Source organism: Larus michahellis, chromosome 5 (genome assembly GCF_964199755.1).
Source record: "Larus michahellis chromosome 5, bLarMic1.1, whole genome shotgun sequence".
Taxonomy (NCBI): domain Eukaryota; kingdom Metazoa; phylum Chordata; class Aves; order Charadriiformes; family Laridae; genus Larus; species Larus michahellis.
In genome coordinates this window covers 11,521,114-11,651,734 of record NC_133900.1, presented here as the reverse complement: position 1 = coordinate 11,651,734, position 130,621 = coordinate 11,521,114, and the positions used below count along the sequence as shown (strand labels likewise).

Here is a 130,621-nt window from a genome sequence, read left to right as displayed (position 1 = left end):
GCACGACATCCATGCAGTGGTCATGAACGGGGACAGCATTACTCTCACAATAAAATACATGACTGAACTAGTGAAGCTCCGCTGAAAAACAAGATATGCACAGCCCGCCTGACCTGTGTACTGAAGTATGTTTATTATACATGGACAGAAATATCTAAGTTACAGACCGAGTCAAGTCCCATCACCTTTCCTCATGCTTTGCCATATTCTGTTCCTCTTTAATACCCTCAGGCTCCCATCAACTGATCACACAGAAAAGCTCCACGCTACCAAGGGAAAACAACGGGCTATATCCAGTGAGTGACCAAACTGCATAAATCCAAGTGAGACACACTGGTACTAGTCCTCCAGCCTTGTCTAGGACCAAGTCTTTAGCAGGAGACTATTTAAAAGAATTCTGACATCATGAGATACAATCTGGCTTAGTACCCAGGAAACACATTAGGCAATCAGAGGCTACAGTCCTTTTGGGGCTTTCTGGACACGGTGTCTATTACATGGTTGCCAATTTCTGAGAGAGAGCTGACAAAACAGTGTCCATGATCCTTAAAATCTTGCATTCCTCTCTTATATAATCTTTAAGGCTGCGGCCAGAACTGCTTTTGGATCTTAATTATGTCTTATATATAATTCAGCTATTGTTTTCTAATTTATTTAAGTAAGTCTCTTCTTTTTAAAATAAATTTATCTGGTGGGGTTTTTTTTTAGCACTAGCTGCCCTGCAAATAGGCAGGAACATTTAGGGAAACATATACAGTGTTAACCCAAAGACTTTCACTGCACTTCTGACCACCAGGCAAAATGGCATCATTATCTGGCTGCAAACATTTCATGAGGTGACACGACTGCACTCAACTGAACTTCGGGCAGGAAATTGCTGTGGATCGCCATGGACTGGTCTGCTAGTTATTCACGTTTTCAAGACACAGGTGCCTACCAATAGCAGGCACGCAGTGAACGGGATGTAAGAAAACCATGAAGCACATTTACAGCATCGTTTCACCAAGTTTAATCTTTTCAGTCTCGGATGGCTGTTTTACAATGTGCCCATTACTCAGATTCCTCCACAGATGGCATTGTCTATGTAAAAAGCTGGGCACTAGACTAGACCTGGAGGAGGACATGCTTCCTACCCCCCTGCCCTCCCGTCCTGTGTGCAGGTTGGAAACCTGTGAGTCAGCCTGCCCTGAAACGCAGTTTCCCACCAATAAAAGGCAAGGAAACATTTCTTATGGGCTATGCAGGGCCGGAGGGCTTTTATGTGGTCTAATACAGACTAAGATGACGATCGCATCATTAGACAGAAAAGTTAACAGTTTACCTTCAAAGAGGTGGAACAATCAGTCCCAGAGAGGCCATTAAGCGAGTAATGCATGAGTGTGCAAATCACATCTAAAGCTTTATGTGGAATGAGTGAGGAAAGAAAGACTGGAAAAAAGCATCAGCTGCCGGAAAGACCATAAGACCGATGGCAATGGGAGGGAGGTCGCAGTGCACTCTTACCTTCAAGAAGGTCCTCCTGTCGCAGGACACCAGCTGCATCCCATGCCGTGAGCTGGCCGTGGGGGGCAGCGGAGCCCCTGAGAGACTTCTCCAGGCTGGCAGGAGGGGTGGGGGGGGGTCACAGCACAGGGGCCCTCCAAACCAACAGCTCCTGCTGGCTTTTTGCATGTTTTTGGTGACTGATGTCAGCAAGGTTTTATTTCCTAGAAGGGTAAAACGTAAGAGCAGGACAAGCAACAAGGAAAGGAAAGCGTGTCTAGAGCTAAAAAACTGACGGAGTCACAGGCTTGTGTTCTTACCTGGATGCCTGCTGGCGCTGAGGCTGCCCGGCGTGAGCTCCATCCTCTCCTCCTGACGTTAGCTGCTGGCGTGCTGAGACCCACAGGCCAGCTCTGATATGTCCCAGCCACATCGCTGTGACCCAGGCTGCCTAGGAAGAGCTGTGAGAAAATCCGCAGAGGGATAAGAAAGGTGAATACATCACAAGGAGAAGCAGGACTGTTAGAAGACAGGAGCCAAGAGGGAAAACAGCAATGCAAAAATAGTGCACAACACTAGAGGAAGGAAGCCCGTGGAGACTGGCCAGGCAGACAGGTGGGTGCAGCCAGGACTGGCCTTGTGGGGCCAAGCACTGACAGCAGCCCCCCGTGCCTGGCCAGCAGGGCCCTTCAGGGGCATTTGCCAGCGGGTGCGTTTTGCCTTGTGAGCCAACGAAGCGTTTGGGTGGCTAGGTGGCACAGACGCCCTGTAGCGGGGATGCTTCCCCCATCTTTCCTCCCTGGCCGGGAAAGCCACTCGCTAATCCAACGGCGCCTTCACACCTACGTCTTTCTCTCTTTCTTCCATATTCACAACATCATCGTTACCCAAAAATGTTTTTTGTTTTTGCGCTTAAGAGCGGAATGTCAAGCATGGTTGGGTTTTGTATGCCGTTGATTAAGAGAAAAGGTCACAGCGACTTTGCTTTGTGAGCCATTCAGGAGAGTATTCATAAGGCCCAGATCCTCAGCACAAATTAACACAGCCCTCAAACAACCCTGCGCTTCACAGTTCACTTTTCCTTAGCGTGATTCTTTTCTGTAATTTAGGCAGCCCCATAAGTGAGCTGCAGGGCAACAACCCGATCTGGAAGGCTGAGGAGGAGGGGGATGAATTGAGTGAATGCTTTTTTTTTTTTTTTTTTTTTGAGCAGTGATGAGTTTAAAACGAGCAAAATACCATTCCCAAAATTACAGGCGGTTTCACTAATTTACTGTTATCTGGTGTAGCAGAATTTTGACAGCAACGGCCACAGTGTGAGTTACTGCAAGGCGTGTTGTACGATGCTGTGATCTTTGCACAGCCGGCCCATTTTTTTTATATTGAACTTTGAACACACTGTAGCGTCTGCGCCTGTGGAGAGATGGCCCAGGAAACAGCTAGAATATTAAGTACCCCGTTATATGTCTCCCAAAGGAGGCTGCTGCTAATATTATACATTACAACAACATTGCCTGAATGGTTTATTAATGGTAGCAAAACAGAGTGAATACGACATACAATGATAATAACAATAAATGTTATTTATACGGTGCCTATCCGCGACAGCGCTCTAGAGGCCTCACAAAAATACACTTAAAATGCTAGCATTGCAGTATTAAAATATGCCCAAAGCCTCAGCAAATAAAATGGATTTGACGTTTAAAATGTGATTTACTTATACGCAGTGCCCTTAGCGGCAAATCTACATTTTAGATGGACAGACAGACATTTCTAAAAATCACGGATGGTTGTGTTTGCCCAAGTGTTTGGAAGCCAGCTTAAGCTGATATAAAAAGATTTTGAGTCCAAACCACCTGCAGGTTCCTTCTAGGACTCGAGCAGATTACATGGAAAGAGAAGCTCCTGAAGCAACCAGTTGTGTTGGATTACGCGTGCACGCAATCGTAACCACAAGGTTATATGAATGAGCTTGGTTTTAAAACGTACCTAGAGCGCGAGGCAGCCAAGATAAACCAAAACGCCTCTGGACCCTCCTTTTATATTGCTGGATAAACACCGCCGCATATTTGACGGTCCTTCTCTACATCCCGTGCATTTCCTGCTTTGGAAACACTTTTCTCAGAGCTTCTCACATGTGTGGGGATTCGCTTCCTGGAGCAGCGTGCTGCTCCCTGCGCAGACAAGGCTGTGCTGGAGCGCTCAGTGATTGCCTCCTGGCCTCTGAGCCCAGCCTGCCTTTCCACAAGGGGTTGGAGCCGGTATGCTACCTCATACCTGCATCACCCCAGTTGTCCACTCACAGCCTCTCCTCAACGTCCTGGCTCTAACCTTATGCACACGAAATACGGCAGATTCTCAGCTGCCCAGCACGAGTGTCAAAACGAGCAACGTTCAGAGGAGCAGCAAGCGCCAAACTGCAAAGCCAACAATTTCCAGGGCTCACATCCCCTCCAGGATTACAGGGTCATTCTTTTCAATATCTGTAACTTCAAAAGTTACCAGCAAAGAACGAGCGCTAGAGCTGCCAGAAAGCTCTGCAGACTAGCCTGGGAAAAGCAACTGGGCAGCAGGGGACAGAGAATTTAGGTTAATACATTTATTTATAGTTGTCGATGATAGCTGGGTTAACTGACAGATTCAAACCTGGCTCTTCATTCTTAAATGCTGTATCTGACCAAATAGCCAAAAATCACATCCCACCATCGTGGCCGGTAGGCAATTACAGAGCCATCTTCTAGTTCTTTGTTTTACGAAGTGTTGCATAGCCCAGAGATACCTGATCACATTAGAAAGGTTTATTAAGAAATAGTAAGAAGACTTTGACCCATGCCCTATTTATCTGTTAAAACGTTTCCATATGCACTACTTACAGCATCACAGCATAACTAAGAGGAGCACGAGCTCATTTTCCTGCCTGAAGGCTCTCCTGTTGAACATTCTGAAGTAGGAACCAAAGCATCCCACGTTCCCTCACCTCATCTTCCCACACCCAATAAATTAAAAATGGAAAACACTGAGTATGTAAGGAGTGTGCATGGCATAACCCAGAGGCACATTGTGCTCATTAAGTACTACTTTACAAAATGTCATTTATATATCCCTGTGTGTGTATACAAACACAAACATATTTATCCCCATGCAGTTTTCTAAAACAACTACTGTCATACCATAGAGAGCACACTTTGGTGCAGATTTACTGCGCAAGAGGCACAACTGCAGGGAAAATCCACTAGTTTGACCTTAATGTTACCATCGATAAATAAAGGTTATTAGCATTTATATAATTTATATACTTTAAACTTACTTAAGTGTTTGGTTTTGTTTTTCTGGAAAAATTAAAACCTGAAGTCACTTGCAGGGAAAAGGTCTTAGACTCCATGGGAACAGAATCTGGCAAATGGGCACAACCTGAGGGTAAAAAAAAAAAAAAAAAAAAAAAGCAATTTTAAGAAGTAATCAATGAATAAAATTTCAGTGGATTGCAAGCAGCAGCAGAATTTTAAGCCACCAGAAAACTTTGCCCCAAATTCTCCATAGAAGATATATAAATAATTACAGTAAAACTCTTCTGAGTCCAAGGGCTTCTCTGTGACCACACAAGGATCTTCCGCCATCCTCCTCCACATAACAAGCACGGCCTTTTTCTTTAACTGTGAACAATGACAATTTCTCCATTATCAAAGAACCCAGGGGAGAAAAATCGTCTTGTCTTTGCATAAAACACCACTCGTTTTTATGCTTTATATAAAATAATAATGAATGTGGAAGGATCGCTAAGTTCCAAATCAATCACAGTCTTTTGATGTTATTATTAACTGCACATACTCCATTCTTGTGGTTTATGGTATCATCAGAACCCCTCAATTGATTTATACCCTGGTGATCTAGTTGTCTCTATTCATTATCCCATATTTAATTAATACATGCCTCAGAAGGAGTTGTCAAAAGACAAAGTTAATTATAGCAGAAAAAAAAAAATCCAGTTGAAATCACATGTCATATTTTAGTTTAGTGACAGCTCCCACAAAAGATCATTTAAGCGGCTTCTGTATTTTTTCTGCTTCTCTGAATAAATACTATTGTATTTTCCCATTCAAGTAATACAGAAGACTGGTCTCTACTATTTACAAGGCACTTTAGACCAGAAAAAAGGTTTTTTTTTACATAATTAATCTTTCACTAAACACTTGCAATTTTTGAGCTGTGCTTAAAAACCTGATCCTGAGAGATGGAGAATTTGGCAGCAGATTATTAATCTTATTCATCAGGCTCAAATGGCACCCTTTATGAGGGGAAAGCGAGTATTATACAACCTGTAGGTAAATACATCAGAATTTTTATTCAAAATTATTCCAGCTGTGTAGGCAACCTTCTTTGAGACGCTTTCACCCTGTTCAAACAAATGACTCCTTCTGGAGGAATGTTTGCAGAAACAGTACGTTTTAAGTTCATGTTGGAAAATATCGATATAAAATGAACATTTTAAGTCTTAAGTATAAATATTCACTGTGGGACTTTGATTCAAAGCTTCAGTCTCATTCGATCAGAGGTGCGAGGCTCACACATCCAAAGAAATCTGTCCCGCTTGTCTTGACTTAGGGATATTTAAAATTATATCGGTAAGGGCCCACTTACAAATAATATTGATTTTAAGGCACGCTTGCAGAATTTTAGTGAATTATTTGGAATTATGAATACATTGAGAAAATCCTATCGGTTCCCAGGTAGAACTTATTGAAAGAAATAAAAAGTAATTGTCTTAGTAAGCTGGGAATGAATGCTGCTACGTACGTAGCACTCGCACTCTTTACATTACGTATGCCAATGGAAGGAAACTATTAAGCTGATATTTGTAATACTTGCTGTTTAGGAGTCTTTTCTCGTATTTCTGCGTTCATTTTGCTACTGACCTTTTACTCTAGGTCTAATAGTAAAATCTCAGAGGGATGGCAAAGCTAGAAATGTAAAACATGTCAAAAAATGATCTAAAACTATTCCACCCATTAAAAATGCCCTTATTCCATACGCTTATATCTTCCATTACACAGAATCCTGCTGTATACAGCACCCACCTAGATTCCTTTTAGAATTCCCTTTACGGGACTTCACCGGTCAGTTGATGTCCCTTTACTACAAAGATTCCCAGACGTTTTAGACTGACGATGGCTGTCACCCCCCAAATTTTCTCCACCGCCTGCACTGCGGCTTAGAAATCTGTGATCATATAGATGTTATTCCAGGTTACAGGTCTGCAGAGCTGTCACAGACCATGTATCCTGACCTCACGGACCACAGACTGCCATTTGGGAACCAGGAGTTTGAGACTCAATTTCCAGCTGCGCACGTTTGCATAGGGTCCACCAGCTGTACATGAGAGACATCTACGGAATAAATGGTGTTGCTGCAAAGCATTCAAAGACGTGCACCTTAAGAGGCACAACTCTGCTCTTGATTACAGCACTGTATATATAAAACCACTGTAACACATCTATTTTATTTCCTGAAGTCTTTCGGGGGGGGATTTTTTGTCATCAGCACATTTTCAAAACTCTTCTGAACGCTGTTTCTGATTTGGAACCCGTAACGTTAGCATCCACGACAGTCATAGTGCACCGGAACGTGAAACTGAGCATCTGTGCCTGTGGGCAATGGCAACAACTAGCCCATCAAGCGGGAAAACATAATCCTAGGCACCCTCTTTGTCTCCTGCAAGATTAACGCTGCTTCATGAGCCACCCGGACGTCAGCAGCACGCCCCAAACAGGGACATGGCAAGCACAGTTGTAAGGCTCTTCTCTAGAAAACAGTACTGTTAACGAAGACCTACCATCCCTCAGCCCCTAAAGCTAACATTTTCAAAATTGGGTGGACAAAACCGGATCCCTTGGTTAATATTTCAATATTTGGTGTTTTGATCTCACAACGCGCGCGCTCATATTCTTTTCTGTGCGGCAGCATATTTCAGCTCAAGAGAGCCACTGCTCCACTTACAAAACTTATCACAGGTTTCAATGCTTTGCTAAATTTCCAAAAACTGACCTAAGGATACTGCTGCAGGAGGTCTGTGCAGGACCCGCAGAACATCCATCCAGCTCCCTTTTGCTCCAGAATCCCTAAAGGCATCCTCCGCGCCACCCACAAATCCCAGGGGATGCAGTTTCTGGAGAAACAATAACGTCTAACAGAGCTGGCCAACTTATTATTTGTAAGTTATCCAGCAAATTGAGTGACATTGTTTCGGTTCATCAACCATTTCTGAGCAGACTTCAACTTTATACCTATTCATTTACTGTTTGTAGCCACTTAACACAGCTAACACAAGCAGGTTTTGGCAAGCAGAGGAAACATCTAAGCCACACTCGTTATTTAAATTTCTTGAATGCGTGCCTTAAAACATTTGAAATAATGAAGACAAACAAAGAACCTAAGAAGCAAGTATAGAACAAAAATATGGATAAATATATAAACTATTGTTTCTATAACTAAAATATTAAAATATTGTTTACGTAACTGAAATAATACCAATATATAGCGAATAACACAAGTATACATACAAATACAGAACATAAAAACCAAAGAACATAAAAATCAAGCTAGACCACGTAAGTATCAAAAAGGGAAGTGCATCATGAACAAGGCATTCAAAAGGCATTTGCAATATTTGACGCATTATGATTTCTAAGAGCGAGACTACCATAGAACACCACAGTTCATAACCACTCGACTTATATAAATCTGTTTATTGATTTCTAAATTTCTCTCTTCATTTTTACCCTCATTCAATACTTTTTCTCCTTAACGTGCATGCGTTCACAGGTTTGGGATTTTCTAATAGAGCTGTTTAGGCTGATTTATTGGCACATATCAGTGAATAAAGTATTGCGCCCTTTAAATTACATCTCATCTGGGACAGTATAGTGACCGGACTCAGAGAGCTTGTCTGTCAGGGTGGGGAGCAAACATCTCCCATCGCCTTCTCAGAGGCATTTCCTGCTCCAGCGACCGTATATTTAAGGATAGAATACGATTTGCTTGTGGCACTCTTTTCAAGTAACGCACGAATATGCGCTGGCACTAAGGCACTAAGATACAGTGGTAATGGATATGGGCTGAGGGAAAAAAGGAAAACAAACCTGTATAGGATGGAGGGTATCGATATTCTTTCGTCAATACAAGGACACTAAAAACACATTTAAAAAAGCTTCATCAGACTGCCTGTGCGCATTCCTGCCACAAATCACTGCTGTCCTCATGAATTTACAGAGGAACCCAGTAAGTAAATAACCTCTTCTTCACTTGTATAGTAAAAATGGAAGAAAAAAAAAAAAAAAAAAGGTTGTGAAGTGTCTGCTTGGGAGTATATACAAACTAAATCAAAGGTATTGTTCAAAATTTACAGCAGGTCATCTCTTCTTTTTTCCTATTTCTTTTCAATATCGAATGAAGGGCTGACCAGCAAGGTCAAACTTTCCTTATTAATGAGGCATTGCTAGAGCTTTGTCTCATTAGGGCACTCAGAACTATGCATTTACTGCAATTTGCAGCACTTAATAGAGAAAGGTCAGAGCGGGTTACGTTCAATTTCCACTTGGCAGAGGGAGGAAAAATGGAAGCAATTCATTTGCACAAATTTGAATAATTCTTCTCAGTCTCCTTTTCTTTATCTATGTCTAGATAATTCCTGCATCTTAGCCGGCTCACAATCATCCCAAACCTGCCAACAGCCGGCTTTCTATGAAGGCTGTAATGGAGCTGACAGATTCTATGAATCCAGGTGTCAAAATAAAGCCATTCAGCTCCCCCCCTCCTCCTCTCACAACAGGGAATAGGAGCTGCCTCTAGTGAGCTCTTAAACTTATCATAAATGTATCAAGATTGCTGTGGGCCATGAAACAGCTGTAGACAATTAATCTTTCCACAATTCTTCGGCATAAGAATTGCTTTCCCCGCGAAGTAACATCTGCCATGCTGAGGTGATTATTCATGGGCAATGGGCGCCACCATAGTTTTATGCATAGAGCCATCAGTGGCAATGAAGCAAAATTTATAGTTTTCCCTGGTTCAGTAAAAATAACATTTCAGCTGCATTAAAATGTCATCCATCAGCATTGTCCCAGAGCACAGGGCCCCATCTCATCCAGAGAAATTAAAAAGTATTCATTTTAATGGTAACTTGCGAAGCTTGCAGTGACATTGCCTTTCCCCCCCCCTTTTTTTTTTGTAAGCAATATTGAGGAGGAGGAGGAGGACTGCAGGAAAAGGTTATGTGGTGCAGCGAAGCTGAGGATTAAATGTGCTACTAGGGAGTAATGATATACCAATTACTGGGCTGCTGGTTCTTATTTATTCATAACCCCTGAACGCTTAATCAAAAATCCTTGAATCAAATTGAACAACTAAAGAAGGAAAGTTATTTCACAGAGATAATGTAATTCTTCAACTTAAAAAAAAAAAAAAAAAAAAAAAAAAAAAAGGAGAGAGAGTGCCAAATGGATATAAAGGCGAGACATGGCCCTTGCCAGAGTGGTAGGGTTAGTCTTTTAAAACATTAGCTTAAAGGACTAGGGAAATTTAAGCCGGAAATGTAATGGTCGTAATTTACAAGCGAGTTTCTATTCTAACTCCTAGAGTAAAGCTGATTAATGTCTGCTTTGGCAGCATGCTCGAGGGAGAGAAGTGTGCAAAAACTTACTGTGTGATTTTAAAGTGCTCTGTGTCGCTCATGCGTCATGCGTAGATTGCAACCATCGGGCTGTTCGGGTTGCACCTTGCTCGGGCAAGCACCGACAAGTCAAGGACTGCTCGGGAACTGAGGTGGCATTCATGTGAGCAAAGATAACACACCCTGGATTTAAGAGCGTTTGGATACTTACATGGATGAAAGACATATTTCCTTGGTAATGAAGTGATTGAAAGAAAGAACTGGTCACATCTGCACCTTTTGGAATTGGGCCTGGACTGTACAGGCTCCATGGCCGAAAGGCAGTGAAGAGATGCAGTGAGTCCAATTCACGCTTCAGAGCTATTGCTAATGCTCCTGATTTATTTTAGGGTGAAATAAACAGTGTTTAGAGTAGGATATGTATGGAAAAGGTTTCAAAATCTCCAAGAGCTGAATCTAAATACGTCTACACTCAAAATTTCAGGAAAATTGAGCTGACTTAATTTCTAAAGCGTGTTAGTGCAATAGTGGTAGCGATCTGCACGTGCAAAATCTTTTGGAATGAGAATTAGAAGGTATCTTATCTTTACCTTTAAGGACAGGCTATTTACAAAGTCAAATTGGCAGTGAGATACTAGATGAAGCACGGCACAGAAGAACTTCCCCACTAGAGCAGACTTGGCTCCAAGCAGCCTGGAGCAAGCACGGAACAAGTTTTGTCTTTACCTACTACCTTTACCCCAGGGTGTTCACAGACTGGTTTTACTGATCAGTTTTACTGTTGTACCTTTACTCACTCAGGTTCTTTTTCCATAGCATTTCTGTGGAGCCAAGCTTTCCCTGAGGGTTCAAATCCTGTGTTTTGTGTTTCTCTCTCTTATGATCCGCTTCATTACAACGTAAGTGTCCAAAACAGAAATTCATGCTTGGACCAGGAGTCAGATCTCAAAACCTTCAGAAAGTTAAGTGATAACAAAATATACACTGCTGAGTCTGGAACAGCTCTAATTTCAATAAAACAACCATAGCAGGTGGATGGACTTTTTTCACACTACCTAATTCTGAAAGTACAGCTGGTCTAAGGAAAATACCTCCTTCTCTCTTCTGAGAGTCTCTAAAAAGGCCAAACTCACAGTAAGAGACAAATTCCCAGTCTACTGCCTTTATCTGAGAAGGCAATTAATTATGGTCTGAAGGAAAAACTACACTCCTTTAAGTGAGAAGCAGCGCTCTGAGGACCTGAGTGGTAGTGAGCAACTCCAATAAGCAACACCAGGCTTGTGATAGATTGTTACCTAAAAGCAGAGAATCGTAGAATGGTTCAGGTTAGAAGCGACCTTAAAGATCATCTAGTTCTAACCCCCCTGCAATGTTTGGTTTTAGCTTCATTCTTCTGTTTCCTATGCAGTAGGAGGACTGACTCAAGGCCCACATCTAGGATGAAGGAGGCTGGAGCTGACCTCTAATGGATCCTACACATTTTACTGTTTGCTGCAGAAAAGAAAAAACTTGCGATGCTGTGAGACCTATCCCCAGCACAGGAACGAAAAAAAATCATTTTGACGGTTTGCATAATTTCTTTCGGTCCCACTGCTGATTCATTGGAAAGGACAGGTTCAGCTCTTGGGTCCTGACTGACCTCACTTGAATTATGAGGGGCCTTGCCTGGAAGAAATATTACTGTTGGCAAGATCAGAAAACAGCAACAGTGCCTGCCAGGCCCTCCTGAGACTTCAGCGATCAGCTTAAGTGGCACGCTGAAGGACACGAGACTCAAGAGCAAAGAAAATACTGGAGGGGAATTGCAAGTAACAAATTCTGTATGGATTCAGAGAGAGAAGGTAACAGCTAAAAGGAAATAATCTAAGAAATAAATTTGACTTAAGGAGAAAATACAGATCGACTCATCGGTATGGAAAGGAAAAGAGATTTGATGTTTACTAGACTTCTTTGCTGAGTGAGAAAGATGAAGTTTAAGGATGCAAAAGAAACCCCTATGAAAAGAAGCCTGAGAATGGAAGCAGAAGGAAAAGCTCTGGGAAAGTTGGGAAGGCAAAGTACAAAATTAGGGGAAAAGAAAAATCATGTGAAGGAGAACAACCAATGTAAAAAAAAGTAGCAGAGAAAGCAGGCACCTGATACAGAGTATTTCATGCAGTTAAGGCTCCACCAGCTGCAACCTTAGATTCCACTTGCGAAATCCCACCTAGGGAACACTGATTGAGGTCCCTCCTGGTTTCCACATGCAATCTAAACTTTCCTGGATTCAGCCTATGCGCAGAAATAGCAACCTTTGCGTGCTGCAGCTGAGAAAGCACAGCAATCCAGAGAAAGTACACACTTTGCTTTTTCGTAGAGATTTTACTTTCATCTGATCTTGGACCGCATTCCTTAATCTTAAAAAATACGGGATTTGGCTTATGAATATGCTACTCTTTATGAACACAAAACATACACAGACTGTGGATGACTAGCTTTAAAATAAAATGAACAAAAAAAAAAATGCAAACCCTTCCTCTTTTATTTTTTTCAGTCGGAGAGGCCAGGATAAAACAACTCAGAAACTTGAACAAACAAAAAAGTCTGCTAAATTTCAAATGCTTAACTCCGGCAATTAAAATAAAGCAACCTTTATTTTGTGTGCTATGGAGCTGCCTGGAAGATTATATCTATTTTTGTTATAAGGTAAGAATTGTGTTTCACAAGCACTAGGAACGGACTCAAGACTCCACGCAGTACTGCACCTCGCTGTGACAGTGGAAGCAGCAGGCTCCCCAAGAAACAGCGTAAGATCAAGACAGAGCATTTGTTCTCCTGGATGTTATTCCCACTTTCCAGCAATGAACGTTTTGGGGATCTCCTGAGCCAGAGGCTGCCTCTTCCACATCACTTGTAATATATCCAATCCTCCTCAACAGTGTAATTGTGCTTTTCATGAACTAACAGTTTTGAGCAACTCTAGAGGCCTGCTCTTAACTCAATGCTATCCCTCCCCCTTCCCGCTACCGCCCATCTCTGGAGAAGGGCATTAAGACAGGTGTTGGTCAGTGCTACTGGCAATGGCCCAGCCAGAAGAGCATCATGTGAAGGGCTCATGGAGGGGCCGGCCTTCCTTGGCAATAACCCACCTTGAGCTCTTCAACTTTTCTCAGCAATTCTCAGGGTATTTGCCTTCCTAGGAGGACAGGTCTCTTGGGCATTCAGAGGAGACACAGAACTCCACGTGACTCTTGAGTCTCAAGAGGAGAAATTGGCTGAGGTGTTCAAACAGGTGAACCCTTTTCTGAAAGTTAGCAATACAAGCATGATTTGGCTTCCAATTTAAAAATGTTTCAACTCAAATGGTAAGCCACAAGGCTTTTAAAATCTGGCTCTTTTTTAAGCTGTACAATTACCCTTCCCAAGAAATGTTAGGACAAGACAATTAACCATGCTATTGATTTTCTAAAATAGCAATCTTACTCTGACTTCATCAGGAAATCTGCTGATGCCAGGCCATAACTGCACTCACTGGCCACACCAAGACATCTTTTCCAACTGAGAAGGTCTCTCTCACCTTGAAGATGCCTGGGTTTCACCATGACACAGCCTGAATACTTCAAGGGATTCATGAAGAGCTTTTAACTATCATTTATTATCTAAGGCCCAGAAACCCCAATGGACATAATAAACCCTCACGTTCATAGTACAGATCTGCATGGCGTTATCCAAGATCCCCACGCTAACTTGCTCTAACAGAGTAAAAACATGCAGGGAAGCACCAGTCTCATAAATTGCAGAGAATCCTAGCAGCCCATGTGTGTCCCCAAGGTCTCCAGGGAACCTGCATCTGAGTCACTCAGCCAGGATGAAACTGAAACCCTGTGTCCTCCCATCTGAGGTCAATCATGCATTGGATTTCGGTCACCAGGCTCCACCAAAAAAGTACACCTGCACTTCCCTTTTGCTGGGCAAATTAGGTGCAATTAGGAACAGTGTGTCAGCTCCAGCCAGAGGAGGTACCCAAAGGCTAAAATGAATAGGGAAAGCCTGGCAGATAAGTACTCTGATAGCCACTTGACAGGTGAGGTCATGAGGAGATTACAGATGATCTGCTCAAAGTCATGTGAGACTGCAACCAACCTGCGAACTGTCCTCAAATCTGCAGTCACACTCATCCATCAAGCACTCCTTCATACTCATCTTTCTTCTTGGTACATGGCAAGATGCACTACCGTCCAGCAATTTCTCAGCAGCAATGCTCGTGCACAGTGAAAGAAGCAATTTAAGGAGAGCTGAGGGTCTTCTGTTAATTTAGCAAACTGCCATTTTTTCTATGCTACCAAAGTCACCGCAAGGAGAGAATCTGCAATGAGAAGGAATGACATGTTTCTGCAACGTCAACTCTCAGCCAACAGTACCCATTCATTCACTTTCTAGCAAAAACAAAAAATATGAGGTGTTCACATTTCGAGCCAAGGAGAGAGCAAATTAAAATTTTTCTCATATTCTTGCCATAGAGCTAAACACCTTTTTATCTATCTATCTGGTTATTTACTATAACTTTACTTCATTAGTGTTAAAGACATTATTTCATGTTAAATGTTGTGGGTCTTTTAAAATAGGATACACTGGGAAAAAGTAGAGCATTGCTTTATCAAACACATTAAAGTCTATATCTATCTGATTTTAAAAAATTGTGAAGCACAAATTATCCGGAGCTTAGCACTCAGTGTCTCTTCCTTGGCCTATAAAGTCAACAGTTATGGTGTTAAAGTTTAATCAATCCCATAAAACGTTACTCAGAAAGTGACCCTGGTGTTATGGCTGAAGTACATCTCCTACATTAAAAAGCACTTTCATGGAAGCCAGAGCAGTGTTATTGAAAGAGAGAGCTAATAGGTATCTAGATGAGGTTATGAAAGGGAGGTGGAAGTAAAGGAGAGCGTTGGGAAAGGCAGTGGAAAGAGGAAAGTAAAAGAGGGAGGAGAAAATCCCTTTTTTCCAAGTGATTCCCAGCAGAGCTAAACGTAAATACATGAATGTTCAGGTTGGAAGGATAAAAAGCTCTTTTGACAGTTGCTCAAAAGTAGAGTTCTTCGGGAATTAGTAAAGCCAGATGCAATTTACACAGTCAACACAGGAAGATTACAGCAAAGAAGACTGATGGTAACATCACTGTAGACAGATGACAGGGCATGACTGATTCCTGCAAAGAATAGGGGTTTTTTATATGGTTAAGATAAGCTTAATTAAACTGCAACTTCATCAGAACATTATATTTGTTGGCAAAAAAATAAAGCCAGAAGATCACTAATTACAATCCATGAACATTCTTTTTGAACATTACCATCCTCACTATTGATTCATTTCCTAACATCCAGTTATCTTCCCTGCAAGATGCAAGTGCTATGTGGGATATACTAGGCTTTGCCACATATTTTACTTCATATAAGTTTTGTGTTAGAAAAGTCAGCATCCTTCTATATTTCTATCACAGTGCATGGTAGCTCTGTTCAGATATTGTCATCAGTGAAGATGATGAAAGCACATAAACACTTCTGAGGGAAGCAATATGGCTTAAAATCAGAACAGTTAAGGCTACCAAGAAGTTAAAAACTGCAGTGTGCGCTACTAGATCCAGATCTCTGTATTTCACCCAGCAGAATTTAGACTCCATCATTCACCAATAGATTCATAAAAGTCTGCCAGATTTCAGGTCAAGATTATTAGCTGTTCTGTATCTTTGGTGCAATATATCATGTCTTCCAGATCAAAGTCCAAGCATGTGCAAACCGCTAAGATCATCAGAAGTATGCAGAAACTACTTGAGTTAGTACCTCAACAGAAATAGTCCCCTACGTTAGATGCTACGCAGAAAGAACTAAATAAAGAGAAAGCCTGAGGACGACCAATGATTAACAGTGTGTTCTCAAACCCTAAAGAAAGTGGTATTTGTTTGCTTACTACCTATAAGAAATTTCAAGTGACTTTTTTCTCAGGGCTATGGATGAGGAGAGGGCCATATTGTAGACGTTATTTCAAGTTAGTTGCATCCTGAAGTGAGAACGTCATCTGCAGCATCATAACATAGTAAGGTGCTAGTGTTTCAGCCTGTTTTAACTAGGGTAGTTAGTGCTTTCTATTTCATGAAAAGATTACCCAAGCCTGACCTGGGGTGGATTCCAGCACTGCTATTCCAGAGCGTCTTTGACCGCAGTAAGGATTTGCTTGTAGCTCTGAAGAAGGAAATGGGAAAGCTTTCATCTTAAGGAAAGGAAAAAAACCCAATGAATTTTGTAAGAATGACCATTGCAGAACGGCTGTGGAACAGCTGGCTGGACAGCTCCCGCGGCCCCCGGCCCTCCCGGACGGACTCCAGAACGCCTGCCAGCATCCAAAAGGAAACAGCCTCCAAACTGACTTGAGTCACACCTCAAAAAACCAGATGTCCACCATCACGTGAATAATTTACAAGGAAGGAGATAACCGCCACGACTCAAATAGAAGGTAAGTACTGACTCTGAGGGCTTTGCAGATTAGACTGCATGCCAGAAACAAGAGCGGAACCTACAGAGTAAATTGTGACAAGTTATTCGCTATTCCTGTATGTTTGCGGTTCTGCACGAGCTAATCTGTAAAGGCTTATTATATGCTAGAACTCAGCTTAACAAACTTGAATGCACAAAGGCATCAGAATGCATTGTCCAGGCTCATACCACATTGTATTAATCTGAATTTCACTTTGAACCTCTCAGTTCACACAATTTGGAATTCCTCCAAGTTTTTATAGTGTTCAGAGCCGAGGTTTTGACTAGTTTAATCTTGAAATGTATGGCAATGCAAGAAATACTTTAATAAATGTAATCCTTTAATCAGAAGGGAAATCATAGTAATTATTCAGTTGTTACTTCTAAGCAGCAAGCAGCACTCACAACACAAACACTGAGGTATTCTGTACAGTGTTTGCACCTAACTATGCCAAAACTTGTCTTTGACATACCTATTCTGAATGCAAGGCAAAGGTATTGAATAAAATGATGAGAAAACCCACCTTATTAACTCAGACCTCGAATTGTTCAGGTGAATTTGCAAATATGCAGAAGTTGACATCAATGGAACACATCTTCTAAAGTCCTCAACTTGCTAATGGATCCAGGTCTCCAGAACGACCAAAGCTGCAAGGGCAAAAGACTGATTAATTTATTGTATCCATTTTCCAGACTGCTGGGGCAATTAATATGCCTTTTTACACTCCCAGGCTATCTCTGAACAGCTTTAACCACAGGTTTTCCTCCTTGCTGAGACTACTGCAAGGTCATGGCTGCCACCACTGAACTTTTCCTTCAATATTTAAACGAAACATTTTCATCTTGTTATTCGAAATTTTTATCTCCTATATACAATAAATAATTCTTCCCCTTTTTCTAATTTTTTTAATTATGAAAAATATTTGTACAACACGATTTCTCGCTCAAAATGGAGATGTTTGCGTAACAAACAGTAAATCATTCATCTCCCTGCCATGTCTTAGAATAACAAAACAGCGAAGTGAAGTTCTCTTTAAATAATTTCACACCAAAATAAAGCTCATCATCTCAACTAGGAACATATTACTAGTGAACGCACATATAATCTCTGATGAGAGGAAGGTCTAGTATTTAGCAGAGATGCAATTAATTATGAATAAATAAATAAAAGTATGCCTGCACTACAAAATTTAGATACAGATCACTGTTTGAATCTCCCCAGCACAGAGGGAGGGTTGCTATTTCAGTATTCTTCTGACCAGTCTATTCAAATTATGAGCTAAAAAGGGCTGCTTTTTTTTTTTTTTTTTTTTGGTTCCCTTAAATAACTTATTAGTTAAAAGGATGTGAATTAACTTAGAATGAATGTTCAATTCATATAGTAGAATCGCCATCATCATTATTACAGGAAGCTCTAATCATTACGCAGCCACTAATATAAGACATTCTGCTAGCTTGCCTTTAATGAACATGACTCACATTTCACTTTAATGATTCCTACACCCGTGTCTCCTCTGTGCTTCTCCTTCTACCCAACCGTGGGGGAAGGGTGGCCTACGTAGCTTTTTAAAGATGAAAGGCTACGTTTTAAGAAGGGAGTCACTTCCAGTGCATCCATTTTATAGGAGCTTACGCTGCAAAGCCTCGGAGAAATCTGAAGTCCAGAAAGTACTCAGACCCCTCTCCGTTCAAGGTGTCTCCAACTGGGCCACCCAAAATGGTGGCACACCGAAGGAGTGATCTCCTCAAAGGGACTGAACAGCATTTCCTCCAGAAAAATCACCTTCTCATCTGCCTCAGTCAACTTACTTATTTTTTTACATGACAATGGAGCAGCTTAAGCAGAGCAGAGCTCACAGGGAAGGGACTTGCAGAAGTGGTAATACGGAGGCGCAAGTGCATTGCATTAAGGCCGTACGAACCAAAGATCCTGTGGGAATATTCCAAAAAGAAGCCCAGCACCTCACACCCTCCTTTCTCATCCAAATTTAGCATCACTGTATAAATCAGGTAATGAGATACTCCAGATGGCTAAAACAGCCCACATGGTCCGCTTACCTCCACCTTCCAGGGTCTTAAATATCTTCACAGCATAGATCATTTCTCAAAGAGTCCACCTCAATCAATCAGATCACAGTCAGAAATATCTCTGTGGCAGCCATAAACTATTGTTTGAGAAGCATCACTAATAACAGCCAGGATAAGCCCAAAGTTAGCTGTTCACATATCCACTACATCAAAAAGGCCACCCAACTGTATTCATGGAATGAGGGATAAATAAAACTGCTAATTTGCACCGGACTTCCATTACATTCCCTAAAGTTTTGTTGCCAGTGACTACACAATTGAAATGCAGAATTAATTTCACTACAAAGCCCATCATTTAAACAGAATCCTACTCCTACTAACCCGATTGCTACAGCAAATTCTTTGCCATGTGCTATTACAGCCTTCCCAAAGGATAAGACCTTAACAGTTGGACGCAGTCAGGTTTCTGGTTTTATGGGTGGTGGTTACAGGTGTAAATAAATTACTCCTTTACACACCAAGAAATTCTTTATTGCACTCCTCAGTCAAACAGACTAAAACATTTTACAGCACTGCTGGGAAACAGATAAAGGGAAAGCAGAGACGACTTCACAGAAGCTCCCTCACATCCATCCCATCCAGGTGTGATGTCTGGCACAGAACCACAAAGCGTCCGGCCACCTGAGGCCAGGGCAGAACAATACTACAGCCACTTAAAACACTGGCGTTTGTCTAGGGGGGAACAATATCATTACTAAAACTGCTTGAAAAGTTTAACATTACAGTTTGCTTCCCTTTATTGATAGCCTTTAGTTTTTTCTTAATTTTACACACACCAACTCCTTTCTTCCCATCATGAAATTTAGAGAGGCTGGCAAAGTTAAATCTCACTAACTCTCTTCAAGTACTTTGATTGTCCAGAACCTGTTTAATATCCAGCCTTACAGGCAGTACCATATAGGAATGGGGCTTGGTCCACTCCTGACACAGAGGCTCAAAAATTTACCTGTTGTTCAAACTCTACAGGGTGCCGCTAGCAAGGGACAAGGACGGAGCACTCAACAGCAAGCAGGGGACACGTACCATTTTAGGAACAGCACAGAAAGTAAAAGGGGTCTCTGATCCTGCACTAAAGCAACAAGCAACCCCCTCCCAATTACCCGAGAATGACAAGAGGCTGCCCTTTCCCTACACTCTGGCTACAGCTATACGTGACATTTATGGCTGTGCTTACCTCCACAGTTTTATTCGTTATCTGTTTTCAGCACATCCCTTTATGCCCAGTGTTCTCAAGAGATGCAGGGCTTTCTTCCATTTCCATTTTGGAGGACCATAGCTATTATTTCATGTATTCAGCTCTTAGGCAGTTGCTTCCTAACACTCCTTAGAACTGTACAACAATCTTTTCTTGCTCTTTGGTCTACAGCGCACAAGGATTTGCGGGATCACAGCTGAACTATTCCTGGAAATGCTAAACATCTCATGCCCAAAATTCATCTGTGGTGTAGTTCAGCAGCTCAATCCATCATCACTGAATTTGGGCTGTGTTCGAGTAGTTTTGGAACGGGAATGGAACAACGAAGTCAGCTAAAACAGTATTTCTGGTATGAAGTGTTGACCAAAGTTTTTAGTGATCCCAGAACAAAATGTTTTCCTTTTTTGGTTTTGATGATAACAAAATTAAGATCCTCTCCCCAGTACACATTTGCTGCCATCCTGCTTCACATCTATTACAATGAAGACTAGAAGCAGAACTGCTGATTACCATCAGAAAGAGTTTTCTAGGTTGATGGGCAGAAGGAAAGAACAGTTAACCCAGAAGAAAACGTGGTACAAGTTCAGAAGCCTACAAAACCATCCCAAGGCACCCAGGCATTGCCCACACAAAATCCCTGAGTCTTCTGGGACAAATTCAGACATTTCAGCAGTGCTGAGTAGCGTCTTTCTCAAGTGGCTGAACAAGTGACTGCGAGCCCATGAGCGAGACTCTGACCCTCACAGGCTTGTTCAAGTTTGCAATTATCCCAAAATGTATTCTTGTCAACAACGCACCATTTTCAATACATCACCTGCTTTTCGAGTCAAATTAACACTTCACAGTCAGATTCTGCTTCCTAGACAACTCTATTCTAATTGAGACTTCCGCGATTTTATTTTAAGAGAGAGCAAGAGCTTTCACTTGTGATTTTAGCTGCAGGGACAGATAGATAATGAACTGCGTAGGTTTCTCCAAACAAAATATCACGTCCCCTGAATGCAGCTACCTGACAAAAGACATTAGACTACAGGAGCTGGGACTGTGCTTAAGCTCAGACATGTATTGTTAAATGTGACATGCTCAATTTATCATTAGTTATGAAGTGAAAACGGATGAATACACATTCAATTTAGTTCAGCTGCTTTCTTCATTTATCACACTCTTTCATCATCCATCATTCTTCCCCGCCACCCTTTTGATTTGAACAAATAACACACTTTCATAAGTTTAATCTAATTAATCATAATTGTAAGGTAATGTTCCCTTAATGAAGCGTATATTGGGCTTTATAAAGTTTGTTGCAATTTTAATAAAACCCGTCCCAGATAAAATCTACAAATGTTTTCAATGGAGCCAAAACCAGCCCTCTCTCTCTCCCACTCATTACTAAGGTTGATGATGATGTATCAGTACAAAGAGTTGCTCAAGCATATTGTTCATTTATAGAACCACTGTTTCAATAAATTGGAAAGCGTTCATCATTTTATGAGACAAGATATGCAGTTTAAAAAGTTAATTGAAGTAGAAACAAATGAGAAAGCCAACCTAAAAGATTTTTCACACATTATTGCTATGAAATAGACGATACTTGCTGTCTTCTGAGGGCATCTAGCATGCCAGAGACAGTTAGCCGCAGAAGCGGTGTACAGAGCTACCAAGTTTTGTTGCAGTTCTCCAGTTTTAACCCAGAAGAGAGCCACCTTCCAGCAACGTCAGTGAGCATGCTTCTTCATGCATCAGACCAAGTCAGGAAACTTCAGTTCTTCTCAGGACAACTTGGTTTTGTTCACTGAAAGTTTTCAAGTCATTACGACCCCAGAGTTCACTTTCCTACACCAGTACCCGTGCTAGATAAAATTGCTTACCTCGTCTTGCTGTGATTTTCAAAGGTTCATAAAATATTTTTGAGCATCTGGGTGGAAAGTGCTGTGGAGATCAATATTACTTATGATGATTATTAATGAGCAATTTTATTTGATCATTATTAACATGCATGGACTCTTCACACCAAAATTAACATAACCTCCATTTGCTAACACCAGTGTCTAGTCATTTGTATTTGTTTCCACTCTCATATTGGCAATTACTTCTAAGTTGCAAAAGCAGAAAGAGCACATTAGAAAATTGACTTATTTTCCCACCGCCAGGATTTCACATCCCTGGGCCACTCACGACAGATGTCTCTTCTTTTCAAAATCTGGCCGAAAGCTGCACTTCTTTGCACCAGGGATTTCTTCCCAAGAACGTACCCTGGTCATAAAGATTGCTGCAGAAGTATTGGCAAGTTCATACTCCACCCATCCAACCATTTATCCACAATGTAATGTCCGTATTTTCATTTTGGAGTGCATTTCAAGTGCAGTTTTACTAGCTTTACTCCAGCCTTTTTCCAAACTAGTGAGAAATGTCAGCAAGAGCAACGATTCTAACCATTATATGCTACAATCACCACCTCCATCAAGATGACGGTTCACCTGGCAAGATGATGGGTGAACAACCCAGAAAGCATCTATTCCAGTATCTTATTCTGATGCAAGTCATAGGATGCTTTCTCCTTTCATCAGGAAGGAGGAAAGACAATGGAGTTCTACGGCTTGCTCCCTGGTTTACATTGAGGAGTTGCAGAGCTTTTTCCTTCCACTCTGTGAAATGAATGTGCGATGGTTTCTGGCAGACTGTTAGGCAAAATGTGATTGTGACCCTCCCTTGTTGCACACAAGATTAGAACTGCACAGCTGCCAGTGCTCCCTTTAGACCTGGCAAGTTATTTTACATACCACACAAACGGTGGCGGAAAATAGGGATTTACTGGATAGAAACAAAGACAAAGGCAACACTAACAGGAACTAACTTCATGTCTAACATGGACTTACTGTGGCCAATTGCCTCCTTTAATGGCCACTTATTTCTGTAACTCACCCCTTGAAACACAGGAGCACAGGGCTTAATAATCCACCAAGGACACAGAACACCTAAGCAGTAATGCCAGGAAGAGGAAATAACAGCTGTAACAAGCCCTTGTAGCTGGAGCTCGCTGCAATAAATTCATTTGTAAAGGAGCAGATACTCAGGAGAGACACCCGGGTCAGCCTCTTTCTATTTAGAGGCTTGTACAGCGATATTATGCAAGAGAGAAACTTCAGGCATTTAACTTAGTTCTGCATTCTTCTGAAAAAAGAGAAAATAAGGTCTCAGTTGGTAAGGCAGAAGGATGCGATGCAAGCTCTTCTCTCCAGACAGGGGCAGTTTCCGCATCTTCCCAGCTGGGAGCATTCCTGCTGTAGTCCCCTCTCCCAGCTCTTCCCCTTCATCCCATTTTACCCGAAACAACTACGCGGGTCAGTGATGTGGCACTCTCTGTTCCTTGTCCTATAACCCCTTCGCTTTTTTTTTATTTTTGATTTTTGACTCAGAATGAGTATATCCTCTAAGGCTAAGTTGCTACAGCAGCCAATGCAGCCAAAACACTGCTACCAATTAAGTTAAGTACAAAGTATGAGATCAATTAATCATTCATTATCTTTACAATGCAATAGCTGAAGCTCCAGGGTAGGCAGTCCAATAATCCTTACAACCCCCAAGGTGCTCATCTTCTCCTAAGCTGATCATTCTTTACCCAGAGCATATCAGCACAGAAAAGTCTTCATTTTTCAGGGTAATCAGTCTAGTAGAGATGACGAGTCTTTGAAGCTCCGGTCCACCTTTACACACATGAAGTTTAAGAGGCCTGTAAACAAGTTTAATCTTAAGCAGGTTTAAAGCCTCATCCCGCTTTCAGCGAAAGCAAAGGGAAAAACTCTTACTGAGCACTCGGAATCCAGGTTCACTTCACAAAACCAGGTAACCTTTACAAATGCACTGGTCTGCCCTAAGTGCTACCTCTGTCCCAAGGCAGAAATATATATAAGAATCCAGCCCAAGAGATGCATACGCAGTGAAGAAAGCTGCCTTCAGTAAACTGAATGTATGCAGGAAGTGCCTTCAGGCTTCTGGTGCATGAAAGCTAGACAGCACACGTGCAAAACAGCCCAGCTCCTGCCTTCCTTGCTCTGAAATGACCTGCAACCTCGATGCAGAACAAATAGCGAGATGGCAGCACAAATCACAGAAATCCCAGGAGGTACACACCTAAGTTAATTCCCTGCTAGAAAACAGCCAGACACAAAGCGATGCTAATTGTCTTCATTCACTTTTTTAACAAAAAGGTACTTTACGATGAAGCATCTCAACTATACGCAGGAAGATTCTGCAGGGAAAAAAAAAGTAATGCAATCATCTCTGCCCCTTAAAACAGGTCAGTAACAAAGAGAAAAAATAACTCTATGGAAATGGCAAAGCCTGTGACCTTAAGCTCTCAAAACCAGGACCATACAGAGTAACATAGAGCATTATTTAGAGACAAGTCACTGCCAAAGAGAGAACAACTTAGAAGATGTAACAGGAGTGTCCGATTCAAAGGAATACGATGGTCAGCACAGACTTTGATTTACCACCAGAAGATCAGACAACTGTCTCCTCCTACTCCCTCTTGCCCCTAAAACCTCCTTTCTTTCAGACACCAACCCCAAGGCTTCCCACGTAACCTTGTATCCCAGTCAAAGCACAAGTCCTGACACGGAAGTAGCTCCACAGGCCACCAAACACCCAGAGGGTCTGCGGACCCTTTGTGCCAGGCCAAGGCAGACATCGGAGCGGGGCGGTGGTGGGGTGCGTGTGTATACATAGTCCATAAGCACCACCTGTGGTAAAAGGTGATTTCGCCAAAAAGCGAGGCAGCAAAGAAGGACACGAGCATTTTCAGTGCTGGGGACCACAGACAGCTCATGGATCTGCGGGGGCAGTAGGGGTTGGAGAAAGGGTTGTACACACTATCCAGAGACAGCTACTCACCCCAGCAGTATACAGGGGAGCTTACACAGCCAACTAAGGGCCCTAGATCCTAAGCAGCTATTTACCTAGCTGTGGCTTTGACACAGTTTTGGAAACTTGTCAGATGTAGCATGGCAATCAAAGCCCACTCAGACATCAGTTTAAAGAACCTTGCCTCCAGTCCTTTCCCTCTCTCTGTGGGAGCTCCTCCCATACAGCAGGAATAAAGAAGTTTGCTCACATCTGGGAAACGTGAGTAGGAATGACATTCCCCAAACTGATAAAGAAATTTGGTCCAACTTTCTAAAGAGATCTCCCATGAAAAAAACACACCTTTCTTCCAAAATGAAAAAGTACAAGAAAACTTCTACTTTCTTTCTATCTTTTCATAATTTTTTGAAGGAAACTGATGAGTGGAAAAAAGATTTTTTGTGTATCAAAATCTTTCTCCTCCTGCTTTGCCTTGGAATTGAAAGGGGAAGAAAGGAGAAACCTTAACACAGTTGAGTTCTGACACGGTATTTTTGCTAAGATCCTTCCAGATTCAATTCTTTCTTTCCTGCGAAGCACAGAAGAAAAGGAACTTCATGGTTTTTCCATGGCAGTTTCCATAAGATTTCCACCAGCCCTCAGGCAAAGGAGGAGAGCATTCCCCAGAGCAAACTGCGTCCCTCCGAACATAGGCAAGCTAAGGGCCTAGAGGCGCCTTCTCCATCTGAACAGCAGCACAGCCCACGAGCACCTGAGACACAATTGTTGCAGCAGTGCTGCTTCTCTTCCCGTACAGCAGGCAGCAAGTGGGCAGGAGTTAGCCTGCCCACCTTGACTTCACCTGCCCAGCAGAGACTAGAGCTGCTGAACGGTTCCCCTCAGAGCTAGTCTTGGTGCTTTACTCAGAGCCAGCGGCCAAGACAACTTCACCCCCTATTATTTTTTCAGCAATTTTCACTTCTGCGTTTCCCACCCCTACAGCTCACACACCACAAAGAATTTGAGTTCGCTCAGGGGTTGCGTCCTACTTCTTATTGGCAATTGCGTCCACTTCAGCGCACTCATTGAGTCAGGAGGCTTCATCTGGTGAAGCTGGTGGAAGACCCTGCTATTTAAGATCTAATTTGTTATAAAGAACGATCTCTTGCATTTGGTTGTTGTTTGTCCAGGGAGTTGCTTTGTCATTTACTTGCTTGGTGCAAGGTATTTACTGAGCTTCACATTCCTGGCAGCAGCACAGAAACCGCTTGGACTCAATTCATTAGCATTTAACGTTATATTCGTAATAAGATCCACCACTTAAAAAGCACTAGCAAACGTTGCCACCGTATTATGCTGCGAGCACAAGATAAGAAGCGGAGAAAAATGTACTAAATCATCTTTGTTACATTCCTGCCAACGTTAACTTTGCTGTATGTGGCCATTATAACCTTGCTTTCAACTCTACTGAAACAGCTCATAAAATCTGCCTCTGCTGTACAGCACTGTCTGCTCACACAGTGCTAACGTTTAATTAAATGGATACTTCACAAGAAAAGCACAAGGAAGGACAAGTACCCTTCCAGTTTCAGCAAGACCGTAACTCACTCGCCCGCACACAAACACATCCGCTGTTTCAAGTTTATGAGCGTGTAACAGCACACAATCAACACACCCCAGCTCCTGAGCTACGCAGGTGTATTTGTTCAACGCCCATACTCAACACAGGAAAGCACTTCATTTGGGCAAAAGCTTGGCTTTAAAAATAAATAAATAAATAAATAAAATCTTAACAGCATGTTACCGTTCATATTCTCTTAAGCAAGGAATTATTTTTTCTTTTGTTTTCCAACTTTTGGTTAGAAAGGTGTTTTCTTGGAATCGTTTAAAAGAAAATTGCCAGAGGAAAGGAGCTGATCAATTAGCACCACAAAAGAAGAATGGCATGCATATAGAAAAGTAGGGAGGAAGTGGAGGGAGAAAAAGAAGTGGTAGCGAAGGGATAGGGAAGGAAATGAGCATTTCCTGTGAACCATCTTCCTTATGTGGGCACCTTATTCCAGCTTTTAAAGGAGAGACCCAGTCTAGAGAGAAAATTCAGCAGCGTCTGCTTGAAAGGTAAGAGCAAACTTAGACCCTGACAATTACTAAATAAGAACATAATTAATTATTTCTTCAACCGAATAGTCCTGAATCCTACCACAAATCAATCAGCTCTTCTTGCCTAAGAAGTTCGGACTCTATTTCAGCTCAATGAAAACAAAATCAATGAAGGCCAATTATAGCCCATCTCGTTAGAGTATGCAAATAGTGCACCACCTAGACGAGCTGCTCTCCCTTCGGGCACTGCCGAGGAAGACGGTTGTCAGGCCAAGGCAAACGTGAGCTGGTGCTGGCCCCTAGCTGCGTGTGCTGTAAAATACCAGCTGCTTCCCAGTTTATTTGAAGCAGCTGCTAAAGCAGCAGAAACCAAACGCGCCCAGTAGCAGTTCTTCATCAGGTTCCTCCTCGGAAATTTCAGGTGCAGAAGGGCCGCCAGTGCGTCTCAGAAAGCAGATTCAAAGCTAGTTACAAGAAACGGTGCATGCAAAGCCACAGAAAACTGCGTGAGCCTACCTTCCTTTCATCGTCTTACATCAAGAAGAAAAGGCATTTTAAGAAGCACATAGTTACATCGCAAGGAAAGGATTTCATCCAACTGCCACCTACATCAATTAAACATCTTGCCCTCACAAATAACAACTGAAAGCGCTGTCTCTTTCTGTCTACCAACATCCACCCTGCCACCACTCTAACCTGAGCCTGCTTTTCTCCCCACCAAACAAAAAAAAAAAAATCAAAATTGTAGCATTTCAGGAAGTTTTGTCCTCTTCGCTGTGAAAATGCAAAGCACGAAGGAAAAGTTCGCCAAAATGTTCACGCATGCAATGTGTGCTCCACAGCTGTCTGGAGACACAAGGCTGCTGCATGATGAACTGTTTTGAGTTGAACCTTTTTTTACTGCCGACGCTCCACAGCTCTGCATACCCCAGACACACGGGACTACTGACGTAGTGGATGGTGACTATACACACATCCTTGCAGCGTGCATGCAGTGGGCATGCACCCGCCAGACCACGAGATCCAATTTCATCCACCCGCAACTTCTGGCCTCCCTGGGTCCCGTTCATCCTGACCAATCTTCCCATAGTTTGCTCACAACAGACAGGATTATTCCTTTCAAGGAGTCACCTACAGGGACTGAGTTTCCCAGTTGTCTGGCTACAGCCCAAGTACATTTTTGGCTAAAAGCCTCGTGCACAGTGGCTTTCTGCCCATGTAGTGGGACTCTACCCTTGGTATTATCGACAACTTTGATAGACAGCTTCATCTTTCCATTGGCTACCTAAAAAATACGAAGCGATACTTACTTTACTGCCACACTTGGCAGTGTTGGCAGGACTTGCAGTAAACTACATGAGAGCAGCTACAGAAGGACTTAAAACAAAGTGTGCAACTTTTGCAAGATCAGGGTGCCTCCAATTTTGTTTGCCGCGTTGAAACTCTGATGTCACAGCATAACCTAGGCTTTTGGATTGCGTGCGTTTGGATTTTTTTTTCTTTTACGTTTATGTTAGTCATATTATAGCTAGGGCTTTTTTTGAAGCACCTTGAAAAGGAACATAATTATGCTGTATTTGAAGCATGGAAGACAAACCATTTCTGCTTTTAACACTAAATCTTGATACACATACCTAAGAGATGCAACAAGCCAAACCTGGGGGATCAACTGCTCCAAACACGGTTGACCCTCGCTCCTTTTGCGTATTTGCAGGTAACACTGGCTTCTAAGCTAAATCTGGACATTAGCATTTTTGCCAGTAAAAAAAAAAAAATCTTCCTGTTTAAATACTGCACATCTCTAACTTCAAGAACTGAAATCTTTAGAGCAAAAAAGTGGAGAAAAAAAAAAAGTTCATTACTTAAAAGCAGCTATATGCAAGAAAAAGCATCCTCTCCAGACAGGTTTGAAAACAATGAGCAAACCCTTGTGCAAAGTAACATGATGCTCAACAGCGTAACAGCCTCCTTGAACATAGTTTATTTTACCTTTTTGCTAAGAGAGTAGTGTGAAATAACCACTCTCCTTTCAGGATGCACACACAAACACCCACAATTAGAAGGCTGTCTGAGGTCCTGCAGGTAAGGGAATTCTGTTAAGCTGTAAGGAGGTCTGCTGGAATTGTCATCACATGCCCAAGAAAAAAACTTCAGGGCTATCAAGGGCATTCTCAGGGCAGCACTTCTCCTGTCGCATTGTGGGATGTATTTCTTCTGCTTTCTCTCTGGGTCGCAAGCAATTCAAATGGCAATTTTCTTAATGGCTGAGAGTTTTACTCCCTACAGAGTCCGTTTTCTTAAAGAACCACAGTGACGTATACAAGCAACCTTATTCTTTATCTATTCACTGATCTATCTCTCTTTTTTTAAGCCTACGGGAAAAGATGCTCCACAAACAGCCAGAACATAACAGCAGACAAAATGAGGAAGGCTACCTTACTGATGGAAAATCCCAAGGACAGCAACAAGCCTGGAGAATTGGCAGAACAACATAACTTGCTGTGCGGAAGGCAGCCCTGCGTAGAGGGTGCTAAAATGCAACACCATGCAAGTCCCAACAGTGGGCCTATTTAACGCAGATTCCATCTTTGCCCAATTTCATTTCAGTTGGAGATGTAACAAGGTAAATAAAGCTATCTCAAGCAAAGATTAATCCAGTTTAAGGGCTCAAGTTGTTAAGCCACTTCAGCTCTTCAAAGCCGGACAATACCGGTTTAAGTAAATAGTTTTATCTTTTTGACAATAAGCCTGTTCTTGGCTGGCTCCCTAAACTGGATTTCTACAATATGTGTTTACTATGATTTAGCCAGATCAAACTCAAACTCTATGCGAGAAGCTGGTGTGTATTTCCACCAGGAGGAGCCAAATGGTCTTATACGCTCCTACAAAATAAAGCCCAAAGTGAGAGTAGCAGCATCCCCAAAGCACCAGTTACCAGTTCCTGGTGTTGCCATCAGCAACAACTGTAGAACTCATACATCCCAGGCAGAGCCCATCAGAGAACCAAGGTCTGGTTTGCGACATACAGATTTGAATAACCTTAGAGTATGAAAATCCCCATTTCTCTGTGTATCCGATCGTCTACAATATTACTTGCACCTTTGTCATCCTTAAATTATTGGTGCACAAAATGGTGGGGTTGGGGGTTTGGTTTTTTGGGGTGTTTTTGTTCTTACTCAAGGGATTCCAGTGCAAATTAGGAATGTGAATGTCATTGGAATAAACCTTGAGGCCACATGGGAAGCATATGGATCTGTTTCTACCAAATTACATGCAATTGTTTCATTCTTTTTCAAGAAAATTTACAATTAATCATGTCCCCAAAATTTGTTTATCTAAGGAGCTGGAAGAGTAGCTAATGAACCTCAATGGTCACAATGACTGGGGAATTTTGATTATCTAGGAGTGCTATCAGAACGTGAAGTAACACAGATTTCCAGAAGCTTTTTACCAAGCAATCAGGCAAGATGTGAAAATGGAGCCTGGTCATTTTACACCATGCACATGATGGTACTTATGTCAAAAGCATATTCATTTTTCATGAAACATGGAGAATGCAAAGCAGTAAAACTTATCTACACAGTTCATGGTCTGAGATTTTGCCAATGGATTCTGGCAGTATTTTGGGTTCATGAGCACTCCAGGCTGTGTGAAATAGATAGAGATCAATACGTGGAACTTGAAACATACATATAACTCTCTCTCTCTCTATATATATATATAAAAAAAAATGCCAGATACTCACTGCCAATGTCCTGCTGGAAGATGCAGTATCTGAAAAGAACCTAAAATGAGGAGTATATGCAGTTTAAAAGGATGTGAAATTCATTTGACAGAAATGTAGTTATGCCAGAGGCCCATTATGGTATAAAAACGGTAACGGTAATTTAAAGAAAGTAACAGCATGCCTTCATTTTGGCAGCTGGAGATGGCACCTGTAGCGGTGATTAAATAAGACAGGCTGCTTAGTACTTGCTAGTGAGCGCAGATGTGCATCTAACCTTAATATTTTCTCTCCACTAGATAGTAACGTGACAGCAATGCCACTCTGGGTAAAAGTTAGCTCCCGGTCATAGTCCTTAGTACAAACCTTAGCCCTTTTGCCCAACCACCCCAGCCCACTCAGTGTGCTTTGAAAACCTCTGCAAATACAGCAGTGAACACCCTGTCAAATAACTTAAGGACCAGAAATCGACACGTCTATGGAGACTGGAAATCCTAACCCTGAGATTATCAACTCCCCGTGATTTTTTTAATCAGATAAATAAGTACATATGATTTCAGGGGAGGAGCGGGATGCAAGACAAATACTGCTGCCACCCTCAAGGTTTATTTTGAGCTCCTTTGAAACACAACATACCCTGTACTGACTGAAGTGGGAGCACAGGCGAATCCCGACAAAAACACATTCAGAACTGTGAGGACATCTCAAGCTCAAACACAAGCAAAGGTTTTGCCCCTTTGGTGCATGGAGAGGTGGTCATCAGACTTCCCAGCACAGCTCCAAAGGACACCGAGTACAAACTAAGGATGCAGTGTGGCTTGAGCACTACATTTTCTGAGCAGCAAGTTATTTCAAAAGCCAGAACTGAACTCTCTCCCCAGTCATGTCTTCTTTTTAATTCATTTATTATCTGTAGTTTCACAGAACTAGTCCAAGCCTGTGCTACTTCTGAACTCATTAAGATTGAAGACTTACTTTTGAGCACTACCTTTCTCAGGGTGTCAGGGACAATTTCCAAAGATCTTTTGGCACCTAAAGATGAAGATACAAGGGTTTTAGGCATCTCAAGACAGTATCTAATACCCACCAGGCACTTAACCCTACAAGTACCGTCCCTCACTCCCCAACCCCTTCTCAAAACCCCAGACAAAATGTTTAACTCTTACCCTAAGCCAGCCCAGCTAAATAAACAGGTGGGTTTGGGACTTCCGTTGATCACTGGTTTCTTCATATAGCTAACTTGAGGATTGACTACTTCCTAAACAAGATTCTTCCTCTCCCTCCCCAATAGGTATTGTCATTAGTATTGTTGAGCAAGACAAGGAAGAATTTTCTGCCGCTGACAAGAGACCGTGCTTCTGAATTCCCATCCCTTCCCCTAAGCATGAACCCAGCATTAGGAGTCGAGTGCACGAGTCGAAGTTTGATTGCAATTGTTGGAAAGGATTAATCCCTGCCCACGCAGCCGACTTCCAGAGTGCAATAATTAAGTGGAACCGTTGCACGAGATGAAGCATGAGGAAGAAAATTAGAGTATGCCACGCAAGGGATGTTTTGTGCTAGAGTTGTCCCCACATGGGTTTGCACTCCATCACACTCACTTTATACAATGCTGTCAAGCATCTGGACTAATCCATTATCCTAGAATGAAGTGAGGGGAACGCAGGGCCAATCTCATTGTTCTTCTGTGTAACTAATTGCAGGAGACGGTGACTTGCTATTGTATAGGAACAGAGGCAGAGAGACAGAGCCCACAGGCGAGTAATATGAGAAAATCGAAACTGAAAGTAAATACAGACATCCTTCTTCAGTGACAAAATTTGTGCCTTCCCTTTGAAAAAAAAAAAAAAAAAACAAAACCAAAAAACACCCAACCCGAACCATCAGGTATGAAACTGCACAGCCAGAGAACATTTAAAAAAAAATAAAAATTAGGTTATAACAAACGCATGACAAAATATATATGGAAAGATGGGAATTCCTGAGGAACGAAGCACACCTAAAAACCCACCGCTGTTCAGTAAAGCTCTGACTCATGTCAACAAGTCACTTCAGAGGCAGAAAGTCTTCGTATGTCTAGCCTATCGCTGACCCAGGGCCCTAAACTGTAGCTGGCAGTGCTCTGGTAAGAATCCCCTTTACTTGAAAACTACAAAAGCATCAAGGAAGACTTAATTGTAAAAGGCACGAATCCCCCACTCCCACCATAGCTCAGCACCAGTTCATCCCAAAAGCTGTTTTCTCTACCCAAAGCAAGAACATACCCACTGTTTTGTAGAAAAATAAGGTTATAAGTTACTCCCCAGACAATTGCACAAGGAGGTAACTTGTGGAAAAAAAACCCCAAACCACAAAACCCAATAAACCTTCACGCAGTTGTCAGCTGAAAGATGGGACTGCTTTGCAAGGAAGTCTATTTCCTGCAATGTATTCAGTGTGTGGCTGCATCGAGGTGACGGTCTCAAGGTTCCAAAGCAAGCTTCCTTTAGATTTTTGTGCAACTTGCTTTTACATGAGACAACTCTGGAATTATCAGGACTTAAAAGCTCAAGTACAAAGACAGGGCCCATATTCAAGGTGTAGCTAAAAACCTCACTCCTGAGATCCGTTCTTGTTTTAAACTAACGTGACTCCAGTAAAATGACCCAAGTTACACCGGTGGAATAGTGTAATGACATCACATGGCAGAGCAATTCACAGAAGTTAAGGGTTATTAATCTCTCTGAAATTAAAATCCCTACACAAAGTTAGATCTCCAAGACATGCTGCGCACACAGAACGGCATTTGGTGCGTGAGGAAAAAATTGGATACAGTCCAGCCCGTGAGCTGTACACTACCATGGCATCAGGACACGACAGAGTCATTGCTGCTGATGGGAGCACTGGAAACGACCTGGAATTTAGTGAGGCCAGGTGACCCTTCCCACCACAGAGATGCAGAAACTGCAACGTGTCTATGCCCAGCCGAGTTTCCAGCCCTGTGCCACACCTGGCCTACACAGGAGAGGTAGGAAGCCAGCAGGGAGATTTCTCTCTGCCTCCTCGCCATGTTGCGGGGCCAATCCATACCCGCTGCCCCAGCGGTGGTTCCATCACCACTCTTCAATTTGGAAAACTGAGCCAAGCACTTGCCCATCCCTTGCTATTTAACAGAAGTATTGCAGTATCGGTGTTAGCCACATAACTAACATATCCTGTCTGTCTTTTATTTAAAAACAATATAATTTTTCCTATTAGCAAAAGGGTAAGAGGAGGTCACACAAACTGTTACAGAGCCTAAAAGCCAAATAGTAATTTTGAAAGACTGTAATAGCTTCATGATCTGTGCAAAAAAAAAGAGAAAAAAAAAAAGAAAAAAGTCACTATCATTCCAGATGATGTCTTACATGCACTGGCTTCTCTGTAAAACGAATTTACCTTTTCATTATTATTTACTGACTGAGCTTGTATTTCATTTGTATGGATTTTATCCAGCAAATTGGGGGAAAAAACAGCCTCAGAAAATCTAATAAAAAGATGGAGACAGCGACCAATCATTGGAGTCTGTATCTTGACTCTTGAGGTCACATTTCTGCCTTTTTTGTTACGTTCATTTCAGGGAAACAAAAAAAAAAAAAAAAAGAAAAAAAACAAACATTCTGGATGGGAACAAATCAGAGCTGGTAATAGCACAGCCACATTTTTCAGGGGCAGCAGTGTCAAAAAGCATAGCTGTGACAACACCAAGAGTTCACCCCCACTGTTAGGCTTGAACATCTAGCTTGTCATCCAAACCAATATTAAAAATCCTCAAGGCTTTTTAGCAGCTTCCTAGCCTAACTGCATACGCTCACACATGGCGGAATCAAGATCCACATTTTGCATAACATACCGGCCCATATCCATGCTCCAAGTGATGGCCCTCAGGGGTCTGTACTGGGACCACTACTGTTTAATATCTTCATCAATGACATAGTAGGATCAAGCGCACCCTTAGCAAGTTTGTAGACAACACCAAGCTGAGTGGTGCTGTTGACACACCTGAAGGACAGGATGCTAGTCAGAGGGACCTGGACAAGCTCAAGAAGTGGGCCCATGTGAACCTCATGAGGTTCAACACAGCCAAGTGTAAGGTCCCACACCTGGGTCGGGGCAACACCCAGTATCAACACAGGCTGGGGAATGAAGGGATTGAGAGCAGCCCTGCCAAGAAGGACCTGAGGGTATTGGTGGATGTAAAGCTGGACACAAAGCCAGCAGCGCACACCTGCAGCCCAGAAGGCCAACTGCATCCTGGGCTGCACCAAAAGCACCAAGGCCAGCAGATTAATGGAGGTGATTCTGCCCCTCTGCTCTGGTGAGACCCCACCTAGAGTAGTACATCCAGCTCTGGAACCCTCAGTACAGGAATGACATGGACTTGGAGAGGGCGGCCACAAAAGTGATCATAGGAGAGGTGTTCCATCCCTCTGAGGACAGTCTGAGAAAGTTGAGGTACTTCAGTCTGGAGAAGAGAAGGCTCTGGGGAGACTTTATTGCTGCCTTTCAATACTTAAAGGGGGCCTACAGGAAAGATGGGGACCAACTTTTTAGTAGGGTTTGTAGTGTTAGGACAAGGGATAGTGGTTTTAAACTAAAACGTAGACTCAGACTAGATATAAGAAAGAAATTAATTTAATTATTTTAAGGGTTTTTTTTAAATATGATGAGGGTGGCAAAACACTGGACCAGGTTGCCCAGAGAGGTGGTACATGCTCCATCCCAGGAAACATTCAACATCAGGTTGGACAGGGCTCAGGAGCAACCTGATCTAGTTGAACATGTTTCTGCTCATTGCAGGGGGACTAGACTAGATGACCTTTAAAGGTCCCTTCCCACCCAAACAATTCTATGATTCCATGAAAACACTATATTATACCACAACTTCAATTAGAGACTGCAGTCTAAGTTGAGATACAATTGCATATAAAATCAGGCTGAAGTCTGCTTTCATCTTAATTATGTGTCTTTAGAGTCTTTCCTTAAATACCTCAATACTGCTTAAAATCCTTTCCATTCCTCAAGCAAGAATTTGCAGATCAGATAACACCTGGAGCGTCCACTACTTGAGTGGTACTAGTCAAAAGAAAGAAGAGCAGGAATTACATCACATTTGCTAGCCTGGTGCTTAGTCTTCTACAAGTTATATCAGATAAATATTGGGGGTGGGGGAGGGCGGCCAAAATCTTAACCAGAAACCTCTATCAGTCTGTTCAGTAGCGGAGAGGACAATCACATTTTTAAGTACCTTAAATGTCAGGGTAAAACAAAATTTAGATTTTGGCCCAGGAGCTTCCAGAGCAAATACTGAGTTTTCCCGTAAGAAGTTTCCAAGGACTCTCAAGTATTTTCATTAGGTCTCCCTCACATCAAGCATAAGTTTTCTGTGACAGCCTGCATGTTTAATGTATTAGAGGCAGAGCAACTTCACATGATACAAACAGAACCCTTGGCTCTACCCACTGTGGTCAAGGCAGAAATAGCATGTAGATTTCAGCAATCAGAAAAAAATTAGTGACATCTGAATTGGGTCCCATCACCATCTTTAAAACCAACTGCCTGGGTTTTTTTGCCCAAAGCCAGCAAGGAACACATAAGTTTTGTCAGAGCTTGAAAGGGGTCACCCCTTCACTAAATGCAAAGGTCTTCCTCTATATCTAAACAAATTCGGTGTATGGGACAGAACCATCTCTTAGTAGTCACAACTGCTGGTTCAGCCTTTCTGAAAATATTGACGGATATATGAGAAGCCTAGGGATATAACAACAAAAACCTATCAATTCTTGCCTGGAATGCAGTCAAAGAATAAGCAAGAGGACATTTTGCTTAATAAAGTCTGTGATGCCTCTTCTTATGGCCATACAGATATACTTTACTCATGCAGTCCTTAGTGCCACTCATACAGCTAATTTATTTAATTTTTTTTTGACAAATTGTCTCCAAAATAAGGCAGATTGTTTAACAGTGAGTTCAGCGGAGGCTATTTGCAAATCCATTGAAGTCACAGATCCTAAAAACATTACAAACTCCATTTGGCTTTCCAGACAACATTTCATTACAATGTCATTGTATTACCTTATCGTCATCATCCTTTGGTTTAGCAGGGCTTTTTTGCCTTAAAATCCTGTTTTACCTTAAGCAAGAAGCAAACTGCAGTCTTTGGTTTCCCAAACCTCAAAATCCTGTTGCTGTCAACATGTGCACCTAACAGGCCATCCCCGTGAGCACAGTTAAGTCTTCAAGAAACACTGCACGCAGTTCAATTACTGATGATCAACTCAAAAGCAAGAAGAAAGCAGAAGGAGATCAGCCCATAAACTGACTGAAGATTCTTTTAGGAATCATGAATTTAAGCCTTCACCAAAACAATTCTTGTTCCACCTACAGAGAAATACATCACAATCCATACCTTAGAAGAAATATTCTATATGTACATACCCCAGTATTTATACATAATAGATTAAGTGTGTTACTTAAGTTATATTTTATTTTTTGTGTGTATGCACGTGCACACATTGCAGGCATGTTTTTAAAAATTAAGTTGTCCTTACAAAGCCTCCTACCTTGAGTGCAATCCAGGAAAGCTCAACCTTACAGCTAATATCGGTAAATTACGGCAAACACATTCATTAGCCCAAAGCCTGCACGACCAGCTCATCTTAATAGTAATAACATATCTCAGTTCAAAGTTGAACTGGGTTCACATTAAACAAAGAGCCTCTTGCTGTGTCTCACTTGTCTTACCACTCTTTTAATATAAAGAAGTTTGTTCTTTAAGGCCTGCTATGAAACATGAAAGCATTTCTTTAAGAGCCCCTTCCCAACGTTTTCTTTCAAGGTCACATACCTCCAACAGGCTTCATGACCAGATTTCTGAGACAAAGTACAGTATGCTGTATGCCTATATAATATTCAATGAATAAATGTATTTATCCTTGTCCTCATGGACTGAGGAATAATGGAAAACAGATCAGGAACCCTTTTTTGGGAAAATATGCTCCATCAGATTTTTAAACTTGATTATCAGCTGTGGAAAAGCTATTTACTTTTTTTTTCAGCATTAAATTGAAAATTGCTTTACTACAGGAAAAGACTACTCACAAATGAACTCAAGTTTGTTACAAATTTAGAAGCTCATAGTTGTCTTCCCGTCGACTGCAGATTCATTAGTTGAGTCTCCCTGACGTGAGCTGATGTTGTAACTTCAAGTTCAGTCTGCATGATGAATCCCTCCTACTCTAGACAGGACAAACACTAAGCCATGTATGTTTCTTAGAGTCCAAGGAGGGTGGGAGTAGAAGGGGCAGAAAAGGAAAAAGTCAGGTTAGAAATCAGGTAAGAGCTCAATTACAACTGTTTCTTTTTGTCACAGTGACTGAAGTTTCCATGACCCTAATTTCAAGTTTTCAGGAAACATAACTTTTATTACAGGTGTTTAGAGAAAAGTATAAATGCCACACAAGACCCATTAGAAATATAGAATTTATTTCTCTTTACATTCAGACAGCAATATATTGTAGATTTGCACATGCCACGTCTTGTATCATAGGTGACTTATGGATCCTATGTGTATAGTTGTGATAGCTATTGCTAGCCCAGATCAACACAAGATGTGTTTCTGGAGTAGCTCTCTTGAGATCTTTAAGCCATTAGCAGCGATTTTTGCGGAAGGGTAATCTTGAAAACCCACTTCATAAAAACTCATCTGTCATAGCCTACATTATCCAGCTGCTTACTGTATCTTACCTTCCTTTAAAGGTCCAGAGCTCAAGAAAGCAATTTCAAAAGTAGCAGCGGACAGGGAGATTGAGGACTTGCCCCTAATCTTCCCTCAGGCAACGGTTCTCAATAAAGGCAATACCATGTTATAAGGCCACCAAACTCCTCATGGTCCGTGAACTGTGCTTTTGGCAGGGCAGCTCCCTTCCCATTCTCTAGGGTCTATAGACCTTGCTTCCTTTCCCCGCCTTGCACATCCAGGTGCAAGCTAACCAAAAGAGTCAATGTCACAGCTCTGGCAACATCCTGAAACGTGTTATTTAAGTCACCTACAACTAAAAGACTGTGAGCAACAGGAAGAGAGACAAAATTTTGTTATGTTTAAAGCTTCAAAGGACCATGAACAAGAGGTATCTTCACAACCAGTGTCCTGACAGCATCGGTTCAGTGTACTTCCCTTCATACTTACAAACTCAGGAAAAAACACGGTGCTTTTTTCCTTTTGTCTCTTAACTCTCCACACATTCAGCTAGAGAATACCAGGAGCTGCAGTGCATCATCACATGAAGGCAGGGAGGGACAGGGGAGTGAGAAGAGAGAAAAGGGAGGGAGAGATACAGAGACACTGCCCTTGGCAGGCTCTGCACCAGCCATACAGAGAATATGCATACGCGTCATAAGGGATTTTGTTGCTCCAGTTTTTGTGTTGGTTGTTTTTTTAGATTGAAAAAAAACATTACTCCTGCTAAGGCTGGTTGTGCAAAATTAGTTTTCAAGAACCACCGTTCAGTCTGACTCTGTTCCTGTAGACAGACTTCCTACTGATCCATTTCTCACTAGCATCTTGCTGTAGTTTTTCTGCTGTTCTTCTCTGAAAGTGTCTTTGACTTTTGCTCGTTTCAGACCTCCATCCCTGGAACAGAGCAAGAGAGAAAAGTAACCCATCATGACTGTTACCGCTGTTGTTATCAAACTATGTATTATTTTAACTATCTTGGTCAACTCTAGAGTCCTAACCTGAAAAGATTACACAGAAGGCTTTTCTTCAGACTTCTAGAATATCCAAGTTTAAGCATATTTATTACAACATTTACCTTGAGCCATAATGCATATGCAGCCCAAATTTTGAGTTTAGCCCATTAAAGGGGCCTACTCAGGTTGGTAACAGATTACAGCTACCACAGAAATCTTTGCCAGCCTGGGAAGCTATTTCCCTAGACTGCGGAGGCAGTCAATCTTGTGCAACACCATAGCTGTCTCTTGCCTTACAGAGGGCCAGCTAGGCCTCATAGTTGAATCTTCTTGTTCTCTTCATCAGAATCTTGCTCTCAAGTTTGTTTCATACAGTCCTATGAAATCTAGGCATTATGCTGCTACTTACTGGATGTGAGATACCCACAGCAGAAAGCCTCAAGCCCTGTGTTTTTATTTTTTGTTGTTCATCAGTTTTGCCAAGTAATTTCACTTCCGCTCTTTAATCTCAGCATGAGTCTCAACATGAGAAACAACTGTGAAGAGACCTTCTTCAAAAGCATCAAGCCTTTAGGTGAAACACACTGCTACATGTTCCAAAGACATCATGCATCTTTTTTATTTTTACTTTCACATATGTGCATGTAAGTTACTCCCTTGTTTTCTCTTGAGTGGAATAAAGTTATACTGAATGTTTACTGTCACAGAGCTAAGGGAGGAAGCACCTCTCTAACAACAGAGAGTCCGTGAAGTCTAACAAGTATGGCATCACTCACCAGGGAAGTTCAGTCAGTCCTCCTTGGCGAGCAATGGCTGACTTCACTCTGTTGGCAAACTGAACAGCATCTTCACCTTCCTTCAAGGGTCATAAATTCAACATTAAGCAGAGAGAAGTGAATTGAAACAGACTTCCATAACTCTTTTCATCTGCTGCCTCATCAAATTAGCTCACTGACAAACGATCTGTCCCTTATCATGCCAACATAATTTAATGTTCCAATGTGATAATAATTTAGCTCATTTTTCCCCTAAAGCATTGAAATTAGGGGAAAATTTTGCTCCAACAGGATGGAACATTAACAGCAATGCTACTGTGAATAGCAGTATATTTACTGCTATCCTTTGCATATTTGATGCACTGCTGATGGTACCAAGCTGCATCAGGAAAAGCTAAGTCCAATCATACAAAGTCAACACTAACGTAAGTCCAGTATAAAACTCTGATTTGGAGACATGGGGCGAGTAAGGGTTTTGGCAGGGGGTGGGGGGGAAAGTAAAAAGAGGTACTTGCAGAAACAGTTAGGTTCTTAAATCAATGCTAGATTACCTCTCTAACCATTGGTGGCATGTACCACACATTGCAAACAATGGCCCAGCTGGTCATTATTCGCAGCAGATAGCTCACGATGTTATATTTGCTGCTGTTCCAGAATGCGTCTCCAAACTGAGGATCATACTGTAAGGGATCACAAAAAAACAAGCGATAAAACCCTTTCCCCACAGACCATCACAGCCTGTCTCAGAACTGACATGGATGCTTTCAGTCACATGCCAGAATAAGAGAAAATTCACAACTGACATGTTTGCTTAGAATGAAGCTTTGGAAAAATTAGCCTGTGCTTATTAGTGCTGCTTAAAATTACACAACAGAACCAGCAGCAGATGTCACCCATTTCCCCGGACAGCCAAAAGAGCTAAGTCTGCTGTGAGCTGCATGCTTCTCTTCCCTTCAGCACTGGAAAGGACTAGCTTGATCTTCCTTCCAGCTTTCTGGGGTCACCCACTAGATCCTACCAACCAGGCTCTATGGGCTGAAAGGCTTCACTTTCTCATTTCAGCCACTTACACTCTAGGAGTCATCCCCAGCATGTAACCAATTGCCAGAGCTACTGTGCTTTCATTAGCAGCTGTACTAAGACTGCTTCCTACCACCCTGACAAAAACAGATCCCAAACTTTGAAACAGCAGCCAGCTATTTCCACTTACTTTGATTGCAACAGGATAGATTGTCCCTCCTATTTCAAAGCTCCCCTTCTTGAACATCATCACAGATGTGTTGTTTATGCAGGTACCTGTCCAGAAAAGACACTGAAGTAATTCTTTCACACAGCCTACCACATTTCAGTAGCAACACTACATCAACATACAGGTCTTACGCTCACTGAGAAGCAAATGCAGGCACTTTATGGGCAAGTTAAGCAATTCTCCCCTGCTTGCTTTCATTCTTTGTCTTGTGACTGACTCCCTGAATGAAGCCAGAACATGGGTGAGACCAAAAGCACGACACTAAGGTTAGCACAGTGAATCGATATGCACAGGGCAAAAGAAATAATCTTCTCATTCTTCTACCTACAGCTTCTGCCAGGAGACCCAACAGCCAGGGACAGTATTGTGCTGTCTTCATGTAATCTCATATTAAAGATGAAAAACAGGAAGGCCCTAATAAAAATCTATGCCCGAGATGAAGATACATTTGAGGACCAGAAGCCATAAGAAGAGAACAGGGATGACATTCACATTGAATGGAAATAAGACACAGTTCGGCTTCTTACCTTCTGGAAAAATTAAGATCGGGAGCTTGCTTTTATCTGCCACATGTTCCCTCAGTCTGTGGAAACAGAAGGAAAGCTTTAAAAACAGCTCCTTTCCACTCTTCTTTCCCCAGGCAGGTGGATCAGAAATATCTTCACATGTAACACGTTTGTTTGAAACCAAAGCCTTTTACTGGACGCTAATCTGCACTTGCTTCTGTGCAAGCCATCCCCTAGGCCCCTGGAGCATTACACTGAGGCAACATCCTGTTTTCTTTCCTCCATATTCTTTTATTAACAACTGCCAAGAAAGACAACAAGTGTATGCTATTAAGTCAGTCCAATTAACTCTGATCAACTCAACCTGCAAGAAATTGCCTACAAAAGAAAAAAAAAGTCACATGCAGTGGTCCACCCAGGCTCTGCTTACTTAACAGCAGATTTCTTAAAAGAAGACCTGAACACCTACAGCTCACACTACTTGAATAACACTCGGCTGACTTGATGAAGCTGTCCTGCTGTGCAGAAGCCAATGAGGTGGTGAAGAAGTTATGTCACAATGAACCTAAAAGTCCTCTAAAAATTAGGAAGAATTTCTGTCACTGTACTACAGTGTTCATGGGTATGCCTTTGGTGACATTCTACAGAAAACTACCTTTGTAAGCAGCTCAAGTTTATAACTAAGCACATTTTTGCCACTTACCCAAATATGCAAAGCTTGTGAGCCACTAGAAATAACAATTTCGAATGATGTCAAGACAATTTGTGTCGCAGAAAGCTCTTTTTTCTCATCAGTATTTCTCTTCAACAGACAGGCCCAGAATTTGAAGAATCTTCACATCCTTTCAAAATGCATATCCAAATCCATCAGACATTAGCTATTATGCTGATGGCTACTTGAATGAGGTGTTCTGTGACAGTCTGCTGCAATCCAGACCTTACCAGAACCTTTGGTCTGAACCACATCACCCTGTATAAACTTGCCAAGCCTTCCTTGGTGATCCGGGAACCTGACATTTTGACCTCAGTCCACTGTACTAAAGTCCACCCAAGCAGGCATATTTGGGTCATTCTGAATGCTCCAGTTTGCTGCATGCCACCCTTCCAACTCACTCCAAGAACTGCTGTTGAGCCACTACTATACTGACTACTTCCACTCCTACCTACATCTATCAATTTGCAATGCCCTGCATCATTCCAGCCTAAAGTCGAATTAAAGTGGAATTACAGATAATTCATATCCCTGTGATTAGCGGTCATAAGCAACAGTCATAATTTGGAACAGGACAATTAGATATGACTCCTGCTAAAAGATGCTTTCACAAGTCAGCTTTTTGCCCTCTTGAGATCCCAAGGTTCCAAGTTCCCTGTTTCCCATTGCAACCTCATCAGCTTTCTTGGGCTTCCATCTTTCCCAAGCTTTAATTCCTTAACTCGGTCTTTGATCGTTCAACGACCCTTCAGGGATTACACACCCGTCCACGGTCCCTCAAGCACTAGTAGGTACAGGCATTACACCAGCACTGCAACGCCCGGCTCCACGCCTCACCTCACCTTTTTGTCACTAGATGGCGGTCTTTGATTTCCGAGCGTTCAAACCAGACGTGAGGACAGGCCTTGACTGTGGCTCTCTGAATAACTCCCATTAATCCACCGTGAACCTGGCCGACCTGCAAGCCCAATGAGGCACATCAGCACATGGAACACCTGCAAAGCAGAACTTCCTCTTCCGATTTCCCCTCAAAAATACCCAAACACACTGGAGACTGCAAACCGGGATTGGGCAGTGCCCACAGAAACTATTAAAACACATTCACTTGAAAAGGATCTCAACACATGCATGGAAGCATCTCTCACATATTTCACCAGATGAAGAGCCTAGCATTGACACTGACCAGACTACTTCACCAGCATGTAACTTGTGGACCAACTTCAAGACAATTTACACTTTTCCCCACTAATGCCCAAGTTAACATCTCTCCTGTGAAAGTTAAAAACTCAACTCCACAACCAATACCCCACAACCTTAACCTTTCCCTTTCCTGCTCTCTCTCCCTCTGCTGTGATCATCATGGAAGTCCTCATACCATTGCATAGCATCCATCATTTGTCAAAATGATCGCATCTATCGGTGATGTGTGGTTGGCAACACAAATTCCTCCTTTCTGAGGTTTGTTTTCCCTGCAATTACATAATTTTTTGTTAGGCTAGTAGGGTACTAAGCACCACATCACACACACTAGTTCCATAAAGCTGTCAGGTGAGTCAGCATCCAGCGTGACATTAATCTGCATGTCAGGAAAGAGCTGCCCCATTTCAAATGGGATACTCACACGCGTAGAAGCATACGCACGCTTTTGCTATCCTAACATAAGCTTACTTACTTGTTATGGTAATGGATAGTACCAGACAGAGCTCTGACAAGGATGCGGGAGCATGTGAGGTGGACCAGTTCACTCAAATAGTTTTTCACACTGAAAGAAATGACAAGCATCAGGAGGATCCTGGAAAGCAGCCAGACACACATGCAATATTCTCCATCCTACTCAACACAACTCAGGGCTGATGTTTTCCTGGTACTCTGGAGCACAGAGGGATATTCCCAACTCTATGACTCACTTCCTACAGCAGCTCAGCCAAGACATGTAATACCCTTGGTCTCACTTACCTAGGCAAGGCTGTCACCCTCTCACTGGGTATTTTTTTTTTTTAATCCCAGCACCGTTACCTTCCCTACAATGCTCCCTTTGAGCCTCTCATGCAAGCAAGAGGAGCCCATCAGAAACCACCAACCTCAGTGTGAAGCCTGGAAAGAAGCCAACCTCAGTCCAAGTTCAAAATGCCACTAAAAGCAAGGCCACAAGACGGAGCAGACTATCGGTAGTCTAACACTTGTAAAACACGTCCAGTCCCAATCTTGAGCTGTTTGCACTGATACAACTTGGCAAGTTCATCCCTCACACACCACACACACTACCTACCTGCTGTTTGGCAGCTGTCCTACCGCTGTTGTCCCCACAATCATTGAGGTAATCCCAATGGCAGCAAGGGTAAAGCTACAGACAAAATACACATTAAATGAAAGTAAGCAGTTTCGCTCTTTTTAATATCACTTCTCCCTTTAAAATGGAAAGGGATGGCAGAAATTCAATTATTCCTCAGATACTTGACATATCCAGTTCTCTAACACAGTAATTCACTGGCATATTGTTCAAAATCATGGTCTGGCAAAGGCGGCAGATTCAGACACCCCAATGCATATAGTGTCAAGGAGTTTCAGAGCTCACCCTACTTACACTTATGTTGCCAATAGACATGACTCAGGAGAAGCATTCACAGAAAAGATAACCACTAGCCCTAATCTACTCTACTAAAGGGCAAGTTAAAATTTTCTAAGTGGCTTCTTAACCATTCAAAGGAGAGTTTAACCCAGTTCATCTTCTGTATCTGCTAACACTGCTTTTGGGTTAAAAAAAGTGAGATAACGTTTCCCAAGAAAACACACATTTATGCATTCCCAGACTGACAAAATCCTCAGCAACTCATGAGCATACCGTAGGGGCAGCAGGAAGCAGTACCGCACTATAACCCCAATGACCCACACAACAGTCAGCCTCAGGCTGATGTAGTGGAAGTTGACATTAGTCCTTGTGAGGAGATTCCAGGAGACCAGCTCTTCAGAGGAAAACCTTTGCGTGACTTCATCTTCCACAATGGCCTCAAACCCTTTTCTGCAGAAGTAGAATATGTCAGAGAATTCAAAGTCCACTCGATGCAGACGCGCAATTTCTTTCTCCATAGGCGTTTCATCTCTTTCAATGATACCTTGGGAAGGAAAGGGTAACCATATGAGGAAATCATTCTATATATAAAGTCATCCTCCAAGTCACTTGCTGCTCTGCATTACTAGAGAAGACAAGTTTACTGCCAGAGCCCCTCCTATGACAGCAGGATCAGATGGGTAACTGAACACAGCATACTCTTCAGTAGGCCAGTTCTAGCTTCCCTTTGCCCCATAAACACCTTGAGCAGCAAATATATCAAGTTCTGTTGCTCACTGAAGGTGAAGCAAAAAGGCAAACCCTTTTCCACCATCTGACAAGCTCTCAACTCAGCAACTTTATCCAAGACCACCTCATGCTTCCAAGTGAGACCTTGGCCTTTCCAGTCCCATCTCTTAGTGCTTTGTGTTTTTAAGGGCATTCAGTATCCTCCATGGAGGCTTCCCTGTTCCCTAGGCCCATCTCTTGTCAGACATTCTGGTGTCCCGCAACCACATTCAGCTGAGACGCACTCTACTACTACCTGCCAAAGCCCCAGACCACAACAGCTACATCCTATCTGTGCACAGACCAGCTTTGAACCAAACACACCTCCCTTCGCAGCACAAATCTCTTCTGTAAATACAGACAGGATCCCACTATTTTTAATTTTAAATCAAACAAAGAAAAAAAACCCAGAAAACACAAAGTCAGAAAATTGTGCCTAGATGTGCCTTGATATAATTTAGTTTGGAACTAACAGTTGTGTTTCAGCTAAACTCTGCCCACATAATGCCTGGCAACAGAAGAGAAACCTGGGGAGTTCCGAATTACAGTACAAATAGCAAGTATTCCCTCTCATCCCTCCTTTTTGTTTTTTATACTTATGGTCTGATAAGCACCAATTTCTCACTAGAGCTCTCAAAGGCAAGGACAAATTGTGTAAGCTAAATATAGAGATCAAGTAGCTGCTTTCTGGTAGGCAAGTCTGGCTCCAGAAATTGATGGCTGAAGAAATCTAGAATAACATTTAACCAGAACAACCATCCCCTGGGACACTCAACTAGGATTACAGATGTCCAAGTTCAGGATGCCACTGTCAAGACACCCTCTGACAAATTGCGTAATCTCTGTGCATCCATGTTGAGATAAAAAAAAGGAAATGAGGAAGCACTCAACTGTTTCAAGCTACTAGACATTTCCCCACAAATGCACATCCCACAATGTGGAAGTCTGCATCCCAAGAAGTCTTGACAGCAGCAAAATTTTGTGAATATATTTGCTGTGCCAATCACACACAACATTTAAATTACAAGTGACATGGAAAATCTTTGTATTGCACTGTAGTGTACACATGGGATAACACAAGAAGGCCCAAGATACAAGTCCCACAAATCACTGTGGTAAACACTAAGTGCAACATGCAAGAGATGTCACACTGCAGCAAAACCTATTAGCACCTTCAGTTCTGAACTTGTCTGGCACAACTCGCAATTCCACCAGCAGACCGTCTTAGTATGTTGTCCTATCACTAGCCTGTAACTATAAATTGCTAATATGGCACACCCGAACACCCACATGCCCCTCAGGATCTAAATTACACAAACATGCGTCACATCAAACATTTAGCAGGACAGACTACACTTTTGTCATAGTTTAAACCCAAACCAGAGCTCTGGCTTGTGGTTCAGTTTTTCCTCTCAGTCAGTCCCTTAAACCTCTAAGCTGTGAAACATCCAGGACTGTAGGTGAGTCAGCCCAACCTGCTGCTGCTGGAGTGGGAAACAGGTCACAGCCAAGAAATTGGCTAAGGGAACACTCCAGCCCCCATCACATGAGTACCACTCTTCTTTCCAGTTCCCAGGAGAACTGGGAACACTTCCTCCTTATCCAGCCCCCAGCTCAGCATCAGCCAAGCAGCTGGCTCTCCTGGGTCCTGCTTTGTGGCTGAAACCAGCCCAGGGTTCAAGGTTAACACGCTGCTGGCGCAGCTGCAATAGCATGACTGTAATGTCTTGCCTCACCAGCCTGCACTGTCATTGTCACACGACACCCGCATGCACAAGCTGCCTTGTAGCATTGGAACAGTCTACTCTAAGCCAAGATCTCAGCAGCACCTGAATTTATTATGAACAGAACTAAACATATGCTCCTCAGGTGATGTACTTAGCCTTCTTGTAATCAGAAGTAACATTTAACAGCCTTTAATCCCTTGGCCGTGGGCAGAGCTGAGTTTGCCAAAGACAGCTAAAAGGCAGCATTATGGAGGAGTACAGCAAACATCACTCAACCAAAAAAAGCTGTATCCACAGCTTTACTCAGTGTCAAAGCATAAGCCCTAAGCCTTCAACATACTCAAGTCAGCTAATTATACCAGGCTCAAACTTGACACCATCTATCGACAGTCACACTATCTGCATAAGATTTTCTTTTAGTGGATATCACTTTCAAAACTCTGACTTAACAGCATTTTTGTGTTTTTGAAACCCACCAACTAGAAGAGCACTGCCTTTTGCCACAGCCAGCAACCACACTGACACCTGAGAGTTGGTTATTCAGCTGCAATGAGATAGACAACTAGCCTCCAAGTATCTGCTCAGACAAGAGCTACCATTGGGCCCGGCACATAAACACATTGTCCTCTAACAAGGACCTTGAGGTGACAGCAACAGGTAATTCCCCACGCAGCAACTACACCAGCCAACATTTTTCTTGGGACACCTTATCATACCACCACAGGGGCACCGGCTGCCATTTCTGCCAACAGATGCAAAATACACCAGATTTGGTACTGCAGAGAAAGGTTATGTCTCTTCAGTCATGCTTTCTTTTGTCTGCCTTATTGAGGGACACTGGATTTTAAGGTCTTTGGGAAGGACCATTTTTGCTCTGCCTGGGAACGGGAAAAGTTGCCCTTGCACACACATCTGCAATGCTCCCTCCCATCCTGACCCACCTCGTAGTGAGGACTAGATGGGCAGGAAAGGTGAAAGCGGTGCTACACATTCCCCTTCAGCATATAACATGTATACGCATACACACACATAGACACTTACCTTTACCCTGTTTTAATCAGCTACTCTGTAATTCATTATCACTTGGAATTTCTCCTCCCTCAGTAAATATTGTGTAATGCAATTGGGCCTCTCCATCTGCTCATGTTCTGTCACCTCAACGGATGCCAACTTACATACTGCACTGTTAGACCTACACCTGCCCTTGCCCTCAAGTACTTTCATCCACTACAGGAACACAGACTCCTAGCAACAAGAATAACTCCTAGTAATTAGTAATTACTCCTAGTAATTAGTCCCATGCATAAAAAGCTCCCAAAAGCAATATACAGAGCACAGCCTGGCACTGCTAACTCCATGTCTCCCCTGCTCCCCATACCTTCTCAAGTATGGAATAGTTAGACTCCATCTTACTACAGTAAGAGCCACCTAGAGTGCAGAAAGGTTTTAATTTTAATTTCAAATATAAAAGGACATTAAAAAGCGTGCTTCAGGCCACCATTGCAATTGTGTATCCCCATCCATAAGACTGCTTGAACATAGCCTGCATGCAATCATCTATATGAATTACCTCAGGCCATTTTTACTATCACTAATCCTCCAGGCAGTGGAGTGCACCCAGATTAGTCCAGGTTCTGAACAACAGTACTTAATTAGCACTGCACACCTCTCAGTCACACAGGGAATAGGTACCAGTAGCTTTACTGAAAGATATCTCAAAGAACATGATCTACTAGCTCGGTCCTCTCTCTCTTTACCTTTCTTTTCCAGAGAAGAGAAAACCACGTGCCAGAATGATCACATGTCTAGCAAGACAAGAGCTCCTACTGTGTGGCTAAAGCAGCACAGTTGGGTCTCTCGCCCTCTCACTGACCCATGACTTGATGAGACACTATCATCTCTACAGGGAGAAAAAGGATATCTTGCTGCATCGCTGACAACCTGTGAAACACAGATAGCAGGGCACTGACATTATTTGCAAGGATCACTCACCTTGCCTTCCTGCCACCGCCAAAACACCCCTACAACTTTCAGGACACTTGTGAGCGATACAGGACACACTTTTTCTCAGCCCCTTTAAAGTCAACAATTAAAAAAGACAAATTTTAACCTGTTTTAAGAGCTGCTGGGCAGCACCTCCAGTTTATTATTACAGGTGGTAACTGACAGTTCAACCTGCTACCATCGGAGTCTGTTTCATGCCTGGCCTACAGATTGGTACTATACCAGTGCTTACAGTATTGATAAGGATACTCCTTTGGAGATGAAAACACAACCAGTTCAGCAGTTCAGTCCCCTTTATTGTATCTCGTTCACATGAGCTAATTTGTAGAATCAGGTAACAATTGACTTGTCTACTAACTGGCAAGCAGGTCCTGTTTCCAGCTGTGCTGCCTAATGAGGGAGTACACAGAAAATGCTGACACTGCTGTCAAATGCAGTCAGAAACTCACAAATCAATAGCAATACCAAGGAAGTCAAGAATCTGGAGAAAACCCAAATGCTGACTGCAACGCTTTGTTCAGCCTTCTGCGATTTCCTGGGCAAACAGACTGCTCTCACTGTGCTTACAGCTCGAAAGCCTTACACCCAACTCTGACCTAGTACAGCCTACCACGACACAGAGTATGCGTTAAGATATAGTAAAAGAACTCATTTCAAAATTAGGCTAAAGGAAGAAATATGAAGCAACTCTTCAGCTGTCCTTCTACAGCCAATGAGCATAAGTAGTTCAACTGGCAAACACTGAGGTAATTCCAGGGGCCAAAAGGTGAATAGTAGCAGACTGAAAAGAGGGAACAAGTATAACACTACACACTTCCATTCAGCAGTCCTACAACAGAAAAAGCACTGAGCCTGGGAAAGAAAATTGCTGTCCACTAAACATTCACATCACCTCAGAGATTATTAAGTGTACTCTGATGCTGTTAGGACTGAGATAGTTGACCAGCCACCCTCCAAGCAGTGACCTAAAGACAGATTTCAAGACAAAAAAAAAAATTAAGCTCATTGTAACTCACAAGTTTCTCTCAACTGACAGTTTCCATCTTATGCTCTACTTTGTTTTGTTTAACTTAATGTTATTTCATACCCTTAATTTCTTCATCCCCTGGTTTCCGAACCATTCAGTACAAGCCAGTAAAAGAAGCATTTCATTCTGCAGGAACAGTGCTCATGCCAGTAGCATTGCAACACAATTCGATGCAACTGCTAGCTTGTAACCACCCCACCTCTTCTCCAGTTCTCTCACACACACATCTAATGTCTCCATTTGAAAAGGACTCTGTTCTCCTACTTTAGTCTTATCAATTTGACTTTACCCCGAGCTCTCACCATTGGCAGCAGGAGTCTTTAGCATCTGTGGCCGTGGCTTTTTGACACCTTTTTCTATTCGTATGGTGGCCCACTGTTGAAGAGAAAGAAAACATTAATTTCACAAATGTAGTATTCATTTAAGAAAAAAATCACCTAAGAAAGCAACAGTTAATCAAAGATAGGTTGTGATTTTCAAAGAGTATCTTCATCAGGTTCCTCAGATATGTTGAAACAGCTATACACAGTTCCTCTGAAGAAACACTGCCTCAGTGTACTTAATAATGAAAAAAACACTTATTGCTAGTGAGTGCTTCCCAACTCTGCTTGCCAGTGCTCAGAGAGCCAACTCAGTGCTTCAGAGATGTTTCAGTTCCAGTTCAGATACACAGACACCAAGAGCCTGATAAGTCTCCATCAGCCTTGCTACTTGCACACCAGCCACTGAGTCACAGCAGCACGGGAAACTCCAGGAGCTGAGCTAGACAACAGACTCTGAGCACACACCACACACGTTCACAGAGCCGACAGACACATCACAACTCAGTTTGTCTCCTTTCAGAGTAGTTTCACCATACTGAAGCAAAAAAAACCCAAAAAAAACCCCACACACTAACTGGGTTAAGTCAAACTAAGGCCTGCACACAGCTAACTTTGCTAAAAACCAAAAGAGCATTTGCAGTCATAGAAAGTGTCATTTAAGTTTGGTCTCAGTCCAAAGAGAACTGCACCCAACATTTTTCCAAGCTGAACAAAACTGAAGTATCCCTTGACTCTGCAACTGTTCATTTCTTGGCATTTTAGAGCTCTGAGCACCACAGAAACAGGCTAAATCACCAGCCCTAGTTGCATAGCCGCAGAAAGCCCCCTCCCCTGCTCTTCGGAAGGGCTGCTAGCTCACTGGGGTTAACCTGCTCTTTTCTAGTGGGTGGGCTGGGAGAAGGACATTGAAATAGTGATAAAGTAAGCTCTGCTCTCCAGCAAGTGTCAAAGCTTCACAGCAGCTCCACACCCTGCAAACCCCTGTGGCAGAACCACACAGGTGTCAGGAAACTTCCTCTCACTTCCAGACCTGAATGGGCTGGAGCCAGTTTAACCTGTTCTCAGGCCAAAAGGCTTTCTTGACCTTCAGCTGACTCAGTTCCACACAGTGCTTTCAAATAGCACTTCTACCTCCTATGTCAGGCTTCATTTTTACTGAGTTAACAATTACAACCCCTTCGCCACCCCAAAGCCTGCCTGTGATGACAGAGTAGCCCTTCTAGCCTGGATTCTTCCTTTCCCTACATGGCAGCTTTGCGAAGGGATGGAAAGCTCAGAGGACTGACTTTGTGGCTCCCCATTACACACACTAATTCTTCCCCCATGAGACTTAATTCTATTTCTAGGAATACTGTTATAATAGGCATTTCCAAGACAGACAGGTGACCTGGCAGAAAGGAGTTCATGTCAAAAGATAAGGATATTATCCTGTTCAAACCGTAACAACTTAAACAGTATCAAAGGCATACTTTGTTTTAACAGCATACAGATGGTCCTCGCTGGTCTGCGCAGAAAGGACCCAGCCCAATGCTAAACCATGCAGTTTCCAACTCTCCCCTCCAAGAGAACTGTGGGCCATTTAGGATGCAGTTCCCTTTTGAAGGGTCAGTATTGTGACTCATGGCATTATTTCCACCACATAGCTTCCCAGGAACAGCCAGGACTGCTTACTCTACAAGGTCTTGCTGAATCACAACCTCTCCTGACAATATATTCACTGATTTTCTCAGTTCTACTGCTGCTAAGGCAAGAGCTATTCCAGAAACTAATTTTACCTGTAGGAGTAACTCAGTACTTTCCAGCTACACATCATCCTCAGCAGTGCTATGGCCATAAAAGTTCTGGGAAATACCAAAATTAAACATTGTTCAAGGAAGAAACTATTCATTTCTACATTTCTTCTACTAAATGGATTTGAGGGTACAGGCAGACCAGCAAATCATTCTCTGACCAGACCTGAACCCCTGTATTCAACGAATTAAAATCTCCATAAGCAGGTAAGTAACTTATTACACAGAAGAGTAAGAACATACTTGGCTAATGGTCTCAGCTAGCTGAGAAAGAAGTTTTCACCTTCCAAATACTCTCAAATGGGTAAATCAAAACCTAGCACTGCCACTTTTTGCTTTACAAAACCCGGGAGAACAGTTTCTGTTTGGTGCTCAGAAAGAGCATGCAACACTCCCTTCACAATGATCTTGCTACAGAAATCCTGCAGTTGCAAGTTTACGCCAGACAGTGTCAAAAAGTTTGAGCCTCAGCACAAGCCATGAGGACACAGGCTATTGAGACATGCCTTTGTAATGCTCCAAAGCTTGTAACATCCTACTGCACTGCAGCAACTTTTGACACTTCGCTATACAGAGGAGGCAGTGGACTGCCTACAGCAGACAAAAACTGCAGGGTCATGTAACCCAAGTAAGTTTCTACTGCTTAGACACATTTATCTACTCTATCCATAAAAGTACATTCCTGCTTCGAAAGTGGTCTGACCTTTGGCCCACAGGTTCATCTAACTCCAGAAAGCTGCAGTACCCCACCTGGGAGATGGGGAGGACAGGGACAAAGAGAAAGACTGAAGAGGATAGTTCTCTTTACCCGTGCCTTCCCAGGAGATGGGAGCCCCGCCACAAGCTTGACACCATGTTGCACTAAGGTTGCACAGAGCATTCCGGGAGACCGCTGACTTGTGCTCCACAACTCAATAGTTGAGGCAGTTTTACTTTTGGCGACAGATCTCCCAGGGGATTTAAGTGTGCTTCATAAGAACAGCAAGGATGGGACCAGCTCCCCCTCTTGCCGCCCTCTTGCCCAGGAGCCTTTGGGCATTCATAAGGGCCCATGTCTACCAGATGCTACAGCAGACCAGGTTAAAGTCCTCTATGCCACCTTTCTTCTTCCCTCAATTCATCATATTTCCAAAAGCTACGCATGTTCCAGTAACCAAACAGCAAGACATTTTTGTTTAGCTTTACTTAATCTAATCCGTCCACTTAACTCTCAGGCACCCGAAATAAAGGGACTATCAAAGCCAAAATTTGACCTTCAATCAAGTGAAAAGCTTGTTTATAGCCAGTTTGAAAAACAAGAGACGCCACATGCAATAGTGTGAGTAATTTCCCTTCCTTCCCGCTAGCTAGGGGTTTGCATCATCCACTGCCTTTTCAGCTGGTTCCTATGCTAAAGAGCAACTTTATGCTACAAAGAGCTATCACAATGTAGGCTGGTCCATCCCACAGAGGGGAAAATAATGTATTTGTGTATTAGAGATCAAAAAGTATGAAACAAAACTATAAGCCATTGCCTCTGTTCTACTCGGGAAACAAGCAAAAAGCAGATTGGCAGGTCTTTTGGATTTATCACTTACCAGTAACACTGCCACAAATCTAAGTGGCTTCTCCCAGCTTGCAAGCTGGTGCTAAACTGGCAATCTTGAGTACCTTGGTGCAGACCCAAATCTTTAGCAAGGATTCCTGAAGCGATTTTGGGGAATGAGTATAAAACACCAGGCTCCTGAACAGATTAAAAATACTTCTACAGATGGGGCTACCCACTGAACTAACACAAAGTTTAGAAAGCAGCGTGATCACAGAAACTACACAAACATCACCGCGGTCTGATTTTTGAAATTTTGGTATTCCATCTGCCCAAGACGAAGTAGCTTGGACACTTTAATCACAAAAGGCACAGTCCAAAGATACCACACTTCACTAGGCAAGGAAAACATATCAACCTTTCCCTGAGAAGGTTCCTCATAGGAAAGGCTTCTAATTTATCAGAACCTTAAAAAAAAAAACAAACAAAACAACAAAGCAAACACACAGCAAGTTAACAGCCTATACAAAATGGCCAAAACATCAGTTTCACTTATGCATCACCGAGCAATTCCCATGTATGTAGGACTTTGAGAAAGATCCAGTTAGACCTCAGAGGCAAAGAAAAATCACACATTATTTACCAGATGTCAAAAAAGCTTATCTCCAGATAAGGAACTACCTCCAAAGCCAAGCTTGACATGTTTTTTCATGAAAGCACATGTAGCGATATTTTGTTAGGATCAATCACAAGTCAAGTTCTTAGGAACACTTCAGGGACTCCCTGCTTCCCTAACAGATAGAGCTTTGCCTTTCACCCGTTTATCACCTTTACATCACCACTGGCTTAATAGCAATGCTTGACGATTATTCAGAAAAGGAGAAAATTACTGACAATGACTGATATCTGCAATCATATGGTGTTCCCCTTTTTAAAGGCACTGTCAGGTCATGTTCAGAGCAAAAGTTTATGTGCTAGTTTAGCTGAGTGCTCCTCCTTGGACACTCTCCAAACCTCAATAACAACAGAAAGGTTTCATAGCACCTCCCACACAATACTACATCGTTTAACACAACAAAATCTGCATGCCAATTATTGGGTTGTTTTGTGGGAGGAGGAGAGGAAAACACCACCACCAAGAGGAGCAACCATTTCTGAGTGAGGGCAAAAGGTCCTTCGTGGTCTCCCATGCCATCTTTTCCTCATTCTGATGGGACATCCTTGTCACTGCCTCCAAGCAGCTTTCCAAATTCTTCCGCACACGTGAGTTGTATATCAAGTCCTTCTTGGTGGACAGGTATCCAAAGAACAACAGAGAGTCCAACTTCAGCGGAAAATACCAAGGGCCTCAGCAACAGGAATGCCAAGCAGCTGCTTTTACACCAGCTTCACAAGCTGTTACTTTAAGGTAAGCTCTGAATACAGCTGCTGGTTTGTTTGGGGGTTTTTTTGTTTGGTTGGTTTTTTAAACAACATTTGCTTGTCAACAGTATCAGAAATCCCAGCGATCACACGCTGTGAAACTGAGAGCAGCTTCAGGTCAGGGTTGTTGACCAAAAAGATGCTGCGTTAATTAGTGCTGCAACCACCAGCAGAGGGGTAACCCCAAGCTCTGCCAACCTTACTTATGTGCAAGGAGCCTTGATTATTGAATCTGTGGAAAACATACATAATGGCCTTCCACAGGACTGGGGCCTAGGTTAATACAGCCCAGAGATTTACTTCAAGATTATGTAGCAGATTTGCTAAAATACTATTCTGAAAGCCAGTCCAAGCCCTGTAAACAAGGGTGCATCATTCACATCAGGCACATCTCCAAGACATGCTTCTTGTTAATGTCTGAGCTGACAGCCTTCGGAGTTACCCTCTCACTTCAGAGCTCTCCAGTTCTCCTCTGCCCAGCAGTCCTTGAAGGATACCAATTACACACAGGCCTTCACTGACACTGCGCAATGACATTAGTCAGCAAAGCTTGCTTCAGAGGCCAGTGAGTTACAGAGGAAACAGGCAAAAACCCGCAATGATTCACCTATTTATTAGCTTACACATTCTCCTTTTCCCTTCCCCGCCCTTATACCCAGCACCACATGCAATCCTGATGGTGGTTCATGAGAAGAAACTGCAGCCTGGCATACTTGGGACAGGCCATAACAGCCCATCCCATCTAACCTGCACAGCCACAACTTATAGTTTGACCACAGGCACCAAAAGGTCCTTTTTTTTCCCCACAGGTATATTATTCTCAAGTTTAGGTCCATCCACATCACCAGGGTCATCTGCAACACAAGTACCTTTGACTTCACCTCCTAGATACCAAATAATGTTACGCCCTTGTCTAGCAAAAGCACGTTCCTTGCAGGGCAGCATAATAAGCTATTATAAATTGCTTCTGTTACAAGGGGCTGCTACTAAACCCAGATGGATCAGTTACTGGACATTAAAAACACCTCTAACTTCAACCATCTGTTGTGCATTACAGCACAACTGGCAAAACTAACCACCCACGAAATGCCTTCTCTGCAAACTGCCATCAAAGAGCCTCCAGACCAGCGGGTGGGAAGGGTCCTGCATTCAAAGTGCTTGCAGCCATCAACAAACCATTAGCCCAAAATACACGATAAGGTGATGTTAGTTTATAGCCGGGCTGCTTCTTAACAGAAGAGTGACCTAGTAACTTCATTTCCCTCAGGCTAGCTCATTTCTTAATATTTCACAAGTAACATGTACTAAGTTTAAAAATACAAGACAGTTTTCCCATTAGAAAGAGCAAGCAGGGCAGTCTGTACAAGCACCGCTGACAAGTCAACCCTGCTGTATCAGGGAGCCAGGCACACCCCGATGGTCATAGCAGACTCCAGGGGGAAAAAAAAGTATTGGAATTAGTTCTTAACAAGGTGAGCTGCAATCTGTCAAGTAAGGATCGTCACTCAGGGGGCTCATCTCTACTGCCAAATATATAGGCATACATGCTAAACTAGTCCTCCAGATTTTCTACAAACTGATGGAAATAGAGAAACAGATTGCTCTGTGGTACTGGCTGCTCTGTGGCCCTTAATTAAAGATAAATCACTTCCTGAAATGCCTTATTTACTTCCCCACTGCTTGGCAGGAGACCTCAAATGGCATGCTTGCAGGTGTCTTAACCCCAACTCATAAGTGGAGCTTATAAATGAGGCCATGGACTGAGACAAACGAAAAATGAGACTGAGAGGTAAAGACAAACTACATTTAAAATTGGAAGCTATCTGGCAATGTTTAAAAACAAACAGGGAGAAATGCAGCACAGTAATGTTCACAAGAAGCAGTCCCAAGCATTTCAGTAATAGGAAAGACTTCTGTGGCAAGTGATTCCACAAGCATCAGCACAGCAGGTGACTAGCCCGGACTAGCTCGTCGGAGCAAACACCTGCTGGAGATGCTTTTGTAGCAGTAATCGACCATTAAAAAAAGCCAACATGCTAACGTGGTGCCAGAGATCCCTCTATTAACACTGAAAGGGAAGCTACCGGCAGAAACAAGTGAGCAGTTTCCTATAGACTGCTTAGTTTGGTAAGGCAATTCAGAAGCAAATGGATGTACTTTAAGCAATACCTACATGATGGGGAAAGTAGGTTTTCTAATAGCGAGTAGTCTGCTTGCTGTATTGCGTTCCTCTGGTATTAGCATAGCTGGTCATGCTTTTCTGCTCTTTTTCCCCTTATCACATAGAAAAAAAATACTTATATACTCCACATAAAACTGGTCACCCCTAGTGCAGTACTTAAGGGTCAAATGCAACCCACGACGCATGTTCTCAGCACTGCCATCTGTACGTGCTGCATTTCGCTTAGAAGCATGTGCCTTGCTGAGGCAGCCCAGCATAGAGAAAAAGCCATTGTGCACCAACTGATCTCCATTGTCAGTAATGGCAGATCGTCAAAGAACACTCTGTTCTTCAAAGAAGCTTCTCCCCTCCTTTTTCTTGGACCATGCTTGCAGCACTGGGAACAAGTTTCCGGCCTCCTGAAACAAGCGGGAACAGATTTGTTTTTATTGGCAGGAAAAAAAAAAAAAAAATCAAGCACAAGCCCAGTATCATCCTCAGCTCACTCCATACCACAGCCTAGATGACAACTGAGCACCAGACTCATTTTTATATGCCTTGTTTTATCTGACATGGCAGTGGACCAGCAAACCCGCCACAACAAACTGTAGACTCTCCATCTACTTAGTCCTAGACTACAGTGCCCACATTGACAGACTTGGACCCTTGTAACAGAAAGCTTTAATCTGACAATATGGGCTCACATAGTCACTATGTCCGCCCACTATGCAAATGTGTGAGATATAAACAGGCAAAGTCAGAGAGCAAGTCGGTATTCAGCTGTGGTGCACAAACGGCCACCACTTTGCAGACAGTTCCTGCCATTTAGCACATCAAAGAGGCAAAGGCATCATCAGCGGTGCCATCCAGACTCAACACTCTGCAGGCCCAAGAGCCCACCCTCCTGCAAAACGACAGGGGAGACCGCCTGGGAGATCCAGGGCTGGAAGGTAAAGAGGAAGCTTAAGGAAGCCACTAAAATAACCACTGTGCTGGAAAAGAAACGTCTAGATTTGGCACTTCAGGGCATATTCTAGTGCCAGAGATTGTAGGTTGTTTGTTTGGACTCGATGATCTCAAAGCTCCTTTCCAACCATGAAGATTCGATGATGATTCTAAAAGGTCTCAGCCATCAGAGACTGCAGCACCCTATGATTCAACATACCCACAAAACACACTACTGCTTCTCAGTAGAAAGGCTGCATGCTCAATTCAGCAGCCCAGGAAGTTTCAGACACCCAGGCAACTGCACAAGTTTAGCAGCTATGTATTTAACACTTTCCACTGTTAACGTGATTTTTGGCAGGGAAGAGTCATCAGGTGCAATAACACATATCTTCAGGGGCTCTTGCGGGCGCTGCTTGGAACTGGCTGGCAGACTTATCAGGCTGTCCGTCAGGCTGCTGACCAAGCCAGAATGAACTGTAAGCCAAGGAACACTTCACAACAAAACACTTTCAGGGATTCTCCCCGTGCAGGTATTCTGAGGGTATAAAGAATTCACAGGCCAAGCTGAGATAAATGGATTAGCTAGGTGGATTGAGCTTCTTCACTCTTCCAGCAGCAAGTCCAACTTACCAGACTCTTCTCAAAACACTTCCCATTCTGTCATTGGCTTTTTGTTTTTTTAAAATATATATGTAATATTTATATACAATATAATTATGTATTAATGTATTTTTAACGTAATGAATGGCATGTAATTCCAGAAAGTATTTCACGTAAAACTAATGGCAGCTCTCAAGATAAGTCATTATTTCCTTCCTTAGGCATCAGAAGAGCTCTTACTCTTAGCCTAAGAAGTCACCATCATCGATATGCTGTCAGCTACTTCTCCATACTTCTGAGCAAGACATTATCAGTCACCTCTTGTCGCAACATTTGATGACACTACAAAATAATGATTAATGATCTAAGAATAAAGAATGTAAATTGTGGTTAATCATAGGTGAAGGCAAGTCATCCAAACAAGACTATCTTACTGGGCCATCTGGATTGCTCCCTCAGGCCAGTGTGACCTTCACCTCCTCAGCTTTTGCTATCCAAAAATTTTTTTCCAGTAACGATTGCATCTTGTACCATCTTGTACCAGCAATCCTCATACCACTCAGGGCCCCAGAAAGTACTTGAAGCAGGTTCGTTCTCACCAAAAGCCTTAAAATAATTTCAGAAACATTTAACACATGCCATTTTTATTAGCCAAGCACCAAGGATCTTGAAGGCACTGACGTACATGAGCAAGGTTTGAATGAAAACCTCATGGAAGAGGATGAAATTAGGCAAGACCTACGTTCTACTCACGTACTGATGTATACTGCATTGCCACAGATTGCGCCTTGCATCATTTTCCCTTTAGTCCTTACAACCGCTTTGTTGGTTTGGGTTCCCCCTCCTCATTGCAAAAAAAACATAGTAAAGATTTAAACCAGATCACTTCCACCAGCCATTTTAAAACCCTCTTTCTCAACACCACTGTGAGCCTCAGAGGGAACGTTTTCACACACATATGAACTATGTCCCACCCAGAAAGCAATTCCTTTGCGAGAAGCTCACTTGCCCAGAGAATGTGGGGGAAGATGGCGACTGAGGTGCTGGACACACTCAACTCAGATGGGAATCCGCTTCTCTGAGCATCAGCACTCCTGGCACTTGCTGTCACAGGCGCTGGGAATGCTGCCAGACACTTACACCCTCTTAAGAGCATGACCCGGCACCGTTTCTCTCAGGTGGGGAACAGCTGACACCAAGCAGAGACAACCGCGCCCAGGACATGGGGCAGCCTCAGGTAACAAGGTTCATTTGGCGCTCCCGCAGGTCCAAGGAGCATATGCCAGAGTCTGCACAACCGCTAAATTCATATAGATTTAGGTTTCTGCCTAACGTCTTGAACTCCAAAACTACAGACACAGATGATGCCAGACAGGACATAACCTACCCCTCTCCCCCACTGCCCTCGCTCCCCCAGGCGGTAGGGGGGCAGGCGCTTCTCCAGGCTCTCTCTCCAGCCCTGACAGGGCCTCAGGGGCGGGAAAAAGCCGTCCCCGTGCCCTCACACCTGCCCGCGGGCCCTTCCCGCCCGCCCTGGAGGCCCGCCACCGCCCCGGGCGCGGCTGGAAGCGGTGGAGCGGTTACGCAGAGAGCCGGGGCCGGCCAGGTCTCCTCCGGACGAGGCACAAACGCCACGGTGCGCTGCCGGAGAGAAGCAGCCGGGGCCGGGGGAAGTGGAAGACGGGCTCGGCCCCCTCTGGGTTCCCCCCGCCTCATTTCGGCCCCGGGCGACACCTCACCGGCGTCGCCATTTTGGAGTCCCCCCAGGGCGGCGGGACAGGCTCCGGCGGGCCGCCCCCCACCCAGCCCCGCGCGGTGCGGCCCGGCGAGCGAGAGAGGGCGCCGGGCTTGAGGGGACGGCGGCCCCCGCCTACCTCCAGAGTCTTCACCAGGACCCACATATAGGCCTCGGAGATGCCCAGCGAGATGCCCAGCGCCGAGGGCACCACGATGAGGGCGAGGACCAGCCCTAGCCACACCGCGCCCACCCGCACCACCGCCCACCCCACGTCCTCCATGGCGCCCAGCGCCCGACGCCGCCGGTGAGAGGGGCGGTGCTGCCAACCGCCGCCCTAAAGCCCCGCGGCCGCCGGCGGCCCGCCCCCGGCCCGCCCCGTTCCGCCCGCCCGGGGCCGAGCGAAGGCTGCGGCCGGGCCGGCAGCACCGCCCCGCCCCGCCGCCGCATGACGGCAAAGGGGGCTTGTTATCTGAGCGGCGTTTCTCCACCGAGTGTAATCTTGGAAAGGGGAACGAAGGGTGCGCCTTCCCGAACGCATCCATCCTTCTGGAAGCACAGGGCTAGGGAGATGGGGCTTCTCCTTGGGGGGTGATGCTTGGGGGACAGAAAGTGGCTAAAAACAGGCTACGTCCACGCTAAAATCTCCTCCTGTAGGAAAAACGGGGAGGGCGGCAGTACTGCCACAGCGTACTGTGGTGCTTCGTGGCAGGTGCGTGGGCAGGAAAGCCATGGGAAGCCTGGAAATAGCAGCTCGTGAAGTGAAAGAAGAAAGGAAAACGGGGGAAAGCTCCTGGCTCTATGAACAGTAAAGTAGATATGGACTGCTAAAAAAGCGAAAAGGGACAAGGTGTGCACTTTAGCCTCGTCTGTGTTGTGTCTCGTGCCTTGAGCTGGGAAGAGGGATTCGCTAAGGGACCGTCCCTGAGGGTACCCGAGGGCACATGCCAAGAGAAATAAAAGTTTGTGCAAATCGGCTAGAAGAGGGTTTATCTGCGCGGGCCTGTGCGCAGCAGTCATACAGCACTTGGCATAACACGATCTACACCAAGAAAGCGGTGTTAGCGGAAAGAATCCAAAGTAGAAGAGGGATGGCAGCCTTGCCAAAGTATTCTGGGGGAAGGGAAGAACATTTTCCTCCAGGGAAAAAAGCTTTCAACGTAATGTCCGCATGCATCTTTCATAGGCGTTTCCTAGCAAAGGGACATTTGATTTCCCTCTCCATAGTCAAGAGGTCAGGAATGTATCTAAGAGCCAAGTGCTTAGGATCCAAGGAAAAACCTGAATTAGACTCCAAGGCTTTAAGAACTATTTCCAGGAGAGTCATGTGGACAAGGGCGTTGGATTCTGGCTCCTATTTTTGGCTCTGGCATCTTGGACAAGTCTTCTCTGCTTTTGGCATCTCACCTCTCCTCCCACTCTTTGCCTCTTCTGGTTAGATAATTTCACTGAGGCAGAGACAGGATGATGCCTGATGAAGCCTCTGGGCACAACAACCACAGAAACAATCGTTCAACCAGATTGCCAACCAGCACTGCAGTGTTTTCATCCCTCTAAGCGTTTAGTTGTGATCATGCCCAAAAGGCCCAGTTAGGACTGAAGGCAGTAGCCTGTCAGAGCCGTACAGGGGTGTGTGGATCCAAGTCAACGAAGAGTGGCCAAAGTCTGGAACAGAAACAACACCGGTGTGGAAAAAACACTGGCAAAGAGGTATTTTGATGGGAGGCAGTTTTAGGCACGGACAGCCATTCTGTATAAGCTGAACAGAAGCAGCACAGAGGCAAACTCACACATAAACAGAAACCCTTACTTTATTGCATCCAGGTTGCCCCTCTACGCTTGCGTGAATAATTCACAAAGCCATTCATGTTAAATCGGAAAAAAACCCAAATGTGTTCTTCAGCTGCTTGAAGAACCCCCTTCTCTGCCTGGGATAGCAGGGAGGAAACACGCCTGCTGACCCGACAGCCTGCTCCTAGTGACAGAGCTGCTGGCAAAGTCCTATCGTGAATGTGCTGAAGTTCATCCTTTGCACATATCTCGCACTCCCATCAAAGAGTTACCGGCAAAAACTGTTGACTTATTAAAAAAACAACAAAATAAAACAGCTTGCTCTCTTTGCCAAGTGGCCTTTGTCTTTTAAAAAGATATAGCTATTATAAGCCACTGATCACCTGTCTAATGATAAATTAGTTTCAAATTACTTCCATCACTACATTTTATTTGTTTGCTCTGTAGTCTGTGAGAACACGCAGTTTCTCTGCCTCACTTTTACCAGTGAGCCTGTTCTCCTAAGAGAGGACGACTTTTATTCTTTCAAGCACTAGGACCATACTTTCAGCACGGGTAGGACAAGCACGATTTCACTGATGACAGGAAAAGAGCGCTAGTTTTAACAATTTTCCATGCTTTCATTTTTTGAAGGCCTATTTTATGCACAAAGGCTACACGTAGCCATGCTTTCTAGTGGAATATTTTCCAGTAAGAAGTGCAAACCATGAGAAAGAAACATCCCGTGAGAACACATCAGAGTTGATAAACTTAGAAGAAAACATTTTCATATATCCTTATTTTTCAATTTATTTCACAAAGTACAGTACATACAAAAAAGCCTCCGTTGAAATCATATGCTTCAAGTTTGTCTAAATGCTCCAAAGGGATCCAAAGAGTTTTGGTTTGTTTTTTAGCTTTGTGAGCAGTTCTCAAGATTCTTCATTATTTTCCTATAAACACTAGTAATAATGTATTTTTATGTCTGTAGTAAGAATACATTTACAGTTACTGCCTTAATATAAATGGCTGTGTAATGTAATGCATGATTTTAACAAGGGGTTGGATTGACTCAAAGACTGAGAAAAAGCATGTGTAAAATTCTCATCAGTCTTACCACATCGCTTTTCTGAGTGATTTATTTTTACATTCCTTTGGCTATACTTATCTTATCCTGCTTAATTATCAGAGCCTATCGAGTTTTGGCGGTGTGGAGCATTGGTGCAAACTTGGTTTCCAAGAGGAGGGAAATCTTGCTGAACCGACTCAGGAAGAGAGTCCGGATGGTGTCACCTTGTGAGGCAGTCACACTCTCCCTTTGCTAAGTTATTGCACGCGTTATTGGCTTCTGGTAGGTCAGATCTAATAAAAAGTAGCTTTTCATTTGTCTCCTGTCACTGGATCTGTGCAGCTTCAGAATATCAAACAGTTTCCTCTTATGTAAATATCTGTATTTTATTGGAAGTAAATAGGGTCAGGGTAGTTATCCTAGGACTCCCTTTTATCTTCTGCTGTTGAGGAATGGCAGGTAGCCAGCAAACCACTCGGGGGGAGTTCTGCACTCTCTCATCTGTCTTCTGGCTGCAGGCAGGTCACGCTTTCCCTCCACCACTGTATTTGCTATAACTCCCCGTAAAAATTGATACCCTTTATACAAGGATTTCAGCTTCACTTTGTATCCGGGAACCCAAGTGGAATTTTACCTTCTGCTGTCAGGGACCTCCAATTCTTATTACACTGAAAATAAATATAAGTATCCCGGCTTCTGTGCCTTGCAGCGTGTATTGACAGAGCTGCAGCCTTGTGTGTTGTCTCCAGCAAAGATGAGGGCTCATGAGCACTGTGTGCTTCACAAACACAGTGCCCAGGCATGCCCCACCTCAAGATATTTAACTTCAATAATTTAGAAATTTAGGTTCTCGGAGTTCAGCAACCCAGCTACAATTAAAACCCCGAGCTTACTTTCTCCTTACAACAGATGGGAAAATGCGAACACATGAGAACGACAGTAACAGAAGCAAGCAGAAACGGAGGGGATTTAAGCTAGAACAGACAACAGGAAACACACTGTGGTGGAGACAACTGCAGGCCACAGAAATGCACACGTCCCACACAACCTTGAGTGTATTAGAGGTGCCTGTGCTGAGGTGACTCAGTGAGAAGCTGAGTCTGTAATGCTGGAGGGAGATGGAGGAGGAGAGGGATCTCCTCTAATGCAACGGTCGTATAAATAAATCCCAGGGGCAAACATTCCCAGGTGTTTGGCACTTGGTTTTCATTTGGATACCCTAAGCACAGGCTTTGTGGTCATTTAGCCTCCCATCTAGAGCAGAATTTTATCACTTGGAGCGTAACAGCTGAGACTCCTTGATAGTCTTGGAAACAGGACCTCGAGACCTTCCTAGCGAGAAATACACTTGCATGTTTTTCAGTGAGACATCTCAGTGCTCGTTCCTGCAAGTTGCTAAATTTGCTGGCCTTTATACAACAAAATATTTCAGTGCGTACTTAAAGCTTGGTTCTGTAGCAGTAGAGGAGCATCAGAAAGCAATCCAGCAACGGTCTTCCCTTCATGACATTAAAAGCATTTGCACTCAGCTGGCCACCTAGAAACCTTCACCACTGTGCTAATGTGGAAGGAGTTTTGTGAGTATCTGAGCGGTGCTATGCGTCAAGCACAGGAGGAGATGCAGACACCATTGTCAGAGCAAAGCCAGACAGACAATCCATCAGACATGAGAGAATCTGCCACATCAACACAAGGAGCGGCACCACAAGGATGGCACCTCCTTCTACTGCCCACCGTGACCTGAGGCCAGGCAGCTTGGCTTTCTACTGCACTTGGAGAGGAGAAAGAGTGAAGGAAAAATATATATGTATTACTCCAGAATTTAACGATCTCTTTAACGACTTACGCTTCCAATATAAGAAAATTACCACTTAAAATGATACTGTACTTTGCTGTTCATGCCAGTATTTTAAGGAAGGACAAAACATGCTGATGTCCAGTAAATTAATTTACCTTTTCATCTTTTTTTTTTTTTTTCTTAAGTGATACTAAGGCTTGTAGTTCCCCAAAGAGCATTACTAAGGTTCTAGTCCTCACGGCAGTGGCAGACAGGCGTACAGCGCTGCCACCTCCTGGTCCCACAGCCAGAGCCACCCGTCCCCGTTCGACAGGTGAAGCAGACCGGGCACCGTAACGCCTGCGCTTGGTGCGCCCGCCACCTTCCCGTGTCACACGGACGATGCCAAGAGCCAGGGCGCAACGTGCCAAGAATAACTTAAAAGCCCAAACGTGTAAGACAGCATCTGGATAGAAATCAGCCTCAGCTCAAATCTAACATAAATGTATTTTTTATCTAGATATCTCTCCTTATAATCCATATTTTAGAAAATTGTATTAATCAAGTAACTGCTCCGTTTGTCTCGTGTTTTAAGTATAACATACACTTGATTTTACGTAAAGTGTATTTATGTAAGTGTACATACTTAACATCTTATCATAGAACCTTCATGGTTGGAAAGGACCTTTGAGATCATCGAGTCCAACCATAAACACACGCAAAAAATACCCAACAAAAACCCAACAACCTACAATCTCTGCCCTTCAGACCATGCCCTGAAGCGCCACATCTAGACATTTCTTAAATACCTCTAGGGATGGTGACTCAACCACCTCCCTGGGCAGGCTGTTCCAGTGCCTGACCACTCTTTCAGTAAAGTAATTCTTCCTAATATCTAATCTAGACCTCCCCTGCCGCAACTTCAGACCATTTCCTCTGGTCCTGTCATTCTTCACCTGGGAGAAGAGGCCAACACCCACCTCTCTGCAACCTCCTTTCAGGTAGCTGTAGAGGGCAATGAGGTCTCCCCTCAGCCTCCTCTTCTCCAAGCTAAACATGCCCAGCTCCCTCAGCCTCTCCTCATATGACCTGGTCTCCAGACCCCTTCCCAGCCTGGTAGCTCTCCTCTGGACACGCTCCAGCACTTATGTAAAGTTATAAATTATATGAGTAAAAGGGACTGCCCGTAGCCATATATCATAAGCATATTTTTTTTTAAAAAATCTATTATATAACACTATGAACACGGTATTTAACGTATGAACAAATGAATGCTCATGACATAGTTACAAAATAAGCTGTTTAACAGATGTCCGTATGAACTTAAAAGGTAGTATGCAATAGCTATCCCATATCAAAAGAAATATACCTTTCTAAATTATCTAATGACGTATTTCTTAAAAGTCCAATATGCAAGGATATAGTATTTCCCCCAATGTTACTCTATTTAATATCCACCATGTAGATATTAATGTCTTTCCGCACACGCATCTTTCGTATAGTCAAATTCAAATACCAAGGGATATCAGCCGATGTCAATAATCCACAATTGCACACAAATCATGACTACTGATCAGTAAAGCAATTATCATATTAAAAGAGTTCAACAGAGCTCAACATACTGTAAAATTAGAAATCAGTCAATACTACAGCCATTATATAGAACATCACTGATTGGATGTACTAAATGCTAGCCTTGATGACAATTGATCATGATGAACCCTGCTCACAGAGGAGTCTGGTACACTAATTGAAGAGCCATTGTTAAATAGAATGATAAATATAAGAGGAGGAAGAGAGGAGAGGAGAAACGGCTACAAAGCTAAGGACCTTCCTTTCTGTACCTCAACAACAATAAAAAAGCAAAGACCCAGGAAGGCCTCTCTCTCTACCATACATCCACTAACTTCTAAGCCTACTTTTCCAAAACCAAATGAACCTGGGAACCCCTCGCAGGTCATCTCCACAATCTGTGCCACAGCTGGGAAGCATGCTCAAAAGAGCCTGCACAATGGGTTTTTCACCTCAGCACAAACATTTCCAAAAGCAAATCCCGCAGAGAGGCTAGAAAACCCAGAGGTCCCATCCATAATGCATCTGTGACCTATCTCCATTGGCCTACTTGAAATCAGATCTCAAACCACACACATAACCAAAATATGTTACTTAGAGTGCCTTGAGGCTAACAAAAACCCCACCAGGTGAAGATCTGCCCAGGCTGCTTTCCTCGCTTTCATTCATAGAATGGTTTGGGTTGGAAGGGACCTTAAAGATCATCTAGTTCCAACCCCCCTGCCATGGGCAGGGACACCTCCCACTAGACCAGGCTGCTCAAAGCCCCATCCAGCCTGGCCTTGAACACTTCCAGGGATGGGGCATCCACAACTTCTCTGGGCAACCTGTTCCAGTGTCTCGCCATTCTCAGAATAAAGAATTTCTTCCTAATATCTAATCTAAATCTACCCTCCTTCAGTTTGAAACTGTTAACCATCATCCTATTGCTACACTCCCTGATAAAGAGTCCCTCCCCATCTCTCCTGTAGGCCCCCTTTAGGTACTGGAAGGCTGCTATAAGGTCTCCTTGGAGCCTTCTTTTTTCCAGGCTGAACATCCCCAACTCTCTCAGCCTGTCTTCATAGGAGACGTGCTCCAGCCTTCTGATCATCTTCGTGGCCCTCCTCTTCACTCACTCCAACAGGTCCATGTCCTTCTTGTGTTGGGGGCTCCAGAGCTGCACGCAGTACTCCAGGTGGGGTCTCACCACAGTGGAGTAGAGGGTCAGAATCACCTCCCTCGACCTGCTGGCCACGCTTCTTTTGATGGAGTCCAGGATGCAGTTGGCTTTCTGGGCTGTGAGCACACATTGCCGGCTCATGTTGAGCTTGTCACCAACCAACACCCCCAAGTCCTTCTCCTCAGAGCTGCTCTCAAGCCATTCTCCACCCATCCTGTATTTGTGCTTGGGATTGTCCTGATCCACGTGCAGGACCTTGCACTTGGCCTGGTTGAATTTCATGAGGTTCGCACAGGCCAACTTCTCAAGCCTGTCCAGGTCCCCCTGGATGACATCCCTTCCCTACAGCATGTTGATCGAACCACACAGCTTGGTGTCGTCAGCAAACTTGCTGAGGGTGCACTCAGTCCCACTGTCCACATTGCCAACAAAGATGTTAAACAGCAGTGGTCCCAGTACCAATCCCTGAGGAACGCCACTCATCACTGGTTTCCACTTGGACATCAAGCCATTGACTGCAACTCTTAGAGTGCAGCTCTCTAGCCAATTCCAATGAGCAGTCCATCTGTCAAATCCATGTCTTTCCAATTTAGAGATCAGAATGTCATGCAGGACAATGTCAAATGCTTTGCAAAAGTCCAGGTAGATGGTGTCAGTTGCTCTTCCCTTATCCACCAACACTGTAACACTGCCATAGAAGGCTAGCAGATTTGTCAAGCGTGACTTGCCCTTGGTGAAGCCATGTTGGCTGTCACCAATCGCCTCCTTATTTTTGATGTGCCTTAGCAGAGTTTCCAGGAGAATCTGCTTCATGATCTTGCCGGGCACAGAGGTGAGACCAACTGGCCTGTAGTTCCCTGGGTCTTCCTTTTTTCCCCTTTTTGAAAATGGGAGTTATGTTTCCCCTCTTCCAGTCAGCGTGACCTTCACCAGACTGCCACAACTTCTCAAATATGATGAATAGTGTCTTAGCAACTTCATCTGGTAGTTCCCTGAGGACCCATGGATGTATCTCATCAGGTCCCATTGATTTATGCACTTTCAGGTTCCTTAGGTGGTCTTGAACCTGATCTTCTCCTACAGTGGGCAGTTCTTCATTCTCCCAGTCCCTGTCTTTGCCTTCTGCGACTTGGATGGCATGGCTAGAGCACTTGCCGGTGAAGACCAAGGCAAAAGAGTCATTAAGTGCTTCATCCTTGTCCATGTCTCAGGTGACCAGGTCTCCCGTTTCCTTCCGAAGAAGACCCATATTTTCCCTAGTTTTCCTTTTGTCATCAACATACCTACAGAAGCTTTTCTTGTTGCCCTTGATGTCCCTGGCAAGATTTAACTCTACCTGGGCATTAGTTTTCCTAACCTGATCCCTGGCTGCTCAGACGATTTCTTTGCATTCCTCTCAGGCTACCTGTCCTTGCTTCCACCTTCTGTAGGCTTCCTTTTTCTGTTTGAGTTTGTCCAGGAGCTCCTTGTTCATCGATGCAGGCCTCCTAATGTTTTTGCCTGGCTGCTTCTTTGTTGGGATGCAGTGCTCCTGAGCTTGGAGGAGGTGATCCTTGAATATTAACCATCTTTCTTATCCCCTCTTCCTTCCGGGGCTTTATCCCATGACACTCTACCAAGCAGATCCCCAAGCAGATTCAGGGCAGGCTGCACAAGGAGGAGTTTGAGTAAAACAGCGGGTCATTAAATTCGGCACTAACTGCTTGCTGTTCTCACTGCAGCTCAGGGAAACGCATGCTGGTAGAAAACAAGTTCAGAACATCTCCCATATTCTGAAAACATGTTTTCTTCTGAAAGCGTCTGCAGTTGCAGATCAGGAGCAGAGAGTATCAAGGCACTGAAGAAACTCATCAGAGCAAATGCAAGTGTTGTACTGCCTTCAGGACCATCCCGGGGCTTGCTGCCTCTACTGAATTTTAAAATACAAACAAAAGCTATGGGTATGGGTCAAAAAGGTATGGGTCAGACCCATACCTGGTTATGAAGCAACTAAAGGACAGAAGTATTTCTGATTTTTGGTTTGTCACAGGGAAGCGACAGCCTGTGGAAACCCACACCACAAACACTGCTGAAACTTAAAACAAGCACAAGGTTTGCTAGTAAGTACACCATGACTGATAATCACAGATCCGGTGTTGGGGGTATGCAGAGTTAATTTCTGCGTTTTCGTGGCTTCCTGGCAATGTAGGTGGAATAACAGGCTCGTTCGTGGGAATGTAGGGCCAAGCCTGCTTTGAAATGAAACGTTTGCCACCGCTAACAATTTGGTGGCCAACAAGAGGCCACTAGATGGCACCCTTTGCACAGTTCTTACCGTGTAAGAGGCAAGGGGTGGAAGACGTAAGTGCACACGCAGGGATATACAATTACTGAAAACACGCCTTAAAACAACAGCGATTCAGGAAAAAGAGGTGTCTCTAAGAAGGTAGAGCAGGTCAGCAGAAGACGGAGAGAGAAGAGCATTTCAGACATTCCCAAAGGTAAGACACAGCTGTAGAATAAGACATTTGCAGTCAAGAGAATAAAGGACTCGAGCTACGCCGATCTGTCTTAACGTCCATGTACGTTACAGTGAAAGATTATTAGATGTTTTAGCAAACTCCGATTCAGTTCTCCCAGAGTACAAGAGGTCACTAAGTTGCTTATCACTACGTCTTCTAATAACCTGTAATGCTTCTATTGTTATAATTAACTCATGTTTCTCATGTCGGCGCTATGCTCCAAACAGATAGGAGGCATTTAGGCATCCCTTTATATACATATGAAGTGTGAGTGTGTATATTTATATACACACTCACACATGCAGAGGAAAAAATATGTATATTTATATATATTTAAAAAGAGACCTCAAAACTTCTGGTCCCATCTCGTATTTGAGTCACATACGTTCCTGGAGGCCCAGGAAATTGAGAGAACTTATCTGAAAAACTGCCTCAAATACGTTAAGGCAACGATGGTCATTTACACAGAAACTTACCTTAGACTGCTTTAACACTGTACAGTTACAACGCTTTTCAGGTAGCAGAGCAGTACAATATTTTTAAACATGAATAGTGATAATGTCCAAATAACCAGTCCAGACTTCAAAACACAGAAATGTGACCCAGACGTTGTAGCTATTTCAGTCCACGCTGTCTTTCAGTCAAAGCCTAAATCATCTTTACAAGTTCTACTCCCAACCAAGGAAAACTCAGGTAATAGTAATGTGAACATCCAAAATGGTGCTTTCAGAGGACTCCCTCTCAAGCTCCAGTTTTGGAAGCCTGTCTGAGGAAGGGGAAGCAGTTAGACACAGTGACCCAGCCTTTATGGCATTCTGAGAGTTGCCCTTCCTTATTCAAGGCTTCGGGACTCTAAATACAAGGGTAATATATATAAGAAAATAATACTCTAAATACAGTACTGTAAATTTACTACTCTAAATACAGCTCCAGCCTTCAGCCCAGTGCAGAAGCAGGGTTGCGCCCAAGTGACGTAAGGTCCCAGACTACCCTAGGACCCCCACTGCATAGACAGATTCTGCACCGCACCTTGGGCATGCTGGGTGAGTTTTATTAAGGACCTAAAGGTGGAGTTTATTAAACATATCTGCTTTTCAAACCATACAGCTGATCAGACCCTGATGTCTTCAAAAGTTAGCATAAGCAGCTATCTTGACCCTCTGGTTCACCCCCACAGCAAGAAGGCCTGATTTTATTCACTCATTCCGACATACAATTATTGTCAGCTCACGACCCACTGTCTTGGGCATCCCAGAAGTTCGGGATGAATGCACCTAGGACGGCTTTGGTTTGTTTCCACTTCGTCAACATGACAGAAGTGCCACAGCAACAGTTAGCATCACTTAGATGCTCCCTACGTAGGTATTAGCCAGCAGCACCGAATTAGAAAGCAGGGCTAAGGTTTACAATATAGGTCTTCCCTACACTGATTAGATGTATCAGAAGACAGTCATATTTTATTTGGAGAAAAGGCCACGCCATCAATCAAACGTGCAAGGCTCATCAGGTAAGGAGCTGAAGAGCAAACACGTTAAATGGTAAACAATAGCGGAAGTTTGCGCTCTTGAGGAAGATGGAGCCGCGGGCTTCTCCAAGATGATGATACATCTTGTCTATGGAGCTTACACAGCTAGCAAATTAAAAAAAAAAATATAAAAAAAATTAAAAACCCCATTATTTACACTGACTGATTTTTTTTAAGGGTTTTTGGTTTGAGGGGTTTTCTTTGTGTTTTTTTTGTTTGTTTGTTTGTTTGTTTGCTTGTTTTTGAGTGCCTGATCCACTGAAATACTCATTCTCTTCCATGTAAGCCTATCACTTGGCACAAATTAGCGTGAGTCTGTGCTACATTTGATGTTGCAAAGGTACGGAGTGAAAATGGAGCTCAAACAGCTTAGCAGCCTGGTTCCTGCAAGACCAAGCAGAAGATAAGCAAAGAGGAGGAGTAACAGAAGTGTGAGTTCTTTGTGAAAAATAAGCTGCAGCTCACTAGCTTCCCACTCACATGTTATTAGAATGTCTTCTTTTTGCTGTTACCACGCCTTCCCGCTGGAGGAGGAAGACACACTTATCTGTGGTATCCTTTCGGAAAAAATCAGTTCCTCCACATTCTCAGCCCTTTAAGGGCAGCATACACTTTCAGTTAATAGCAATTTCCAAGGCCGCTGCTGATAAACACAAATGAAATACAGAGTAGCAAGGGAAAGGAAAGGAGGAGATGGAAGGTAGGTAGAGAAACCACCACCAAAACCCAGAAACATTTCTTTAGAGCAGGGCAAGACAAGGTAGTCTTGACTTGTCATTGACAGGTTCTTGGGTTCATCATTTGCCTTCAACTTACCTATTCTATACATAAGTACCTACTGCACAGAGTTTTTAGCATCTTTTGTCGAGACAGCCAAAAAAAGGCAGAGAAAATATAGACGACCCCACCACTCCTGCCACAGCTCAACAGGTGACATGGAATACTTGTACATTCAGAGGTCCAAGCTATACTTTTACAAGACTTGGAGGCCTAACCATAATGACGATCACGCATTCCAGGACTCTTCTCCTCTTGGTGAGCTGGGGTAGTGTTGCATGACAGGAAAAAAGGCACATCATCTCTTACAGAAGCAGAGCCCAAATGAGAAAATTTCTGTTCCAACAGTTCTCCTTTATCTCCCCATCTTTTCCTGCTTCTGGCCCCTCTTGTTGCCTGTTCTGTTTTACCTTTGAGGAAGGCGGCACACAGTAGCGTGGGAAGGATGCTCCCAACACTTGTCTTAACCCCTTGCATACAACTGCAGTCTGTTAGCAACTCTCAGACATCAGTTACACAGGAGAAAAAACTCCCAATTTTAAACTCTGCCACACTGAAGAGACTTAACGGTTGTCAGGATAGTCTGTCACATGTCTTCAGATTTTTATACTTTGAAACTAAATCAACAGCTTCAAGAGACATAGAAGCACAGCTTACTGCGGTTGGAAGCAAGCAGACCCCTTACACAACAGAAGGGCCTACAAGAGTTTTCCACTGTAGTGCTCTCCCTACCTTGGTGGCCAATAGCTTTCTAAAAGGGCAGTTTCTCCTACTGCGTACCTCCGACACCAAAAATTTGGACTGACTGATCCACCAAGAGGCTTCACACACCTGTAGCAGCTAAGCCTGGGGGTGATAAGCCTAAGAATTAGCTTTCTAGACTCCCCTGGGCTGGGCAGTGTTCTATCTGCGCACCTGTCTTTCTGCAGGGTGTATTTGTGCTCACCACGACAGGTCCTCCATCCCTGCCGAGACCTCAGTCCAAAGGCTGCTGTCACAATAAGCCTTATTAACTGTCCTTACCAACTCGTCCATTTTAAAGCAACTTGGGCAAAATAACACCTACTCATGTGTGCTTCATTAGTGATGTTCAGATCATTACAGAAGCCAGATTCTTCCACGTGGGAGCTACTCAACAGGAGAATGAAATACCATAGGGGACAGGAATATTACTGTCTCAGATTCCTAGAGTGCACGTGCTCCATTTATTTTTGGAGGGTGGGCTTGTCAGAGAGCAAACGTCTTCTGACTTCAGGAGATCCCTCTCTACAGCAATGCAGTGACTGCGGCTCACAGGACAACTACTAGTCCAAGTCATTGACAGAGGCTAGGAGTACAGACGTGTTTTATTAGGAGTTGAGAAGTTACCACTTAAGTCTTCAGGGTAACACAAAGATTTCAAAAAAAAAAAAAAAAAAAAAAGACAGTTTAATGAACTTAAGTAGTTTTGTTGCAGATTCTTCTCACTCAACATCAGAGAGAACTTTACCAGTATGTTGTAAATCTTCCTATTTATAAAATGGTATCCTTACTTTATACAAAATACCATCTCTTTATGGTTTCCCTGCTGTGTCATATCCAAAATATATTACAGGATAATATATTTTTTCGGTTTCAATATAAAAAATAGCCCATTTTCTGGTGGAGATAAGTCATGGAAAAAATAAGATAAAATAAATACCATTTAACAAACATTTCCGTTTCCCACAGATCCATTTTCTGTTACTATCTGGCAATATTTTTTCTGTTGCTCTTCCTTGAAAGACTCCTTGACCTTTTTCCTTTTCAGTCCCCCATCCCTGAAAGACACAGAAGAGAAACAGCCTTAAGCTTACTTCAGCTTCAAGGCAGAAAAACGTTACAATATTTGGACTATGTAGTCAAAGCAGTTTTCACTCTAGGTGTTGGCTTTTGCAATACGATGCTAAATGATCGGTACTACCAAATCTTACCATACAATGCAAACAAGGCCTTTCCTTTAATGCAGCATTTAACAGGCAAATAATTTGTTTTCACCAAATACTACCTGCTGTCTAGATCCACTTGTCAGCTCCATTTCTCTTTTTATACTATGTTAGTCTATTTATTCTAGTGGAACCGTTCAAGGAATAAAATAGAATTTTCTGACTCAAGAGTCAGTAAGGGTGATGGACTACAGCCCAAGCAAAGCAAACCGGGAAGAAGTTTTAAAAGATTCCAGGCTAACGTTTCAGAATACAGAACACCTAAATATGCTTTAAATCCAACCTCAAAGGTGTTGCTTCTTACCAAGGAAGCACAGACATTCCCCCCCGAGCAGCGATGACAGCCTTCACTCTGTTGGCAAAGTGAACAGCATCTTCTTCTTCCTGAAAAAAAAAAAAAAAATATATATATATATAGAGAGAGAGAGAGAGAGAGAGTGATTTGCTTTACAGGTTCAACAGTTTCTGCGTGTCCCAAAGCGATACGTTTTGTCAGACAGCAGGCACTTGGGTTTATGCCAGGCCTACAAGCCAAATGTGACCTGCAGGGCGGTTCCAGCTGGTCCAAGGGAAGGCTACCTGGTTTGCCACCATTCGGTGCCGAAAAGAACTAAGTGGGAGGCTCCGTGGTTTCTGGGGCAAATCTCAAACAACACACAGCGTGAGGTCCCAGCTCTGGCCAGAGCAAGGGATGCATCTCCTCCCAGTACTTCAGCGTGATGCTGAAGCTGGGAATACACTGACAGGATCACCTTGGAGGAGATGGGGTGCCTTGAACAGGGTTGGGGCCCCGATGTATTCAGGATCAGCGAATTATTCTGAGTTCACAGGCATCTGTTTGCCCAAACTGCAGAGGGCTGAAGATACATGCATTACACCAGCTTTCCTGCCAAGACCGGGGACAACCAAAGACCGGGGTAGGAAGCACTGCTGGAGCAAAGGCCTTGACCGCTTCATCAGCGTCAGGTCAGTATGCAGGGGCCGTGGGCTGAGAGGCTGTGCCAAGTTGCGGGGTACGGCCGCTAAGCAGAGGATTAGCTGGATGTTCTGTGGGGCTGAGAAACAAGGGCATGGGAGGAAGCTGTGCAGATGGAGGCAGAGGCGGGACACAGAAGATGGAAGCACCCCAGTATGGAGTGAAGAGAAGGCTTGAATCTAGGTATCACTTCTGGATTAAAAAAGGAATGTCTGTGCCATGATGAGGGGCAGGACTCCTGCGGCATAAAACCACATTTTAACATCTGTTCTAGTCTCTGGGAGCAGAGAAAAGCAAGGCAGCTGCACCCAAGTGAAAAAGCTGTTTGGATTAACCCACATAAATCCATGCTCACTTCATTTTAAGACTACAGCGTTGCTTTCTGGCCTTTGTCGATTAAGTTGTCAATAAAGATGTGCAAATGTAATGCCAACACACCGTGCGTAGTAATGCAGACTTCCTTTAGACAATATTTTGCAAGTATTTTCAAAACTTACAAAAGCGTAAGTACCTCCTTGACCATTGGTGGCAGATACCACACGTTACAGACAATAGCCCAGCTGGTCATCACATTAAAAACATAGGTCATCATGGAATACTTCGTGCTGTTCCAGAACGCATCTCCAAAGCGGGGGTCATACTGGAAGACAAGAAGAATAAGCAAAAGGGCATCGTCTGCTACCTTAGCTTAAACCATGTAAGCTGTTCTTCTTTGGCCATGAAGTCACAGTTCAACTTGTTAAACCACAGGCAAATCTAACCACACCTCCTAAAAGTAGCCGTAAATTCAAAGTAAAGCTCCACATTTCAACATTTATTACAAGTTTATAAGAGTTAACCTTTACAAGCGAGGCAGGGCCTCAAACTGTGACAGCACCATTGAAACACATCTCACCTATAACAAGATAGATCTACTCAAAACGTAAAGACTTGTCTTCTCCAAATATGCAGACTACAAAGGTTTCCTTGAAAACACTCACACCGATTTTAACAATTTCCATAAGATTAGGCAACACTATAGTTCCAGAAAAAGTAACTAACGTATCTAGAGCTAGGGTGGCTTGGCTAAAGCTACTCAGAAAGCCTTGGAAGTACCAGAAGAGTTCCTTTATCCCCAAAGCCCACAAGAGGCAGGAGCCCTATGACAGAAAGAGCAGGCAGAACCAAACATGCAGCATAGCAATGGCAACTGTGGTTTTGAGGTTGCTCCTAACCAGTTGTAGAGACACTCAGTGAAACGTTTTCCATACTGTGCTGAACTGCAAGACACTGCACGCCACAGAAAGATTCCATTTTCTCAGGGCTTATTCAGTACCTTATTCACACAGAACCACCCCCTTTTAAGGCTTTATACATGAACAGCTTTTCTCTGACATGAGAAGCTTCTGCAAATAGTCCTTCCGCGTTTGGAAAACTGCAGATACATTACCTTGATTGCTACTGGGTGGATGGTCCCTCCTACCTCAAAGCTTCCCTTCTTAAACATCATTACTGATGTGTTGTTTATGCAGGTACCTGGCCAGAATTAAAGCAGATGAAGAGTTTAAGCCAGGAACAAAAGTATCAGCAAATTAATCCTAAACTATCTTAAGGTGATGTAAGATACTAAAGGAGAAAGTAAGCTTTAGTTCCAAAACATAACCCCAGAGCCTGTTCTCTCTTCCATTGTGCTATACAATAAAGCAAGTAGACTGTTGTAAAATACTAGGATTTGACTTTTAACATCTCACAAGAGCTAATTAATTCTACAGACTAAAAACAAACACCTCATTTGTAAAGACTGGGTACAGTAAACTGCACTTAGTGGCAAGAAGCGAGAAGAGCAATAAAATCAATGTAGTTGTTTCCTACCTTCTGGGAAAATTAAAATGGGTAATTTGGCCTTATCTGCAATGTGTTCTCTAATTCTGTGGAGAGAAAATAAAATTTCAGTGTATACTCCATATTTGTATTTGGCCAAGAACCTAAACATCCGTTACTTCTTACATAGGACAGAAAAGGCCCTTGTCCAATCGCCCTTGGCCAGTCAGTAGCCTCAGCTGTGATGTGTGCTGGTTTCAGGCCTTCATCTCAAAGGTTATCTCTTGCCAATTGCAAAAGCAGGTTTTCTACAAAATCTTATGCAGTTTTATTTCACCATTTTAACCAATTAACACAAAGCCAGAGAACTTCAAGCATGTAAAAATCTCTTCCTATTTATCTTTGAGAAGTTCCAGTTGTGAACACAGTCGAAACTCTCTTTTGACTGAAGCATATTCCATATTTCAAGTTTTCATGCCTTCTAGGTTGATAACTCAGTTTTACATGATTCTCTGCATCTAGTTAAGAGATAGGCCATTATTTTACTACATTTGCTGCATTGCTTAAAAACAAATGTCTTACCACTAAGCAGACTGCTGACACACAAAATCTGTTGTTTTCATAGAATCGTCATGGTTGGAAAGGACCTTTAAGATCATTGAGTCCAACCATACACACACAAAAAAAACCCCCAACAATAAAACCCAAAAAAACCACCACCACAAACCAACAGCCTACAATCTCTGCCACTAGAGCACGCCCTGAAGTGCCACATCTAGACGTTTCTTAAACACCTCTAGGGATGGTGACTCAACCACCTCCCTGGGCAGGCTGTTCCAGTGCCTGACCACTCTTTCAGTAAAGTAATTCTTCCTAATATCTAATCTAGACCTCCCCTGCCGCAACTTCAGACCATTTCCTCTGGTCCTGTCATTCTTCACCTGGGAGAAGAGGCCAACCCCCACCTCTCTGCAACCTCCTTTCAGGTAGCTGTAGAGGGCAATGAGGTCTCCCCTCAGCCTCCTCTTCTCCAAGCTAAACATGCCCAGCTCCCTCAGCCTCTCCTCGTGTGACCTGGTCTCCAGAGCCCTCACCAGCCTGGTAGCTCTCCTCTGGACACGCTCCAGCACTTCAATGTCCCTCCTGTACAGAGGGGCCCAGAACTGGACACAGCACTCGAGGTGAGGCCTCACCAGTGCCGAGTACAGGGGGACGATCACTCCCCTAGTCCTGCTGGCCATGCTATGCCTGATACAAGCCAGAATGCTGTTGGCCTTCTTGGCCACCTGGGCACACTGCTGGCTCATGCTAAGCTGGCCGTCCACCAGCACCCCCAGGTCCTTTTCCACCAGGCAGCTCTCCAGCCACTCTTCCCCAAGCCTGTAGCGCTGCACGGGGTTGTTGTGACCAAAATGCAGGACTCGGCACTTGGCCTTATTAAACCTCATACAGTTGGCCTTGGCCCATCGATCCAGCCTGTCCAGGCCCCTGAGACACCTGTCTTTCCTATGACTCAAGACAATGCAATTCCTATCCAGTCTGCATTAAAGAACAAACCCAAAGCATGAGATATGAAAAAAAGGAGAGAATGATCCAGCATGGAGGGACTGTCTCTATTTCTTTAAGTACAAACTGTCATAGACACTTACTTAATGTTAGCTGCATCACACCTTATTTCATGAAGATTTAGGATGACTAAGAACAGTCTCTGTAACCACCTGAGAATATAAGAACTGCCATACTGAGTCAATCCTGTTCGTGTCCTTAAAGTCCAACGTGCTGTCTGTGCCAGGAATCAATACTGCAGGCCTGGAGAATAGTATAGGCATGAAGCAAACATATGAAGACACTTCTCCAGGATGCTCTTCCAGCTTCTGGCAGCTTGGTGGTACCTTGGTTGGGTTTTTTGTTTGTTTGTTTTGTTGGGGTTTTTTTTGCTACAGTCAGCCTCTGTATCTTTACAAGCCTTTATCCTGTACTCCCAGCAGATATAACCAGCTTCAGTGTTCAGAGCTGATGAAAAACTGTACCAGGGCAAGGCATGATCTGGGAAGCAGATGTGCTGACAGAACTCAGATTTCTGCTCTGACATCCTAAATCATCATCCTTGAAAATGAACAAACAGGCTTCTGCCTGTGGCAGGCAGGGCGACTGGGGCAATGTGGAAATCCCCAGAAGTTACAGGGCAAACAATCAGAAGCTCAGTAGATGATTGCTACATCCTGCACCTTCATTGATGGAGCGGTTCCAAAGGTTACACTGATGACAACCTACAGCTGCCCACCAGGGAGAGACACAGGGCAAGAACAGTCTCAACTCACGCTTGGACCTCACAATTACTAGAGCTGACAGGACAATTAAGCAAACACCTCACTACCTTACTTTTTCCTCACCAGATGACGGTCTTTCATTTCTGAGCGTTCAAACAGAACATGCTGAGTAGTTTGCATGCAAGATTTTTGAATAAGTCCCATAAGCCCTCCGTGCACCTGGCCAACCTGCATGAAGAAAAGAAACTGGTTACTATGCAAACACACAGTCACTTAAATAATAAAATTCTGAACACAGACGCATCAGTTTCTAAGCTTGCTCACAAATACTGATCCTCTTGGTCAAAAGTGTGCACGCATCTGCCTGTGTCTATTATTTTGCAGTCCTGAACATGAGTTTGAATGCTATCAAATTCCACTCTTTCCACCAGTAATTTTATCCTCTTATCCAACATTACATTTATGGGCATCTCAACATTACCAATATTTACCAACTCTCTTGTTCATACCAAGGAATAGCATCCATCACTGGCCAGGATTAGAACATCTAATGGAGATGTGTGGTTGGCTACACAGATGCCTCCTTCCTGCGGTCTGTTTTCTCTGCAATGACAACCATAAAAGTAATTATTTCATGTTTCTTCTCCAGACTGCAGGCCCCATCAGGTGATCCATCCAGCGAGCATATATCCACAAATGAGACTCTCGGTGCCAAAAGCATTTCAGGCACCCAGCTTATTTGCAGGTCCATAGGAAGTGGAAGAAAACATTTTAAAACACTAATATTACCATGATATATGTTGAAATTTCTGGCAGTATATTACAGCAGATAGGTCATCTTTCCTCACACTTTCCAGAGTCCTTTCACATTTCAGTAGTTTAGCATTTCACCAAAACCAGTTTACTTTTAGCTGAGAATAGGAGACTTCACTGGAGTAGGCATTTTAGCTGCATAAGTTACCATTCATAGAGACATATATTGAAGAATATTTGGACGCTAAAATTCTAAAAGCAAAGACACTAGAGCACGATTTTGCTTGTTTTCTAAAGCACAAACAAAAAGTATTTCAGAAGCCTCCATTACATAAAGCTCCACCACTAAGGCGGCAAGATACTACAAAAACTGACTGAAATACCATCCATAACTTACTTTAGGAGAGAACGTGAAGAATTAGTTACCAAACAAATCAGCTAGTTACCAAACAAATCGGCTAATAGAACAGCTGAGCATTTTATGGCAATGTTCTTGTGTGCAATTATAACAAGATCACAGCAAACACTGAGAAAAATGTCTACATGTATATTTAATTAAGAACACAGTAGTACTACACCTTTGCATACCCTGCCAATAGACAACAGAAAATGCAGCAGGGCACGCAAACGTCTTGACAGAGACTAGATGATCCTAACAGCTTCTTGGATCAAACCACACCATCATAGTATTTGTGCGGTAATGGATTAAGAGACTTGAGACATTGAGTACTGTACAAAAATCAACACCAAACCAACGAGAGCAGGGCGGCATCACTCACCTGTTGTGGAAATGAACAAGACCACTTAGACATCGGATACCTAACGCGGCACATATCATCTGAACCTGGTTGCCCAGCCAGCATTTAACTCTAAAAGAAATGAAGCCATACATACATTTCCAGTTCTACGCAGTCACTCATATAACAATGTAATGTAAACCCTCCAAATTATTCCCAACAGCTGTTATTACGAAGACCATACTAAGAGGATTCATTGCACTAACAATGCCACGCAGGAGGAGCTTATTGGGTATCAAAGATATTCTTGTTCCATGCTTCTACTGTCATCTATTCTAAACCCACCAGATTCAAAGCAGAGAAGATAACAGTCAAGGTTTTGTTCTACAGATTTTTTCTCTGGAAGCAACTGCTATTGACTCATTCATTAACATTATTCTAATATAAAAATATTTAGCTGGTGAATCACGTTTGAGTTCTCTGCACTGACAGCACATAACAATCTCAGTTTTAATAGAGAATTGCTCAGGACAGATGATTTACTTGCCCTATTCTGACTCAAGTAGAGCATACCCTGTTTTCCGCTCTAAGACATGCTTCCAGCAGTATCTACCTGGCTTACGTTGCATGTCCACTTTCAGGTGCCATTGGTCTCTCATAGTGCTCTCTGAGTTTACAGTAGAGAAAAAGTCACCCCAGGATAGTCCACATTAATCCTCTGGGCTCAAGCAGATTTATATTCCAATACACTAATTCAAATCCTTAAAGAAATAAAAAAGAAATGGAAAGAGTCCTTCGCAAACACCTACCTGCCATTTGGAAACTGTCCTACTACCGTAGTGGCCAAGACCAGCAAGAGGATGCTGAAAACAGCCAAGCAGACGCTATGAAGTAAAATAATCTTAATTAAATGCTAAGAAGCAAAACTGGAAGAGCAAGCAAGAAAATATTTTCTTTAACCCTTTGATCCATTTCTCAATGCTTCCCTCCACTATTAATAGCATCTAACTAGCAATACAAACCAGTTAAGGCCAACAGGATAGTATGAGCATGTTTTCACTCAATTAATCCTGCCCCGAGTACAAAACCTTGTGCTGCCTGGAGCCTACCTTCCAAAAAGCACTGCACCCTGGTTGGAAGCTATCACACGGTAAAGAAGTCACCGTGTTCAAAGAGGACAGCGAAGAGCGGCTAGTGTTCTTTAATGCACATGAGATTTCTCAGTGCCAAAAGGGACTCATCATTTGATTGTTAAAAAGCAATCCAGAAATTTCAGTACATATTTCCACCCCAAGCAATGAAAATTAAATATCTTTGGTTACTAATGGCTAAGCAAAACCAATATTGAAGCCATTTCTATATAAAAGTTGTCTTCTTAAGCATCGTATCTAAGTCCACACACAGACTTATGTGCTCTGCCATGTGATTGACTGATATAAAAAAAATCTCTATGCACTGCAGCCATGTTTTAAATATACTGTCCTCCCATCAAAGGAATAAGACATTTTAAGAGCTCCTGTTCTTTACAAGAACACAGGAATACTTGTAACTGTTTGGTCAATATGATAAAGGCTGGTTTTGCTTAAAAGGAAGTTTTAGAAGAATTTAATACATTCCAAGTGGATGTCTCTCTTTTCCATCCAGCCCTGTGCTCCCTGAACATTGGCTTTGCTTCAAATCCCAAGTGTTCAGCATACAGTCTCCCTGTATTAGACGGGTAGAGCCCAATCCTTTTAGTTGACACAGTTGTTATTTTACATACCAAGATCTCCAGATCATTTCCATAAAGTTTTGCTGGATTTTACAAACAAATTAATTGCTAATAAAACATATGGAACATGAGAAAGGTACATCTTCAGCACCTTTTTCTTTTCCCCTTTTAGGGATATTTGAGTTTCGATGGCATCTTAGAAAACACAGTCTTGCCAGGTTCTACTTTCTGCACTAGTCAATAACATTATTTCACATCTTTTGTAGAAAGTAACACAAAAAAAAACAGGTACCAGCAAGTTACATCTGGCTCACCGAAAAGGCATCAGGAGACAATACCGAATTAGAATCCCAACAACCCACACAACGGTCAGTTGCCAGCTGACGTGGTGCAAGTTGGCATTGGTTCTGCTGAGGAGATTCCAGGACACCAGCTCCTCAGAGAAGAACCGTCGGGTGACTTCGTCTTCCGCAACTGCCTCACACCCCTTCTTGGAGAAGTACATAACATCAGCGAGGCTGAAGCGTCCTCGGCGCTGGCCAGCAATCTCCTCTTCCATGGAGGTTTCCTCTTTCTGGATGATCCCTACATGAGGAAATGAGTCTTCCTTCCACACAGTGGAATGGACAACACGGATTCCAAAGAGAGTAAAATATATGTGCTTTTTAGAATCAGCTCTCCTCCTACTCCAGGCACCTTCATTGCATTGTTATGCCTCATTTATGTACTGGCATTTAGTTCCACAAGTTAATTCTCTAATCTTATGCCATATAACACCACTAAATTGTTGAAGAAAGGAGAAAAGCACTGCAAATAAAAGCTTATGCACAACACCTACTTCATTGTCATTTACCAAATAACATATATCCGCACACCTAGAAATGTCAACCGCGCACCGCCAAGACTGCAGACCCCTCATGGTGCCTTGACTCAAATTCAGGCAGTGTTTGCAGAGTTGTTGTTCTTGCAGCTGTTGATTAGTTTTACTTTTTCACAGCTGTAACAAACACCTTCCTCTGGTATTTTTTTTCTCTGAGCCTTCTGTCTTCCCCCATCCTTTTTCCTTTAAGAGTCAGTTCACTACTGAAAAACTTCAAAGTGTCTAAGTTTTTTTCCACCGAGATATACATAGTGTAACACAGAAGCATCGTGCAGGAAGAGTGACAACACGTTCGTGCTCCATATCTGTAAAACTACGCCTCACAGGAGGGCCACACAGCACGTCTCAGTGACGCTTGCTGAGATCACTCAGGCCAGATTCTTATCTGTCTGGTTAGAGTGACTAAAATTGGTTTCGATTCATACCAGCTAATGCTTGGCTTTTTTGGTTGGTTGGTTGGGGTTTTTGGGTTTTTTTTGTTTGTTTGTTTGTGTTTTGTTTTGGGGTTTTTTTTGGGGGGGTGGGTCAGGTATTGGATGACATTAAGTATGTATTATTCAAAATACATTTCATTTACCTTAATCAACATACTAACACGATCAGAATCACAACGCTTTCCCCCAGCTGCCCTTCAGTCAAACCTTCAATGTCCAGGAAATCATCAGACCTGAAATTCATTAGCTGACAAACCAAGCAGCCTATGTGACTAATGACTAAAAATGGCACTACAAGTAAAAGGATTATTATGAGAACTTAACCCAGTCCCCTCTGGTCAAAGAAGAAAGGAAAAACAGTTGGAAAGAAAAAAATAAGTTACTCTCTCAGATTTTATCTGTGGGTGGCGTAGCTCCTTTACTTGAGAGACACAGGGTTTTTGCATGCTAAGAGTTACAAGAAGCAAGAAAGAACCCATACAGAGCAATATCAAGGGCAAAGAATACTCATTCCTCCTGATCTTGTAAAGGGAGAGCTGATGGGAGTCAGAAAGTACAAAATACTCGTGAAGACAGGGACAGCTTCCTAAATGCCTATTAGCAATGTCTGTCTATACCCACACTAGCCTCTTTTATTCAGACGACACTATAATTCACAGATTATCTTGCGTATAACATACTTAAGGTCTCTTTTGCAAGTTAATAACTTCAGCAGTTTCAACTTTGCCCATCAAACTCCATTTTGGCCATTCCAGTTTTCTTACTTAACATCACATGCAATTTATGTTTCTGTTTACTCTTTTCTAGGCAAGATATTAAAATAGTTGCCTTTTTACAAGACGAAGAATGCCGTGTCACCTTCGTTCAGAGATCTTACCAGTGGAGATTAAATTTTCAAGTGCCAGCGCCTTCTGCTTTTTTACTCCCTCCTCAATCTGCAGGGCGGCCCACTGTTCCCAAAACAAGAAAAGTAGATGTTGATGGTTTTCATTTAATTATTTCCAGGCATTTTGTAATTACCGTAGGTGAATTGCCTGAGCCTCTTTTATTGAAGCCAGGTCTTAGATTTTCGGTTTTCAAATTCAGCCTGAAGGCTGTCCTGCATGCCTCCTGTTTCGTTTGTTACATAGATTACCCTTTACCACTTTCAAGAAAAAATTTTTGGCTCAAACTTCTTTTCAGGACACAAGCAGCTGTTATTTTCCTAGAGCCCCACAAATTACTGAGCTACCTAAGAGAATCTATGAGGTCCACAGGTCCAAAACTTTCTCTTCCCCAGTTAGCTTCAGGCAACAGAATGATGTAAAACACTGTCACTAACACTAGACACATGCTGGAAAAATAGATCTAAGAATGCATTTTAAGGAATAAAAGATATTACCACAGTTTTAGGGCATTCATGCAGTTTCTGTTACCAGAAAACAGAGGCGGGGCCATTTCGTATCCACAGTATTTCCAAAGTAGTGGTTTTGGTAATGAGCTTTCGCCATTCCCTGTATTTACCTTTTTGAGCTAAACCAAGTTTCTCCTCCCTGTGCAGAGCAGCATAAAACTCCTCCATCAGCAAATCGAACACACCAATATGCCTAATTTTTGAAGTTTTCAAAGTTTTAAACGCTTTCACCATACATGTATAGACATATAAATAGTAGCTCTGGCGAGCACTAGATGTTCCTGTACTTACTTTAAGATATCTGCACTAACAAAGGGTGCTTGCGCGTAGGCTCTGCTCATTATTAAGGAATCAATGACCCACTCAACTTCTGTCCTCACCTGCTATTAAGGCTTCCCACCTACAACAGATAAGGATGCTTCAGGATAAACCCTTGCTAAACAGTTTACTTCCCTGTGACTGACACGCACAGCCATTTAAGTTACCGTGAAGCTTGATCTCAGTCTTCACCACATTATGTGTTGCATGTGCCAACAATATTGACTAGCTTTTTGCCATCCTTAAGTTTTGCGTGCCCTCTACCAGCTCTGACTGTAGCTATTGAAGTTTAAGTCAATAACCAAAAGGGGGCACTTTATCACAGCATAATTAGGGCATTTTAGTTACCCCTAGCTGACTTCTTTTTTTACCAACCACCTTAAAAGGAAAAAAAAAAGAGAAACCAGAACAGGCAGTGATGTGATATTTTAACGTCCATGCAAATCATCTAACACCATAAAAAAATACCCTCGAAAAACAGACCTTCACCTTGTATATACTTTCCAATTATTCCCTAGGAAAGGTGAACCAGCACATCACCTGTCTCAATTTTCTACAACGCATTCAGAATTGGGGAGCCAGGGGATGTCATGAAAACAGCAGCCCGCTCACTGAGAAATGAAAGAGCATACGGTATAGGAACAATAATGCTGCAAAAGAGAGTAGAGGCAGACATGTGGCAAACTTAACCTCTTTATAATGTCCTCAACCCTTCCCCACTATCCTTTAGGATATAGCATGAAGGAGGAAAAAAAATAAAAATCATCTAGCTTGGCAAATAAAGCCTTTTGCCGTACTCTCTGCTTTCCTGTCTCCTGTTTACCTGTCTACTACCCTTATCTTGCCTATCATGATCCTCCTACATGAACAAGCACCTGCTAGTTGGCAAGCGCTGCCAGAAATTAGCTTGATCATACTGTCCCCAGGGATTTAGAATACCTCAAGGAAGGTGGCTTTTGAATCCCAGGTAGAAGAAGGGTGATAATCACAGACCAAACTGACTCACAAAAATACGTTAGCTAATTCAAATGAACAAGACAAGTCAAAACCAACAAAAATTTATAAAGTTCACTAGTAAAGTATGAAATCCTGCCTCATAGCACAGAGAGACAGCAGGACAAAAGTGGCAGCCTGTAATTAAATAGTCAGTCGAGGCTACAAAGGCAGAGAACAAGGCAGATGAAGAACTTTTAATAGGTGAAGGGTTACACAGGGCTTGTTAGCACGGAAAAAGAGAGAGCGTAAAACACAGGCCTACGAAGTCTGGACTGGCACAGAGCAGGGCCATAAGGAACCATTATCCGCTTTCTCTTCTAATGCAAGAACTGGGGAGCATCGTATGAAAGTGTCGGGCAGGGCGTATGAGCAAGAAAAAGGTAATATATTTCCACAAGACACAGTTAAGTTGTGGAGCTCATTGTCCAAGACACATTGCCAGAGATCATCTGAAATGGGAGTAGTTACAGAAAAGCACCGATGAAAGTTATCATGGGACGTAAACTCATGGGACTGACCCGACAGAGTAGTTTCTACTTTGTTCTGCATTTGGTGGCATCCGTATGTTTAATTTGTTTTTAAAATATGAAATAAGGCTTTGTGATCACCTTTGTTTTGCACAGTATTGAGACAGAGCTGTCATGCTGGTCTTTGTTGCAAAAGAGTAATGAAAGGATGTTTTAAATACCTTACAAAAACACAGGTGTTGCAACTAACACAGAATTTAGGTGTTAAATGGAGCAACTTTATTCCTAAGTTGGCTGACCAAATGAGAATTCAGGTGCCGTGCCTTCCCCCCCTCCCATTTCCGAAGTGATGAAGACACACAGAGCCCAAACATCCAGCAGGTGATCCCAGCTGGAAACACTGAAGACTTGCGGCTTAACTCCAATGGCCCATTTGTTTGAGGCTTCCTGTAATTAAATGCTGAACAAAATAAGGAGACCTAATACTTTGTTGGATTAATTACTTTCTTCATGGTATGTGACATGAAAAAAATCAATACAACACGGAATGTTCATTTTTAAAAAATATCACTTCTTGTGGTTTTTCCTTCCTTTTTCCTTTTAAGTACAGTTCAGTGTGTTGCTCGGTACTCCCTTTTTCCGTACTGTGTAATAACTCAGTTCAGTTTTGCCTCTCTTCCTCTGTGTTCTCATATTTTGCTACCTCTTCTCCCACGTTCTCACAAAAGTTTTTTCTAATCACTCATTACACTGGCTTTTTTTTTTCAATCCTCTTCTTGGCTTTGTTCTCATGTGTAGCAAAGGCCTTGGGGCAATTGCTCCATGTAAAGTCTTCCAATATAATTACAAAGAGAAGGTCAGCAGGTTTTCAGTGCAAGCTGAAATCACCTTGTAAGATCAAGTACTTACGACCTTTTCATCCAACAGTCCTTTCTGTCTGGCCTCTTTTCCCCTTTCACGTCCCAAATAAGAACCCAGATGAAATGATCTGTATATTATATGTAGAAGTTTACAGCACATTATCTACCCCAATATACAAGTGAGCTATCAGTTCAAAGAAACCCACAATTAGTAGCTGGTTGATGTCTTTCCTACACATCAGTATTTCTCAAGAAACAATCCTCAAATTTCATACAAAAGCTCAGATCTCATTAAATTCCAGAAGATTCTTGGCAAATGGAGCTACAGCTGTTTAACACATTTATTCGACTTTCCACAGGACTGCGAGAGTATGGTGGAGATTTCGTTCTAGCAAATACATTTTCTTTTGCAGCTGCAACACTAAAGAGCTGGAATAATATCCCTAGCACAGCTTTGCTAATACCACCATTACCACCAAACCCCATTACAGATAAGAAAATACAAAATTTAGAGAAAACTCATTATTTCACAAATAAAAAGCATTTGGGAAAGAATAGCCCTATTGGAAACTAAGCCAAATTAATCTTTATCATTTCCAGAAATACTTTAAGGATAAATTAATGGTAATAATAGTAATTATGGGCTAACAGCTATACAATTGAGAAATTACTGTCTTGGTGATCTTTTACTATTATACTATTCATATGCCCTAAAAAAAACCCACCAAAACAACAAACCAAAACACCAAAACGAAAAGAAAACCACAAACAAAAACAATCACCCCCAAATTTTCAAACCTTGTATCTTGCTTTTGTAAAAAGGCTTGTTTTGTTTCTAGAAAACAAGTATCTAAATTCCTTGATGGAGAAGCAGTAAAGGGTAGAAATTCTTTCCATACATAGACTACATCTTGCCCATTTGTTCCAGTCACTGTTCACACTGCTAAAACACTTCGGTGAAGTCAGGAAATCAAAATTACTTATCTCATCATATGCCGGCATTACTCATTGCTTAGTAATAGATACGCAAACTTGGACCTTATCCTAAAACACCTAGAGCTCACAGCAAATTCAGCAAGGGCTACAGATACGCTTTCTTTGAAAACACAACTTGGAAAAGAAAAAATATCTTTTGACTTCAGTCTCTACCCTTTTGTTTTTCTCAAATTGACAAAACATGGAGGAAAATAAAACATGTTTGCCATCTACCTCCCAATTTGCATAGTCATTTACAGCTGTAAGAAGCAAATCTAAAGCGTTCTCAGATGAGAAGTTTTCAATTAATTGTGCTGGTCTACATAACCGACTAAATCAAACGCAACACAATGGAGAATCCAGTCATAGTGCTCAAGGCTGGATCAACCAGTAGTTTGGTACTTCCAAGAGCAATCCTGCAACATAGCCAGCAGTGTGCCAATACATAACTAAGCATCTGCTCTCATCATTTTCAGCATAGCTATCAGCTAAGGCGTCCTATGCCACCATGCAGGCTAACAACGGAAACCAACGCCTTTGTGCATTACCCCATTAGCAAGATCTCAGACAGATAACGTCACAGCTAGAAATGAGTCGACACTTCACTAGGCTATCAATGTCAAGTTGTTCATTTCTCGAACAAAGGGTGCATATAAGCCTGCTTTAAAGCTAACTTTAAAGCAGGAGTTTCAGCCATATTCTGGTGAACGAGCCCCAGGACTCCCAGAAAAGGCCCAACAGTTGCATGCACAAGCTTTTACTCAGCATTTCCCAGCCCTAACGTTACTTCTGAAGGCCCCAGCACAAGAAAAAGGCACCTCTCCTTCCCATTTCCCGCCAAGATAACTCTCAGTTACGCTTTTGGCACAATGAGAAGCACTGAGGGATACTTCAAAGAAAACAGCTGAAATTAATCCTAAAATAAAAACTGAGGCAACTCCTTTTTTGCCCACAGGACTGTTAGGGAACAGTTTTCAACTAAAGAAGAAAACAAGCCAGCCTGAACTGCAGTACATGGAGCTGTGCTCTCCCTGTTATTAGCTGTTGCAGCAATGGGGAACTAGACATAAAAGGCTATATCTAACTGCATAACCATTAACTTAATTACTTCTTTTTTGATAGATTAATCATCCACATTGTGAACACAAAATTATCATGCTCCTAACGTGTTACAAAAACTATGGAAAGGAAAACATTTAACACGCTTTTCCAAAGTGAAGCGCCTTCCTTTATCAAGCTCCACTGAGTGGGTCAACTCAGTGTCCTTCAACGTTATGAAATGCACAGGGGAAAAAAAGTCCCAGAACTTATTTTAATATCTGTCAACTGCAGCAGCAAAACTGTCCAAAGACCTTCTCAGGTTTGTGTTTGATGTGAGACACCTGATGAAATCAGTTCCAAGGCCATGAGCCTCTTACTCAGGGTACCAGTAAGAATTTAATTAACATACCACTGGCTGATTAAAAGAAAAAAAAAAAAAATCACATATAAAAGCCAATATTACATACAGCCACTACAGGCAGTCATTTCCCATTGACATCAGTATCTGAAAAAAATAAGTAACCCCTAAAGTTTGCAGCCATATGCGTTATGCTAAATGATGTTCATACAGCTGAAGACAGTCTCTGCTCAAGAGCTCTTCATCGGTATTAAACAAAAAAAGTCAGAAGAATTCTAAGACAGAAATAAGACAGAATTAGCAAGGTAAGATGGTCGTATTAACTGTATCACATTGTTATAGACATACTGTACTGCACAAATAGATGGCTCTAACAGCTTAATAATAGTGACAATACTAGTAATACGTTTTCTGCCATAAGTAGAAAGCATATTCATGCAAAGCAGCTTTACGCCAGAAAAACAAAGTTAATCTACTGGAAAATGGAAATGCTTCACTGTTCAATATGATGAATTCACAGCACCTACTTTTGGCCACTGATGGATATGAAAAGTCAGACTTGAAAAATTAAATGCAATTCTGGCTTATCAAAAGCCCCAGAAAACTTTTACCGGTCTCAGCAGAATCACAATATTAGCCATGACCTGTTAATCTCTAGAAAAATTACACTTTTAGAAGGTTGCATGGATTCCTTGAGTCTCATACAGCAGAACGTGTGACTGCTGGATCCCCTAGGTTTATAACTGGAAGAAGCAAACACACAGAGTCAGTATTCTTACCTAGAACAGTACTCACTAATATCCTGCAATTCGAATAACCCAAATAAAACCACTGAAACTTATATAATTCTAAAATACATGCTCTTGTTACTTACCAACTCTTATAAACTAATACGACTTTTTATTTAATTGTCATGAGAATAGCATGAAATATGCTAACCAGCTTGAACTCGAAGCAATATATCATTGAATATATTGGAATATATTTCTTTAACCCAAGAAAACCTCAAACGAGTACTAGATTATAACCTATTATAACCCATTAAAGATATCATTAAAGACACCATTAAAAAGAACTATCATGGAAGTTAAAGCTGCAAACAACACATCCAAGTTAATGAAATTATTTCTGCTGACTTTCATGGCATCTATATCAAATGTACAGATTTTAATTTTTTTATTAAACATGTCCTGTAGTAAACACATACCTTTTTAACCCAATTCTGAACTTACCTCAAATATTTTTATTACAATTTTCACATAGAAATGAGAAATCCCCAATGACACTCTAAACATCGAAGGCAACAAAACTAACACCACAAACAAAATCATCCAGATAGACAAAATCTTGCCTTCTGCAAGGCCATGGCCCTCTCTATTTTCTTCCATGCTTGCTCCTTCAAAATGCCAACCCGCTGCCTTTCTGAGAATAAATGCTCATCTGTAGTGGAGAATCCAGCAAGCTTCAGGAGACAGAGGCAAATAAAAATTACACATTCTAAGAGCCAAATCTATCTCTAGGAGAAGACTACTGTCCTCTGAAGCCTGACACCACAGACACCCTCAGTGATGATGCAATTTCTACCCCTTGTCCCACCCTAACTCCACCCACTTCCTTTTAATTGACAAGCATTTACTCAACAGATATAATACAAGGGATAAGAAAGAAAAATACATGGTAAGTAATAATACATATTAACATAATAAGATGCTGCCAATAAGGAAACTTGTCAATGTGTCAACTGGTTTTCACAAGGCATCCCACCAAGAAATTACAATACAGAACCAAGCAGGTGTGGTTTTCAGACCGCCAAAAATCATCTCTTCTAAAACTCATTTAATACCCATGAAGCACTTCTCCAACTGACATTTGCTCAAATTAGTGACTTGTTTAGGCAGACTTTCTGCTTCATAGCAAAACAACTACTTCATTTTGATATTTCACCAAAGGAACCAAACTGAAGCTTGAGGTGCAAATCAGGCTTTTTTTTTTTTTTGTAACAACTGTGAAATGAAGATGCAAATTACAGCAGGCAGGAACTGACAATACAATAAAACCTGCCCCCTCCACTGCTCTACAAGAAATTAACCAAACTGCATTACAGGGTTACAAAATACACTGGTGAAATAACAAGTCCCTTTGCATCTATTTGACTACAGTGTTTAAATACAATAGATAAGCAGGTTTCTCTTTCTATCCTATCAAATGTCAATAATTTAATTCAGTACTTTTTAGGAAAGGCCCAGTTCAGCTCCTTACACCAACCCCTCTCCTGCCTTCTTGTCTGCATCACAAAAGAAACAAAGGTGAATAACTGTATCTCTAGAACCTAAGAAGAGCCCACCAGCTGCTCATTTACAGCCTTAGGAAGAATAAATTAACTAACCTTGGTGGAATGTGCATTTAGGGCATAACTTCTGAGAGTGATATGTTGGTCCAAGAAAGATCTTTCCTTTGTACACGCTTACATTAGCATGTTTGTCTAAGGCTGGGGCTGTCCTTTTAAAATATCTCCAACCCCGTGTGCCACTGTTTGGCTTCTGTCGTGGAGCAGCCTTGGTATGCGCAAACTGGATCTCTTAAGAATGAAAGCAGACCCAAAAATCCCCTGTAGAAAGTGCCCTAATACTCTCCAGTCAGTAACAGAAGCAGAGATACACGAGTGGGCTGCAGCACTGCTAAAGTCCTCTAGTTCATACCATGCACCCAGGCACCAACGAGCAGGCTCCTGACATGTCACAAGCTCACGTGATACCACGTCATGCTTCTTGTGCCATATGAGTCAAGTAGCTTTTGCATCTTCATATTTGCTGTCGAATGCCATCCCTCAGGTCTTTGTAACTACATCGCATCTTCTTCAGCAATCTAACTTTTCTTTTGCTTTTATTTATTTGCTTTACCTTCTCGCCCCTTGCTGACCTCTCTCTGAGCCTTCTGTATCTTCTACAAAACCTTGCTGGGTTGTTTGTCAATTGTTTCTGCCTTCCCATTGCTCTTTCTCTCAACGGTGACCTCGAGCCCCTCACTGTCCCAGTACACTGCTGCTGCCAGGCACACCGTTACCGACTATTTCTCACCTGCCTCACCAAAAGGCTCTAGTTCTAGGCTTGTCTAGGAACAACGTTTGATTGTTTGCAAAACAGCTTGTCTCACCCCTTTCTGTTCAGCTGCCATTCCTTACGTTCTAATTTCTGGGCTCTTCCTTGAGTGGCTTGCCCTGCTAACACGCGTTCCCTAGGGTGGCATAGGGTAGAGAGCTGGATGAGCAGGCATTGATCTTCTAGCACAACGCAGCGCATCTCTGAATAGCTATCCTCAGCACAGGGGATCGGTATGCGTGTCGTCTGGGTGCTAAAAACTTCGTGGGTGGGAGGGTGGAGGTAGTTTCTGGGACCTGATTTGAAGCAGGAAAGGTGGGCGAAATGAAGCATTGATAGCACACTAGGAAGTCACGGGAAGGTGTGGTGACTCTCTTAATGAGATGCCTCAGCAATAAGCCTAGGCACAGAAAAGGGGGGCAATTTCTTAAAAGAAGAGTGGTAAAGACAGACTTCCCTACCCTGGGGGGCGGAAGAAGAGGTTTCCTCTCCTCAATGAGGGAGAATTGTTCTCCATCCTGTGAGACTTTACCGTTTGCACTGCCTGTCTAACCATTACAAGGTCATATTCCCTGCCACACCAGGAGCACAGACAGACACTGTAATTCTTCCTTGACACCTTCTAAAAAAACAGACAGCAAGCAAACCCGTCCCATGCGAACCCCTCCGTCATGCTGAATGACGGGACTGCAGCTCTTTGTCAGCTATAATTTTCCCTGGCAAACCACTCAGTCCAAGACATATGAGGTTTTCTGGGGGCTTCTCAGACAGCTAACGCAGGCGTATCAAAAGAAAAAAAAAGCAGAACAGGTTTGGAGAGGGAACAAATGAAACAGAGGGGCTTTGGCAGCCTATTGCTTTTCACCCAACGTGTCATATTTGCCACACAGCAAGAGACAACTGCGACACCCATTCCACTCAGTTTGCTTCTGGACACGCAGCACCGCAACAATCCACTGCAGTGAAAGCATCACCTTGAATTCATGGGCCAGCCTGGGCGCACCAGCATCTTGCGGGGCTGTGAAAGAGGAGGCCGTAGAGATGGCATTCCCACATAAAGTCAAAGAAGATGAAGAGTTGCTAGTAGCCTCTCTACTGAGGTGGTCAAACTATCTAGCCCAAAGGCACTACAAGATCCATATGGCCAGGTCTCTTATCTTTATTCTTTGCTTTATCTGCTTTATACCTCCTGAAATTATGCAAAACATTTCAGCGTTCTTACTGTTCTCTTGCAAACCTTTAACACCACACGGTTTGGAGCGTTAAAAAAAAAAACAAAACAAAACCAAAACAAAACCCAAAAAATAAACACTAAAACCACCCAAACTGGGAACGACACCAAAATCAAGACGAGCCTCTATGCCTACCTATTAACAGTATGGAATAAAAATCCTAATGCAATGGAAAATTGCCCCAAAAAGCACTAAAGAATGAGCTTGAGTACTGGAATTGGTCCAGTCAGGACCAAGGAGTTCAGTCCAGGTTAGTTTTCTGCCAGAAGTGGCTGGCAAAGCTTCTAAAGCACCCTTCTGTTCTTGGGCTCATGAGCATGGCAACAACTGAGACATGGTGGTCAAAGCAGGTCTACTTCTTAACGCCAAAGCACTCAGGATTGCTATAGAAGTAAATCTGGACTTGAACTTTATCTCTGCCCTATGTGAAGGCAATGCACTTGCTCGTGATGTGAAGAAGAAAGGAAATTATTTCTCCAGGCAATTCATAACACAGCTTCCTATTTTCCAGTCAGAAAGTTGTTATACCCCCATCACAATCATTGATTTTTTTATTATTATTTCAAAAGAACCACTGAAAGGTACATTTGTTGAATTCCAGTATTAATAGCCATGCATCCAACACTATGAGCTGAATAACTACAGCACTATAATCTCTTCAAGAATTAGCTCTGCCACCCACTGACTAAACAGAGCTTCTGCATGTCATTCGTCTGTCCTTCTTGCATTTATCCCTCTTATCAATAGGCAGCCTGCTGCAGTCGTGTCCATTTTGAAGCTGGGAGAGACACTCTATCCAGAAGCGTGAAGGTAATTCAAATAAACATGCAGCAACAGAATGTCGTTTCACTCATTTGTAAGGTCCAGTAAATAACAGCTGATGAATTTATACCAAATAACTATAAGCACTTCTTCATGACGAAGTAGCCTGTATGTCAGGAAAAGTCATCAGACGCTTAATGTGCAAAACTCTCTGTTCATTTGGAAGAATGAGATCCAATTTAGAAAAAAAGGGATGCTGCTGACACAGAAGGAATTCAAGAACAAAGCTCCCTTTAATTTAACAAATCTCAAATTGACACCTGCAAGCATAAGAAAGTCACTTGAAACAATGAAGATATTCCTGGTCTCCTCGGGAAATAAGAAGGAGATGGAGTGGGTGTCAGCTGCCTACTCTTGGCTCTCGATCCTTGAGGTCTACTCATTCTACTGATTTCTTATTATTAGGCAATGTTTTGCAATTGTCTGAGGGAACCAGAATTATGACCCATTTATTTTTTCACTGCAAGGAGAAGCAAACACAGCACTGACCTCTGTAGCACTGCCTATCTGTAGCACCTTATATGGAAGGGTTAAATTGGATATAAACAGCCTTTTCCTGCACAGAAGTGGATATACAGCAGTCATCTTTCAAGCAGGTGCATATATACACTGTGAATAGATCAAAACTGCAACAGGCCCTAACAGCTTTCAAGGAGCACCACTATGGTTTTGCCTTCCCTCTGATACGTTACCTCCTGCAGACGTGGACTAGAAAGAACAATCCGCGTGGCCTCTAAAGAGGAATCATGCAGTCACAGACATTTGGGGAACCACTCGTTCCACGTATACCTCCTTCCTGTCCAATACTAACTATTCCAGTCACTCCAAAAGATGCCTGGAGGGATGTCCTAGAGGAAGGTTTGTGGCCAATACTGGCCTGCCTTTTTTGTAATGTCTTTCCTATCAGACTACCAGAACATCATATGTCCCTAGCACATAGTGTTCCAAAAGAGCACTGACGCATCAGCTTCAGCCAGGTGGTGCTTCAGATGTTTTAAGTAATACAGTCCTCACAGGCTAACAAAGAGATATTTCTACCTGAGGCAAATGCCAAGAGGCTCCACGACTATCAATCATGGTCAGACTTCTATCAGTTGATGCGGGTTTTTTTCACAGTAAATATACAGGGTATATTATTTACCTGGTTTGAGTTGCAACATCATCAAAAGCTGCTTACATCTAGAAGTACACCCTAGCATTGTCATTAGGCACATGAAGGTGTTACTATTGCTAAAATTGTTCCTCTGACCCCAGTTGTAGGACTCCCTGGTATTTCTATGCAAGTTTTGCCATGCTACAAAGTGCTACAAGTTTTGCCATGCTACAAAGTGCTACATGTAGCAAAGTGCTACAAAAGCAGCAAAAATCTAATTAGAAAAGCCCTGTAAGTCAACGACACAAAGCCAAGAGAGCAAACCTGGGCTGATTTCCCAGCACCTCTTAACATCCAGGGGTGCTGGGATGATGTTTTGCAGGGTAAGAAAGTCTTTCAAACAGGACTGACCAGGGCATTCCGCACTCCAGTAATTCTGATGTGTGTACTCACACATGAAAACTGCTACGAATACCTCTTTTTCAATTGCAGAACCTTATTTATCATATCGTGTAGCTTACAACAGGCTTAGTCTTTCTATCACAAAAGCGGGAAGTCAACTACATGTTCTGACTACATTTGTTTACCTCAGCAACGTACCCATCGGATGTGTAGGCATTACATGACCATCAACAAATCTCTCATACATTGTCAATATAAATCTTGTATATAGTTTGCGTCTCATCGCTGCTGAATGCAATAGAGTAATTTGTCAATGCCCAACATTTATTGCATGGATTAGATGCATAAAATTTTCTCACAGCTCTGGCTTAGGAGCGACTGCAATCACAGCACAGGGTCCTCTGGAGCAATTTCTGAAAGATATCAGCATTCATGTCCGCTTTCATAATTTTCTTCACAAATAGCTATGGAAGCTGGTCATATCCATCTGTTCTTGTTGTCTCCACCGTGGCAACGTGATCCGTAATGGAGTCATTTGTTGCAATGTATCACTTCAGTTGTGTTGTACTTATTACCCATTTGTTTAATACCACATGGCCTGCATTGCAAGAAACGTCTACTGGCTCTTTCCCATTAATCTTGTCCATCATTCTGTATCATCTGGAGACTCGTCACCCCCTTATTTAGAGATCTAGGCTATTTATGAGTGTGTTTAGAAATAAAAGTCTTAGCTGGTCCCTTTCTCCACTGCGACAACAGATAAGAATCACAACAATTTCCCTCTTCTAAATATTGTCACCATTCACGTATATTTAAATAATACTTAAGGAATTTTATTTAAATGTAAATATGCCAGAACTAACTATTCTCCTTCTAAATCCTGTCAACAAGTTCTAAGGGAAAAGAAATTTTACTAAAAGAGTTAACTTTATATGCAACCTAAAAATAAATGCACGAGACCCCAGAATCACGGAAACACCTCTTGGAAGACCGCAGGAGCACATATCCTATTTCAAGAGTCAGGAAATTAATGTCTAAGGCTGAGTATGCTCACCTATGGTGCTGGTGAAGGATGAAATCAAACATTTGCTCTCCTGAAGTGAAGGGGGAAAACTCCTGCAGCCTTTAGACCAGACCTCTGACGACGTTTCAAAGAACGCTATCACTTTTAACTCTCCCTTCCTGAAACATTTTTCTAGAGCTTTCTTCTGGCTGATATGGTTAGGAACACCTGCTAGAATGTGAAAAAAATACGTTACTACAAATATTAAAAAGAAGTAAAATGTGACTACTGGAAAAAGACAAAGTATACATCTACAAACTCAGTCTATACCTTAGGAAAAAGTGGTACAATTTGCCGCTGTCTGATTATTGTTTAGCAGTACTACAATTTATTAGGTTATTAACTCGGAAGACTCCCACCACGATCCTGAACAGTACAGTGCACCTCCAGACGTACTCACAGCTGCATGTCCTGTTTCAAAAGGTACAACCTTGTTACGGACCGGAGCTCAGCCAGTGCCATGCCTTCTGATAGCGCAGGCTGGCGTGACACAATCCTCCCACTCCAAAGACATGAAGACAGCTCGCTCCACCCGCGCTCCCCGATGGATGATGCGGGCCAGGCAGCTCGGTTTAAATGCTGGCTTGATGCCTTACTAAAGCTCGTAGTACAGATCAACGAGGTCTATAAGTGCAGATCCTGTGGAGCCCTCTCAGGTCCCAGAGCCCGCAGGCAGGCAACCGGCAGGCCTCACTGAGGCCAGCACACTCCACCTTGCCCCCGGGAACGAGCCCTCGCTGCTGCTCCTCCGGCCCTTCCCTCCAGAAGCCACCCGTGAGACGCCGGGGGGACTGAGCAGCCTTCCTCAACCCGAGCATTGCTTCACCTTAAGGGTAAAAACAAACCGGCAGCTTAGATTTAAGAATTACCCCGTTTCAGGGAAACCGAAAGGGCTAGTTTATGGCGCGAGCTCCGCCGGGCAGGGGGCGGGAAGAGGCCGGGAGAGCGAGGGAGGGCTGAGGTGGGCGCGGAGGGTCAGGCCTGCCGCAGCCCCGGGAAAGTCTGCTCTCCGCGCCCCGCAGGCCGCCTCCTCTCCCCGCCGCTGCTCCCTCGCGGGAGGGGATGTGCCCGACCGGGCCCGGCCCGGCCCTGCCCTGCCGCCGGCGGCCGCTGGGGGCTCCCGCCGCCGCGGCGCGGCCCGCCATTGTCGGGGGCATGGAGGGCGAGAGCACGTCGGCCCTGCTCTCGGGCTTCGTCTTCGGCGCCCTCGCCTTCCAGCACCTCAGCACCGACTCGGACACGGTGGGTGCCGCGGTCCCCGCCGGCGGGAAGGGACGGGGCGGGGCGGGTCATGGCGGGCGGGGGGAGCGGAGGGAGGGGCGGCCGTCGGAGGCGCGGGCAGCCCGCCGCCGCCATGGCGGAGCCGCCGCCGGGCCTCCCCCGGCCCCCACCGGGAACCCGCTGCCGGGGAGGGCCCCACAGACACCCGGGGTCTCGCTGCATGCCGTGCTGGAACAGGGCTTTGCAGCGTATTCCCTCCTCGCTGCAATGGAGGTGGCTTTCCGTGCTGACGAATGCCGGGAAATCGTGGGGTTTTGGTTTTTTTTTTTTTTTGGCTTTTAAAACGGGGAGGTGCGGGCCAGCGAACGGCCGGCGACAGCCAGGGACTGACCGAAATGCGGGTCAGGCCTTCTGGGCTAAGCCTCGGAGGCGGGCATCACCTGCACCGCCACAAACTGCTCGCTTGTGAAGGAAAACAGGAATGGAAAATAGCTCAGTACACATTCCAACTTTTTTTTTTTTTCCTTAAATGCAGTGAGAACCTACTCTGTTTAAAAAAACCCATTCATTTTGACAGCTTTTTTCCTCTCCTGAAGACAGCGTTTACACTGTGAATAACAAAGTCCCATTCAATGCTGCTGTTAATGCGAACTTTTTCTTCTCTCCACCTCTAAAGGAAGGTTTTCTCCTTGGAGATGTGAAAGGTGAAGCCAAGAACAGCATTACTGACTCACAAATGGATGATGTTGAAGTTGTTTATACAATCGGTTAGTCTGTCCACATTTAATACCGCGCTTGGGTTTGCTGCTTGCTTACAGCAGGATCAAAGCTGCTAGATCCTGGGTTCCACATTGACAGAAAAAAACAACACAAAACAAAAAACAACAAAACTCCCACATGAAAGAGTTACTTTGTAGCATTTTAACTGATAAAAAAATTTACAATTTTACTGCAGAAAATAATTTAACAAAAACACTAGTTCTTAGTTCCTTGAATAGCTCATCTTTGACAAATATTTTGCTACATTAAAGGTAATTTAGGGCTTACACTCCTTCTTCGTCTTGGCCACATCACAAACTTTCCTGGACTAGATTTGCCCTGGAAAAACTTGGCCTGTTTCAGTGATGTGAACTATAACATGTTAGCATCTAATTTGGAATTTATTTACCTAATTTGGAACTTATTGTGTGTGAATGCTGCAAACAATTCATTTATTTCACTGAGCAGATGCCAGATGCATTTTTCTTGATTTTATACTAGCCCATAACAAAAACATCTGTATACATGCATACACATTTAACTCCATTCCTTTAAAATGCAGTTACACAAAAAGAAAGAAAACAAGGCAATACAGTGTGTACCCTCTTTCCAATCTTCCTGAAAAAACAGTAGGGAGAAGTTCCATCCCATTTGCTAGTTTTACCCTAGTTTACAATTATGGTGTAACACTTTCCTCCACTGAGTCTCACAAATGAAACAAAAATAAGGGGAAATTTTTGTGGTGGCATCGATCAAGTTACCCAGAGTCTCATCATCACATTCACATAGGCAGAGTTAGTTGCTACAAAGTTTGGGGTTTTTTTAGTTAACTTGTGAAAATGAAAGTAGTGGAGAATTTGGGAAAAGAAAGGGATTTAGAATGCCATTAGATCACTTACTGGTTTTTTTTTTTTCTCGTAGTCAGTCTTCTCATTCTCATTATCTACCCTACGAGTTTCTGTTTTCCAGCCTCATCTTTCTTACTAACAGCATCCATGCCTTGCTGCAGAGTAACTCAAGTGAAATCCTTCATATTACGTACTACTGTACTCAACAGAAAGGAGGGAAAACTAAAGTGCCCAATTTGATTTTTCACTTGATAAAACAGAAAAATGTATTAAAAAACACAGTTTATATAAGTAGTTCCCTTTACATTTGAAAAATTATTTAGAATATTTTTAAAAAATATTTCCTTTCTTAACCTTATTTAATAGATTTTAATGCATTTGATTAAGAATTATATAGCATTCTTTCTTGCTTCTACCAGTTATATTCTGATCATAGCATCCAGAAGAATATACATCTTGAACTGCTGAACCCAGAATAATACTACGTTTCTCTTTCAGATATACAAAAGCATATTCCATGCTACCAGTTGTTCAGGTAAGAATCTTAAGTAAACAGATACGAAAAAGTTAAATGAACCCTACCTTGAATTCATCAAGGGTTAAAGTTACATTACGTTACTGAGAAAAATCACACAGCTATAACTACAGTAGCCATATCAACTCCTTGGAATTACAGATGCAAAATATCTTATGTTATTCCTACCTGGGTTCTCTGTGAGGTTTTTTTGGTGTTTGTCTATGCATACAGAAAGAGAGATATGCCATACTGCACCTTCAGGTGAGCTATGATACCATATAAACTACAGAATAATGTCAACATACTGAAAAAAAAATGTTTTTCTAAAAGCATACACCTCAAAAAAAAAGAAAGAAAAAAGTAGCAGCAGCCATAGGCTTCTAAGGAGGCCAGAAGAAGAAACACTTCTTGACCCCATGGCAGGAGTAGTTTCAAGGACTAGTTATATAGAATACTTAATACTGTAATATATAATAATACTAATATAATAACACTATATAATAATATAGTATTACTCTAATAAATAATAATGTTATAATACTTTATAATACTAGTTATTTATAATACTAAATAATTCCCATCATAGATGGGAACACAACTGTGCAGGTTTGCACCCTTAGAAGAGGACAATCACAGCATAATTTCCTTCTCAAATATTTCTGAAAGTGAATAAACCCAGATGTTATTAGAAAGGCATTTCATATCAAATTGAAGGCATCTTACTGTTTTGTAGTTAAGAGAGCACAGATGCTACCTTCAACTTGTGTCCCAGTAGCACTGATGCTAGAACAGTATCCAGGTTGTACGAGACCACATATACACAATACATAGCTATTTCAGTAATGAAATTAACTGCACTGTCCTAGCAGATAAGCTGTGTCATGATATCTTTATGCTTACCGGGGAAAAAAGCTATTAAAGTGAGATGACTGCAAGACTACTAGGGAGTAATTAGTTCTACAGTAGCATTTTTTTCCTCTAATTGTCCTAATTTTCTTCTAGCTTTTACAATTCTGCAGGAGAACTGAATGAACTTGCCCTGAAGAAAATACTATCGGGCTGTAAGAAGGTATTTATTTTCAAACCTAAACCATACCAAGAAGGTTACTCAGATTTTTGGGGCTGTTCTGCATACCTCGTGTATCAAGGTGTTTTTTTCTCTCCTCTTTTTAAAAAAAAAAATCTTGTATCTAGTCCCTCACACTGCTGGGCAAGGCAGCTGCATCATCTTTCCTCCCTGAAAGAACAGTTGAGATTAATTTTTCACTAGGGTTTGCCTACATATACGTCAACTTTATTTTTTCTTACTCATTTCTCAAGCAACCAGTTCAAGTATCCCAAAGGAATTCTACTGATTTCTAGATGAAGATCAGTTAGGTCAGCTCACTCAAGTGGTTAAGTGCCACTTGACCAAAAAGAAAAATTTGCAGTCTTCTCCACAGAAGAAAGGTTCACAAGGGGAAAGTAGAAGCTGGAAGAGTGACAGAGAGCAAGATAGCAGAATCAAGTTTGCAGAGCTTCAGTACAGAAAACAGGCCAGTTCAAGACATGGTTTTGAAGGAAAAAGAGAAGTTGTCATACTGGCATTAGGCTTAGATGGTTTTGAGTGTTTCAACTAACTGCTTGAATATGTACAGTTCAGATTCATGACTTTGTACTGTATCCTCTAACTTGCTTCAATATGACACACAGGGACAGCATGATTCAACAGTAATAATGAGTTTTCTTCTGCCTGCAGAATGTAATAGGATGGTACAAATTCAGACGTAACACGGACCAGACTATGACATTCCGGGAAAGACTTCTTCATAAGAATTTACAGTCACATCTATCAAATCAGGGCCTTGTATTCCTTTTATTAACCTCTAGCGTGATGACAGAAAGCTGTTCTACTTACAGACTGGAACATGCCTTACATCGTCCACAAGAAGGGTAATTGGTTTGTTCTCTAGTTTTAACAAAGCAGTAGCACAGCATGTGCCACCACTTGGAACAGTTTGGTTTTTTCTTTGTTGCAGCTGAGTTATTGTTAACACTGCTTATTTTAGCCTTAAAACTTAAACATTAAATAAGATTATGCGTTATATTGCTAGAGCTCAGTTGAAATCTTACCCTGGAGTTCTGATCAGGGATTTGCCCTTGTAACTATCTGTAGTGACAGTGTCAGTGGTCAGGCACTGTCAGTGCACTTATGCACATAAGCTGTTCTTGATCAATTTTGTGTTAAGTATGGGAGTGCAACTATGCATGGTGTTCACCTTCACATAGCATTGAAATATTTAAATTGGTGGTAATTTTCAGTTATCTTCAGAGATATGCTGCCCATAGGCTATGCTTAACAAGCAAGTTGCATTGTTATGTGACTCAAACCCAGAAACAGGGGGGGGGAAAAAACCCAAACCTAGAGGCATTGCTCGGTCGTTTTGCTCTTGCAGTTTGCCTTTAGCTGTAAGTGATGTGATACATTCAGCAAGACCTCACTATATTGTAAACCTCCATCTGGGATGCTTAATGGTCAAGAACTTTTAACTATCAAAGAGAGGCCTTTGGATGTTAATAAGTTATGTTCTCATACTCCTGCTTTTTAAGTCTTTTCCAGAAAGTTCCTTTGGTGGTTACCAACTTGGGTATGGCAGAACAGCAAGGTTACAGAACAGTGTCTGGTTCCTGTATATCTTCTGGCTTTGTGAGAGCAGTAAGACAACACAGGTACAATATATGCCATATTTAATGGTAGCTATAGCTTTCGGATAAGGATAGTTATCTTTCTATAAAAGTATTTAAGTGCTTTTGCAGATGCTACAGCCATACCCTGCTCACTTGTTGACCTGTTCCCTGCAATTATGTACCTTTCCAAGGTACTTGGAAATCAGTTAAGTCCCATACTTTGCCATGAGAGCAGCTGTCTGTCTCAACATAGGCACCTAGTGTTGAAGCTCAAAATGCTTCTTTATTCATTATAGCTCCTAGTAAGCAAGCACTAGGATCATTAACTTGCAATTACACAATTATATTCTTGGTCTACAGGTCAGAATTCTTTTACGAAGATGGATCCTTACAAGAGGTTCATAAGATAAATAAGATGTATGCCACCTTGCAGGAGGAACTGAAGGTAAGTCAAGCATACCTGCCTATACCATCACCTTTGGCAGTACTACAAGTCTAGCAAAGGGTACACCATCTTGCACTAAATGATGAACAAAGCTGTGTCTTGGAAGCACGTATTGAAAAATCAGGGAGTTCCATGTACTATTAGCTGTACACCGAGCTCTCAAAGTTGAAGACTTAAGTTTCCATGTGATCAAAAGTACACTGATAAATCCTCAAGTCCAGTGATAAATTCTCACAAGAGGATTATTTTGAAGGAGGACTATCTGTAATTTGTCAGAACTCCTTTGCTTAGATGGGAACAAGTAAAACATCTTGTACCTCATTCAACGCAAGGCTTAAGTTATCATCTCTAAAATCCATCTCAAGGTCATTATTTAAGCTTTTTAATACTTTGTGTCCAACTTTTAAAGTCATGAGTACCTTTAAGGATTTTGCAACAAGCTTAAAATAAGCTTCTGTGAATACTGTTAGTTCCATCAAATGCTCTTTTCCTTGTAGAAAATATGCTCTACAGTCGAAGCCAGTGAACGATCTGTAGAGAAACTTTTAGCAGAAGTGAGCCAATTAAAAGAAGAAGTAAAGAGGAAAAAGCAGCGAAGTTGTTTAGGTAAGTAAGTTAAATAAATGCCAATCTTAGCAAGACTTACAAAGATGATTCAGTTGTCAGAAGCACAAAACACTGCTGAACTTGAGGCAGCCAAAACAGTAGAAGTGTGCAAGAGGGACTGCAACTCTAGTTTGTTTTTCCCCCCCCCCCAGGAGAAAACAGAAACTACCCAGAAGAACCAAAGGAGAACGTTCTCCTTTGTCAGGCACTGCAAACATTTTTCCCCAATTCTGGACTTCAGGCATGCATTGTTTCCTTTAAAGGCCAACAGATATCCAAGAACTGCTGTAACATTGACCATAATATTAACATCATGGACAAACTGACTCTCATGGTAGAGGAAAGAGACTTCACTGAAGCTGAAACAAGACACCTAACCAAGCGTAAAGTCAGAGGGACCACAACAGGATCAAAGTCATTCAAGAAATCCAGATCGCTGCAACTTCACCAAAAATTACTTCGAGACCAAGAGGACAGTGACCAGGAAAGGAAGATTATGCTGAGTAGCACTGAAACAGATGAGGACGTGTTGGAAAAAATTACAGACACAAATGAATACCCACAATCTCCTACTTTCTGATCTGTCAATGATTTATCCAGGTGACTTTGCACCTAAAGCTACTGACAGGATATTCAAGGGACATATCAATTTATAGTACTGCAGGGATTAAAAAAACAGTGCATTTTTGCAGGACATACAGAGATGACATTCCCTTGTTTTGCCTTCCAGAGTTAAATCTGTATTCACTCTCAGGGTTTAAAGACAATGCTAGTGGGATGTTAGCATTCATATAACCCTGTCGCATACTGCCTTGGAGTAAGACAACTTCAAGCTGCTGTTGAAGCAGTACTACCCTTCCCTCAGCAGACGATGCAGGGAGAGTCAAATGAATACAGGTATCACGCTTAACAGAACAAGCTGTCTACATAACTTGTCACAATTTAAATGCTTTCATTTATCCTTAGCTATCTACTACTTGTTTATTTTCTCCCCCTTCCAATCCATCAAGGGAAAAACCGCCACCTGAACTTTATCAAGACCTGTGAGTGGAGGAAGTGGTCCACACAGGTGCCGATTTCTGCTATTGCTTTTGTATTTCGTACTTCCTTCGGACAATTTTAGAGACTTGACACTTCATAAAAAAGCATCTGACATCCACCCTTCAGTCAGTGATGCATTATGCTAGCCAACCACATTTCCAGTAAACAAGGATAGAAACATGAAAAGTAGTTTTATTGTTTATTTCTTGACAGAATATTACTCTGGATACTTGACATTACATATCTTGGGGTCTGTGAGAAATGATGGGTTCTTAAACATAACTGGCATAAATCCTGTAAAAAAATAAGATGGAGGTTTTTTTTTTAACAGGAAAGTAGTCTTCACTTAAAAAAGTCAAGAGCATAATCATACTTACCAAATACCTGAGCTCTTTTAATGGCTTTTGTAATTTCCTTCTGCTTCTTGTTGCACAAGCCTAAAGAGAGAAATTATTTTCAGTCTCTTAAATCAACGATAACCAAACCATTAGTTTAAAGGGTAAAGAGATATTACTGACAATTTCCTCTATCTCTGTCTAAGCCTTCCTAGAAAAATGCATGTGTGCTTATACTGTTAAATACAAAAAAAAACCATAAAATTAAGGGATATTTTCATTCCTTGATGAAAGCTATTAAGTCAGAGGAACACTATTACAAAATCTATAGAGTTAGCAGTAGTTACTTTTGGAAAGATAACTGATACACAGTTACTTGGATTCACTAGAACATTAATAGTAACTAGTAAATGATTTAATTTAATACTTCACGTACCTGTTATATGTCTGCCATAAATGCAGCCAGTATATGGAGAAACAAACTGGGAAAGAAGCTGTTTAAAATTAAGAAGTCCAAAGTCAGTCTAAGAAGTTGTTTTAGAGATCTTTAGTTTATTTTACTACTTGCATTCTATTTTTCATTTTTTTGATCTGTTTTTACAAAACTCAGTTCTACCTAGAGACATGAAAAAGCATAGCTTGGAGTTAGACAGTGTTTTATATGTGATAACATTTAAGCAATATGACAGTGGAATTAGAATTGCAGACTCTGGTAAACAACAAAGGTGACATCTGCATGTAGAACTAGTAGATAGAACAGCTTATCACAACTACATTATTTGACCCTTAACTGCACACAGCTCGTAAGTTTTAAATGCCTACACATATGAATTTTCATTTATGCTGACTTCCTACGCACACATTTAAAAACAGTAAACCACTTACCTTCATCAGAGGACACAAATATTTAAACTCACCTGCACATTCTTGTAGTCCACCTTTATTCCACATAAGACACATTTTTTAGGAGGCTCTTTATAGGGGTTCTCCATTTGTATAGGCTGAAATTAGAGAATTATTAACATCTATAAGCTTCACAAGAAAATAAAGAATGTTTCTTATTTTTATCCTTTGGGCAAAACATGCCTTGAAACCAAAAAAGATATTTAGTGCATTGTTGAAATTTTTCAGCAACTTTCTTATCTCTATTTCTCTAACATACTAATTGGTACATAGCAATCTAAAAGACTTCTCACAGCTACAGGGTCTTAGTAATAATGACAATGTAACAAGTCAGCTAAAGCAATCAACAGGACAGCGCTTACACCGGTCACTTAGAAGGCAGTAACTACAGAATCTGATAGTAAGGTAGTTCTGTCTGGTAAGTCGTATGAGATTTTTTAGAAAATAGCTTCCAAACAAATAGCCAGAGGGAGCTCCTGTCTGCTCACACACTTCTAAGAGATTCCCAAATATCCCCCAAACCCTGAAAGGCTCCTCAAGCTTCAGAACACACCCAGCACCAAATCCTCGCAAGATATAAGCGAAAAGAGAAATTTCATTTTTTTGCAGACATAGAATTTAGGCAGAGAAAGACTTTTTGCTGGTACTGAACAATGCATTTTTATGACATAACCACACCTTCTGCATTCTCTGAAGGCTTTTTCTCAGCTATATACAGGAAATTGGCTGGCGCTGCCAGAGGTTTTGCTTCATGCTCGAGTTCCTGAGAGCGCTGTGACCACAGTTAAGGTACTGATCAAGGGCACCTCAGCTTCAACACCTGCCGACCTCCCACCGCGCGGGGCTCCCGCTCAGTAACGCGCCGCGGAACCGAGCTCAGGTTTTTCAGGAGCCCGAGCTACACGAAGGCCGCAGCAAGGCGCTTCTGGCCCCCCTGCTGCCCGGCCGGGGCCCCTCCAGTGGGGAAGGCCTGAGCACAGGCCGTACCGGAGCCGCTCCTCACCTGGTCGGGCCGCCCCTCATGCTGCGGGCGGCGCGGCCGCTCCCACAGCGCCGCTGCAAGGGAAAGAGCGACATAGTTAGTGGCGGGACAGACCAGCCCCATGGGCCGGCCCGCCCGCCCTGCCCGAACCGGGAGGAACGCACCGGGCACCAGCCGCCGCCAAGGCCTGCCCGCTACCACCGCCTGCGCCGCCATACTGCGCGCCGCCCGCAAGCGCTACTTCCGCCTGTGCGTCATCCCTGCCCGCCCTACCGCCTCGCTAAACGCCATTCGCTGGCCAATGGGGTCGCGGCCCGCCCTACTTGAGGCAGGTGATTGGCCGCTGCGTGGCGACGGTTCCCGTACTTCAGCGTCTCGTTGGCGGAAGTGATGCTGCTGGCGGAGCTCCGCTCTCCTTATGGCCATCCCGTCTTCCTCGGCTGGTCAGGCCCACGCTTGCCGTACCCCGCCGCGGCCGTGACGGTCTCCGTGCCGCTCCGTGGCAGCCCTAGTCTCGGGGTGGAGGCTGATACCCCCTCAGCTCCCCGGGCCGGTGGTGATGGCCGAGCCCGCTCTGGCGGTACGGAGGAAGAGCCGCCCCAGCTCCATCCGCAAGCGGAGCCGGGTCCCGGTGCAGCCCAGCGCCGTCTGCTCGCCGGTGGCTCGCAAGAGACCGAGCGCCGGTGACGAGGGGCCCCCGGCGGAGACCCCGGTGCGGGCATGGCGCGTTGCGGGCAGGGGTTGGGCATGGCGGCGAGGGGACTCCGCCTGGGAGTGGGGCTTGGCCCAGACCGAGCCTGCCTGGCGCTGGTCGGGAGAGGTCTTGGTTTGTGTGAGAGGGAATACGTTTTGGCTTAGACTATATATATATGTATAAAATAATGCATTGCTACTAAGCAGCTGTGCAGACATCACGTCTCCTTGTAGGTTAAGTTTTGCTGAGTTAAAGCATGCATTCCTTTAGAAGTCAAGCTAGGCTTTCCCTACAAACAACACCAGAAAACACTTAACTCTCTTATTAACTTGAGGCAGACTTAAATGAATCGTACCTGATGTGTGTGCTGTACGTTACGCTGCCTTCGTGTGTTGATGTTACTTTGGAGTACTAATACTCAGTGTTATGTTTTTACAGTGCAGCAATGATAGTGAAGAAGACATGTTTGGCGACTTCGATAGCTTTTATGGAAATGATTCTTTGCTAGCTCAAGTTGATGATATAGAGCACAAATACCTGCAGGATAAAAACACAGATATTAAAGGACCTGGAGACATTGTACTTGGGAATCTTCAGTCAGGAATTCAGCAGCAAAAGCAAGATAATTTTTCTACATCAGAAAATAAGACCGTCCTTAAAGCTGACAAAGAGGATGGTTTCCAAATGAATGAAAATGACCCAGTGAATAGCAATCAAGAGCTGACTCAATCGGTTTTAGATGATTTGCCATCATCACAACTTTTGTATTTTGAGAAAATAGATGAACTTTCTTCTGGTTCTAAAATATTTCCGGTCTCAGAAAGGAGGAGTAAATGTGTGAATTCTTCCTTGGACAAAATCAGGAGTCCATCATCCTTTTGTCCTGACGCTGAACACAGGACCAGACCTAATGACTTTTCCTCAGACTCTAAGTGTGATTTGTTTAAAACTGAGAGTCTTAAAGATCATCTGAAAAGCGCTATGACTGGAAACGCCAAAGCCCAGACTCTGCAGGTCTCTAAGACCAAGCAACTTAAAGAAGCGGTTTTATCTGAAGAGATTTGTGTTGCTAGGAAAACTATTGAATCTTCTTCTGTTGATATAGGCCCTTTTTATGGATTACCTAGCAAAGTTAAAGATCTGTTCAGACAGTTTCGAGGGATTGAAACACTGTATGGTAATGTGACTAACAGTTTGTTGAAAAAAAAAATTGCTAGTGAAGTGTTGCCTGTTTTATCCATTACACTGTAAAATATTTAAGTTAATATTTAATTTAAATGATGTTGGAAAGCAGTTGTTTTATTAAGTGGTTATTTTGATTTTTTTAGATGGGTGGGAAAGATTGATATGGCTTATAGAAGACTTTGGAAGGCTTGATCACGGAAAGCTTTTAGTGGTTTGTTGGAGAAATGCAAAGCATAAAGTACTTTATATGAAACAGGGGCATTTTGATATGGATTAACATACTCCTACTAATAATTCTTTTTTTAATTTTGCAGAATGGCAGCATGATTGCTTAATGTTAGAATCCTTACAGCAAAGAAAGAATTTAATATACTCATTGCCAACCAGTGGTGGAAAAACACTTGTAGCTGAAATAATAATTCTCCAAGAATTACTCTGCAGGCAGAAAGATGTTCTGATGATCCTGCCATATGTTGCCATTGTCCAAGAAAAGGTCTGGATATAGTGTTTCTGATGCTGATTATCTTGTCTGATATGCCTTGTTACTTGGCTGGTTTTGACACTAATTGTGGCAAACTCCATGATTTTCATAAATATATGGTGGGAAGTGCATAACTTCTCTCCTAACTACTCCTCTGAGGGTCAGTAACTTTGTAATAAATCAGAATTAAATTATGAGGTGAGATGCTGAGTTGTAAAGTGTGCTGAATTTTGAAATAATAGCTTTTTGCAATGTTATGTATAGTTTTGCAGTCTTAGATCTGTACTGCCCAACTTGCTAAAGAAATAGTCTTGAAATAAAAACTGATATTTCTCTGATATAAATGAAAGCTAATTTTAGAGAACAGATAGAATCCAAGCTTGAAATACTTGTAAACACTTCAGCTTTGCAATTGGAAAAAGTAGTCACAGCTAATATGCTTTTACTCATTCAAACTGTTGATTGTGGTGTGGGTTGGTTGTATGCATGTTGAGTTCTTGAGGCAGCTCTGAAATCTAAAATGAGCATGAGTTTGTCCTCAAATTGATTTTTTTTTTTTACAGGTTAGGGGTTTATCGAGTTTTGGGATAGAATTGGGTTTCCTGGTTGAAGAATACGCAGGAAGTAAAGGAAGATTTCCACCGATTAAGAGGAGAATAAAAAAGTCTCTTTATATTGCTACTATAGAAAAAGGACATGGTCTAGTGAATTCCTTAATTGAAACAGAAAGAATTGATGACCTCGGTCTGGTTGTAGTAGATGAGGTATGCTACAAGACTTACTGAGACTTATAATATGCAATTTTTTACATTTATAATACATAATTACCAGCAAGGACCAGTTTTTTGATTACTTGCTTTTGCCTTGAGTGTTTATAATGAAATTATTACTACTTAACTTTTTTCTGTATTGGTACATGATTCTGTAGTATTGGAAGCTATTTTTCTTTTGCTGAAGCATTTGTTGCTACATCAGGACAATAGATTTTATACTGAGAGATCTACTGTCAACTGCATGTCAATTAAACATCTCTGATGGATTAGAAAAACCAAATCATTTTGATCATATGGAGTGTATTTTATGAATCTCAGAATTTAATTCCTAAATGTGTAACCATGAGACTTTGTGTCCAGTATTAATAATAACTAAATGAAACATAAAAAAAAAATATTAAGTAACATTCGACTGTGAGAATTGCCCCTTATTCTGCTTTTTAGTGGTGTGGCTGAGTTGTGTTACTTAGGGTTGATTGTGGGGTTGAATCACATGTGTAACATCTAACAGGGATGCTTAATTTGTGGAATGCTTCAGGCTGACTGACCTTACTTTAACATAGTAACTTCTAAACAGAAGGCAGTTTAAGAATTAAGTTTTACTTTTCCTGGTAGTAGCTGGCTGCTAGGAATTTTTTTATATTAACTTCTGCTGTGAGTGCTGCTTAAAACACGGTCTGTTTAGAATTGCTTTAGGCTGGTGAATACAAAGATCTCCACACTGGCTGTTTACTGTCAGGAGTTAACTGTTTGTGTCAGATGCGGTCTGCTTAAATGGAAGGTAAATCTTGTTACCTGCATTTGCTCTTGGGTCTGCTTTTCCGTGATTCTTAAATGTTGTTTCAGTGAGGCTGTACTTCCAGAAGGAGCTTAGCAGTCAAAATTTACCAGAGGCATATCATGAGGAAGTCCAACAAAGACATTCCTGTAATATTTGTTTAGGATTACAGAATTAGTGTTCCTTTTGTAGAAATACTCTTAACTCAGTTGTATTCTTGCGTTTTCTTTTTACCTTCTGTGCACAGTTGCATATGCTTGGTGAAGGAAGTCGTGGAGCAACACTGGAAATTACTCTTGCAAAAATTCTTCACACTAGTAGTAAGTCATGGCTGCAGTTAATGTTACTAAAATGCTGTAGTGATGGAATCTGTAGAGAGAAGTCATACTTTCACTTTCTGGATTTGTGGTGTTCTGGCTGCTTCTGGAAAACACGGCATGCCTCATGTATTAGCCGTGTTTACTCATTTAAGTGTTAGTCAGTTGACCCTGTAATGATGGGCTGGGTGTTTCTGAAGCTTTTTTTGATACTACTTCTCTGAGAAGTCCAGAGTGTTGTCAAATTTCTTCCATTCCTTCATAGGAGCCCCTTAGTCATTCTAATTAATTGCTTCTGTAGAGAAGGATTTCTTTTTTATGTTTATGTCTCTAGTGATATTTCCTAACTGTATCTCCCTTGAAACCTACTACTTTGGCATTTAAAAAGACTAATGATGGAGAAGGCGGCTTATGAATTAAATACCGAGCAGAAGTGAATATGGCAATAAATTGATCTCAGCTTCCGTTTTACAGAAAACACACAAATCATTGGAATGAGCGCAACTTTAAATAATGTTGGAGACCTGCAGAAGTTCCTGCAAGCGGAGTACTATACTAATAATTTTAGACCGGTCTGTATAGAAGATAACATAAACTAGTAAAGAAGATATTTGACTTTAAAATTACGGCATATCTCAGCATCACATCACAGCTTTTGTGCTTAATTTCACGGTGTAATGTAATATAATGCCTGCTACTGCTTGCAATTGTACCAATATGATAAATAGCACTATGCACTTGTAAAGGCACAAATGCCAGTACCTTTATAGTATTGTTTTAAGCCATTTGTGTCATTTTAACTAAACAAATTTCTAAATTACAGCTACTGTGGTGATTCGTTACAGTTCATTTGATATAGCTAGAATCTGGACTGCTGGTGCTTGAATGCTATCATGACAATGATTTATGAATCATTCATGGGACACAATGTTTGTCATGTTCTTTGTTTTAATTAGATATTTCCTCAAGGCAAATAATTAAAACAACTTTTAAAAAAGTTCTTGATAGGGTAGAATGTGTGCTTGTGTGCATGCAAGTAGGTATGTATATGAAGTGTCATGCTTAGGAAAAAAAATATTAGCTGTACATCAGTAATAGCTTAATCTTTAGAGAAGAGGTGGTAATTTAACTAAAGCTTCTGTTTATGGCTTCTGTCCCCCTAGGTAGAATTAAAAGAATACGTAAAGATACGAGACACCATTTATGCAGTTGACAGCAAAACAGAAAATGGCTTTACTTTTTCACGTCTCCTTAATTTCAAGGTAAAACCAAAGTGCTTATAGTTCCTTTGAACTATAGTTATGAAATGTATTATTTGACAATGATTTGTCTACAGAGCTTACTTGGCTTTCACTCCTTTACCCCTCTTTAAGGTAGAGGTTTCTTCAGTATTTTGGTGTGTGAAGAGCAATGGGTTTGAGTATACCCAATGTTTTACGGTTTTGGGTAGATTTCTCTCAGCAGTTGGCTACTCTTAGATGGCATTAAAAGAAGACATCTCTCTTGGGTTTTGTTGGCTTATGAGTGCCTTGTTAGGGATTCGCTTCAACCTTTAAAAAGAAAAATGTGTGTTATGGTACACTGCCAGCAGCACAAGTAACATCACTATGGTGTTGCTAGAAGAAATCAAAGTGTTAAAGGAAAAAAGCCAAGTATTTGAGTCTCATATCCATGTATCCCTCAGTTCAAGCTAGATGTGCTAGTAAACTCTTTCAAGTGAGGGATTGGGAGAAAAGCTTATCCTACATCTGCTTGCGGTTACGTTACATTAAAACAAATGGGAGTATTCTAGTGAAGGCTGAGAAATAAGTCTTGAATACTTAATTTATGACTTAATTTCTAAGTTTAAGTGTTTGTCAATCTGTGTTTATGATAGTATTCTAGTAATCTGGAGAAAGCAGATCCTGACCACATCATTGCACTGGTTACTGAAGTTATTCCTAAATATTCCTGCCTAATCTTCTGTCCCACTAAAAAGAACTGTGAAAATGTGGCTTCAATGGTGTGCAAGTACCTCAAGAAGTAAGTTTCTGGCATGATTTTTTAATTACGTATGGAATAATTGGTCATAATTTAGGATTAATCTTCACTAGTTTGCAAGTGACTTTCCCTGGTGATCAGAAGTAAATACTTCGAATATGGAATCATGTAAAGTTGCTAACCACGTAAATGATAGCAAACTGCTCAAGGCCCATTAAAGAAATGTTTTACCAAAAAAAAAAATCATATTTTAAGTAAACCAGTTGAAAAAATGCTTCTTAGAGGACAAATAATGAAGAAAAAAGGAAAAGCATACTAAATTAATCTAACCTTGTATCCCTTTGGCACTGGTCTCTGCAAGCTTAGAAAACAAACATTTTCTCTGTAGCCTGGTACTGGTCATGTCTGTTACTAGTAGGTCAAGTATCTCTGTTCCATACCTACTTTGCGAATATAAGTTGTAAAATCTAAACCAGGCCTCATTAGTAAAGCAAGGAAAGTATGTTTGATTTCATTTAAGAGTGATTTGATCCACTCATAATGGTCTAGCAAAGATAAATTTTACGTAGGAAGAAATTACATTAAAATAATCAAAACCTCTCAGTTGCTATAAAAACAGAAACCATTTTTAATGTATCTATAGTCTTCACTACAAGCTGATACTGGCCCCAGTTCCTTTCTTCAGTTCGCTCAATCCCTACACTCGGTCAGTATTTGATCACTTCTATACCTGTCCCTACAAATAAGAAAATAATTCTATTGCAACTTAATCTGTCTCCCATGTATTGCTGTCTTAAATTACTGGAAATAACTTTCTCCAACCTAGATGTTAGAGGAATGGATAATGAGCAGAAATAGACAGTAAGCTGAAATAAACAGTAATTTTTTTTAAAAGTAGTTAATGATTAATTGAAGTCTAAAGAAATGCTTTTCCTCCTCCAAGAGAATTTAAAGCTCACAGGGAGAAAGAGAAACAAGATCTCATCAAGAATCTAAAGAATATTGGAAATGGCAGCGTCTGTCCTGTTCTGATGCAAACAATCCCTTTTGGTATTGCCTATCACCATAGCGGCCTTACAAACGATGAAAGAAAAAGTATAGAGGAAGCATATTCTACAGGCGTCCTGTGTCTACTTGCTTGCACAGCTACTTTAGCTGCTGGAGTCAACCTGCCAGCTAGAAGGTTAGTAACTGAAACGTATTTCATTGTTGCATTGATTTTTTTACTTTGTAAAAAAAAAAAAATTCCTTTAATGTTGGAAATATCAGGGCTATTCAAAACCTTTTTCTGCTTTTACTAGTAAATTGGAAGCATAAGGGATTTTGTGTTCAACTTGGACTGCAAAGTTTTCACGTAGGAAATGTGAATCAGTAGCAAGTCCCTCCATGCAGAGCTGAAGAGCACTTATCTAAATGGATTAAGGAAATTATAATGAATCGAGGAAATGCTTCAGTATTTTAGTAACGTTATACAGAAGAATAAGGAATTCGTGGTGGTTTCTTTAGATATTGTGCTAAGAACAGTATTTAAATTGTATCCCCTTAGAAGGGATTTATTTTACAGTTTGAACACAAAATAGTAGTTTTTAACTATACACAAACTATAGTTTTTAACACAAAAACATGTTATCTTTTCTTATACAAGTGCTGATGGTATGGCTGCCGTACTCTGTATGATGAAACACTGTTTGCTAAGAGTCCAGTTTTGTGTACATCTATGTTGGAATAATGCATCTGAGGGGGGAAAAGAAATATACGGCCAAGTGTTGTCTTTCTAGCACAACTGATGTATGTTCAGTGTTCCTTATGTTTTTTAGTAGGGTTTATTTTAGATCTTGTCAATTTGTCACCCAAACTCAGGGCTTTGAATAGATGTAATGACTAAGGTTCTACGAAACATAATAAACATGGTTTATCATTCAGTAAACCTTAAATTGTGAAATGTTTTCCTGGTTGATTTGCACATGTGTTTAGACAGGTACATTTGATTTTTATTAGTTATTAAGCAAGGGGCATGTACTAAAGCATCAATAACATTTTACAAATGCATGCTTTATAATTTTTAATATAAAGCATAACTTACTAAAGACTTCTTTACAGGGTTATTCTAAGAGCTCCTTATGTTGCCAATGACTTCCTGAGGAAGAACCAGTATAAACAAATGATTGGCAGAGCTGGTCGAGCTGGTATTGACAGTGCTGGAGAAAGTATTCTCATAGCGCAAGAAAAAGACAAACACTTGGTAATTTTTATAAAGTTATTGGTAATTTAAATTGTTGGATTGAGCTGGTGGGATAAACAGGAGGAGCTGAGCTGCTTAGCTTAATTTTTCTTCATTTCTCAACGTTTCCAGTATTTGACTCATGTAATAATACCTATAAACTCCCTTTCTGTGGTTTGTTTTCAGGTGGGAACTGTAAACTTTAGACATCTACACTGATTTTTCTTTATAAGCTGAATGATGTGTATCAGGATCTTGAAAAATGTAAAACTAATGCATAAGTATTTTCCCTGAACTTAATACATTTCTTGCTCTTTTTAGGTTCAGGATTTAGTTAACAGTCCTTTGGAGAACTGTTACAGCAATCTTCTGCTGGAGCTGACCAAGGGAATGCAGAGCCTGTTGTTGTCTTTGGTTGGACTGAAGGTATCAGTTAACTCTTCTCTGTGAGTAACTTAAGTGCTTGGGAACGCAAACAAAATTTTATCTGTTCTTTCTATAGAAAGAACAAACTTTTAAACACATTGGCTACGAGTTCAGAACAGCTTCTAATGAGATAAGTAAAAGGACTAATCCAATCTTCGTCCTTTTTAACTCAGTTATCAAGTAATCATGTAACATGACAATTTTCTTATGTGTAAAAGTCAAAATTATATCTACTTTATGATATATTACAGTATTAATAATATTTCCCTTTCTGATACTTGATTCAAAATACAAACAGTGGAAACAAATTACCATGATGCAGTAGCTAAAATAATAGAACAGCTGGAGAGCAGTCCCATCAGATCCATCATAGACTGTCTGTCATTCCATTTGTTGTCATGTATTTCTATAGAAATGCATTAAGAGGCTATCAAACTGTTCTATTCAGTAAACTTTTTCACATAGCTTATGAAATGTCTTAGGTGAAATGACACCTTTAAACGTGCTAATCGCTTGCAAAACTGACGCAGATAGCAGTTACCCAGGAGGAAGTCGACAATTTTATGTGCAGTACTTTGCTGGGTGTTCAGCAGCAGCTGCTGTCTAAAGAGAAGAGCCTCTCAGAGATAACTAAAGATGGTCTAGAAAATCTCATAGAAAAAGGACTTCTAAAAGGAAGAATATCTGAGAAGGACCACAGTTCCAAATGTACGCTAACAATCACACCATTGGGTAAAGCTACATACAAAGGTAAGACTTTGTTTTGCTTTATACTTACTATAATCTTTATTTCAACTTTATTTCAACTGCTGGACTGAAATTGGGAAGGAACAAGGATTGCATGACTGAACATGATGGGAATGAAGTACAATAACATTGGTCACAAAGAGAGTAAAACCAGAACTTTACCCCCCAAAAAAGGATTTAATGATTTGATTTAGTGATTGTAATCAAAATGGTGCTTGACCTCATTTCACAACTCATTGTTACGAACGGGCATTGTCAACAGGGGGATTTCTTGGCCTAGAGGGAGGCTTAATAGGGAAAGGAAGCATATGACATGTAGACATGTAGACCAACTGTAATAGAGTGTATCAGAAGGTTCTGTTTTGCTGTCATAGTGTAAGGGTATGGGGTATGGAATGCGATTGGAATAGAAGGAATCTCTGAAAGATTCCTTCAATGTACAAGATTGTTCCAGGATTTCATTAAAGCCAAGGAAATTCACAGACACTTTGTAGGTGACTGCCTTTCCTTGGTTCCTTTTCATTGCTTAGGTTAGAGCAATTATTCGGGTTACAGCTATTTCTCTTCAATTTAGACAAGCTTTCATGGAAGGTAAAGGAAATACTGACTCTATGTTAAAATCTACTACGCTTAACTCTGTATGCCTGTTTAAAACTGCAATACATTGTGTGCTTATTATAGGGTCTATAGACTTGGCATACTGCAATCTTCTTTACAGAGAATTGAAGAAAGGTTTGGAAGGGCTGATTCTTGAGAGCAATCTTCATCTTCTATATCTGGCAACTCCTTATGATATGACTTCTAACTGTAGCCCAGATTGGATGATATACTTAAGACAGGTGAGAGTTTACTAGCAAATACACGTTGGGGCATACAGTAATCCTGCTTATTAAACTTTAGCTAAGTTTTTACACATAGGAAATGAAGATAATGGGGGAACGATTTGGTGCAAAACTAAGATACGCTATTTTATTTCAAGTCACAGAACAGAATTGCTTTCCTGTATTGCATAAAAACCAAAGTTCTCTTTTGCATCTACAATATTTGACCCTGTTTGGCGGAAACAGTGGAATGAAAATCATCTCTTGAGTTGCCAGTACTTCAAATCCTGACTCTAACCTTCGTACTAGCCTTGCTATCACCAGGGTCTGGTTAATCTTAAACAAAACTTTCCTATAAACTAGTTATATGTAATCACATCTTGTAGTCTTGCAAGAAAAACACTATTAAATTAATCAAGAGCCATATTTACCTTCTGACGCTCACTCATTTTATCTGTCGTTTAGAGAGTGTTAAGTCTTAATCTTTGTTCGATATCTGTCTAATACTTAACTCTGGCCATGACTGCAAGTATTGCACTGTGACCAACACCTTCCTAGGCACTACTGTGCTTCTGTCAGCATTAGCAGCACAGCCCTTATCCTGGTCTTGCACACTGTGCGAGATCCACCCGTAATTTGCTACTCCCTTTTCTGTAAAAGGTTGTATACTAGGGGTAGCACTAAAATCTATTTGATTTTGTTTAAATGTGGCCTTCAGAGATGGATAGTTACAGGTAATTCAACCAAGTAGGCAAAGAAACTGCAGAGCGTGTCTAGTGACTATAGTACTAGTATAGCGACTACGATGTGGAGATATTGAAAAACATCGTTTCACTTTGAGTGATAGACTTGTTTTCTATAATAATAAGAGAACTAAATATCTGAAAATTCTTTATAAAACTATCATGGAGTCTGCAGAGCAATTGTTACATTTGGAGAACAGCCTCTGATCACCATTTGGTGAAGACGTTAAATCCAGGAAATACTTTAACGTTGATGACGCTTCTCAAAAAAAATATTTGAGCACTTAGAAGTGACTTAGTTCTCCAGAGTTTTTAACCTGTTCATCTTGAATCTTAAATATACGAGTAGACATTTTTACCAAGGGATGTGAGAAAAGCGTGTGCGCCTTTATACTAGAGTAGGCTATACATTTATAAAAGAAAAGCTTCATATGTATGCACACCAGAAGCTTATCAGCAGAACACACATGTGAATGTATTTCTAAATCAGCGGAGTTCAAGGTGAAAAAGAATTAAAGCTTGTCTTTCATGGAGTAAAGGGGAAAGCAAATGGTCTGCAGGTGGTATCAATATTATATAAATTAGATGTGAATTACTTTTTTACAGCTGAATGGAGCATATTCACACTGTCTGCAGCTCTTCTGACTTGTAACACTTGTAACTGTTAATGAGTTGTGAATAAGTAATCTTGACTGTCGTCAATCTTCTTTCAGTTCAACCAGTTAAGTGCAGCAGAGCAAAAAGTAGCGGATATTGTGGGAGTACCCGAAAGCTTTATTACCAAAAAGGCTTCTGGTCAAGCCATCAGAAAGGTAGGCTGGACACTTCTCATACCTAAGGTGACAGTTTAGTCATTTCACTTATTATTTACAAATTCTAGAATTTTTTTTTTTCTGCTAGTGTTCTCTGTTACTGTTCTACTTATTAAGGTTCTTTTAACCTCACTGGTTGGTTTTCTTAGTGCTGTTTAATGTCTTTGGGTATAACATAGACATGCTTTAGAGATGTGAAGGAGTAGAGATGAAAAGAATTTCTTTGTAGCGCTAACAATACCTTGAATGTAATATTGTCTCTGAATTGTGACTTGCTTTATTCCTAGAACGTGGACAGTGCTGTGGTGAACAGGCTCTACCTGTCGTTTGTCCTTTATACCCTACTGAAAGAGACCAATATATGGAGTGTTTCAGAGAAATTTAATATGTCCCGAGGATATGTGCAAAATCTCCTCAATTCTGCTGCCTCATTCACCTCCTGCATTCTACACTTCTGTGAGGTAGTGTGCTAAATGAATTCCATTAAATTCTTTGACATTGGTTTTAGAAAATCTGCAGCTTTGTTCTTTAATGTTAGAACTGAATGCGGGTGTTGTATTTCACCTTTCCTGTGCAAAAATGTGTTTTGTCACTTTTCCTGTTCAAAATACTTTCCCGCTCAGAAAAGCGTGCTGGTACAGTGTTATTTCGTGTATTAAAAGTAAGCTTTATGCATTGAGAATGAAAATACACAAACTGTACAGGGCGTTGATCAGTGTTCAGTGCTGTTGGTGAAATAATTGACAGTTTTACCTTTCTCTTGGAAATAAGGCCATCTGGTTGTGGAATGTCATCTCAGGAAAACAGCTAACCAGGCTTGTTCTCTTGGTTTTTTCCCCCCGCCTTTTATTGAAATAATGCATTGCTTATCCTTCAGAACTGCCCCAACTTTGGGCTCTTCAGCTGGAGCGTGCTGAATACAACTCTGCAACTGGCGGAAAGGATAACTAGAAATAGTAGCGCTTCCCCTGTCTAAAAGCCAAACATGCATTCGTTGCCATAGTAGAGCTCTTATCAGTCGCACCCCCCCTAAATACAAAACTCAGGATCTGGTTTTTAGTGTTCTTTGTCTCTGCAGGAATTGGAAGAATTCTGGGTTTATAAAGCCTTGCTGACAGAACTTACCAAGCAGTTGACGTACTGCGTTAAGGCAGAACTCATCCCTCTGATGGAGGTAGCAGGGGTTCTAGAGGTTAGTAAACCTGACTTTGTGAGTGCTAAATGTTGGTGTGCCTTTCAAGTATATCTAGAAGACCGAGCCTTTTTTTTTTATTGTGAATTTGGCATAGTGCAGATATCCCACAATGGTCCTGGAGGTTGGGGGGAAAAAGTAGTTTGTTGAGGAAACGTGGGCTGGAGCCAATGATGGTTTTTCTTCTGGCTGCTCCCACTGCAACAGTGAAAATGCTGTATTTGCACAATAATTTAGCTGCGTACTTGGTTGGAAAACAGAGTCCGGATTTCTTTTGTGGTAAGCATTTTTCAGTTCACGGGAAGAAAGAGGAAAAAGAATTTACATATTTAGTTAAGGTACAAGATCCTCACAGGAATATGTGAAGTCCTATTGGGAACTTAAGCTTTTACAATCACTTGCAGTGCTGCGTGTATTTTAGAGGAGAAACTTATTGAAGACTCCTGTTAAAGTAGAAAATCCTTTTGGGCGTCAGTGCAAGGTTATAAGCAATCACTGGACCTCTTTGGAAAATGATCTAACTTGTCTGTCCAGCTATTGTAGAATCAGTTTGTCGGCAAACCATTGAATTTAGTGGCAGTAAGGTTTTATTTTGAGAAGCTAAATAAGGATGAAGACTTAGACCCTAATGGGGTTTTTTTTGGTATACATCAAATTTTCTGAATTGGATGCAAAAGGTAAATAGTCTTTTTTTTTTTTCATGGCTCACTCCATAAGGGGAGCATTTCTGTGTAAGGGCAAAACCAGCCTGGACAGTGTGATTCTGCTGAAGTTGTATTTTAAAGATAGCTTTTCAAAATTACTGCTATCACCAAGGTACTTCTGCACTGGAGTTAAAACTATACTGACAGCTGATACTTGTAGCAGGTAGACTGTCATGTTGAGCAGATGCGATTTTCTTAGATTTCTGTGGAGGAAGTGATAAAATCAGTCTTAAGGTTGGTGTGGTGAAAGAGAAAATTATTTTCTGCACGTTTGCTTGCACAGTTTTCAAAGAGCAGTCTAAAATCTTTTCATGAGATTTAAGTCATTAGTGGGGAAAGGTTTTTGCGTCATCAGCCACACTGTGCATGTAACAGCCAAATAGAGCACAAAAAATATTTGCTGGCAATTAGGGGTTATTTTCTTGTGAAATTAGTGACACCTGCTTCACATCAATGAACTTGCATAGTCCTCAGTTACCATGGAGGAAGATAATATATTGTAAGCTGTTACCTCTTGAATGCTAAAAAACCCCACATACACCGTCAAATAAATGTCTTTCTATTCCTTGCTGTCTTTAAAAGAGGTGTGGGGAATAAAACGAAAAGTAATTTACCGAATGTTCGGAGGTGTAACACTTGGTCATCAAATGGTACTGTTTCATAACTCAGGATACTAAAGCCTTGGGTATACTAAATTACCCTCCACTACTAGTATAGAAATGCATTTTAATTTAAGCTTTGTAAAGCTTTAGCAGTATTTGTTTTGCAAAAGAAATGTTTGCCCAGAGACCCTCTGCTAAGCAAGTACTTCTTGGCTGCCTTACATAGCAACGGGATCACACCAAGTTAAGAGAAGCAGATAATGCACACCCTGTTACTGTGATACGAAAGTAAAAAAAAATATTTATAAGCTCAAAACAGGAAAGTATAGTCTCTTCTGGAATTTTGTGAAAGCTCTGTTCTGTGACAATTCTGTGGGGGGAAAAAATCTGACAAAATCAGCCCTCCTTTCACTTAGACATCTCCAAAGAATGTGAGACAGTCATTCCTATCAGTGACAGGGAATGCAGAAAGCATAATAACCGAAGACGATGGCAGGGTCAGTGTCATCGAGGCTCGGAGAAAATAATGACAAATGGGTTCTGAAGAGCTGGGTGAGATTGTATGGGGAGGTGAATCTTGAGTAATCTTGGGTAAAGCTGTATTTTGGGGGAGTGGAGGTTCTCGGTGAGTATTCATGTTCTGAGAAAGATAAAGAGAATTGGATTGATATGCAAAGATGTAATGTTTGAGGTTGGTGCAGAGATTGGCACTTACCGGTAATTCTTATGGCTGGTTCTAGTAATCTAACACAGTTTTGGACTTGCAGGCACGAGCAAAACAGCTTTATAACGCGGGGTACAAAACTTTAGCGCACTTGGCTAATGCAAATCCAGAAACTCTGGTCAAAATGATTGAGCACTTGTCACTACGTCAAGCCAAACAGATCGTTTCATCTGCAAAGGTAAGCTAGAAACAAAGTTATAAAAACCTGTTTCACAATTTCCATATATCAAAAGTGGATGTTGGAATGAAGTGAGGGATTTAGTTTTCTAGTAAAGGCGCTAGTTAGATATTTGTGATCCAGACACAGTGTGTTAAGAATATATTGAAATATTTTCTTTACAATATCATCTATTTAAAGATGGTTAAGAGTAATGAATTGAGCGATTGTTGGTTTTCATGCTTCTGAATGGCAGTCAAACTTAAACTTTTCTTAAAACAAGCCTGGCAGGCACAACTTAGAAATGTTTATTCCAACATGGAAAATAAATGCTTAAGGTTAAAAATGCTCTTGTTTAAGTTTGTCATGGTTTAACCCCAGCCAGCAACTAAGACCATGAAGCTTCTTGCTCACCCCTCTTCTCCTCCCAGAAGGGTAGAAACAAGAGGGAGAGGAGGGGAAAGGGGAAAAAACCCCACCCTCGTGGGCTGAGTTAAAGACAGCTTAATAGAATAATAATGGAAAAGGGAAATAATGATTAAAAGAACATAGAAGACACAGTTCACTCTCACTGCCCGGTGAATTTATTGCCTGACCCAAGCGGAGATCGCTCCAATCCCCATTTATATACTGAGTATGGGGTCTATGGTATGGAATATTCCATTGGTCATTCTGTTGTTCTGTCTATGCTCCTTCTCAGCTGCTGTGGGAAGCTGAAAAATGTCCTTGACTCTTTTTGACATCACTTAGCAATAACTAAAACAATATGTATTATTGATGTTCCTTTCATACCAAACATGAAAACACAGCAACCAATAGAAAGAAAATTAACTCTATCATTTCAGCTGAAACCAGGACACAGTTCCAGACAAAACTGCTTTGTTTTGTTAAATGTTGTGTATTATGTGATGACAGAACCGAGAAAACCAGCTGTGTACCGTATACATTTTTCTGTGAGTGTTTTTCATATGGGTATACACTAATCAGTAAACAGTGGTGGTGGTAGTACTTGGGAAAATGTCCTTTCAGGTAAAGGTACGGTGGTCCTGTGAGCAGCAGCAGCAGGTTTTTTTTACAGACTAGATGCAAATTTGGAAGGAAGCGTTGGTGTGTTAACCTGTCTAACAGTTAAAGCTAATGATTGTATTCATTTTCTAATGTTTGGGGTTTTTTTTCCTGTTATAGATGCTGCTGAGTGAAAAAGCTGAGGCTTTACAAGAAGAAGTTGAAGAACTCTTAAAGGTGCCTACAGATATCCCAGGGACCTACTGACCAACTGTCATGAAGAAAAAAATCATGAATCCAAAAAATTGGGATATTTTTAAATTTTTAACTTCCCTGTGTAAAGCTGCTGCAATTATAATAAATATTTAATGCCTTTTGTATACCTCAATTTTGTGTGAGTTCTGTGTTCAGAACACTTCTGGGAAAGTTGACTCCATTTGAAGGTTTTGATTATGAACCTCTTGAACAATAGGCTAGAATCAAAAGATGTGATCTTAATTCGTTCCTATTTTTAGACGTAGCCCTAGGAGTGCTTTGGGGACTGGGCGAACTGCCTGGTGTGTACTTCTGCCTGGAGTTCACAGCTGACAAATAAAGCCTTTACGTTGGATATTCCCTTTAGGACACTTGAGCGAGCTACTCCAAAGTTCCTACTTGCAGGAATCTCTGTCCTCTAGGTGTAGCTAATGGGAGGAGAGAGAGAGAGTTGAGCTTCATAGCAAAGGAGTTGTCCCAGAGTTCCGCAAGGAATTGTAAATGATGCCTAGCTTAAGCCTTGTTATTACTAGATGCAAAGATCAAATTCATGTTCAGCCTCTGGCAATTCCCTGAGAGAGAATTCTTTCAGGATGCTTCTGTAGCAGTCTTCCAAACAGAATGTTTTTAAATTTCTTGCCGAAGTATGAAGACTAATAAAGACAAAAGTTTGAAGAACTGCTTTCTGAGAAGTGATAGTAAGTTCTGAGATTACATGGGCATGAGTCAGTCATGCTAGTTAGGATGTTGAAAGGCATTTGAACCGTATATACTCCAGCAAAAAGTAAGGCTTCATGAAGGTAGTTTTGAAGATACCTGAAACTTCTTCAGTTGGGGTACAGTAAACCCCTTTTCAAAGCTGGTATGTGGTACATGACAATGTTAGAGCACTGCACGTGAAGAAAAACATGAAAGCTGTGCCGCACGGCTGGGTTAAATGATGGTAGCCAGTACAGCGACACGCTTAAATGTGGTATTTCTATGCAAAATCAGGTGTCCCTTCTCAGTAAAGCAAAAGCAAGATAAACCTTAGTTAAAGTGTCTTTTTTTTTTTTTATTCAGATGAGGTTAATTGTGTGGGGATTATAGAGATAAAACGGGAATGATTTTAAATCCAGTGGGGTCGATAGAAGTTGAACACTTGACTTGAAAGGGGTCATGGCGAAAAACTGATGAAAAGGCTATTTAGCAGAAACAGGCATGGAAGACCATAATTATGATACTTCATAGTTGCTTACAAAATTTGGATGAGTGAAATATTTGAGTGCATTCAGTGTTAAGCCAGGCCAAGAATCCAAAACCAGCGCTTGTCAGAGGCAGCACGATTCGTTTCCACTGCTAGATTCAGCGCCCCCAGGGGAATCCTGTTACGGATACTTAAGTGCCTAAGGCACAAAGGGTTTTAGAAATGAGAACATAAGTTGGTTCTACCAATAAGGTATAACTGGCCCTAAAGCGCGGAAGCAATATTTACTGTGACTTGAGTTTAACTGTCTCGTCATGCCTTGCCCTTCTAATTGGGATATATTTCTGACGGAATGATAGATAAGATGAAATTCTCTAGGGGTTTATTTGCGTTATCTTCGCAAGATAGACGATGCTCAGTCTGGCATAGATGTGAGTACATCTCTACGTAGCACCTATGTAAGAAAACTTCAGTGATGCCTTTAAGGCTTCACCAGTTGCTTTAAAGGTTTATTGGTGCTTGATGGCATTACTCCAAAGTTTGGATTTTTTGCATGGATTTTTTTTTGTGGGGGGGAGAGCAAATGACTGTAAAATTCTTCTGAGTACTGAGTTATTGCAATAACCGATGTTGTGGAAATAACCCATTAATTGCTTACGGGAGTAGTTAATGAGCAATTAACCTCTGTCACAATACTTCGTGATATTTGTGCCCGTATGCTAACTAAAAAAAATAATAAAAGTGTACGTTTTTATTTTGGGATTGCAGAGGGGAACGGCAGGAAAAAATTATTGGTTGTTGGGTTGCTAAATGCCCAGCCTCACACTGTCCATCACCGTACATCGCACACCGGTGCTGTGGCGAGATCAGGTTTTGATGAGATACGTGTTTAGGAATGAAGTCAAGTATTCCCTACAAATGCCGGAGCCCCTTGGGAAATGGGTAGCAAAAGCGGGTTTGAAACAAGGGGGTGGTTTCAGGTCCGCGTGAAGCTGGTCTTGGAAAGAAAATGAGGTTGACGTTTGTCGTCTCTGCTGCTCTGTTTATACAGGCTGTGCTTTGCCAGATGGATGAGTGCAGCTCCCCCGGGCTTTCTCTGTGACCTTTGGTAACATTAGAAGTTAAATGAATGGAACTGCAGTGATTTGCCCTAAAACTTTGCTATGTGTAGCTTGTCTCATTTTTTTCTGAAATCAAACTTACCCTGCAAGGCGGAACACATCTTTCACACTGTTGGTTTGGTTTTTTTTTTCTTTCTAGGGTGTGTGATTAAATGCTTTTTGCAGAAAGCTTTCTTACCTGGGGCTTTCCTCTGGGTGGGTGGAGATGAGAGAAGGAAAAAAAGAGAATACGGTCCTTGTGTTTGTGCAATTCCTCTCCCTTCCTCCCCCGAGTCCATAATGCCGTACTTTCAGAAATCCCTTTACTGAAAACTGTCTCTCGGGAAGGGCTGGTAGGAGAGTCAGGCTTAGGTTAACGTTTAGCCGTTGGTTTTCATTGTGTGACGAGACCTATTGTGTTCCTCTGTTCTGGAAAGCCGCTCCCATGTGAGCTCGCCCTGCCCAGGCAGCTTTCACTTTGTCTTTGCTTTAAAAAGCTTCATTTCATCTCTTTCAGCAGGACGGTCCAGCGCTGAGTATTGGTTGTAACGAGAGCCAGATACTAGCACTTAGAAGCTTTGATTTGATTAGAAGGGAGGCTGAGTGATTTCGCGGCGCTCTGTTTGGAGTGCTGGAGCTCAGCAGCTCCTGCGGGAGCCGAGTTTGTCAGCTGCAGACTCGGCGGAATCGAAGTCTTTCAGCGATACCTATAAAGATGTGTGTGCATCAAAGAGAGCTGCTAAAAACTGGACCCAAAGTGTCATTTCCACCTCGGAATACACAGAGCGTGTGCCATCCCGAGACCCTCATAACCAGCTGGGTTCAGAAATCAAAGCGGCTGGGAGTGCCGAGAGCTGTGGGCCGTGCCTGGACAAGGTCTGGCTGGGGGTTTGGGAGCAAGGGTAGCTTACAAAAACACCTTGATAGGCACCTCTCTCTGTTTTTACAGTTTGCAGGCTTTCTTGGCATCAGCTTAAGTCTTAGTTTCATCTTCCTGAGGCTTCTTCTACAGAAACATAGGTTAGGTGCTACTCCGACACGGATGAGTTCTGTTCACCCACCCAAACACTGCCGCGTCACAGGATTGGTTTGACCTTTTGTACGGACAACAACAATCCCTTCCGAATTCCCTTAATATGCACAGATAAAGCACCGAGATAGAGATAGATAGAGATATATCAGCTCTTAGTTCTTGCCCAGGAACGGCAGTGGGGTCGCTGTTAGCAATGGCACGCTGCTGCTGCTGCTGTTGGACGGCTGACATTCCTGGAAAGCTTTATTTTGAGTTCTTCCTAGTTGTAAAAGCCCTACCGGGCACAGCATGTCCCCTAATGGCATCGCTGGTGCGGGTGAAGCAGGACTGTGGGGTGGGAGCTGCATGATCCAAGCGTTTGAACACCCCAAGGCAGGGGCCAGGCTTTCTGCGGAGCGAGGAAGCGGGACGGTGTGGTGCTGTTACGGAGCTGGCTTCAAACAACACACGAGTGGGTTTAGGTCCCATCCCGGTTCTTCACGCTGTCCCCTTGTAGCTCACAGGGCGTCGTGCAAATTCTGCCCTAATTTCCATGAGCGTTCCAATACCTCTGTATTGATATCCCCTGATTCACAATATTTTAAAATGGATATAATAGAATATGAAAAATGCCCAGGCAAAAGCTACCTGTTCCCATTTAACTCCTGAAGCTCTTCCAGACAGTAATGCTGGAAGGCATTATTTTCCAGCTACCGGTTTTCGGGCTGCTAAAAGCATAACGCACGCTAGACCTTTCGTACCCACATCCCGCATACCACCATTGAATCCCAAATGTAGCACTGATCATTTGAAATACATACCTTGTGCCTCTGCCGTGAGAAATGCAGCGCGGTGGCAAGTGACACAAAGTGCCTCCGTCCAAAGAAGCACGTTGAGGAAATTAAGGGAGAAGTAGTGAATTCCAACAGAAAAGAAATTGTGTGTGGGCTGCATCTCAGCTGACGGCTATTAACATTTTCTGTACCTGCAGTAATGACTTTAACCTGGTTTGCAGCAATGATTTGTCACATGCTGAGCTGCATTCTTAAATTCTCGGTTCACTCGTGGGGTCAGGTAGTTTGTGGGGTGCTCCGGTCATCTGCTGATAGATGAGTTATTCCTCTGGCAGACAGTCACCCCAGCCCTTCCTGAGGGCGTAGGCATATAATTGGTGGTGTACCCCCAAAATAGGAAGTGTCACACTGACTAAGATACTGGAGTGTCACTGATGTTTCCTTTCTGGCAGAGCCATGGATGTGTTTATCAAAAACAGAGTTAATTTGGCCTAGTCCTTCTCGTTCTGGTGGTGAGTTACTTAATAGTACAAAAATGTAGAGCAAGTGGGAACAGGAAGGGCCAGGCAGGCGAGCGCTTGAGCCACGCTGATTAATGCCCCGACTTCGGTGAGCGTGGGAAGCGCTGCACCCAAA

At 42.2% G+C, this 130,621-nt stretch overlaps 5 protein-coding genes across 13 annotated transcripts; 2 read left to right on the top strand and 3 right to left on the bottom strand.

The window, feature by feature from the left end:
* Positions 1 to 38,087: 38,087 nt before the first annotated feature.
* LOC141743822 (glycerol-3-phosphate acyltransferase 3) lies at positions 38,088 to 61,536 on the bottom strand. The gene is made up of 12 exons (XM_074588814.1): positions 61,296 to 61,536; positions 50,955 to 51,027; positions 45,400 to 45,670; positions 44,827 to 44,901; positions 44,230 to 44,319; positions 43,933 to 44,026; positions 43,400 to 43,515; positions 41,867 to 41,922; positions 41,301 to 41,386; positions 40,642 to 40,770; positions 40,091 to 40,170; positions 38,088 to 39,255 (listed from the first exon to the last, which is right to left on the bottom strand). Exons 1-12 carry the CDS (start codon positions 61,437 to 61,439, stop codon positions 39,129 to 39,131), a joined length of 1,341 nt encoding a protein of 446 aa, XP_074444915.1. The 5' UTR covers positions 61,440 to 61,536; the 3' UTR covers positions 38,088 to 39,128.
* Positions 61,537 to 74,628: 13,092 nt separating this feature from the next.
* Positions 74,629 to 99,120, bottom strand: LOC141743795 (glycerol-3-phosphate acyltransferase 3-like). Of its 4 annotated transcripts, none has more exons than XM_074588756.1 (12): positions 98,944 to 99,120; positions 85,712 to 85,784; positions 83,835 to 84,105; positions 82,619 to 82,693; positions 81,852 to 81,941; positions 80,829 to 80,922; positions 80,432 to 80,547; positions 78,101 to 78,156; positions 77,679 to 77,764; positions 76,761 to 76,889; positions 75,578 to 75,657; positions 74,629 to 75,108 (listed from the first exon to the last, which is right to left on the bottom strand). In XM_074588756.1, the coding sequence occupies exons 3-12, from the start codon at positions 84,077 to 84,079 to the stop codon at positions 74,994 to 74,996; spliced, it is 1,086 nt and encodes a 361-aa protein (XP_074444857.1). In that variant the 5' UTR covers positions 84,080 to 84,105; positions 85,712 to 85,784; positions 98,944 to 99,120; the 3' UTR covers positions 74,629 to 74,993. The 4 variants fall into 4 exon arrangements, with proteins under 4 accessions (XP_074444857.1, XP_074444856.1, XP_074444858.1 ...); XM_074588755.1 differs by lacking the exon at positions 98,944 to 99,120 and adding an exon at positions 92,475 to 92,630; XM_074588757.1 differs by lacking the exon at positions 85,712 to 85,784 and having other exon boundaries at positions 74,639 to 75,108; positions 98,944 to 99,114.
* A 333-nt stretch (positions 99,121 to 99,453) lies between these two features.
* Positions 99,454 to 107,238, top strand: ABRAXAS1 (abraxas 1, BRCA1 A complex subunit). Of its 3 annotated transcripts, none has more exons than XM_074588754.1 (9): positions 99,454 to 99,785; positions 100,850 to 100,940; positions 102,279 to 102,315; positions 103,300 to 103,366; positions 104,036 to 104,229; positions 104,887 to 105,006; positions 105,325 to 105,409; positions 105,907 to 106,015; positions 106,168 to 107,238. In XM_074588754.1, the coding sequence occupies exons 2-9, from the start codon at positions 100,910 to 100,912 to the stop codon at positions 106,593 to 106,595; spliced, it is 1,071 nt and encodes a 356-aa protein (XP_074444855.1). In that variant the 5' UTR covers positions 99,454 to 99,785; positions 100,850 to 100,909; the 3' UTR covers positions 106,596 to 107,238. The 3 variants fall into 3 exon arrangements, with proteins under 3 accessions (XP_074444855.1, XP_074444853.1, XP_074444854.1); XM_074588752.1 differs by lacking the exon at positions 99,454 to 99,785 and adding an exon at positions 99,993 to 100,194 and having other exon boundaries at positions 100,751 to 100,940; XM_074588753.1 differs by lacking the exon at positions 99,454 to 99,785 and adding an exon at positions 100,016 to 100,194.
* MRPS18C (mitochondrial ribosomal protein S18C) lies at positions 107,231 to 109,544 on the bottom strand. Of its 2 annotated transcripts, XM_074588761.1 has the most exons (6): positions 109,441 to 109,544; positions 109,298 to 109,350; positions 108,309 to 108,392; positions 107,828 to 107,885; positions 107,434 to 107,493; positions 107,231 to 107,350 (listed from the first exon to the last, which is right to left on the bottom strand). In XM_074588761.1, the coding sequence occupies exons 1-6, from the start codon at positions 109,490 to 109,492 to the stop codon at positions 107,274 to 107,276; spliced, it is 384 nt and encodes a 127-aa protein (XP_074444862.1). In that variant the 5' UTR covers positions 109,493 to 109,544; the 3' UTR covers positions 107,231 to 107,273. The 2 variants fall into 2 exon arrangements, with proteins under 2 accessions (XP_074444862.1, XP_074444860.1); XM_074588759.1 differs by having other exon boundaries at positions 109,298 to 109,532.
* A 112-nt stretch (positions 109,545 to 109,656) lies between these two features.
* HELQ (helicase, POLQ like) lies at positions 109,657 to 126,026 on the top strand. 3 transcript variants are annotated; one of them, XM_074588796.1, is made up of 18 exons: positions 109,657 to 109,988; positions 110,409 to 111,147; positions 111,470 to 111,648; positions 112,200 to 112,400; positions 113,435 to 113,507; positions 113,979 to 114,076; positions 114,668 to 114,766; positions 115,381 to 115,526; positions 116,428 to 116,667; positions 117,585 to 117,726; positions 118,027 to 118,131; positions 118,662 to 118,881; positions 119,560 to 119,717; positions 121,156 to 121,254; positions 121,542 to 121,715; positions 122,333 to 122,446; positions 124,520 to 124,654; positions 125,819 to 126,026. In XM_074588796.1, the coding sequence occupies exons 1-18, from the start codon at positions 109,836 to 109,838 to the stop codon at positions 125,903 to 125,905; spliced, it is 3,162 nt and encodes a 1,053-aa protein (XP_074444897.1). In that variant the 5' UTR covers positions 109,657 to 109,835; the 3' UTR covers positions 125,906 to 126,026. The 3 variants fall into 3 exon arrangements, 2 of the variants coding, with proteins under 2 accessions (XP_074444897.1, XP_074444898.1); XM_074588797.1 differs by having other exon boundaries at positions 109,870 to 109,988; positions 110,414 to 111,147; XR_012587206.1 differs by lacking the exon at positions 119,560 to 119,717.
* The last annotated feature ends 4,595 nt before the right edge of the window (positions 126,027 to 130,621 follow it).

Coding starts and splice junctions, on each gene's coding strand:
- ABRAXAS1 (XM_074588752.1), top strand. CDS start 100,015: ATGTGCCCGACCGGGCCCGGCCCGGCCCTGCCCTGCCGCCGGCGGCCG. Junction 100,941..102,278: donor TGAAGTTGTTTATACAATCG/GTTAGTCTGTCC, acceptor TTTCTCTTTCAG/ATATACAAAAGCATATTCCA. Junction 102,316..103,299: donor CCATGCTACCAGTTGTTCAG/GTAAGAATCTTA, acceptor ATTTTCTTCTAG/CTTTTACAATTCTGCAGGAG.
- MRPS18C (XM_074588759.1), bottom strand. CDS start 109,492: ATGGCGGCGCAGGCGGTGGTAGCGGGCAGGCCTTGGCGGCGGCTGGTG. Junction 108,393..109,297: donor ATGAGGGGCGGCCCGACCAG/GTGAGGAGCGGC, acceptor CTCTAATTTCAG/CCTATACAAATGGAGAACCC. Junction 107,494..107,827: donor TTATGGCAGACATATAACAG/GTACGTGAAGTA, acceptor TTCTCTCTTTAG/GCTTGTGCAACAAGAAGCAG.
- LOC141743822 (XM_074588814.1), bottom strand. CDS start 61,439: ATGGAGGACGTGGGGTGGGCGGTGGTGCGGGTGGGCGCGGTGTGGCTA. Junction 51,028..61,295: donor TCCTGGTGAAGACTCTGGAG/GTAGGCGGGGGC, acceptor TCTCTTCAACAG/TGGGCCACCATACGAATAGA. Junction 44,027..44,229: donor ACTATCCATTACCATAACAA/GTAAGTAAGCTT, acceptor ATGTAATTGCAG/GGAAAACAAACCTCAGAAAG.
- HELQ (XM_074588796.1), top strand. CDS start 109,836: ATGGCCGAGCCCGCTCTGGCGGTACGGAGGAAGAGCCGCCCCAGCTCC. Junction 114,767..115,380: donor CACGTCTCCTTAATTTCAAG/GTAAAACCAAAG, acceptor TGTTTATGATAG/TATTCTAGTAATCTGGAGAA. Junction 118,132..118,661: donor TGTCTTTGGTTGGACTGAAG/GTATCAGTTAAC, acceptor AAACTGACGCAG/ATAGCAGTTACCCAGGAGGA.
- LOC141743795 (XM_074588755.1), bottom strand. CDS start 92,630: ATGGAAGAAAATAGAGAGGGCCATGGCCTTGCAGAAGGCAAGATTTTG. Junction 81,942..82,618: donor GGACAGTTTCCAAATGGCAG/GTAGGTGTTTGC, acceptor CATTTCTTTTAG/AGTTAAATGCTGGCTGGGCA. Junction 77,765..78,100: donor CATTTTAATTTTCCCAGAAG/GTAGGAAACAAC, acceptor AATTCTGGCCAG/GTACCTGCATAAACAACACA.